This window comes from Elephas maximus, chromosome 21 (genome assembly GCF_024166365.1).
Source record: "Elephas maximus indicus isolate mEleMax1 chromosome 21, mEleMax1 primary haplotype, whole genome shotgun sequence".
Taxonomy (NCBI): Eukaryota; Metazoa; Chordata; class Mammalia; order Proboscidea; family Elephantidae; genus Elephas; species Elephas maximus.
Window position 1 is genome coordinate 47883235 of NC_064839.1, and position 144179 is coordinate 48027413.

General features: G+C 41.5%; 2 protein-coding genes across 4 annotated transcripts; one reads left to right on the forward strand and one right to left on the reverse strand.

Moving 5' to 3' along the window:
* Nucleotides 1-1221: 1221 nt before the first annotated feature.
* On the reverse strand, nt 1222-15791 carry SDR42E1 (short chain dehydrogenase/reductase family 42E, member 1). 3 transcript variants are annotated; one of them, XM_049864259.1, is made up of 3 exons: nt 15685-15791; nt 4521-4616; nt 1222-3935 (listed from the first exon to the last, which is right to left on the reverse strand). In XM_049864259.1, exons 2-3 carry the CDS (start codon nt 4586-4588, stop codon nt 2822-2824), a joined length of 1182 nt encoding a protein of 393 aa, XP_049720216.1. In that variant the 5' UTR covers nt 4589-4616; nt 15685-15791; the 3' UTR covers nt 1222-2821. The 3 variants fall into 3 exon arrangements, with proteins under 3 accessions (XP_049720216.1, XP_049720217.1, XP_049720218.1); XM_049864260.1 differs by lacking the exon at nt 15685-15791 and adding an exon at nt 5691-5742; XM_049864261.1 differs by lacking the exon at nt 15685-15791 and adding an exon at nt 4770-4814.
* A 19572-nt stretch (nt 15792-35363) lies between these two features.
* On the forward strand, nt 35364-113273 carry HSD17B2 (hydroxysteroid 17-beta dehydrogenase 2). The gene is made up of 5 exons (XM_049864262.1): nt 35364-35743; nt 93887-94099; nt 99742-99927; nt 107726-107863; nt 112831-113273. Exons 1-5 carry the CDS (start codon nt 35473-35475, stop codon nt 113157-113159), a joined length of 1137 nt encoding a protein of 378 aa, XP_049720219.1. The 5' UTR covers nt 35364-35472; the 3' UTR covers nt 113160-113273.
* Nucleotides 113274-144179: the final 30906 nt, after the last annotated feature.

Sequence of the window (144179 nt, forward strand, 5' to 3'; positions counted from 1 at the left end):
GTATTCCATGCTTTTCTATGCTCTGAAATACCTTTAGTAGTAATTAACTCCTCTCTGAAAGTTTGGTAGAATTCTCCAGCAAAGCTGTCAAGGACCGGGCTTTTTTGTGTTGGGAGTTTTTAAATCACCTTTTCACGCTTTTCTTTTGTTATAGGTTTATTTAGTTGTTCTACCTCTGCGTTATTGTAGGTAGGGCTACTTTTGCTGCTCTCTATTTGTTCCAGTTGTAGGGTTAATGTTTCGATTTTGGCCCTTTCTTCTTTTTGGATGTGTGCATTTATTGCTCGATGTGTGCATTTATTGCTCTAAATTGACCTCTGAGCACTGCTTTTGCTGTGTCCCAACGGTTCTGGTAGGATGTGTTTTCATTCTTATTTGATTCTGTGAATGTCTTTATTCCATCCTTAATTTCTCCTATAATCCAGTAGTTTTTGAGATAGGTGCTGGTTAGTTTCCATGTTTTTTTTTCCCCTTGCTTTTTCTGTTATTGATTTCTACTTTTATGGCTTTATGGTCAGAAGAGATATTTTGTAATATTGTGATGTTTTGGATTCTGTTCAGGCTTGCTTTGTGGCCTAATCTGTGGTCTATTCAGAAGAACATTCCATGTGTACTGAAAAGAAAGTATACTTGGCTGCTCTTGGGTGGAGTGTCCTGTATATGTCTATGAGATCAAGTTGGTTGATTGTGGCACCTAGATTTTCCATGTCTTTATTGAGCTTCTTTGTGGATGTTCTGTTCTTCACTGAAAATGGTGTGTTGAAGTCTCCTACTATTATCGTGGAGCTATTTCTTTTCAATGCTGTTAAAGTTTATATATTTTGAAGCCCTGTTGTTGGGTGCATAAATATTATGGGTATGTCCTCCTGGTGCATTGACCCTTTAATCATTATAGTGTCCTTCCTTATCCTTTGTGGTGGATAAACTAATGTTCTGAGGTAATTTGGTACATACCAACAGATAACCAATACAAAGACCAGAAGAGTGTGAGTTCATGTAAAGGGAATGAACAACTCTGTCAGATATTGTGGAATGGTAAAATATGTCTGATGCCAAGGTGAAGAAAATGTGTACATGCTGATTCTGAGTCTCATTTTTACACCTTCACCTTGGGGAAAAAATTATGCTCAGTATACTTGGTTTTAAAGAAAACTAAGATGTATATATCATTCTTTTGCAGGGCTTTCGTTAAAAAATATTTTTTAAAAGTCTGTGATCTCTCTCAATGAGAACGGATACATGTTGTACTGCACTTATCTGGTTTATCAGCGACACACTACGGATATGCTGTGTCATTATTAGCCCGGAAGTCTGCAGTCACCTGCCCTATAGCCAGCCCCCTGAGTGCTGGAGATCCTGTAAGTGCTCACACAAATTAAGCCCAGTACAAAGTTTATTTATGACACAAAAGACTCCAAAAATATTTCACTAAAAACAATCATTGCCACCACCTCACATTTATATTGTAATTTATATATTAAAAGCACTTTCATCACATTATATTATATGCTCACAACAAACCCTGTGGGGTGAATAGGTTGATAAAAGGGCAAATATGGTCATTCCCATTTCCCAAATGAGGAAACTGAGGTCTAGAGAGGCTTCCATTATTTGTTAAGGCCACAAAAAGTATTTGTGATTAAGGCAGGTCTTCTAACATCGTGTTCAGTGCTCTTTCCAAAACATCCAGGCAGTATTCAACTACTCACGGAATAATTCTAATGTGACTTTCTACAACAATCTATCCTCCTCATCATGTTCTAATGCTATCCTCTCCGTGGCTGGAATCATGCAATGCGTAGATTCGGTCTCCTCCCACCTTGGTTCCTATGCAATGGTGTGACTTGCACATCGTCCACAGCCATCTCCACGGGTGGGTAGACAATGCCACCATTGTTCACAACATTCCTCTTCGTAAGTTGCCTTCAGAGAGCCAAATTCTTCCCAGTGAGAACACCAGTCAATTAGAGTTATGCTTCACTTTTTTGATGAAAAATGGCATCATCCAGCCTGACCACATCCCTTAATCATCAAATTTTTCCTCAACTTCAATCTATCCTTAGAGGCCAAAACTTTGCTGCCACAGAGTATGTTCAAGCACATTTATTGCAGGCTCTGATGAGAATACTTTGGATGTGTAATAACAGTATTAATAAAAACGATTTATTTGAGTGGCACTTTGCATGCTTTATCTAATTTAATCCTCACAAGAATCCAGTGAGGTAGGGTCCAGATCTAATTTGTTTAAACATCAAACAGCACCATTTGGTCACAGACATGATGGTCCTTAAATCACAAAGTGCAAAAGTGATACCTAAAACTTAGGCTTTGAGCAACTAATGCTTCTGTAAAAACCACCACCTCCTCAGAGGGTGGGTCAGTTAGGCTTCTAGTCCAATCTGGTGTATTCCACACATTTCCAAGCCTATTACTGTTAAGCCATACAATCCTATATCAATCAGATTTTAGTGCATTTTAAGTATGTGCGTAGTGTCTGGAACGGAAATAAGAGCATTTTTGGCCTCTGAGAAATTCAAGTAAGACATTTCCACCCGAAGCCTAGCTCTATGACTTCTACTGTACTCTTTAAAGTAGAAGGACATAAGAAACTACATTCTAACGTGCCTTTGCTTTGTTTTTCTCCCATCAGAGATTAGTGTAAGGAGGTTAGAAGTGGAGATCTAATCCAAGAATCCATTCTTAAGCAGTAATTTGAAGAGTCAAAATGTGGCACCAGATGTCACTATATATACTTAAAACCCTGTGTTTCTTGAAAACCATCTCTGCAAGTGTGATCAGCTCCTTGTTTCAAGCTCCTCCTTCACACTGACAGAATCAGAGATGAAGGCAGCCACATGAGAGCTGCTATGACCAGGAGGAAGACCACCAGCCAGTTCCAAACAAGACACCCTGAGTCATGACTCTCATGATTTTGGCCATGACCCTGGGCTTTAAACCATTCTACTACTTCCTGGAGGCCAAATGGCTGAGCCTCATAACCCAGCTCTCTCTTGGCCTTCTCTAGGCTAAAGTAATGTGTGACACCAGTTTTATAAACTTCAGCGCGGGTGAGGAAAGGCTGGAAGTTGTACAGCCAACCCAAAATGAAGTGCACCATCTCTGTTAGGAAAGCCAGGCCATAGATGAGGGTCAACGGCAGTCGGATGGATGGCAACGTGTAGCCCAGGCCCTCAACCAAGGGCCGGAAGAACTCAAAGTTGTTCACGGGTCTACCATCTGAGATGAAGTAGGGCTGCCCTGAGGCGATGTGGCCCCTGTCAGCTTTCAGGGCCTCTGAGGCCAGAATGTGAGCCTGTACCAAGTTATCCACATGGACAAATTCAACCAGGCTCCCAGGATCCCCATACACAAACTTGAACAGCCCTCTCTCGATGTAGCTCACAATCCTGGGAAGATGCCTTTGTTCTCCAGGCCCATAGATGCCGGCTGATCTCAGGGCACAGGTTCTCAGGACGTCATCACTCCCTTCGAGGGCTGTGCCATTTGCCTCCAGCACCTTCTTCTCTGCGATTGACTTGGTCCGGGAGTAGTGATCAGGATGGAGGTGAAGAGGTAGGTAAGGCAGAGATTCGTCTCCATTTCTGATAGCTTGCCCTCCAAACACGACATTGAAAGTGCTAGTGTAAACTAACCTCGGTACCCCTCTCCTTCTGCAGGCCTGCAGCATGTTGTCTGTGCCCCTGACGTTGACTTCTTCTATCAGGTTTCGGTTCAACTGCTCCCGCCCCGACATGCCGTAAGAGGCAATGTGAAACACACAGGTGATATTCACATCCTGGAAGGCTTTCTCGATGTCAGAGAGGTGGCGAATGTCTCCACGTACAAATTTGATTCCTTTTGGAATGGCGTGAAGGGGGCTGTTGATGTCAAACAGAATCACATTGGCTCCCTTCTGGTTCAGAGCACAGCCTAGGCTGAAATGAGACAAAGTGAAAGCTAGATCAAGTCTATGCCTAGGAAAAGTGTGTAATTTACCAAGCGAGGGGCAGTGGGCACTGATCCAAGTCTTCTTGGCTTATCCTGAGTCCTTCCCTTTACATGCTCATTTTGTAAGTCTTATGTAATTTGTAATTCAAATATTTAATAATAAGACTGCTCACATCTACTTGAATTATAATTAGAGAGGCTTTATCTTCAAAGACAGTGGGGTCTATGTGTTACTTTTTTTTCTCTGTTCCAGGATCTACCACCCATTCTCTGAAATATTTAAGAATAATAACATAACTGTGAAAGAATGTCTATTATTTCAAATTGGTTTTGGTGATGTGACTAATCACTCCCCGCCCCAGCGTAATGGCTTTAGAAGGAATTGTTCTCAAAGTGGAATACAGCTGTAGTTCTCCATTTCAAGGCCCAAGTAAACATAGTTTGCTTCTGGTTTATCACTACATAGACAAATGAAAGTTTGGGTTGCATTAATCTCTGAGTTGAATGCTATACTTTTCCCAGCAACTATCAGTAAGAAAAACTCCATGGGCATATTTTTTAGACGTACTGACCGGAAACCAACATAGCCACCTCCTCCTGTAATGAGGACAGTTTCCTTTGCAGATTTCTGGGAAGCCATTTGTGAAAGTCAAAAGATATAACTGGACCTGTAAGAAGGAAATATGCAACACTATTACTGATGCAAATGCAAACATGACTCTCCCTAATTTAAAACAAGAAGGCAATGCATGCTAGTAAAAAGAAAAGCTAAGACCAACTTCTAGCTTCCGCTGTGTGACCTTAAGCGCCTGCCCCCTTACCTTTTTAGGTTTCATATTTCTTCTTATGCAGTATGGGGACAGTGATATCTGCCCTGCCTACCTCACAAGGTCACTGTGGAGGCTCAACAAGATAATATACCTGGGAGTGCTTTGAAATCCATGAAGCACTTTTCAAAGGTCAGGCATTATTGCTAATTTTTGAAAAAAACATCTTTTAGAAAATAATTCAAATTTGGTAGGGAGAGGCATTTCCTCCCATATACCAGAAAATCAATGACAGAACACCAAAGCAAATTCCCAACATTTTATGTTTAAAACAGGGCTTCGAACCGGTTCGTCTACCCCAGATACACTGAATCAGAACATACATTTTAACAAGATCCCCAGGGTGATTCTTACATATAATACACTTTGAGAACCACTGCTCTACTAGTGGTTGTCAGAAAAGGCCCCTACCCAGCAGCATTAGCACCGTCTGGCAACTTGTTAGAAAGGCAAATTCTCAGCAGGAGTTCAAACCAGAATGAACCAGTTTGAAGCCTTGGTTTAAAACCGCACACTGCAGCATGGCTTAATATTAGCCCTGTTGTTGTTGTTGTTAGGTGCCGCCTAGTCAGTTCCGACTCATAGCGGCCCTATGCACAACAGAATGAAACACTGCCCAGTCCTGAGCCATCCTTACAATGATTGTTTTGCTTGAGCTCATTGTTGTAGCAACTGTGTCAATCCACCTCATTGAGGGTCTTCCTTTTTTCTGCTGACCCTGCACTCTGCCAAGCATGATGTCCTTCTCCAGGGACAGAGCCCTCCTGACAACATGTCCAAAGTATGTAAGATGCAGTCTCACCAGCCTTGCTTCTAAGGAGCATATTAACGCTACACTTAAAAAAAATGTGGGATGGGGTGGAGACTCCTTTATATAGCAAATCACATTTCCCTCCTAGGAAATCTCGCAAGTACCTTCAAGTGCTCCGTGCCTAGGGGCCTGTTTCTTCTCCCTCTCTACGTGTATATGCCAAAAAAACAAAGAAAGAAAAAAAAACCCTCTCAAGGATCCAAGACCTCCTTCTTTCAAAAATAAAAAACAAAACAAAAAGTCGGTCACTCGTTCCTTCCAGTTAAGAAATGGGACAGAAGGCACACATGGGTCGCCAAATGCTTTGGGATTTATACACACACACACACACACACACACACACTCACTCGCAAGTCAACAGTGAAGCTCAGAAGTGTGATACCAGAGACAACCCAGACAACCCAGAGCCCTACCACTGGCTCCCACTTCCTAGACGCCAGCTCTGGCCCCAGTACAACCACCGTTCCCCCAGGTGGACGTGAACAAGGAAGAGGGTAGAGCCAGGTGGGGAATGGGAGCAGCACAGGCTGGGGCTCTGAGGATCATGCAGGATGAACAGCCCACGTGGGAGAGAGGCTGTAAGTATGAAGTTAGTGTATGTGCGCAAGGAAGAATAAAATACGTGCAACAGGAACACAAAGTTATTATCTTGCCTCTGCTCATGAATGACTATGATTTTGGTCATGACGCTTCACTTCTCTAGACTTCAGTTTTCTTTTCTGCAAGGTTGCAACAAACCTGTGCTGTGTTATATGAACTCTAAGGTTCCTAAAACAGCAGTGTGGTACAGTGAAAATAAAAGACACTTACTGTTTATTGCTAGGAACCACATAACAAGCTAAGCACTTTATGTATTCTTATTGTGTGCTATCAAGTTGATTCTGACTCATAGTGACCCCACATGACAGAGAAGAACTGCCCCATAGGGTTTCCGAGGCTATAATCTTTATGGGAGCAGATTGCCAGGTCTTTTCTTAAGAGTGGCTGGTAGGTTCAAGTTGCTGACCTTTTGGTTAGCAGCCGAGCGCTTAACCACGGAGCCACCAGGCTTCTACTTTACATATATTAACTACTTAATCCTCATAATAACTCTATCAGTAAAGTACTATTATTATCATTCTCGTTTTTTTACTTGAGGAAAATAAAACAGAGAGAGAGTAAATAACTTCCCCGCTTATCTGGATTCATATCCAATGGTGGCCTGGCCTAAGAAGTCCACACTTCTTGGGTAAACAGTCTGCCTCCACGCCTCCCACGCCTAGACCCTGGGCCCAGAACATCTCTGATAAGGAGGCTGGGAATTGGGTCACTCTGTCTCTTCCAGTTCCTTCTTGTCAGAGAAGCCTTCCCCCTGTTCTGGGCACACGGTAACTTTCACTGTCTCTTGCATGTGCATGGGCACCATATGGCATCTGGCCAACCCCACTTCTCTGTTCCTGGTAGGGAGGGAACAGGGTCTCTCTAGTCTATGGCACAAGAGGGGTGAGAGCAAAACATCTGTCCTGCACCGGCCATATGGGGGCATCCACTGGTCATGGGAGACCAGCGCCCACAGTGAAGTTGATCTTACTCTCTCTTATGTAATGTGTTAGTCCATGCACAAGTAGTGTGAGTGTGTCTTTTGTTGGCATCTTTGAAACCTGGTATGACAAGGCTCTTAACCACTAAGTGGTACAGTCTTCACTGGAAAGAGAGTGGGCTTTGGAACGTTGATCTTAAGGTAACCACCCCGAGCCTGTGACCTCATCTAAGTGGCTCTGATAAGCTCACAGGCTTATGAAGCCCAAATGGGATAATATATGGAAACATCCAGTAAAATGCCTGACATAGTGTAGGCCATCCACACATAATTTCCCTTTCAACTTTAAAGTTTGGGGATTTCATTATTCTATTACATTCCTGCATACCAGGATTAGATTTCTCAAATGACAGAGTTAAAAAAAGTTTGACAAGCTCTTTGGGTAATTGTACTCAGTGTATCAGATTGCCAGTAAAGCCATTCAAGTCATTCTGACAGCTGAAGACAAGATTCAACAAGCTCCTATCTCAGTGGCTTGAGTGGACATGCAAGAGAAGAGGGAGAAATATTAGGAAAACTGAGCAAGGTGCTGTGAAGGGTAGTAGACGGTTCCAAAGGTATGACTAAGCAATTGCCACACTATGGTTACAAGGAAGTTCATGAAGAATGAACACATCAATACGCCTAGAATATACCTAACCAGTGACATTTATGATTCTGCTGTTTTCTGAACACCCTCATTTGGAATATGGAGTAGCCATAAAACCAGCAGTTTTATTACTTCAGATAATCATATTTGGCTCTCTATGTCCAAACACGGAAGGACTCGTTACTGATTTTTCAACCCACGCTTCTTATCTTCACCTCCCTGGTCTGGTTGTAGTCTCCCTCTCTGGCTTCATCTCACACCCTTTGACCATTGCTACACTATGCTCCACCCACACTGACTTTGGTTTCCTTTTCTTAAAGATGCCAAGCTTATTCATGCCTTGTGGTCCATGTGTATCTGTTTCACTTCTGTGTGAAACACCATTTTACCAGATCTTTGTCTGGCTGCATCCTTCTCCATATTTACATCTCCTCCAGTGTTACTGTTATGGAATGAATTGTGTCCCCTCAAAATGTTATAAATCCTATCCTCTATACCTGTGGTTGTAATTCCATTTGGGAATGGCTTTTCTTTGTTATGTTAATTAGGCAGTATTAGTGCAAGGTGTTCTTAAGTCAATCTCTTTTGAGACATAAAAAAGCACAGATGTGAGAAGATAGCTGCCACATCACATGAGATCTCCAGGGAACCAAGAAACAGGCTCTGAAAAGAGACATGGACTGTCCCCAGAGCCAAGAGAAAAAGAAAGGCTCCTAAACTGTGGGAAAATAAATTTCTGTTTGTTAAAGCCACCCACTTGTGGTATTTCTGTTATAGCAGCACTAGATAACTAAGACACTTACCGAGAGAGGCTTCTGCAATCATTCCATCTAAAATAGCTCCCCCTTACCTTACTTTGCTTTGTTTTCTTCACAGCATATCTCACTGTAACTGTTTTTTACTTCTTTACTATTGATCCCCAAGAGAACTGCGACGTTCTGCTTTTTTCACTGGGGCATCCCTACCAGAACCTAGAACACAGCAGATGTTCAATAAGCATTTGTTGGATGTATGATGACTTTGAACACTGCACATTTACTTGTAGTAAAATGACGATGGGTACAAATTATGTGGAGGCCCTTTAGTGTTTAAGAGCCATCGCTAAGTATGTCAATTAACACTGCCATTTGAGTTCAACTTACCTCCTACGAAGTAGGGGCTAGGGAATGTAAAAGATATAAAGCAGAATGAGACAGAGTACCTGTACTCTGAAGCTTACTATGGAGGACAGAGGCTTTTACAAACATCTAAAGTGCAAGGTGAAAAGAGGATTATAGTTAAATGCTGGGATAAACAAAGTGGTATGGGAACACAGACGTGGAGGTGGGGAGAACATGATTCTGACAGGCAGATTAAGGAAGGCTTCATGGAAGAACGAGGGCTAGAGCTGAACTGGGACAATAAGCGGGATTTAGGCACTCTGAGACAGGCTGAGGGAGCACTGCAAACGAATGTGCGTAGTACATGGTAAGATGGGTTGTACAACCAGTATGTTGAGTCTGCTGTGGTTGGTGTGCAAATTGAAGCCAAAGCATGCAGCAGGTGGCTTAGGGCAGAAAGGTAGCCTGGAGTCGGTTTATAGACAACCTTGAGTCCCCTGTTGGGGGGTTTCAACTCTATCCTGTAAATAATAGGAAGCCTTTGAGAGCTTACAATAGGGCAGCTACAAGATCACACCTTTGCCCTTTTGAAAGATCAAAGGTGGGAATGGGTTGGAGGAGGGAGAGCCATGAGTCTAGGTGAGGGGTGATGAGACTTTGGGTGAAAGGGTCATCAGTGGGGACTAAAATCCCAGCATGCTCAGCCAAAATCAGGACAGGAGTTGGCGGCAACAGGCGGCTTCAGGCTGAAGGTTTGAAGAAGGTAATGTCATTGACTGAAACGGCAAAAACAGAAGTGTTTTGATTGACAGAATGCCAGATAATACAGTTTAAGATACTTTTAATATTTCCACGAGAATTCCACTGTAATGGGTTCAGAAAATGCACATGGACTCAAAGAGTCTAAAGAATTCCAAGAGAAATACTTCCTAACTTCTAATTATTCTTTGTAATATTACACCTTCCAGCCCATTCACAAGACCACAGGTACACACTGTTGTGCCAGGAACATACAATTTCAAATTAGTAATGCTTCAGAGTACCTGATGGGCCTATTTATACTCCTCCTCATTACCTTCCAACTATTTCCAGAATGCTCTGAGGCAAGCAGGTCAGATGGGAAAAGTGGCAGTGAATAAGGGAAAACTAATAATTTAGCAAGGCAAACAGTAATGAAAAGAAACCTATCCAACAGGTTGGTACACCTTCACAGATTACTTGTCATTAGCAGCATCCCCTTCCCAGCCACTTCCTCCCTTCCCAGCTCCACGCAGCTCATATTCTCAACCACAGGCACAGGACCCGAAGCACTGGGTACTGAGTCCATGCGGACCTGAGTCCTGTGGGGGTTTCACAGCTAAACACAATCTGGAGTCTTAAGAGGTGCCCTCCAATTTCTGCAGCCACATCTCCCGAGGCATGGGGAGCAATGATACAGGTAAAGATCCCTAGGTTGGAAATCAGAAAATCTAGGTCCTAGACTTGGCCCTTCCACCAATTCCCAGTGTGACCCTGGGCAAGTCACTGAACCTCTCCGATACTGTTTCCTCCTCTCTAAAACAGAAATAATAACCACAGCTACATTTAGTATTTATTTTTTTTTTATGGGCTAGGTGCTTCAAAGCCCTGGCAGCACAGTAGTCAAGCACTTGTCTTAGGATGGGTTTTCTAGAGAAGCAAAACCAGTAAAGCGTATAAATATGTTTAGAGAGATTTACATCCAGGAAACAGCTCACGAGATTGTAGGGGTTGGAATATCCCAAGTCCTTGAATCAGGATAGAGGCCTTTCCCAATTTATGGAGCTGCAGAAGCCGGTGAACCCAAGATGAACAAGTCAATGAGCAGGGCTCCCACTCACAGGCTGTGATTGTTAAGGAATCCCCAAGGTCGGCAGGCAAGACCACAAGGTTTCTCATAAGTCACGTAGCTGCAGGGGCTGGCAAACCCAAGATAGGCAGGTTGGGGAGCAGGTCAGAGAGCACGTCAGGGAGCAGGCCGTGAAGATCGGTGAATCCCAAGATGGACAGGTAAGCTGCTACCTGAAGTCCCAAGAACCAGAGGTCAGATAAGAGACAGCTGCTGGATCCAGAATAAGCCAACAACCTTTGCAAAGGTGAGCAGAAAGGAAGTAGATGGTGGAAGATGAAGGCTGAGGGGGCAGTGAGCTGCCACAGGCCCCACCCCCACCAGTACCACTGAGCAGATTTCATCATTGGGGTGATCACAAATCAGATTTCGACAGGGAAGTGATCACAGCATTACACAACTGCCAAAACACTGAGAATCATGGCCCAGCCAAGTTGACACACAATCTCAATCATCACTGCACTCGACTGCTGAGAGGCTGGCAGTTTGAACCTGCCCAGCAGCTCTGCAGGAGAAAGACCTGGCCATCTGCTTCTGTAAAGATTATAGCCTAGGAAACCCTATAGGGCAGTTCTACTCTGTCATAGAGGGTCGTTATGAGTCAGAATCCACTCAACAGCATACAACAACACAGGTGCTTTAATGGCCTATCACTGAAGCCTCAGGACAATCTTCTGCGATAGTTAGTATTATTATTATCACTAACTCTTTAGAGGTGGGGAAAAAGGCTCAGAGGTTAAGAGACTTGCTGCCAAATGAGGCAGGCTGTAAGTGGCTGAGTTGGAGCCAGGGCTTGAACCCTATTCTTTATGACTGCCAGCCTGTGATCTTAAACACTATGTATGATGCCTCACACTATACTTGGGATAATGGAGTGTTTACTTCAGCCATTACCTTACCATTTTCATAATTTATGCCACACAGTACCTCCGGTACTATTATTTACCTATTATGTTTTATTTAATTCTACATACCTTTTTACAATACACACATTCCTTAAAATGGGGACCCTCCCTTTAAATAGAAAACTTTAACCCACAGCCACCAGAAGAAAAGAAATAATAAAGATCAGAGCAGAGATAAATGATATAGAAAATAGAAAAACAATAGAAAAAAATCAACAAAAACAGAAGCTGGTTCTCTGAAACAATCAACAAAATTGACAAATCATTGGCCAAACTGACAAAAGAAAAATGGGAGAGGAAGCAAATAACCCAAATAAGAAATGAAATGAGGCCATTACAACAGACCCAACTGAAATAAAAAGGATCATAACAAGAGTATTATGAAAAACTCTGCTCCAAAAATTTTGAAAAGCTAGAGGAAATGAGCAAATTTCTAGAAACATACTACCTACCTAAACTAACACAAACTGAGGCAGATAATCTGAACATACCCATAACAAGAGAAGAGACTGAAAAGGCAAAAAAAAAAAAAAAAACTCCCTACAAAAAAAAAGTCCTGGCCCAGATGGCTTCACTGGACAATTCTACCCAACATTCAGAGACGAGCTCAAAACAAACCAATACCTCTCAGGAATACAGATGAAAAAATTCTCAGTAAAATTCTAGCCAATAGAATTCAACATCATCTCAAAAAAATAATACATCACAACCAAGTGGGATTCATACCAGGTATACAAGGATGGTTCAACATTAGAAAATCAATCAAAGTAATCCACCACATAAATAAAACAAAAGAATTAATTGATGCAGAAAAGGTATTTGATAAAGTCCAATACCCACCCATTCCTGATAAAAACTCTCAATAAAATAGGAACAGAAGAGAAATTCCTCAACATAATAAAGGGAATCTATACAAAACCAGGAAACCCTGGTGGCGTAGTGGTTAAGTGCTACAGCTGCTAAGGGTCGGCAGTTCGAATCTGCCAGGCACTCCTCAGAAACCCTATGGGGCAGTTCTACTCTGTGTTATAGCGTTGCTATGAGTTGGAATTGACTCGATGGCACTGGGTTTGGTTTTTTGGTTTATACAAAACCAACAGCCAACATCATTCTCCACTGAGAGAGGCTGAAAACATTCCCCTGGAGAATGGGAACAAGACAAGGATGCCCTTTAACACTACTCCTATTTAACATAGCACTGGTAGTCCTAGCTAGAGCAATAAGGCAAGAAAAAGAAGTAAAGAGCATCCAAATTGGTAAAGAAGAAGTAAAACTATCCCTATTTGTGACACTATACATAGAAAACCTTAGAGACTCCACAAGAAAACTACTGGAACTACTAGAAAGATTCAGCAGAGAAGCAGGATATAAGATCAACAAACAAAAATCAGTTGGATTCCTGTACATCAAAAATGAGAACTTCAAAAAGGAAATCAGGAAAGCAATATCATTTGTAACAGCCCCTAAAAAAATAAAATACTTAGGAGTAAATCTAACCAGGGACATAAAAGACCTATACAAGGAAAACTACAAAACACTACTGCAAGTAACCAAAAGAGACCTACATAAATGGAAAAACATACCATGCCTATGGGACAGGTAGACCCAACATTGTGAAAACATCAATTCTACTCAAAGCAATCTACAAACACAACGCAATCCCAACCCAAACACCAAGAGCATTCTTTAAAGAGATGGAAAAACTAATCATTAACTTTGTATGGTAAGTAAAGCATTACTGAAGAAGAACAAAGTAGGAGGCCTCACACTACCTGATCTTAGAACCTACTACACAGCTATGGTAGTCAAAACAGCTTGGTACTGGTACAATGACAGACACATTGACCAGTGGAACAGAATTGAGAACCCAAATGTAAATCCATCCACCTACAGTCACCTGATCTTTGACAAAGGCCTGAAGTCCATTAAACGGGGAAAAGACAGTCTTTTTAACAAATAGTGCTTGAAAATCTGCATGTACCTCTGTAAAAAAATGAATCAAGACCCATACCTCACACCATATACAAAATCCAATTTAAAATGGATCAAAGACCTAAGTATAAAACCAAAAACTATAAAGATCATGGAAGAAAAAACAGGGTCAACGCTAGAGGCCCTAATACATGGCATAAATAGGATACAAACCATAACTAACAATACACAAACACCAGAAGATAAACTAGGTAACTGGGATCGTCTAACAATTAAACACTAATGCTCATCAAAATATTTCATCAAAAGAGTAAAAAAGAACCTACAGGATGGGAAAAAATTTTTGGCTATGACATATCCAACAAAGGTCTAATCTCTAAAATCTATAGGAAAATCCAACACCTCTACAACAAAAAGGCAAATAATCCAACTTAAAAATGGGCAAAGGGTATGAATAGATGCTTCACAAAAGACATTGAGGCAGCTAAAAGACATGTAAGAAAATGCTTGAGATCATTAGCCATTAGAGAAATGCAAATCAAAACTACAATGGGACATCATGTCACCCCAACATTACCGGCACGAATCAAAAAAAACAACATAAAATAACAAATTTTGGGGAGGCTGTGGAGAGACTGGAACTCTTGTACACTACTGGTGGGAATGCAAAATGGTACAACCATTTGAGAAAATGTTACAGTGCCTCCTTACAAAGCTAGAAATAGGAATATCATATGATCCAGCAATCCCACTCCTAGGAATATATCTTAGAGAAATAGGAGTCGGCACACAAATAGACACATGCACACCCATGTTCACTGCGGCATTATTCACAATAGCAAAAAGATGAAAACAACCTAAGTGCCCATCAACAGATGAACGGAGAAACAAACTATGATACATACATACAATGGAACACTATGCAAGGATAACGAGCAATGATGAATATGCAAAACGTTTCACCTGAGTGAATCTGGAGGGCATTATGCTGAGTGAAATAAGTCAATCACAAGAGGACAAATAATGCATGAGACCACTATTATAAATACTCATGAAAAGGTTTACATGAAGAAACAGTTTTTAATGGTTATGAGGGAGTGGAGGGGTGGGGAGAGAAAAAACTAAACAGACAATAGATAAGTGGCAACTTTGTTGGAGGGGAAGACAGTACACAATACTGGGGAAGCCACCACAAACTTGATCAAAGCAAAGTCACAGAAGCTTCATAGCCACATCCAAACTCTGTGTGGGATCACGTACTGGGCTGAGGGCTGGGAACTACGGTCTTGGGGAACATCTAGCTCAACTGGCATAACATAGTTAATAAAGAAAATGTTCTACATTCTACTTTGGTGAGTAGCGTCTGGGGTCTTAAATGCTTCCAGCCCAATCAGAAAGACAAGAAGGCGGGAGGGGACAGGAAAGGGGACGAATAGAAATGAGGAACCCAAGGTTGAGAAGCAGAGAGTGTAGACTCTATGAAAGATTGGCAACCAATGTCACAAAACAATACGTGTATTGTTCAATGAGAAACTAATTTGCTCTATATATCTTCACCTAAAGCACAATTTAAGAAAAAAAAAAAAAAAGGTAACCTTAAAAAAGAATCCCTGGGTGGCACAAAGGGTTAAGCCATGAAATACTACTAAAAAGGCTGGCAGTTTGAACCCACACAGAGGTGCCTCGGAAGAAAGGCCTGGGATCTGTTTCCCAAAGGTCACAGCCTTAAAACCCTATGGAGAAGTTCTACTCTGCACACATAGGTTTGCAATGAGTCGGAATCAACTCTACAGCAATTAACAACAAATCTTTTAAAAAACGATGAAAACAAAAAAATGTTTACACACACACACACACACACACACACACACACACACACACACACACACACACACACACACACACACACACACACACACACACACACACACACACACACACACACACACACACACACACACACACACACACACACACACACACACACACACACACACACACACACACACACACACACACACACACACACACACACACGGAGAGAAAAAGTTTGAGGTCTCAGAGACTTTCCAGAAAGCCAAACTGCCACCTGCGTTAATGTTACTCATTACCGCGCCCTGTACCACCTGCTACTAAGCCTCGTTACGGGGCGGTCGTCCACCGCAGCCGGCGACGAAACCCAGATCCCCTCAGTGACCGGCCAGGATTCCCCCACGTCGGGCCCAGACGCAAAGGCCCTTAGAGCAGACCCGCCCAATCCCCACGCCTCCACCGCCCCTGCTCAGGCCGTCCGAGCGGTCGGACCGGCCTCCGGGAGCTACTTCCGTGTCCCTCTAGGAAGCGCGGAGGTCTCTGCATCTCTATGATGTGTAGGTTTCTCCTCCACCGTCGCGGGCCACCACCTGGGCTAGGAGCAGCAGGCTCATTCCATGAATCTCCACCATACACCCAACTCGTGTGTCCCAACTTTCAGGAAGCCCCTCTGTTCTTACCTTCGATTTCTGCTTTTAGACTTCCACCTCTGTCTTAGTGCACTCCCAACACTGAGTACACTGTGGAGGCGGTCAGCTTACTCAAAATTGGACCGGTGGATGGATGGGTAGATGGGTGGATGGAAGGAAGAAGGATGGATGACGCTCCATGAGACTTTTGAATACTGTCGAATAATAATAATAATAATCCAGACTTTGATAGGAGGGAAAACATGCAGAAAGAAAAAGGGGGAAGGGAAAGGGACTACTGACTAGCCAGGAGGGGACTACTACATTAGGGAGAACACTCTGACCATAAGATCTCCACATAAGATCTGCAAGCATCTCAAAGAGTTAGGAAGATGAGTTTTCTTTCAAAGAGACTGAGAGTAAACAAGCAAAGAAAAAGTCCAGGTGTGGGGAAGTGGGATGAGGGGATGACATCATCGGATAGTAAATCAGAGAATATCTTAGCTGAGGCCAGCCTACTCTCTGTGAGGGGCCCTTAAAGAGGAGTAGTATGTTGGCTCAGAGGAGTCCCTGGGTGGTGCAAATGGTTAACATGCGGAAAGACTGGAGGTTGGAGTCCACCCAAGGTGCCTGGCAATCTACTTCCAAAAAATCAGCGGTCAAAAGCCCCATGGAGCACAGTTCTACTCTGACACACATGGGGCTGCCAGGCGTCAGAATCGACTTCTCAGAAATTGATTTTATTTGTTGGCTCAGGCTGTGGGTGGGCCAAAGTTCAGGAACGTGGGGAAAGGAGAAAAAATTAAAGTTTGGTTAACAAGCACTTTGTTTCTGATTGATGAGTGGGAACATGATTCAGTTACCCATTTATGAGGTATGGAATGGCAATTTGGAGCGTGTGTCTGAACTTGTCATACATAAACAAGGGGGCCTCTATGAATCTTAGCTATATGGGAAGGGTGATTATCTGCAGTAAGCTGTTTTCCTGAACACAAAGCATTGGTGGGGGGGAGTTCTTAATTGATCTTTTCCAGGATCATGGGTTTCAGGTAAAATTCAACATTAACAATATTCAGTTTCCATGTATCTTTCTCAGTCTCTATAAAAAAAAAAATTTTTTTTTCTTCTTTTATCTATCTCTGAGTTTCCACTTATTTTTGTGTGTTCATATGTTTTCCTTTGTCCTGATTTTCTGTATTTTTTTTATCTCCACTTTCTCTGGCCACTGAGTGGGCAGTGATGCCAAGCCCAACCGGTGTAGCTGAAGGAATCGGGAATTAAAAAGCCACATAAAAAGGAAGGTTGGGTATCCTCATTCAAAGTTCTCTCTGAGAGACCCATCTTTTGACTCCTCATGATGAGTATGGTTCTCGGGGTACACACACACCAGAATGGGCCCCTCGCTGGGGAGGAGTTCATTTTGCTAGCTTCAAAGATGGAGCTTTTGACCTCATGTGCTGCTGTTGCCGACAGAACTGGTACTACATTCAGACTCAAAGAGGCTTATATAAAATACATTATTTACTGCACTAAGAATACAAAGTCACAAGGACAAACACAAGCCCTGGGATATAAAAATTAATGAAGGCCAGGTAAGGAAGGCTAAGTCCCCTTCATCAGCCCCTTTTCATGGGCTCTCTGACTTGTCCACCTGGCTTGTCCTCAGCTGTGATCCAGCCACAAGTCTGCGGAAACTGAGATGTGGTTGTACCAAGGGGTCTTAGGCAGAGCTTTGTTCTGGCTGCTCATGCTACATGAAGATCAGACAAAGGGAAGAGGAAGGGTACTAAAGTGGCTGGGAGATCACCTATATGCTCTTGAGAGCAGAAGCCAAGGAAGGAAAGCCCTCTCTAAGGACGCAGTACAGAAGACAGATTTCCTTCTGGGGCTTCAGAGTTCTCCAAGGCATGCTCAGATTTACTGCATGTGAATAGCACGTGAGAAGAAATGTGGTAGATTTAACTGTTAATATTCTTGTGCCACCACCGACTCTTTTCTAATGTAAGCACTGATGTTTTAAAGGAAAATTACAAAGTTTGTAATTACTTCGTTTGCTCCTCACTGCATTTTAGTAAGTTGATTTTATAAAGACGTGACAAAGCAATCTAAGAAAGAAAGAACCAGAGAAAGTGACCTCAATATGAGTTTACTGTCAATGCCTGTCTTCTTCTCCACCCCCTCCCTCAATAATATAGGCAGACTGTGGATGCATTTCAGAAAAATCGATTTGCTGTCACAATATTTCCTCACAGGTGTACAACACTATACAAAACATTTTCACACCCATTAGCTCATCAGGTTCTCAGAGAAATGACACCTGTTAAGGTTCTTTGGGTTTCAAGTAATTGAGAGCAGCTCTAGCTAGCTTAAGTGGGAAAAGTGCAAATTTTAGAATCTCAGAAAGAATTGAACAATTGTACAAGGATTGACACATTTGAATTACGGTATTGATGAAGAATATTGGAAATACCATGGACTGCCAGAAGAAGGAACAAATCATCTTGGAAGAAGTACAGCCAGAATACTCCTTAGAAGTGAAGATGGTGAGACTTGGTCTCACTTTACTTTTGACATGTTAACAGGAAGGATCAATCCCTGGAGAAGGACATCATGCTTCATAAAGTAGCTGGCTAGTGAAAGTGAGGAAAACCCTTAACGAGATGGATTGACAAGTGGCTTCAACAGTGGGCTCAAACATACCTACCATTGTGAGGCTGGCACAGGACTGAGCGACGTTTCTTTCTGTTGTACATAGGGTTGCTGTTAGTCAGATTGTAGGTAAGACCTTCTGTTGTTCCAGCTCTACAGTAGTTAGCTGCGGCAAGGTGAAATGGTTGGTAACGGGTTACAAGCCCAATTGTTAGTGGCTCACTGCTGTAGTCAGGAGCAAGGAACCCTGGTGGTACAATGGTTAAGCACTTGGCTGCTAAAAGTTTGGCAATTTGAACCCATCATCTGCTCTGCGGGAGAAAAGACCTGGTGATCTGCTCCTGTAAAGATTAGGAAGCCCTATAAGGCAGTTCTACTCTGTCATACAGGGTTGCTATGAGTTGGAACCGACTTGATGGTACACAACAACAACATAGTCAGGAGAAGTTCCTAGAGAGTGAAAGTCATTGTGGGCTTGGGTTGTTGTTAGCTGCCATCAGGTTGGCTCCGACCCATAACGACCCCATGTGTAACAGAATGAAACATTGCTCTGTCCTGTGCCATTTTCATGATCTTTGGTATGTTTGAGTCAATTGTTGGGACTATTGTGTCAATCCACCTTATTGAGGGTTCCCTTCATTTTCACTGATCCTCTACCAGACGGGGATGTTCTTTGCTAGTGATTGGTCTTTCCTGATGACATGAGTTTGGGAGACACCCTAAAACATTGCTACCCAAAAACATGAACCATCACCATCACCTAGAAGCTTATTAGAAATGCCAGGTTTCAGGTCCTGCTCCTGACCTCATAAGTCAGAACCTGTATTTTAGCAAGCTCCTCTAATGATTCATATGCACAGTAAAGGTTGAGACCAAACCAAAAACCCACCGCCGTTGAGTCGATTCTGACTCATAGCGACCCTATAGGACAGAGTAGAACTGCCTCATAGAGTTTCCAAGGAGTGCCTGGCAGATTTGAACTGCCAACCTCTTGGTTAGCAGCCGTAGCACTTAACCACTACGCCACCAGGGTTTCCAAAGGTTGAGAAGCACTGCCCTAAAAGGTGTTTACCACTACAACTATTTGAGGTAGATAAGAAATTCCTTGTAATAGTCCCATGCTACACACTAGGAGACCAAGTGAGGTTAAGTGACTTGCCCAAGATCACAGAACTACTAAATGACAGAGCGGGGATTCAAAGCCAAGACCTCTGCCTCCAAATTCCTCCACATTCCTTGCTGTCTCCGCTCTCATCCTCTATCTCTTGGATAAACCTATTTTCTCCCACTAATGAAAAAAATTTAAAAAGAAAATAAATAGAAAAAATAGAGCTACATTTAAATCGTGGTTAATGGTCACAAGAATTGATTTACTTTAGAAAAGGAAATAAGCATTTATTACTTACAGTGCATTTGATAAAATGTTTTTCCCATTACATATTAAAGAACCCTCCAAGTAACATAATGGCTATTTATATTTCATTTATTCAGCAATTACACATCTTAACATTCTTTTATAAGCATTTATAGCACTAGAACTTATTCAGAATTATTAAGCATCCTATTTGGGTCAATAGCTTTTCTTTTTCCTTTTTAAAACTTTCAAAATAGCTCATTATTATTACACGTCTCTCTCAGTGCTGATTAAACTAAGTGTTTAGATAATGCCAATTAAAACTATATGTTATTTTGAGTGTCCTGGCCCAGGGCTCAAGCATTTGGAACTCTACTAGAAGGACATGAAGGACCCCTTGAGATTGTCAAGCTGATGCCTCCCACTTTTATCTTTCAGTGTCTTCAGGGATTGTCAAGTACGGATACCACCTCTGTTAGTCTAGACTTTTTGGGTTGCAAAGCCATTCATTCATTCCGAATTAGCCAAAGCAAAGGTTGAAATGATTGGCTTTTATAACTGGAATTTCGAAAGGTGGATCTAGCTTCAGAGCCTCAAACATCATCAGAGCTCTGTCTCCCCATGTCTCAGTTCTCTTGCCTTTGTTTGGCTGGCTCTTTCCCTGTGGAAACAAGGGAGTAGTTTTTGAAAGCTCCTTATAGCTTGGATCCCTAAGATTGTTTTACCTATTAGTTCTAGCAAAATTCTCAGGGAAGACTCTGATTGGACATTCATGGGTCATGTGATGATAACTTAACCAATCACTGTAGCTGGGAGATGATATATTTTGATTGATCCAGGCTGGCTTATTATCTACCCTGGTATGGTTTATATTAGGAGTCGTTGGGTGGTGCAAATGGTTAAGTGCTTGTCTGCTAACTGATGGGTTGGTGGTTCAAATCCACCTGCAGGTGCTTCGGAAGAAAGCTGCGGTGATCTACTTCTGAAAAAACCACAGCCATAGAAAACCCTACAAAGCACAGTTCTGCTCTGACACACATGGGGTCGCCATGAGTTGGAATCAACTTGATGGCAACTGGTCTTTATAGAACATTAGTTTCCTTTTGCTACTTTAATAGATTAATAGATTAAGACTGGCTTATTACCCACCCTAGTACGGTGTAGCAAGGAACCCTGATGGTGCAGTGGTTAAAGCACTCGGCTGCTAATCAAAAGTTTGGCAGTTTGAACCCACCAGCCACTCCATAAGAGAAAGACGTGGCATTCTGTTTCCATAAAGATGTACAGCCTTGGAAACCCTATGAGGCAATTCTACTCTATCTTATAGGGTTACTATGAGTTGGGATCAGCTTGGTGGCAGTGCTTTTTTGGTGGTGCAGTTGTTAAATGCTTGACTGCTAACTGAAAGGTGGGTGGTTTGAACCCACCAATCACTCTCTGGTAGAAAGATGTGGCAGTCTGCTCCTGCAAAGATTTACAGCCTTGGAAACCATATAGGTCAGTTCTGCTCTGTCCTGTAGGTTCACTATGAGTTGGAATGGACTCGACAGCAGCGGATTGTAGCGTATTAGTTACCTATTGCTGCTGTAACAAATTACTACAAACTTGATGCCTTAAAACAACACACATTTATTCTCTTACAGTTCTGGAGGTCAGAGACCCCATCGGATCTCACTGGGCTAAAGTTAAAGTGTTGGCAGGTCTGATTCCTTATGGAGGCTCCAGGGGAGAATCCATTTTGTTGCTTTTTTTCTAGATTCTAGAGCTGTATTCTTTGCATTTTTCCTCAGGCCCTTTCCTCCATCTTCAAAACCAGCAGCATAACATATTCAAATCCCTCTCTCCTTTATTGTCATCGTATGGCTTTCTCTCTTTCCTATAGTTGAACCTTCTTCTGCCTTCCTTCTGTAAGGATACTTAGGATACTTATGATTGGGGTCCATCTGGATAATCCAGGAAAATCTCCCCATCTCAGGATCCTTAATTTAATCACATTTACAAAGCCCCACTTTGCCATACAAGGTAACATTCACAGGTTTGGAGGACTAATCCACAAATATCTTTGGGGGTCATTATTCAGTCTGTTCATAGGAGAAAAATGTGACAGCCTGCTTCCATAAAGATTTACAGCCTTGGAAATCCTATGCGGGTAGTTCTACTCTGTCCTGTGCAATTCGCTATTAATCAGAATCGACTCGATGGCAGTGGGTTTAGTTTTGATTTTTTTTATTCAGCCTGTTACAGATGGGATTCAGTCTCAGGCAACCATTGGACAGAGGATTACCATAGAACATGTCAGATGAGGTTTCCCATAAAAAGGGATTCTTGGCACAGACCAAAGAACATATTCACTGCACCAATCAACAAAACCAGTTTGTGCTTTGTGGCAGTCTGCTGGTTGTTACCCAAAATGTGTCTTTCCCTTCTTCAATAATAATAGAGTTTAATTAGCATGTAATTGCGCAGAATAAAACAACATTTACTTGCCTTTCCTGAAGCGAGATGTGCCTATGTGGCTAAATTTTTGCAATACAATTTGAGTGGAAGTAGTGTATGCTACTCCTGCATTGCATGCTTGAAAGGAAATTGCTTACCTTCTTGTCCCCCTCCCCACGGTCTGGAAATCACCTTGGTCAGTGACTCAGCTTCAACCATGTAGATGAGGACAGGAAATGTTGGAGCAACAAGATAGAAGGAACCTGGGTCTCTGGATGACCTTGTGGAGTAGAGTTGTCTCACTAGTCTCACAATCTAGACTCCTTGTACTTCTATTTATTTAAGGCAATATATGTCACAGTGGTTAAGAGCTACAGGCTGCTAACCAAAAAGATCAGCAGTTTGAATCTACCAGTCACTCTTTGGAAACCCTATGGGGCATCCCTACTCCATCCTATAGGGTTGCTATGAGTTGGAACAGACTTGATGGTACCTAACAACACAACCACAAATATATATACATACATATATACGTGTGTGTTTTTATATATATACGTGTTTGTGTGTGTGTGTGTATATATATATATATATATATAAATAAATAATACCTATGGAGCCCTGGTGGCACAGTGGTTAAGCACTTGTCTGCTAACCAAAAGTTCAGCAGTTCAAACCCACCAGCCACTCTGTATGAGAAAGATGTGGTATTCTGCTTCCATAAAGATTTATAGCTTTGGAAACCCTATGGCACAGTTCTACTCTGTCCTACAGAGTTACTATGAGTCTGATTCAACTCAACGGCAATGGGCTTGGAGATATATATACATATATATAGCTGCAATTTCTACTGTTGTAAAAATATAGATAGCATCACATTTGCCAATTCAACATTTTTTCACATATGCACTTCAGTGAGATCAATTACACCAATCATGTTGTGCAACCATTACCAATATCCATTGCCAAATTTTCCATCATCATAAACAGAAATTCAGTGCTTCCTAAACCATGCAGTCCAGAAAGGAAAGTTTTGGTGGAAGAAATAGCAGGGGAAAGGATATAGAATCAGAACTGGGTGCCACATGTTTGAGGAATGAAGAGGTGGTGGCTATGTCTTGATTGGGAGGAAAAAGGAGCTTAACCTGAAGGAAGGCCTTGTCCAAGTACTGGGACTGTCCAACAGGCTGAGCAAGATGGAAGAAGTCCATAGTACGTAGGAGGCATAATCCAGATCCCCATAACCCACAGAATAAAGACTCTCAATTGCTTTTGGAGCTCCTTTAGAACTCTGGAACTCCCAGCATCTGAGGACACTGTCTTGTAAACTTTGAATAGCCTCTTTCTACTTCTAGAAAAAAGCTGTCCGGGGAGCCGCCCCTTTTCAAATAGAATGTGTGTGAACAGCTAAGAGGTGTCATAACTAATGTCTTACTTAGGGTATAGTAGTTAACTTGAAGGTAATGGATAGCTTCCCTTTTCTAATCTTTAGACTTAGATGGAAGTATAGCAAGGAGATTAGAAAGCATGGACTTTGGAGTCAGACCAACGGAGGTCTGAATACTGAATCTGCACATAGGAGTTCTGAATGAAGGGAATGAGATGATACCTGCATCCCCACAGACACCTCCTCAGTTATGTTAGCTGCTCTTGCCATAGATAAGATTCAAGATTACACAGGCAAAACTTGTACACAAATATTAATAGTAACATTAGTCATAATAACCAAAAAGTTGAAGAAACCTTAAAGTCCGTCAACTGATGAATGGAAGCGAGGAGGGTGAGACTTCGACTTGCTTGCTTTGGACATGTCATCAGGAAAGACCAGTCACTAGAAATGGATATCACGTTTGGTGAAGCAGAAGGTCAGCAAAAAGGAGGGAAACTCTCAATGAGGTGGAATAACACAATAGCCACAACAATGGACTCAAACATACTGACAATCATGAAAATGGCGCAGAACCAGGCAACAATTCATTCTGTTATACATAAGGTTACCATGAGTCGGAGCCAACTCAACAGCAACTAACAATGATATATCCATACAATGGGATATTATTCAGCCATGAAAAGGGATGAAGTTCTGATATGTGGTACGACATGGGTGAATCTTGAAAATATCATGCCGAGTGAAAGAATTGAGTCACATATTGTATGATTTCATGTACATGAAATGTCCAGAATAGTCAAATCCACAGAGATACATATGGACTCTGACCAATAAGAAAGAAGCTGAGAAACTCCCTACATGGATTTAGATCACCTTCAAACCAAGGTGCCTGATGTCTTAATTGACGAGCCTCAAAAAGCCCCGGTGGCACAGTGGTTAAGCGCTTGGAGGCTAAATGAAAGGTCCAAAGTTTGAAACCACCAGTAGTGCCATGGGAGAAAGATGTGGCAGTCTGCTTGCATAAAGATTACAGCCTTGGAAACACGGTGCGGTGGTTCTACTCTGCCCTACAGGGTCACTATGAGTTGGAATCAACTCAACTGCAATGGGAATGTAGGACTCAGTATAACAGATAGTTCAAATGGGAGAATGAATGAATCTACTCATTGATGCATTCAACACTTTATTGAGTGACTGCCACATGCCAGGCAGTGTTCTAGGCATTCTAGAAAGAGACAATGACAAAGGAGACATGATCCCTGTCATTAAAGAGTTCAGAGGCTAGCGTGGGCTCAGATAAGGAAATAAATGAGTAATTGCATGGCAGCAGCGTTTCCCAGTGTGTGTTCATTGTACCACCTGGAACAGTATCACCTGTAGTGCTTCTTAAACGTGCAGCTTCCTGGTCCCCACCCCCAAAACATTGAATTAGACTCACCTGCAGTGATCCCAGGAATTGGCATTTCTAGCAAGCTCTCAGGCGACTCATCTTCCCATTCCATTTTTGGAACTACAATACCCTAAGTTTAGTGTGTTATGGGTAGAGGGGAGGGAGCCAAAGGAACACAAAAGAGGGTCCCTAAGCCATTCCAGCGATTATAGGGTCATCAAAGACTTCTTTTTGGAGGTAGTGCCTGAGTTGAGTCTGGGAGGACAAGAAGAGGTGGCAGAAGAAAGGAAAGATGGAGGTGTTGGGAGCCCACAAGTACTTCCAGGTATTAGGGTACGGAGATGCACAAGCTTGAGTGCAAGATGGGGTACTTCTACTAGTACCAGCTGCTGTGGAGTCCATTCAGACTCATGGAGACCCCATGTAGGATTTTACTCCATAAGATTTTCAATGGCTGATTTCTCCGAAGTAGATCACCAGGTCCTTCCTCTGAGGTGCCTCTGGATGGACTGGAACTTCCAACCTTTCAGTTAGCAGCTGAGTGCATTAACTGTTTGTGCCATCCAGGGACTCCATGAGAGGGGCAGGGCAAGTAAATAGGAACCTAATCAAGCAGAGTCATCAATCTCACGCACTGAAGGGATTGGGAGCCCCCAACTGACATGACTATCTGCCCTACATGAGCTGGGCCATATTTAATCGGTGCATTGGGCAAGTCTGATGAACACCTCCATGCCGTCTCCTTGTAGAGACCTTGATCGCTGAGCCAGGCACTGTTGGCTAGGATAGCTCTATCTACTTACTTCAAAAAATACATCGTGTTGAACTTTTCTCTGTAAGGCACAGATTTTGTCTTTCAATGTTTTAAATCAAGAGTTCTCAAACATTATTTGCTCATTACTCCTAAAAGATTTTTTTAAATTATGTTTTCACTGTGCATTTTAAAACTGACTTCTAAACTCTTTATCTTATGTTTAAGTAGTTGTAAAGAGTTGAATATCTAGCATATTATAAATATCGATATTTTAAAACAACTATTATATCACTCTTTTAAGTGTATCCAGAGAAATCTAAATACTTTGGCAATTCAATACCTTCAACATCCATTTTAAAAATACATGACTATGCTCTTTTTTTGACAGCTGGAAATTTTACATATTTTTTTTCTTCTTGCTTTGCACTCACTATTCCATGTCACTTCTTTCACAGAATTTTACTTTTTTTTTTTTTTTTAATATATTGTAGGAAACTCTGGTGGCGTAGTGGTTAACTGCTAGGGCTGCTAACCAAAGTGTTGGCAGTTCGAATCCACCAGGCGCTCTTTGGAAACTGTATGGGGCAGTTCTACTCTCTCCTATAGGGTCGCTGTGAGTCGGAATCGACTCGACGGCACTGGGTTTTTTTTTTTTTTAAATATATTGTATGCTTGAAAGTTCTCATCATACTTCTCTGGAATGAAAGTGTGTGTATACACATACATATTGAAAATTAGTTTTTATCCCTTGTGACCATCAAGATTTCAGTGTCAAATTTCTCTTGAGTTAACATTATAATTTTTCACCCATTGCTTTCGAGTCAATTCTGATTCATAGAGATACTATAGGACAGGATGGAACTGCCTCATTGTATTCTCAAGGCTGTAATCTTTATGGGAGCAGATCTTCTGTGGAGCTGCTGATGGGCTCACATGCCAACTTTTTGATTAGCAGTTGAGTACTTAACCCCTGTGCCAAAAAATTATCATAATTTTTTATAATTATTAAACAAAAAATAAAACTGAATTAATGCGATGGGTTGGGTTTTCCCTCCAATTTGTTCATGTATCCATGGATGAACATCACTTGTAATTAAAGACAGGGCTCAGCTTCAATTCTGTTACTATTTATTTTTATAGATATATCACTGAGATTCTCATTCACAAAAGTCAGTAGATGGGAATGGAACCATTCTGAATAGCAACGTTACTTGCATTTTAAAATTCCTTTTGAGTTATAGGCCCATTATATTTAATGATCAGCTGACAACCTGATTAGGTCCTTCTTCAATTTTCCTGAAAGCTGAGAATTGGCAATGTTATTACTTGGACCTTCTCAGTTTCTGGAAAGTATACCAAAAAGGGATTTAAAATCTTATCAAATGACTATTAATTATACTTGCTATTCGGAAGGCATCTAGTTGATTAGGTGTACTTGGAGTTGGGAAAAGCAAAATATTGTTAATTTCAGTATACCTTTGGAATACAATATTTTTGATAAAATGCTCTTATCATGTATCAGATAAATATATACATGTTTTAAAAACTTTATACTGCAGATTTAGTTCACTCAGCTTAAGAAAATGTTCATCATATAATGTAATAGGCAAAGCCAGTTCTCAATGTCAAATCAATCAGGCAAATCAAATTATTTGAATTCTCTTTCTGTTATATGCTCCAAATTATATTTAACAACCAGGTGTTAGAAAAAAATGACTTCATATTTCAATTCAAATAAACATATTAACAACAACCTCATGACAACTATTTCATTTTTTAATAGATAGCTAAACAGATAGAGTGTGGAGTTTGTTGTTGCCATAAATTTGTTACTTAGATAACATAAAGTGTCTCTACCACAAAAGCTTCTCACCAACACTCTCTTTTCTTTGCATCCATGGGTGCCTTCCTCGGGACTTCCTCCATGACTATTGTAAAAACCAGCAGCTGTTGAGTTGATTATGACTCATGGCAACCCCACGCGTTTCAGAGTAGAACTGTGTTCCACAGGGTTTTCAATGGCTTATTTTTTGGAAGTAGATCATCAGGACTTTTTTTCCTAGGTGTCTTTTTGGGTGAGTTCAAACCACTAACTTTTTGGTTGGCAGCTGAGTATGTTAACCATTGCACCACCCAAGGGCCCCAGGAATGGAGATCTGAAGGATGAATTGGAGTTCCTCAGGTGAAGGGGCAGCATTTCAGGCAGAAGGGAAGAGTGCTTGTGAAGGACATATTCTGAAGGTAGAGCCAGAAATATTTCTTGATAGATTGGATTTGGGTATGAGTCAAAGAGCAAAGCCAAGAGGAATCTAAAGCTTTTATGCTGTGCTAGATGGATGAAGTTGCTGAAATGCTGAAGGCTGTGGATAGACTAAGTTTGCAAAATGTAAGTTGGGGAACAGGAGGAAGGGTCAGTTGTGAGCTGATGACTCTGCTGAATAGAGGGAGGAGAAGTTAAGGCTGGGACAACATGGGAGGGAATGAAGAGGTTAAAAAGACAGTGAGAGAACTGAGAAAAGCTCAAGGAAGCACCTAATAGCTCAGGGAAACTTTGTGGTGTTGGTGGTAGAAGAAGGCAAAGAACTTTTTAGTAATGATAGTACAGCTTTCAGTATGGATTATACCTCAACATAATGAAAATCTTCATAACTGAACCAATAACCCAAGCTGGAGAAGGGGAGAGTGTTCACATGTGGAGTTGGCAACCAATGTCACAAAACAATTTGTGTATTAATTGTTTGATGAGAAACTAATGTGCTCTGTAAATTTTCACCTAAAGCACAACAAGAAAAAGAAAGAAAGAAATCAAGCAATGTATTGCATTGGGCAAATCTGTTGCAAAAGATCTCTTTAGAGTGTTAAAAACCAAAGATGTCACTTTGAGGACTAAGGTGTGCCTGACCCAAGCCATGATATTTTCAATCGCCTCATATGCATGTAAAGCTAAACAGTGAATAAGGAAGGCGGAAGAAGAATTGATGCCTTTCAATTTTGGGGTTGGCGAAAAATATTGAATGAACATGGACTGCCAGAAGAATGAACAAATCTGTCTTGGAAGAAGTACAGCCAGAATGCTCCTTAGAAGCAAGGCAGTGAGACTTTGTTATTAGGAGAGCCCAATCCCTAGAGAAGGACATCATGCTTGGTAAAGTGGGGGAAGGTCAGCGAAAAAGAGAAAGACCCTCAATGACATGGAATGACAAAGTGGCTGCAACAATGGGCTCAAACATAGCAATGATAGTGAGGATGGTGCAGGACTGGGCAACATTTAGTTCCATTACTTGTTGTTGTTTGTGTTAGAACATATATTTTGGGGGGACACAATTCAATCCATAATAGGCCCCAACCAATCACCTGCAGTGTAATCCTTTCAGTGTCTGTCCGTTCTTTGGGTCTTACAAACTGGGAAGGAGAAGCTGAAGGCAACTAGTGCACAATTTTGGCGTTGCTTTTCTCCTGTAGTCATGGCTCCCAGGCCAAAGCCTCATAGAAGGAAACACACTTGCATCTGTATGCAACTCAGGGTTGCTATGAGTCGGAACCCATATGACAGCATCTAACGACAACAAAAACAGTCCCCTTGACTGTTATACCCACTTTGGTAATGTAAGTGTCTCCTTAATCCTTTCCTTCTCTCCCACCCCAACTCCCAGCCACTAAAGGTAAGAGGAACTTTAAGAGTTCACTTTACTGGTATTAATTTTGTTTTGTAAACAGGGAGAAAGATAGAGTTTCATATTGAAGTGAGAATGGTAGACGGAAGTCACAGTTGATAAGAAGCTGAAAGAAACTTGAGAAGAAAGGCAGGTTTCTCAGCACTTTGAAGAAATCTTGGCAAGTCTTCAATTTTCTCAAACCATGGGATTAGGAACTAGAATCAATATTATCTGGGTCCTAAAACTCAGGCAGGTCCCAGCTGGCCCCTGGATTATAATGACATAAAATATGATCATACCATGTATCCTACTTTGTAACCTGCTCTCCTTGCTTAAAAAATATTGCAGACATTTTCTCAAGTCATTAAATATTCTTCACAGCATGATTTTTAATGGCCTCATAGCAGTCCATCAAATGAAAGTACCGTAATTTATATAACAAATCCTTTATGGCTGGCCATTTGGGATTTTTCTACGTTTTACATATGATAAATAACACTGAAATGAACAACTCTCTCTATAAATCATTGTGCACATCTTTGATTATTTTCAAATGGGCTCATTTTAAATAATCATCAACAATTTTGTGATGGCAATTTCTGCTCATTGTTTTCTTTATGGACTAAAACTTTTCCTTCAGGCGAAAAAAAAAAAAAAAAAGGAGAAGTTGTTCCTGGAACATCTGGCTTATAGTGTAATTTACTTTTGGTATTCAATTTTGAAATATCTTCTTTCTAATAGACTCATCCTAGGCTAATCTCCCTTCTGGAGATACAGATGCAAGTGTGTTTCCTTCTATGAGTCTTTGGCCTGGGAGCCATGACTACAGGAGAAAAGCAACGCCAAAATTGTGCACTAGTTGCCTTCAGCTTCTCCTTCCCAGTTTGTAAGACCCAAAGAATGGACAGACACTGAAAGGATTACACTGCAGGTGATTGGTTGGGGCCTGTTATGGATTGAATTGTGTCCCCGCAAAATATATGTTGTAACACAAACAACAACAAACATAACCTGTGGTTGTAATTCCTTTAGGTAATAGGGTTTCTTTGTTGTGTTAATGAGGCCAAAATCAGTGGGAGGTATGTCTTAAACCAATCACTTTTGAGATATAAAGTGAGCAGAATAGTCACAGGAACCAGGAAGCACAAAGCGGAAAGACTGATGCCAAGTGGAGATCACTAAGAAACCCAGGAAGAAGCTGAAAGAGGCAAGGAGTTTCTCCCAGAGTGGACAGAGAGAGCTTTCCTCTAGAGCCCGGTACGCTGAATTCAGACTTTTAGCCTCCAGAACTGTGCGAAAATAAATTTCTGTTCATTAAAGCCACCTACTTGTGGTGTTTCTATTATAGCAGCACTAAGAAACTAAACCAACCAAACCCACTGCCGTTGAGTCGAGTCGGTTTCAACTCGTAACGACCCAATAGAACAGGGTAGAATTGCCCTGTAGGGTTTCCAAGGAGCGCCTGGGGGATTTGAACTGCCGACCTTTTGGTTAGTAGCCGTAGGTCTTAACCACTATGCCACCAGGGTTTCTAAGACAGGGCCAAAAAATTCTGGGGATAATGGCTGCCACTGAGAACTAGGATATGCCTGGCCATTTACATAGACTATCCCTGTAATCACTGAGGTGTAGTATTATCACCTTCACTCTCAGTGAGCAGGCCGTGGCTCAGAGAGGCCAGGTCACACAGTCAGTTATGTAACAGAGTTAGAATCCTAATCCAGGTTGGTGGGACTCAAACTCACCATGTTGTGTGTTAGTGGGGCTCCCATATTTTTTGAAATTTGAGTTTTTGAAATTTTGAATTTTGAAATTTGAATGCTGATAAGATTTCAAACAAAATTTGGGAGATGTGTAGGCTTGCCAACTTTTTATTTTTCCATTAAAGGGCATTCAACAACAACAACAACAAAACTGATTTCCTCTCACCAACATTCCATAAACAAAATGATACTTTAATGCCAAAAAGAGGAGGAAGGCTATTGTTGCCAAAGGCAAACCTTTAAATTAAATGAACTTCATTTCATTAAAATTCAGTACATATTGAATATACTATGGACTTCCAGAAGAACAAACAAATCTCTCTTGAAAGAAGTAGAGCTGGAACGCTCCCTAGAAGCAAGGATGGCAAGACTTAGTCTCACTTACTTTAGACTTGTTTTCAGGAGGGACCAGTCCCTGGAGAAGGACATCATACTTGGTAGAGTAGAGGGTCAGCAAAAAAGATGAAGACCCACGAGGAGGTGTACTGACACAGTGGTTGCAACAATGAGCTCAAACATAGCAATGATTGTGAGGATGGCGCAGGAGGGGGCAGTGTTTCATTCTGTTGTGCATAAGGTTGCTATGAGCCGAAACCGACTAGGCGACACCTAACAACAACAAGTTCTTTACTTAAGGGTGTGGAAAAAAAATTAGGAATGTATAGTGGTGATAGTTGTACAACTTGGTGAACTTAATTAATGTCACTGAATTGTATGGGTAAAAGTGGTTGAAATGGCAACTGTTTTGTTATGTATATATTACCACAAAGGAAGAAAGAAAAAAAAAAAAGAAAACAAACCACCTCAGTACATTGCTTGGCTTCCAGTAAAAGCCTGTCAAACACACTAGCCTTGTCTCAGTAGTGCTGTGGGAGACGGTGGGACAGGGCAGCCTGGGGAAGTGCAGCCTCTCCAAATTCACCTAGGTGCTGGGGTCAATGTGGTGGCAGCTCCGTTGTGTGAAGAAAAGACTCTGAGCTGAGTCCTAGACAGCTGCTGAAGTGAATCTCTGATATCCAAGAAAGCCTGTGAGTTGCTGGTTAGAGCCAGACCTCAGTAGACCCACAGGCAGCAGCAGGAAACGCTTCCTGAGAAGCAAATTCCCCAGGCCCTCAGAAATCATTGTAGAGAGTTCTGCGTGGGGCATTAGGACGCCAGTCTTATGACAGGAAAGGAGGATCGCAGAAAGCAAAAGCCTTGGGAATATTCATGTTGTATGTTGTTAGGTGCTGTTGAGTCGATTGTGACTTACAGTGAATTTATGGGTAACAGAATGAAATATTGCCCAGTCCTGCACCATCTTCACGATTGCTGCTAGGTTTGAGTCCATTCCTTCGGCTATTGTGTCAATCCATCTCATTGAGGATTTCCCTTGTTTTCACTGATCCTCCGCTTTACCAACCATGGTTATATATCTACATGCATATGAAGACAAACTTACCTTCAGGGTTGTAAAGGAATACTTAAATCTCTTTTACTGAGATTATAAACCACTTTGGCAGGAACAGAACCACCTCTGTAATCTGTGCTTGAACATGCTTAGTGAACTTAAAAGAAAGTACGGTGTGTGTGTGCGATTGTGTGTGTGTTTTTGACTTTTCCATTCCTAGGCTATAAGATTTCTGATGCTGTAACTGCCCTCTGCTGGCATCAGTAACAAAAAGGGGAGGGGATGTGCTCAGGAACAAGGGCAGAGGTAAAAATATCTGGATTTACCAGGTGGCTTCTGGTCCACAGAATTCATAAACTTGCACCCTAAATTTCATGAATGTGAAATTCTATGAGTTGTCTTAAGAGCAGGGATATTCACATTTTCATACTTTATACCTTGGCTCCCAAGTAGCAGCGGTGTAACCTAAATTCCCAATCTGCAAAATCTGAAAGGGGTCCCTGGGTGTGCAAATCATTAACACGCACTCAGCTGCTAACCAAAAGGTTGGAGGTTCGAGTCCACCCAAAGGTGCTGCAGAAGAAAGGTCTGGAAATCTAATTCTGAGAAATCAGGCATAGAAAACCCTGCGAAGCACAGTTCTGCTCTGACACACATGGGATTGCCGTCAGCTGGAACCGAATTGATGGCAACTAGAAAAAAAAAAAATGAGGACAGCCTAGAAAATGTCTCATTAAGTTAAATTTGTTCAGTGCAAGGGACTACATTTTATTCTAAGGTTATGTCCATTTTTTTTAGCATTAAAATTTCTTCTTGTTGGTAGTTGATTTTTTTTACACGTTCTCACTTGGCAAAATAAAAATTTGGAGACTCAAAGTGTACCTCTTTCATTTTTAATTTTACTGGCCTCTGAAATGCACAAGTTAGGGGACTACTGATTTAGACAATTTCATTATTTAGTTACAGTCCAATTATTTAGTTGTAGTCCCAGGAAGCTATCAGCCAGAATCACACCAAATATTTCCAACAAGAATACAAAGGAGGAGTTTTGCAGCCTAGAAATTAAAAATACAAAATGGCTCTAAACTTTAAGATAAGATCCCTTCCTCTATGACACTTTCCTCTATGATGGATTTTATCTACAAACACTCTTGCTGTCATGGCCACGTTCACGGAAGAATTACTCTGTGAGAAACACTTCTGAGTTCTCAAAGCCCTACACCCCCAGTTTTTGCTTTTTACAATAGATTGCTGGTAAACTTGACTCCTGTTACGGGTCTTAAAAAAAAGATGGTTTGGATCATCTTAGACAAGGAAATGATAATCACTAGGAATTACTTTGTTGTTGTTAGCTGCCAGCCCCTGACTCATGGAGACCCCATGCACAATGGAACGGAACGCTGCCTCTTTCCGTGATTGGTTGAGGATTGAACTGTTGTGATCCATAGGGTTTTCATTGGCTGATTTTCAGAAGTAGAGGCCTTTCTTCCTAGTTCATCCTAGGCTGGAAGCTCCAACAAAACCCGTTCAGCATCATAGCAACATGCAAGCCTCCACTGAGAAATGGCTGGTGGCTGTGCTGAGGTGCATTGGCCGGAAATCGAACCCAGCTCTCCTGCATGGAAGGCGAGAATCCTACCACTGAACCACCCACCAATGCCTCTCAGAATTTCTATACGGAGTGTGTAAATACACTGAATTTGGGTTTCAGCAATGAACTTTTGCTCCACTGCCCTGCTCTGTGCCTCAGTTTCCTCATCTGTAAAACTGCTACAATGATAGAACCTACTTCATAAAGATACTGTATCCAAAGGGACTGTCCATGTTCACTGCTGAGTTCCAGAGCCCAGAACAGAGTCTGGCACAGAATAGCATCTCAAAAAAGAGAATGGATGAATGAGGAGCTGAACACAGCCCTTGTCACACAATAAATACCGATAGAATTGGCCATTATTAGATATGTTATCATTTTTCTCTCTCCCTGGGGTACCTTCCCTCTGGCAAGACCAAAGCACTTTCTACCTGGAATCTCTCCCTCTAGTTGCACACTTCCTCTCTATCCAACCCTTCAGGCTGGCTCAGATGGAGAGATATAGGAGACCATGGACGTGGACATAATCAGTGATGCCTCTCCCTTCCATCTTCCAAGCCCCATAGGTCACCTAGCCACCTGGCTTTACACATGCACACACACACACACACACACACACACACACACACACACACACACACACACTCCTGAGTCATAAAGCTGACTCAACAGACACTTCTAAAGAAGAAAAGTGCTTCCTGCGAGCTAGGGGTTTTGCTATTTACTGTTTGAAATCTGTCAATTATTATCCAATTGGTGTCGTCTCTCCAGAGGTGGAGCTGTCATTTCATGAACAGAACGTGTGTGTTTGTGTTTGCATATGTGTATGTGTTATCCATGTATATACATGTGGGAGGTGGAGGGAAGAGTCGAAGAGGAAGTGCCCTGGTATTTATAACAGATTGGACACCAGTTTAAACCACCCACTGGGAACATGTGCCTATAGGAGTATGCTTAGTTCCTGCCCATTCAAAGAGTGCCGGGGCTGTTCTCTGCCCCTCCCTTCTAGCCTTTCTCTGCATATAACTCAGGGCTCCTTCTGTCAGCCTTGCCCACTGGACTCGCTGGTCCTGAGCACGCAGAGGTGAAGTCAGTCGCTGAGAATGAGCACTTTCTTCTCCGAGCTGGCAGAGTGGTTCTGCCTGGCTGTCACTGCAGGGCTTGGGGGAATGCTTCTTTACAAACTCAAGAATAGCCCGGGGCAGGTGAGAAGGAGGGCCATCTGCCTAATGGGCCTCTGGGGAGGCTTTTGCCTGCTCAGCTTGTCCCTTTACTGGGGATTGGCTGTCTTATCCCTGTCCTGCTTTCTTACTTCTGTGTACTTATCTGGCCAAGAGATGTTACCCGTGGATCAGAAGGCAGTCCTGATCACAGGTAAGCGGAGGCACTGACCGTGTTAACAGGCACAGAATCTGGCACTTGGGTTTGCCTTAGTGGGATTTTGTCAGATGAGACTTAAAAATCAAATGCTGGGTATGGCATATATGGAAGCATGCACCCAAATGCTTTCCCTGACGCTTGAGTTCCTTTTCCCCAGGAAGTCCACATGAAGGGGTTGGTGGTGAGAGGGGAGGGTGTGATGAAATTTCCCTAAGCAATGATGTTGCCCATTTGTCAGGCGTAAATATGAATAAGTAAAACCGATGTGTTGCATATGTTTCATTGTACTCAGGAAAGCCCTGTAGGTTTCTTTATGCCTAGACATAATTTTGTTCTGAAATAAATTCTGGGCCGGGTTCTAGACCTGGGCTTTTATTCCCTAGGTGTGCAAGGAAGTTGCACAAAGCCAGGCTCTCCTTTTCCCTTGCTGTGGTTTTTATACATCCCAGGCACTCACTTGGGCTGGAAACTTTGCAGTTTGCTTGGCGGCTGGGGAGAGACTGGCATCCCCTCTGAGCCCTTCTTATTCGAGCCTATCATTGGGCTTCTCTCGATTCCGACTCATAGCGACCTATAGGACTTCTAGCATTTGTTAATTGGATTAAGCTGGCAGTGCTTCTGGATTCCAGTTGCTTGTTCCGCTGGGCTGCCCGAGGTTTTCCCTTCTTTTCTGTTTTTTAGCTGCAAGTGTGAGGCCAGGTTAAATTTCTTTGAGTTGTAAAACTGGTTTGCTTGGTCGAGAGGAGTCTGAGCTTGGATAGACTTTAATTAGGGTTACCCCACATTATCCTAACCTAGAAAACTCTGCCAAGGTATGGTCACTGGCTGTGCACTGCTGGGGTGAAGGCAGACATGGGATGTGGATGCGGGGAAAACAGGGTGTTTCAATACTACACGGAGAAATAGACTCTGAAGTGGCTTCTTCTATTTTGCCATTTACTTTAACCCATTTACAAAATTCTTTCTTGCAATGAAATGGAAGTTGATGCTTGTTGGAGTGTTTTAAAAACTTAGGAAAACAAGCTTCCTTAATTACTAAAAAAAAAAAGAAAGAAAGAAAACAAACAGCTCAAAGGTAGAAGATTCAGTCAATCATGGGATGTTTATCTCCATGAACACCTGGCATCACCCAAATCTGGAAGACTGGCTGGGTTTTCTACTTTTTCACTAGAATTCATGGCTGTCCCATGGGCTGGGTGCAAAGCTATAGATAGCAGTCTCAGTCGGGTGAATTGGCCACTAAGCAAGGTAAGCACAGGCTTACTTGTGCTTACTTAGTAATCTGTAGCGAACAATTTCACATGGGTTTCACGTGTTCTGAAACTATTCGCTACAGATTAGTAAGTAAGCACAAGTAAGCTTGTGCTTACCTTACTTACTGGGTCATCTGCCCCTGTCAGGGGCTGTAAATTTGAAAAGAGGCTTTGATTCTGTAGGAAGGTGCTGTGGGGTTGAGAGAGAGACAGATACCAGCCATACCTAGGAGCAGAATCTTTGACGTGGTGGAAAAATGTGAAGTTGTTCACTACAGATGATGTGGTAAACAAGGTAAGTACCATGCTTACCTGGCTTATTGGATAATCTGCCTCTGGTCTCAATTGTTCTGTTAGCTATACAGTAGCAAGCACTCATGACTTCAGGATAATTCCAGGCCAAATTTGCTTTTTTAATGCTTTTTCCATTTGCGTAAGAGAAGACAGAACAGTTAAGCATGTTAAAAAAATAATAGCAATGCTGTGGTTGACACTACAGGGACATTGACATCCAAATATTTCTGGAAAATCAATTTCAGAGGGCAGCACTTCTCAGGTTAGTAAATGGGAATGCCAAAGCTTAGGATAAGCCCACGCAGAAAACAAGGAATCTTCTCATGCTTGTTGCCTCATCAGCATTCTTTATCCTTTGCTTTTAAAGATGAAGGCATGCGTAAATGTTCACAAAATACACACCCAAGTCAGAGTGAGCCCACAGCAGCCATTGGAATGTACTGACATATTTAGTGTCATGTAAAATGACTGGTTGATTAGGCAATTCAAGCCTAATGACTAATCCCTAAATGAAGTACTTCACAACTAGAAAGCTTAGATAACTATTCGTACTTAAGGGTGGCTGAAATGTCATTTTCAGGTTCTTTGTTGTTGTCACAAGGAATGCCATCGGTTCAGTGTACCTCTCTGAAGGTTTCAAGACCTTGGTACTAATGGAAAATTTTTTAATGAACTTGTTTAGTTAGATCAGAACTCATTAAACAAGAAGCAACACTGACTTAGAGTAACCTTTGTTTTAAGTTGGCTTATGTTTATAAATTGGTGCACATTTTTGGGGGGATAGGGATGGGGAAATAATTTGGTGGTATACATCAAAATCCATAAATATATCTTTACCCAATAATTTTAGTTCTGGAAATAGCTCTTAAAGATAAAATCTAAAATATGGAAAAAGCATAGATGTAAAATAAAATGGCATGTTTTCAAGGTTGTTCAGGATAATCTTATTAAAACTAATGAAAGAGCAAGAGAAACCAAAATGGTTATAAATTACAGTATATCCTCTGGGTTCACCAATGTGCAGCTATTAAAAATGCCAACCACAGGGCTTCGTTACAACATGGAAAACTGCTTGGGCTAAGTGTTTCAATAATAGTGCAACCATGTCAGTCGCATAGGAAAAACACTGAAAGGAAATAGTTTTGAAATATTTGGATGCTTTTTCTCTCTCGTTTTTCAAATTTCTCTAGTGTGATTTTTTAAATTATAATGAAATACTTATAAGAGAGATAACATTAAAAGAATGAAGTCCATTTTAGTTTATATTTAATTATGGACCAAGTGTAGGCCAATTCCCAGAAAAAGTCCAAAAAATTAAAAAAAAAATTTTCTTTGAGTTCTTGTTTTGCTAAGATGCAAAGGGAGAAGAAAATGAAAAAGACCACGCAATTGTTAGGTCTTCAAATGTGGGGAGATCAAAAGAGCTCATTTTCACTGACCTTTGACCCACAGTCTCTGGAGTTCCTTTCTCCTCTGACCTCATTTGGAGATGCAAGGTTACTTTGAATTTCTATACCCAGGCCTTTCCTCCTGGCCTTACCAGTCTTTTTGACCCATCTCTAGAGATAACTACTGATTCAGATCTACTGTGTACAGGGCCCACATCTAGGGGTTTAACAGTCAAGTGGGGAGACACAGCCACCACCTAACTACAACTGCACAATGGGGCACAGGAGGGGACTCCCAGGAAGATTTCACAAAGTGCCAAGGGTGGATGTCCCCCCTATGTGAGGGACTGGGAAGGCTTGACAAAGAGGGGTCTTGTTAAGAATCAAAAAGTAGCCTTCAAGAAGGAAAAAAACCCAAAACCAAACCTGTTGCCTTTGAGGGAATTCCAACTCATAGTGACCCTATGAGTTGGATTAGACTGCCTATGGGTTTCCAAGGCTGTAATCTTCATGGAAGCAGATTGTCACGTCTTTCTTTCACTGAGTGACTGGAGAGTTTGAACCGCTGTCATTTTGGTTAGCAGCCAAGCCCTTAACCACTGTGCCACCATGGGAAGATATTCCAGGCTTATTGATCAAGTAGCTACTATGCATACAGCTCATTGTGTTGTTGTTAGTTGTCAGCTCCGATTCATGGTGACCCTTATGTATAACTGAATGAAGCTTTGCCTGGTCCTATACCATTTCATGATCATTGGTATGTTTGAGTCCATGGTTTCATCTTTTGTGTCAACTTATGTCATTGAGAGCTTCCCTTGTTTTCACTGGTCCTCTACTTTACCAAACATGATGTCCTTTTCCAGTCATTGATCTTTCCTGATGCATACAGCTGGCACTCAATAAACCTTGTTAAGTTGGATAATCTTTGTTGCAATTTTCAAAACTGGGTACAAGAGAGGATGGATCAGGGAAGGTAAGTGGGGGTCTCTTTTAGGTTGAGGTCTTTATTTTATGCTCCCAAATAAGGGTCCTAGATGGATAATGATGCCTTTTGGGAGTTACTAAATGGTCCAGTTAGGGTTCTAAAGTTGAATACCGTTGGTACCATCCTGGCATTTGGGCTCCTTTGGTTTTAACATTAAATTATTGAAATGGATAAATACTGAGAGTGGAATAGAAACTAAGAGAAAGAACCTCTCAGTTCAGAGCTTTACATATAATTTTTATATAATCCTCACAGTTCCAATAACTTATGTTTTGTGAATGAGTTAATAAGTAGCAGAGAGGTGTGGGACTAAATCTAGATCAGATCCATCTGCCACCAAAAGTCTGCTCCTAACCACTATCATTAGCAATGTTAGAGCCATAGCTACTATTAGCCCAGGAATATGAGTGGACAGGGATAGGAATGTTTGAAGAGATTAATGATTTGAGAGATGTGATATGGTGAGTTTGACTTCAGGTTTGAGTTTGAAGGAAGTGAAGGGCGGTTAAGGTGGAAGTCATTGGCAGTTGGAAATTCAGAACTAGAACTTGTTTAAGTTTGAAGGTCAAGACTGGAGAATCATGACAATGAAATGATGATTGAGACTACATAAAAAAAAAAAATAGGAAGAGGTAAATGAGGCTTATAATAAAGGGTCAATACAACCCTCAACGACCATAACGAAACTAGTTGCCATGGAGTTGATTCCTACTCATGGCAACCCATGTGTGTCACAGTAGAACTGTGCTCCACAGGGTTTCAGTAGCTGATTTTTCAAAACTAGATCCCTAGGCATTTCTTCTGAGGTGCCCCTGGGTGGATTTGAACCTCCAGCCTTTTAGGTGTTCAGCGTGTTAACCATTTGCAGTACCCAGGACTCCTCAGTGAGCCTACAATCTAGTAAATCTATCAGATCTTTTTTTACACTAGCAGATATCATCTTCTATCATCCAGCTGAAGCTTGCTTTAGGCTGAGATCTCTAGAGAAGCAAAACCAGAAAGGGTATATATATATATGGATGTATATACAGAGAGAGATTTATATCAAGGAAATGGCTCACATGGTTTTTAGAGGCTGGGTAACATCCGAAGTCCGTGGGGCAGGAAAGAGTATTCTCCTGATTCATGTAGCTGCAGGGGCTGGTGAACCCAAGATCATCAGGCCAGAAAGTAGGGCTGCAGCAGGCTGTGATGACTGATGAATTTCAAGATCAGCAGCCAAGTCCTATGAACCGGAGGTCAGATGAGCAGGAGCCAGCTGCAGGACCTAGAACAAGCCAAAACCCCCAGCAGGGCCAGCAGGAAGGAAGTAGGCTATGGAGGGCAGAGAGATGAAGTCTGAGGGGGTGGTGAGCCACCACAGGTGTGCCGCCTCCATAGATATCACTCATCACATTCCATCATAGGGGTGATCATGTATCAAACTTCGACAGGGAAGGGATCACAACATTATACAACTGCCAAAACACTGAAAATCATGGCCCAGCCAAGCTGACACAATATTAACGATCACAAAGCTTTGTTCAGGGACGCATGAAAAGATATTTTTAACCCAGGTAAAGTCTTAAAGTTTAAGTGGTGATTTTATTAGGCATGCTAGATGGGGTGTTATGATTGCGGGATGTTCTCTTGGAAGGAAAAGTCCTCCAATTACAGTGCAAGCTGCTTGAAGGCAGGGACCGGGTCTTTTATCACCATGGTCCCTTCTGGGTCTCTGAGCATGTTAGACCCAACGCAATGTTAAAGAGTAAAATGAGCCTTGAGTGAACAAACCAAGCTGGTGAAAAGTCCTCCTGTTTTGTGGTCATGGGTTGAACACAATGCGATTATCCCAAACTGCTCGCTTGCTTAGGTACTTATCTCTGATGATTCTTTTTGCTGAGGTCACTTGCAAAGAAAGAGCAGAGTGACAGGGAGGCCCCATTGTTCTGCAGGGACTTAATTGTTGACTTGCTCTGGACAGGTCTTTATGCTGATTTGGTTTACATGACTTGGCACAAATTCAACATCCTCCAGCCCCCACCAGGCTACTGAGACCGGTCTCTCAAGGGTCACTGGTGATGTCCCCTTTACTAGTTCTTGACTTCTGCTCCAGCACTGCTGACCATTTTGCTTTTCAGAATTCTGCATTTCCATGGTTCTCCCCACTTCTCTGTTCCTTCTTTGACTCCTTCCAGATTCTTCTTCTTACGCCTCCCCCAAGGCAGAGCATGATTCTGTTCTTAGCCCTCTTATCTTGTTATGTTCCCTACCATGTAAGACTCACCTGGCCATGTGGTATCTCCTCCATGTGAGGGCTGGAAAATCTGCATGTTTTTTTATCTGACCTTCCATCATTGATTGAATTGTGATGGAATTGTGTCTCCCCCCCACCCCCCCCCCAAATACGTGTCAACTTGGCTATGCCATGATTTCCAGCATTGTGTGATTATCCTCTATTTTGTGATGTGTTGTAAATCCTAATCTCTGCCTGTGGTTGAGGAGAGAGGACTAGGTTATGTTAAAGAGGATTAAGTTATGTTTGCTACTTTAACGAGGCAGGATTAGGGTAGGATGCAACACCCTTGCTCAGATCACAGCCTGATCTTGATATAAGGGGAATTTTCCTAGGGTATGGCCTGCATCAATTTTTATCTTTTTTTTTTTTTTAATGGTACTTTAGATCAAGGTTTACAGGTCAAATTAGTTTCTCGTTAAACAGTTAATACACATATTGTTTCGTGACATTGGTTGCCCACTCCACGACCTGTCGACACTCTCCACTTCTTGACCTTGAGTTCCCGGTTACCAGCTTTCCTGTCCCCTCCTGCCTTCTTGTCCTTGCCCCTGGGCTGGTGTGACCCTTTAGTCTTGTTTTGTTTTATGAGCCTGTCTAATCTTTGGCTGAAGGGTGAACATCAGGAGTGACTTTAGTACTGAGTTAAAAGGGTGTCCGGGTGCTATACTCTCAGGGTTTCTCCATTCTCTGTTGGACCAATAAGTCTGATCTTTTTTTGTGAGTTAGAATTTTGTTCTACATTTTTCTCCAGCTGTGTCCAGGACCTTCTATTGTGATCCTTGTTAGAGCAGTCAGAGGTGGTAGCCGAGCACTGTGTAGTTGTGCTGGACTTAGTCTGGTGGAGGCTGTGGTAGTCGTGGTCCATTAGTCCTTTGGATTAATCTTTCTCTCATGTCTTTGATTTTCTTCATTCTCTCTTGCTCCAGCAGGAGTGGGACCAGTAGAATATCTTAGATGATTTTGTTCACAAGCTTTTAAGACCCCAGACTCTACTCACCAAAGTAGGATGTAGAACATTTTCTTTATAAACTATGTTTCATCAACTTTTATCTTACAAGAGATAAAAGGAGAGAGAAGTGAGCAGAGAGGGAAGGACCTACTACCACCAAGAAAGTAGTGCCAGGAGCAGAGTACATCCCTTGGATCTGGGGTCCCTGCACTGAGAGCCTCCTCGACCCAGGGGAAGATTGATGCCAAGACACATTAAGATTTCCCAGGGATGCCAGGCCCACAGATACTGAAAGGAGACAAAGGCCTTCCACCAGAGCCAACAGAGAGAGAAAGGCTTCCTCTAGAGCTGGTGCCCAGAAATCAGACTTCTAGCCTCCTAAACTGTGAGAGAACAAATTTCGGTTTGTTAAAGCCATCCACTTGTGATATTTCTGCTATCATAGAGCTGGATAACTAAGATACATTCTTAAAACCACCTGACTCATATTTTCAGAATTTTAGGCTGAAACTTTACTCAGCATGTTCTAAAACAAACATACCAACTTATATCTTAACCTTTTTCCTCTTTTTAACTTCTCAGTTTCCCACCTTTCTTCCAATTCTATCTGTTCCACCTCTTTCCTTTCCCTAAAGCTAATTCTTTTTTACTTCAGCTACTTTGTTCAAGTTCTTTTCTTTCCTTTTGATGATTTTTCCATGGGTTCATCTGCCTGTGTCCACTCCCTTTAATATTAGCATTTCCTGTTGTTGTTGTTGGATGCAGTCTTAGTTATTTAGTAGGTCCTTGTCATCAATCTTCCCCTGGTCTAGGAGCTTCTCAGCACAGGGGCCCTGGGTCCAAAGACAACCCCCACTCCTGGCACTACTTTTTGGTGGTATGAGGGCCCCCTGTCTCTCTGCTGCTTCTCTCTTTTGTATCTTAAAAGACATTGACTCATTAAAACCTAACCTTGTAGATTGAGTCCTACCTCATTAATATAACTGCCTCTAATCCTGCCTTATTAACATCATAGAGGTAGGATTTACAACAGATAGGAAAATCCCATAAGATGATCAAATGGTAGACAATCACACAATACTGGGAATCATTGCCTAGCCAAATTGACACATACTTTTGGGGGACACAATTCAATCCATAACAGGTGCCATCAAGTCAATTTCGACTCATAGTGACCCCATGTGACAGAGTAGAACTTTCCCATACGGTCCCCTAGGTTGTAATCTTTATGGAAGTGGATCACCAGGTCTTTTCTCCCCTGGAGCTGCTGGGTGGGTTTGAACCACCAACCTTTAAATTAGCAGCCAAGTACCTAATCATTGTGCAACCAGGGCTCTTTCTGGTATTTCCTACTGCCCACAAATCCCCTGTGTTCTCCTTTAGGTTCTATTTAAGCTTCTTGCACACTCCTGGGGTGATCTCACCTGCATTTGTGGTTTCTTTGCCATTTGCATTCCGAGGATGCTCAAATCTCAAGGTTTTGCCCAGACTTCTCTCTTGCACTCCGGATCACATACCCAACTGCTTACTGAATATCTCCACCTGAATGCTGCAGGGTCAGCAGTCACTGATTTTCCAGCATTCTCTACTCAGTTGATGGTATTATTGCCACCCCCCCCAAACACACCAGTCAGAAGGTTTGTAGTCATCTCTCCCTCCTGTTATTAATCTTCCCAAATCAGAAACTTGAGCATCATCTTAACTCTCATTCCCTTGTCCAAACAGTCTTTCATTTATAACTCAGATTCCTCTAAAAGTCTCTTCTCCTTTTCATTCCTACTGTCATGCCCTATGTTCAAGACATCATTGTTTCTCACCTGCACTATTGTAAAAGTGTCTCAGTTATTCTTCTTGCTTCTCATTTCCCCATCCTCACCCTGTAGCCAGAATCATCCTTCTAAAATACAAAACTGACCGATCCACAAACCTTATGAACCACAACATTCTGATGCCATTGTGTTTGGGGTTGCCATGAGTTGGGGGCTGACTCAACTCAACTAACAACAACAAATAGTTTTCCATCACCTATAAAGTCCAAACTCCCTGTGTGCAAAGGCCCTTGACAATACAGTCCACACTTCCGCTATACCTCCCACATTCCCAGTATTCAAAAGGTATTCAAAAAGGTGTATGGTATGCAGGCACTCTACTAAAACGATTACTACCTCCAAGACAGGTCAAGGGTTGCCAGGGAAGTAAAGCTTAGAGTCTCCAGAAGAGACAAATTCTTATCTCAAAAAACTATCAGAAATTATTCCTGTCTCTGTCCATATACCACAGCTGTCTTATCCATTTGGTCATATCAGTATCTGGGCCTAGGTGGCCTCACAGATTTTGGAATCCCCTGTGTATGCTCCTAAGAATAAGCCATTCCCAGGTGCTGCTTCTTCAAACCACTCCAACCTCCCAATTTTGGTTTTCAAAGCTTGGCCCCTAAATCAGAGAGCAGACTAAGTACTAAGGTGTCAATATATATTTGCTTGGATATGAAATGAGTGGAGATTCTGAGGCAAGGCTAGACAGAGCAGGTTGATAGATACACGGTTCGCGCAATTCCCTTGTGCTGATCCAGAAGGAGATAAACTGAGGATGAGAGATAAATCAGTAAATTCCAGTGCCAAAGAACAAGAAGAGACCAAACTGAGCAGGGAGCACAAGAAGTCAAGGGTGGAGAGAGAGCAAAGTAGAACTTGCCAGGATGATGGGGTAGGTGGGGGGACCCACAGGGCTTCTGTCCCAGCCACTATCATCAAAGTGACAATACCTCGTAACATAAGACTCACTATGTGCCTTGTGGTGGTGCTCCTTGAGTCCTCCTTATCCACTGATTTAGGTCATGAGATTTTGATTTTTCCCTTGCGTTCAGGATTGCCAAACCCATGGACTTCATGACATAAACAGGACACAGACAAAACATGTGTCAATCGGAAAAAAATCTAGAACAGAAGCCTCCAGGAAGCTCTAGTTGAGTACTCTTTGTGTGCAGGAGAGTCAAGGTCCAGGGACTGGACTGGATGCATTTTAATTTGAGTCAGTGCCCAACATAGCCTTAGAGGGCATAGCGCCCACATTCTTTTTTTATGGGTATATTAGTGTCATGGATTGAATTATGTTCCCCCAAGAATGTGTTGTATCAACTTGGTTGGGCCATGATTCCCATTATTGTGTGGTTGTCCTCCATTCTGTGATTGTAATTTTATGTTAAAGAGGATTAGGGTGGGATTGTAACACCCTTACCAGGTCACATCCCTGATCCAATGTAAAGGGCGTTTCCCTGGGATGTGGCCTGCACCATCTTTTATCTCTTAAGAGATGAAAAGGAAGCAAGCAGAGAGTTGGGGGCCTCACCACGAAGAAAGCAGTGCCGGGAGCAGAGTGTTTCCTTTGGACCCGAGGTTCCTGCACAGAAAAGCTCCTAGTTCGGGAGATTGATGAGAAGGCCAACAGAGAGAGAAAGCCTTCCCCTGAAGCTGATGCCCTGAATTAGGACTTTTAGCCTACTTTAACTGTGAAGAAATAAATTTCTCTTTGTTAAAGCCATCCACTTGTGGTATTTCCGTTATAGCAGCATTAGATGACCAAGGCAATTAGTTTCCTTGGAGATCCTGTGTGGTGCAAATGGTTAACATGTTTGGCTGCTGACTGAAAAGTTGGAGGTTTGAAAGGTTGGGGGTTATAAAAGTCATGGGTGAACTTCAGTTCAGATCAACCATCTCCCAGTGCCTGAATGCCCTTTTCAGGATCATCCCATTTCATCCAGTGGGATGGGAATAACCCCAGTGACAGGGAGCTCACTACCTTTTGAGGGAAATCATTCTGTTTTTACATACTGCTTAGAGTTTTCTTTTAGAGTTATAAGGAAACCCTAGTGGCATAGTGATTAAGAGCTACAGCTGCTAACCAAAAGGTCGGGCGTTCGAATCCACCAGGTGCTCCTAGGAAAACCTATGGGGCAGTTCTACTCTGTCCTATAGGGTTGCTATGAGTTGGAATCGACTCGACGGCAACGGGTTTTGGTATCGTTATAAATATCTTCCTTAGAATACATCAAGCTATTCCTTCTTAGAACATCCATTATTGCACTTACATCTGCCCTTAGAATTTACATAATCTAAAGCACTAACAGCCCTCGAAAAATATGAAAATTGCGTCATGTCATAGCCAAGTCTCCTTTGAACTAAATCTTCTTTTTACCATCCCTCCCATGGCCTGGTTTCCAGACTTTCACCACTCTACTCAGCCACCCATGGAACATTTCCAGTTTCTTGACATTTCTTTGAGATGTTGACTCAGACTTAGCATTATGTGCCATCTTGGTATGAGCAATACCAACAAGACTGGAACGAATAAGATGAAATTAAATCAGAATAAATGCAAGGTTCTTCACTGGATGCTGTTGGTTTGCTTGGTGGAGTCAATACATAAATCAATCTTTTCCCTAAAAGTTCTAAACCAATTGAGACATGTGGAATGTGTGGTGCCAGGGCTGCATACAGGTGGAGTTGTCCGGGTGATAACTGGAGAAGTGGGGATGAAATCCACAGAAGAGCTTTTCAACACTTTAAAGGGATCTTTTGCAGCAGATTTGCCCAATGCAATATGTCGTCTGAATTTTTTTTTATAGTTTTTATTGTGCTTTAAGTGAGTTTGCAAATCAAGTCAGTCTCTCACACAAAAACCCATATACACCTTGTTACACACTCCCAGTTACTCTCCACCTAATGAGACAGCCCGCTCTCTCTCTCCACTCTCTCTTTTCCTGTCCATTTCGCCAGCTTCTAACCCCCTCCACCCTCTCATCTCCCCTCCAGGCAGAAGATGCCAACATAGTCTCAAGTGTCCACCTGATCCAAGAAGCTCACTCCTCACCAGCATCCCTCTCCAACCCATTGTCCAGTCCAATCCATGTCTGAAGAGTTGTTTCAGGAATGGTTCTTGTCCTGGGCCAACGAAGGTCTGGGGGCCATGACCACGGGGGTCCTTCCAGTCTCAGTCAGACCATTAAGTCTGGTCTTTTTATGAGAACTTGGGGTCTGCATCCCACTGCTCTCCTGCTCCCTCAGGGGTTCTCTGTTGTGTTCCCTGTCAGGGCAGTCATCGGTTGTAGCCAGGCACCATCTGGTTCTTCTGGTCTCAGGATGATATAGTCTCTGGTTCATGTGGCCCTTTTTGTCTCTTGGGCTTGTAATTGCCTTGTGTCCTTGGTGTTCTTCATTCTCCTTTGCTCCAGGTGGGTTGAGACCAATTGATGCATCTTAGATGGCTGCTTTCTAGCTTTTAAGACCCCAGACGCCACTCTTCAAAGTGGGATGCAGAATGTTTTCTTAATAGATTTTATTATGCCAATTGACTTAGATGTCCCCTGAAACAAATGGTCCCCAGTCCCCTGCCCCTGCTACACTGGCCTTCGAAGCATTCAGTTTATTCAGGAAACTTCTTTGCTTTTGGTTGAGTCCAATTGTGCTGACCTCCCCTGTATTGTGTGCTGTCTTTCCCTTCACCTAAAGTAGTTCTTATCTACTATCTAATTAGTGAATGCCCCTCTCCCACCCTCCCTCCCTCCCACTTCTTGTAACCACGAAAGAATGTTTCCTTCTCAGTTTAAACTATTTCTCAAGTTCTTTTACTAGTAGTCTCATATAATATTTGTCCTTTTGCAACTGACTAATTTCACTCAGTCTAACGCCTTCCAGGTTCCTCCATGTTATGAAATGTTTCAAAGATTCCTCACTGTTCTTTATCGATGCGTAGTGTTCTGTTGTGTGGATATACCATAATTTATTTATCCATTCATTCTTTGATGGGCACCTTAGTTGCTTCTATCTTTTTGGTATTGTAAACAGTGCTGCAATAAACATGGGTGTGCATATATCTGTTCTTGTAAAGGCTCTTATTTTTCTAGGATATATTCCAAGGAGTGGGGTTGCTGGATAGTATGGTAGCTCTATTTCTAGCTTTTTAAGGACTTGCCAGGTCGATTTCCAAAGTGGTTGTACCATTTGTCATTCCCACCAGCAGTGTAGAAGTGTTCCAATCTCTCCATAGCCTCTCCAACATTTATTATTTTGCGTTTTTTGGATTAATGCCAGCCTTGTTTGAATGAGATGAAATCTCATTGTAGTTTTGATCTGCATTTCTTTAATGGCTAATGATCGTGAACATTTCCTCATATATCTGTTAGCTACCTGAATGTCTTCTTTAGTGATGTGTCTGTTCATACCTTTTGCCCATTTTTTAACTGGGTTATTTGTCTTTTTGCAGTTGTGTTTTTGCAGTATCATGTAGATTTTAGAGATCAGGTGCTAATCAGAAATGTCATAGCTAAAAACTTTTTCCCAGTCTGTAGGTGGTCTTTTTACTCTTTTGGTGAAGTCTTTGGATGAGCATAGGTGTTTGATTTTTAGGAGCTCCCAGTTATCTAGTTTTTCTTCTACATTCTTTATAATGTTTTGTATACTGTTTATGCCGTGTATGAGGACTCCTAACATTGTCCCTATTTTTTCTTCCATGATCTTTATCATTTTAGATTTTATATTTAGGTCTTTGATCCATTTTGAGTTAGTTTTTGTGCATGGAGTGAGGTATGGGTCTTGTTTCATTTTTTTGCAGATGGATATCCAGTTATGCCAGCACAATTTGTTAAAAAGACTGTCTTTTCCCCACTTAACTGTTTTGGGGCCTTTGTCAAATATCAACTGCTCATATGTGGATGGATTTATGTCTGGATTCTCAATTCCATTCCACTGGTCCATGTATATGTTGTTGTACCAGTACTAGGCTGTTTTGACTACTGTGTCGGTATAGTAGGTTCTAAAGTCAGGTAAAGTAAGGCCTCCCACTTTGTTCTTCTTTTTCAGTAATGCCTTATTTATCTGGGGCCTCTTTCCCTTCCATGTGAAGTTGGTGATTTGTTTCTCCATCTCATTCAAGAATGTCCTTGGGATTTGGATCACAATTGCATTAAATGTATAGATCGCTTTTGGTAGAATAGACATTTTTATAATATTAAGTCTTCCTATCCATGAGCAAGGTATGTTCTTCCACTTATGTAAGTCTCTTTTGGCTTCTTGCAGAAGCGTACTGTAGTTTTCTTTGTATAAGTCTTTTACATCTCTGGTAAGATTTATTCCTAAGTATTTTATCTTCTTGGGGGCTACTGTAAATGGCATTGATTTGGTGATTTCCTCTTCAATGTTCTTTTTGTTGGTGTAGAGGAATCCAACTGATTTTTTATGTTTATCTTGTATCCCAATACTCTGCTGAACTCTTCTATTAGTTTAGTTTTCTGGAGGATTCCTTAGGGTTTTCTGTGTATAAGATCATGTCATCTGCAAATAGAGATAATTTTACTTCCTCCTTGCCAATCTGGATGCCCTTTATTTCTTTGTCTAGCCTAATTGCTCTGGCTAGGACTTCCAGCACAATGTTGCGTAAGAGCAGGGATAAAGGGCATCCTTGTCTGGTTCCCGATCTCAAGGGGAGTGTTTTCAGGCTCTCTCCCTTTAGGGTGATGTTGGCTTTGTATAAATGCCCTTTATTATGTTGAGGAATTTTCCTTCTATTCCTATTTTGCGGAGAGCTTTTATCATGAATGGGTGTTGAACTTTGTCAAATGCCTTTTCTGCATCAATTGATAAAATCATTTGATTCTTGTCTTTTGTTTCATTTATGTGGTGGATTACATTAATTGTTTTTCTAATGTTGAACCATCCCTGCATACCTGGTATGAATCCCACTTGGTCATGGAGAATTATTTTTTTGATATGTTGTTGAATTCTATTGGCTAGAATTTTGTTGAGGATTTTTGCATCTACATTCATGAGGGATATAGGTCTATAATTTTCTTTTCTTGTGGTGTCTTTACCTGGTTTTGGTGTCAGGGATATGGTGGCTTCATAGAATAAGTTTGGTAGTATTCCATCCTTCTCTATGCTCTGAAATACCTTTAGTAGTAGTGGTGTTAAGACTTCTCTGAAAGTTCGGTAGAACTCTGCAGTGAAGCTGTCGGGACCAGGGCTTTTTGTATTGGGAGTTTTTTGATTACCTTTTCAGTCTCTTCTTTTGTTATGGGTCTATTTAGTTGTTCTATTTGTACCTCTGTTGGTGTTAGGTAGGTAGGTAGTGTGTTTCATCCATTTCTCCTAGGTTTTCAAATTTGTTAGAGTATAATTTTTCATAGTAATCTGATATGGTTCTTTTAATTTCAGTTAGGTCTGTTGTAATATTGCCCCTCTTATTTTATTTATTTTTTTATTTCTTATTCAGGTTATTTGCTTCCTCCCCTGTTTTTCTTTTGCCAGTTTGGCCAGTGGTTTATCAATTTTATTGATTTTTTTCAAAAAAAAACAACTTTTGGTCTTGTTAATTCTTTCAATTGTTTTTCTGTTTTCTATTTCATTTAGTTCAGCTCTAATTTTTATTATTTGTTTTCTTCTGGTGCCTGTGGGTTTCTTTTGTTGCTCTCTTTCTATTTGTTCAAGTTGTAGGGATAATTCTTTGATTTTGGCCCATTCTTCTTTTTGGATGTGTGCATTTATTGATATAAATTGGCCTCTGAGCACCGCTTTTGCTGTGTCCCAAAGGTTCTGATAGAAAGTGTTTTCATTCTCATTAAATTCTCTGAATTTCTTTATTTCATCCTTAATGTCTTCTATAATCCAGTCTTTTTTGAGCAGGGTATTGTTCAGTTTCCAAGTGTTTAATTTCTTTTCCCTGCTTTTTCTGTTACTGATTTCCACTTTTATGTCCTTATGGTTAGAGAAGATGCTCTGTAATAAATCAAAGTTTTGGATTCTGCTAAGGCTTGCTTTATGACCTAATATGTGGTCTATTCTAGAGAATGTTCCATGTGCACTAGAAAAGAAAGTATACTTGGTTGCTGTTGGGCGGAGTGTTCTGTGTATGTCTACGAGGTCAGATTGGTTGACTGTGGCATTTAGATCTTCCGTGTCTTTATTGAGCTTCTTTCTGGATGTCCTGTGGTTCATCGAAAGTCAGGTGTTGAAGTCTCCTATTATTATTCTGGAGCTGTCTATCTCACTTTTCGATGCTGATAGAGTTTGTTTTATGTATCTTGCCACCCTGTCATTGGGTGCATAAATATTTGATATGGTTATATCTTCTTCGTGTATTGTCCCTTTAATCATTATATAATGTCCTTCCTTATCCTTTCTGATGGATTTAACTTTAAAGTCTATTTTGTCAGAAATTAATAATGCCACTCCTGCTCTTTTTTGATTGTTGTTTGCTTGATATATTCTTTTCCACCCTTTAAGTTTTAGTTTGTTGGTGTCTCTAAGTCTAAGGTGTGTGTCTTGTAGGCAGCATATAGACGGATCTTGTTTTTTAATCTATTCTGCCACTCTCTGTCTCTTTATTGGTGGATTTAGTCCATTTACATTGAGGGTAATTACGGATAGGTATGAATTTAGTGCTATCAAATGTTGTCTTTTTGTGTGTGTTGACAGTTTCTTTTTCCCACTTTATTTTATGTGCTGAGTAAATTTTCTTTATATATTGTCCTTTCCTCATATTTGTTGTTGCTGATTTTGTTTCTGCTGAGTCTGTATTTTTCCCTTGTATTTTATTTTGATGAGTAGGATAGTTTGTCTCCTTTGTGCTTACCTTAGTATTTACCCCTATTTTTCTAAATTTAAAACTAACTTATTTCTTTGTATTGCCGTATCTTTGTCTCGATACTGAAGGTGTATGATTACATTTCTTAGTCCCTCTATTATTTTAATGTTGTCTTCTTTTATATAATAACTTTGCTGTTACCCTGTTTTGGGCTTTTTTTTTTTTTTTTAATAACCTTGCTTTGTCCTTTTGGATTTCCCTGTCTGGGCTGACTTCTGGTTGCTCTGCCCAGTGTTCTAGTGTTGAGTTGATACCTGATATTATTGATTTTGTAACCGAAGAACTCCCTTTAGTATTTCTTGTAGTTTTGGTTTGGTTTTTATGAATTCCCTAAACTTGTGTTTATCTAGAAATGTCTTAATTTCACCTTCATATTTAAGAGACAGTTTTGCTGGGTATATGACTCCTGGCAGGCAATTTTTTTCCTTCAATTTTTTAAATATGCCATCCCATTGCCTTCTTGCCTGCATGGTTTCTGCCAAGTAGTCTGAGCTTATTCTTATTGCTCTCCTTTGTAGGTGACTTTTCATTTATCCCTTGCTGCTCTTATAATCCTCTCTTTATCTTTGGTTTTGACAAGTTTGATTATAATATGTCTTGGTGACTTTCTTTTAACATCTACCTTATGTGGAGTTCAATGAGCATCTTGGATAGATATCTTCTCATCTTTCACAATATCAGGGAAGTTTTCTGCCAATAAATCTTCAACAATTTTCTCTGTATTTTCTGTTATCCCTCCCTGTTCAGGTACTCCAATCACTCGTAGGTTATTTCTCTTGATAGAGTCCTACATGATTCTTAAGCTTTCTTGATTTTTTAAATTCTTTTATCTGATTTTTCTTCAAATATATTAGTGCCAAGTGATTTATCTTCGAGTTCAGAAATTCTAGCGTCTACTTGCTCAATTCTGCTCCTCTGACTTTCTATTGAGTTGTCTAATTCTGTAATTTTATTGTTAATCTTCTGAATTTCTGCTTGCTGTCTGTCTATGGATTTTTCCAGCTTATTAAACTTTTCATTATGTTCCTGAATAATCTTTCTAATTTCTTTAGTTGCTTTATCTGTGTGTTCCTTGGCTTGTTCTGCGTATTGCCTCATTTCCTTCCTGATGTCTTGAAGGGTTCTGTATATTAAACTTTTGTATTCTGCATCTGGTAATTCCCGGAATGCACTTTCATCTAGAAGATCCCTGGATTCTTTGTTTTGAGAGCCTGTTGAGGTGATCATGGTCTGTTTCTTTATGTGACTTGATATTGACTGTTGTCTCTGAGTCATCTATAAGTTATTGTATTTGTTTATGCTTACTTACTGTGTTATAGCTTCTTGCTTTGTTTTGTTTTGATGTAACCCTATGGGTTGCTTGAGAGAGCTAGCTTGATTATTTTCACCTTTGGAGCTCTGACATCCTGTCCCCAGCGGGCTAGAGCTGTTATCAGGTATATCAGTCTAGGAGACCATTTAGTTTTCTTGTATGAATTCAGCTCAGGTTTCCAGGTAGGTGATCATCAAGTGTTTGGTACAGGCTCTGTCCTATAGTCTTAGAGGGGCAGGTGTGATTGGCGTATATACCGGTATCTGATTGCAGCAGGGGGTCACGCTCTGAATAAGGCAGGGGACTGAGAACTGACCCCCAAGTGTCTCTGAGGAAAACATGTCTCTGTTCCCTAGAGCGTACTGGTGAGTGGGTTCTGCAGAGAGACCATGGGCACCCAAAGTTTTTTGTTGTAAGGACTGGGAGGTACCAGTTATCTTTGGACCCCTGTTGTAGGTGGCTGGGTAACCTGAGTGGAGCTACCAGTCCTTAGATCCCTGATGTGGGTAGGTGAGGACCTTGTTTAACAGGCCAAGCAATGTCAAACATCAAACACCCACCTCTCCTCTGCACAGCTGAAATGGTTGGAGTTTGCCAGCAAGGGCCTATTCTCCTGAAATAGGCCCACACAGGTCCATGCAGAAGGGAAAGGTACTCAAGGTCCACGGATGGTTTATGCCTGGACAGGAGCTGCTTCTGTCCTGAGCTCTCCTGGTTAATGGAGTTAGCAAATTATCTTTTCCCCCCAGTTGCAAATTTTTTCCTTTCCCAAGGCTGGGAGGATGGCTCTAGGTGCTCACCAGGGTCTATCTCAGGTCCAGGGATTCAGGCGCTGAAGCTGGCTTGGGGGTTGGGGGGACGCAGTAAAATATATGCAAATACATAGCTTTTGCGGAGAGTGCTGTTCTCCTCAGGTTCCAGAGGTGTGAGTAGGCTGTGTGTCTGGCTGCTTCTCCCTGAGGGAACTGCGGCTGATCATTAGTATCAGCCCGCTGCCACTGCCGCCACCACCACCACCACCACCACTACCACTCCGGGAATGGTGCCTGAGGGCTCCCCACAATTCAGGTCCAGTAACTCCTCTCCGCTTCTAAACGGTCTCTTCCCCCCCACCCCCTGCCCCTCAGTTCGTTGTCTAAGCTTGCCTTTGATGCTCAGGGCTCCCAGCTTGTCACAAATATACTCGTTTCACTTGTTTTTCTGGGTCTTTGTTGTAAAGAGGGCTTGCCGGAAGTGTCTGTCTATTCTGCCATCTTGGCTCCGCCTCTGTCATCTGATTTCTTGACTGCTGCTTCCATGGGCATTGATTGTGGATTCAGGTAAAATGAAAGCCTCGACAACTTCAGTCTTTCCTCTGTTTATCATGATGTTGCTTATTGGCCCAGGTGTGAGGATTTTTGTTTCCTTTAACTTAAGGTAAAATCCATACTAAAGGCTGTAGTCTTTGATCTTCATCAGTAAGTGCTTTAAGTACTCTTTACTTTCAGCAAGTAAGGTTGTGTCATTTGCATATTGCAGGTTGTTAGTGAGTCCAAGTCCTTTTCACTTTCAGCAAGCAAGGTTGTGTCATCTGCGTATCACAGGTTGTTAATGAGTCTTCCTCCAATCCTGATGACCTGTTCTTCTTCATATAGTCCAGCTTCTTGGATTATTTGCTCACATACAGATTGAATAAGTATGATGAAAGGATACAACCAAGGCACATGTCTTTCCTGATTTTAAATCATGCAGTACTCCCTTGTTCTGTTCGAATGACTGCCTCTTGGCGTAAGTATTGGTTCCTCATGAGCACAATGAAGTGTTCAGGAATTTCCATTCTTCCAAATGTTACCTGTAATTTGTTTTGATCCACACAGTTGAATGTCTTTGCATATTCAATAAAACACACATAAATGTACCCAGTTTCTGGTATTCTCTGCTTTCAGCTGAGACACGTTTGACATCAGAAATGATATCAATCATTCCAAGTCTTCTCCTGAATTCAGCTTGAATTTCTGGGAGTTCCTTGTCAATGTACTACTGCAACCATTTTTGAGTGATTTTTCAGCATAATTTTATTTGAGTGTGATATTAATGATATTGTTCGATAATTTTTGCATTTGGTTGGATCACCTTTCTTTGAAAAGGGCACAGATGTGGATCTCTTCCAGTCAGTTGGCCAGGCAGCTGTCCTCCAAGTTTCTTGACATAGAGGATTGAGCACCTCTAGTGCTGCATCTGTTTGTTGAAACACCTCATGTGGTGTTATGTCAGTTCCTGGAGCCTTGTTGTTTGCCAATGCCTTAAGCGAAGCTTGGACTTTTTCCTTCGGTACTGTTGGTTCTTGATCATATGCTACCTCCTGAAATGGTTGAATGTCAACCAATTCGTTTTGGTACACTGACCGTGTATTTCTTCCATCTTCTTTTGATGCTCCCTGTTTCATTCAACATTTTCCTCATCCCGTTAACCCGTTGCTGTTGCATAGAATTCTTCAATATTACAATTCGAGGCTTGAGTTTTTTCTTCAGTTCTTTCACCTTGAGAAATGCTGAGTGTGTTCTCCACTTTTGGTTCTCTAACTCCAGGTCTTTGCACATTTTATTGTAATACTTTACTTTGTCTTCTCATGCTGCCCTTTGAAATCTTTTGTTTAGCTCTTTTACTTCATCGTTTCTTCCTTTCACTTTAGCTACTCTGTATTCAAGAGCAAGTTTCAGAGTCTCTTCTGACATCCATTCTGGTCTTTTCTTTCTTTCCTGTCTTTTTAATGACCTCTTGGTTCCTTCATGTATGATGTCCTTGATGTCATTCCACAACTCATCTAGTCTTCTGTCATTAATGTTCAATGCATAAAATCTATCCTTGAGATGGTCTCTAAATTCAGGTTGGACATACCCAAGGTCTTACTTTAGCTCTCGTGGACTTGTTCTAATTTTCTTCAGCTTCAGCGTGAACTTGCATATGAGCAATTGATGCTCTGTTCTGCAGTTGGCCCAGGCCTGGTTCTGACTGATGATGTTGAACTTTTCCATTGTCTCTTTCCACAGATGTAGCCCATTTGTCTATCTGGCAAGGTCCACGTGTACAGTCACCGTTCGTGTTGTTGAAAAAAGGTATTTGCAATGAAGAAGTCATTAGTCTTGAAAAATTCTATCACGAGATCTCCAGTGTCTTTTTTTTTTTTTTTTATCACCGAGGCCATATTTCCTAACTACTGATCCTTCATCTTTGTTTCCACCTTCTGCATTTCAATCACCAGTAATTATCCATGCATTTTGATTGCATGTTTGATCAATTTCAGATTGCAGAAGCTGGTAAAAATCTTCAATTTCTTCATCTTTTGGCCTTAGTGGTTGGTGTGGAAATTTGAATATCAAACCTTATGGACCCCTTGGGTGGTGCCGTGGTGGCTAACCAGAAGTTTGGAAGTTTGAGTCTACTCAGAGACACCTTGGAAGAAAACCTGGCATTTACTTCCAAAAAAAGCAGCCATTTGAAACGTTATGGAGCACAGTTCTACTCTGACATGCATGGGCCAGTATGGGCCAAGTTGACTGTATGGCAACTGAAAAAAGAATCAGCCTTTTAAAGATTGTTTAATGTCTTCCCCCTAGATCAGTGGTTCTCAACTGGGGCAATTTTGTCACCTAGGGGGCATTTGACAGTATCCGGAGATATTTTTGGTTGTCACAAATCGGAAGGAGTAGAGTCAGGAAGGTACTACTAGCATTTAGTGGGTAGAGGTCAGAGATGCTGCTAAACATCCTACGATGCACAGGACAGCCTCCACCAAAAAGAATTATCTGACCCCAATGTCAATAGTGAGGTTGAGAAACTCTGCAATAGAGTGTCATAGACTGCCTATGTCAGTCTCATTGATCATGGTATCTCCATGTCACAGGTACAAAGCAAGTCAAATGGTAAGCATCAATAATAATGAGAGGACATGGGGATTTAACTGGGCCTGAAGAATAGGCCAGTTCTGAATGTATCTCCCTCTGCCTGAGTACACAGTGGCAGAGGGTGCTGGGAGATATCTGGAAAGAAAGTTCACAAAGGATGTTGCATATATTCTGCCCCTAAAAGGCTGGACGAGATGAAGAAACCCTAGGGCTCCCTTAGGAGTCTGACGTTGCTATAAACAAGAGAAATATGGAATAAAATGTATAGAACCACGGGTAACATAAGAATACCCAAGACTATGAACAGTTTGTTGTTCAATAGAGAGAATTCAGTCAGCCACTGAAGCAGTCTATTTAAAGAATTTTAAATAGACACAGTTCCTTTGATAGTGCACAACTAGCAACAGAGAGGAGCCTTCTTAGCCCACTGTGGGGCTGCTACACACACAGAAATTGTTGCCACCTAGGGATGATTCCTCAGCTGCAGGGATATCACTCATCATCACCAACCATTGTGCATTAGAATCACCTGTTGGCTTTTAAAAAATACTAGTGCTTGGGCACCCACTCCTGAGTTCAGGTTCATTTGCTGGGCATTGGTGGTTTTACACCCCAGGTAGTCCTTTGGACAAGTCATCAGGAAAGACCAATGGCTAGAAAAGGACATCATGTTTTGTAGAAGGCCAGTGAAAATGAGGACAACCCTCAATGAAGTGGATTGACACAGTAGTCTCAATAATGGGTTCAAACATATCAATAATCATAGAGATGGTGCAGAACTGGGCAGTGTTTCATTCTGTTACACATAAGGTTGCCATTAGTCGAAACTGACTCCACAACAACTAACAACAGCATTGAGAAGCACTGTTCAAAGCCCTGTATAAGCCATTCCTTTCTCCAGCACTCTAGGTACCCAAATCCATTGGGTATCTCAAACTTTATATGTCTACCACTGAGCTCTTGATTTGGGAGTCCCTCCCACCTGCCCCCCAGCCTTGGTCAGTGGCACTACCAGACACCCTATAGGAGCCAGAGTCCCTAGAGGCTCCCCTAATCCATGTGTCTCTCTCTCCCTCCATATCCAGTTTATTCCTAGGGCTGTAACGTTTACTTTCCAAATGCATCTTAATGCTGCCCTGCTCTGTCTCCACTACCTTTGCTCTAGCAAGGTGACCAGCATTTCTTCCCAGTCTGCTCCCTGGGCTCCCTGATTCTACTCTTGTCCCTCTAAACCCTTCTCAGCAGAGTAGCCAGAATGCCCTATGTGTCTTAAGACCTTTCAAAGACTTTCCATTGTTCCAAGAATAAAAACCCAAACTCTCGCCCAAGACTCAAAGGCCCTGCCTGGTTTGGCCTCTCTCATCACACATCCCTCAAGACACCAAGGTTTCTTGGCATAATAGCATTTGCACACACTGTTCCTTCCACCCGAATGCTTTTCTCCCCACCCTTACAGGGTAGACTACTTACTCACCTTCATGTCTTAATCCATATCAGGGGTTTTTCAATCCGGCCACTGTTGATATTTTGGGCTGGACATTTCTTTCTTGTTGGGTGGTCCTGTGCATTGGAGGATGTTTAGCAGCATCCCTGGTCTCCATCCATTAGACACTAGTAGGAGCCCCCTCCCAGTTGTGACAGCCAGAAATGTTTCTAGACAGTGCCAAGTATCCCTTGGGGGACACAATCACCGCCAGTTGAGTACCACTTCCCAAAAGACCCCACATGACCTGGCTCTGAACTACTGCTCTGACTAACCTCCTATGATTCTCTTCCTCACTTACTCTGCTCTCGCCAAAATGGCCTCCTCACTCTTCTTCCAGTTATGTTCCTGTCTAAGAGTCTTTGCACCTGTTCTTCCATCTGCCTGGTTCACCCTGCACTGGGGTATTTGTTCAGCCCCTCAGAGCTGCCTTCCCCAGCCTTCATACAGAATATGGCATCCTCTTCCCCAGTCTCTCTCAATTCTTCTTCATAGCATGCAGCACTGATTGTCACCATATGCATTTAGTTGTTTATTAGATGTTTCCCATCTCCCTCTACAGTGTAAGTCCTCTATGGGACAGGGACTGGGATGGTTTTATGCTCTATCCTCATGAGCTAGAATAATTGATGGCACATAGTAGGTTCTTAATCAATAGTTGTTGAAAGAATGAGTGAATGAATAATGATTTTAGCAGAATATGCAGTAACACACAGGATGGAAAATGCAGGGACATATGTGAGACAATTAAGAAACCAGCCCAACCTGAATGGAAGGCAGGTCCTGAGGTTGGGAAATACATAAAGCTTGATTGGATGTAGGCAAGTTATAAAAAGTGTTGAAATCCAGGCAGGGCACTATACCCATTACCAATAAGGAAGGTGGGAGCCAGTGTAGGCTTATGAGTGGGCAAGAGAAGTGGGCAGGATGAAGCAGAAATTAGAAGCCTGACTCCCACTAGAAATCAATTCAATGAAAGCCTGAATCCAACTAGAAAATACACCACATTCTAGTTATGAACAGGGATAGCAAATAAGTTTCCTCTCTTGTGCCATTTCTGATCAGTTAGGAGTGTTGGGGGGAGGCGGTTATAAGGAAAAGAATGCTTTGCTTGACCCAGCATCCACAATGACATCAGAAGACAGGTGGGGGGCATGGACACCAAGGACTTGCCCTCCTGTTATAAGGAGCTAGGTTGTCTTAGTTATCTAGGGCTGCTATAACAGAAATATCACAAGTGGATGGCTTTAACAAAGAGAAATTTATTCTCTTACAGCCTAGTAGGTTAGAAGTCCAAATTCAGGGTGTCACCTCCAGGGAAAGGCTTTCTCTCTCTGCTGACTCTGGAGGAATGTCCTTGTCTTCAATCTTTCCTAGGCCGAGGAGCTTCTTAGTGCAGGGACCCTGTGCCCAAAGGACATGCTATTCTCCTGGGACTTGTTTCTTTGTGGTACGAGGTCCCCATGTCTCTGTGCTCACTTCTCTCTTTTATATCTCAAAAGAGATTGGCTCAAAGATCAATCCGATCTTGTAGATTGAGTCCTGCCTCATTAACATAGGTCAATGTCACTGATTGATTATGAAACAGAAAATAGAGAACTTCTGTAAGTCAGAGGCCTCTTGGATTCCTGAGCAGTATGTTAGCCAAATTTCGCAGGTAGCATCTTGCTCTATTTAATGTTCGAAGCAGCTGAGTGAGTTTTTGGCCATGTGTTGGCAAGAAGGACATCCTGTCAGTCAGGAAACACCTTTCTGGTGGAAAAGATCCACAGGAGTGTTAATAAGTCAGCCCTTGGCAGATGAAGCCATAGATAAGGCTAAGGAGGAGGAACTAAGCCACCTTAGGATTATAGGGCAATTTGGCTTTATTTCCAGGAAGTTTTCCATTATGTTAATATTAAATAAATTTACTTTTTATGAAGTAGTGTGCTTTTTTTGTTTTTTTTAAAGGTAGTTGCTTAACAGGTTTTTACAAGTGCTACTTTGCTGGTAAACTTTCTTGTAAAATATATGGTTGGAACCTTTAAAAATAAAGTTCCACTTAACAAACCTCTTGTAAACATAGGAGAATGTGCAAAAGAATCCAGCCCCGAAGAGATTAGCCCACTCATTTACAGTAAAATCAGACAAAAAAAGCTGATCTATGCTGTTAGAAGTCAGGGTAGCTGTAGCCTGTGGGCGGTGGGGATTATTGGAAGGGGGCTTACGGGGCATTTCTGGTAAGCTGGTCATGTTCTGTGTGTTGATCTGGGTGCTGGTTGCATGAGTGAATTCACTCTGAAAATTCTTCAAGCTGTACACTTATGCTCTGGGCACTTAAAAAATGTACATTTATTTAACGACGGTTGAAAAATAAATAGAAAATTTCTCTATACTGCACATATTGTTGTTGGGTGCCATCAGGCCGATTCAGACTCCAAGCGACCCCATGTAACAGAGTAGAACTGCCTCCTGTGGTTTTTTCAGGCTGTAATCTTTACAGGAGCAGATTGCCTCATCTTCTCTTGCAGAGCCACTGAGTGGGTTCGAACTGCCAACCTTTCAGTCAGCAGGCAAGCACTTAACTGTTACACCACCAGGGCAGAGTGGTATCTCCAATCTATTATTGCCTTAAATAACTCCACCGGGTGAAATATACTCTAGTCTTTGATTTACAGAGATTGACTACATTCAGGTGGAACGTGGTGGGTTAAAAAAAAAAATGTGTGCCTTATTATTTTATGGATGTAGTTTCAAATCTCACCTCTTTTTCTTAGTCGGGTAATGGAAAAATTTTATACTCTTTCTGACGCTTGGTTTACTCATCTGTAAAATGGAAGTAAAAGGACATAATTTCACAGGGGCCAACAGGAAGAACTCCAAATGGCCAAAACTGGAACAAGGTGAGCAACAAAATAAAGTAGTACTAGATTATAACCCAAAGTGTAAAGCAAATATCCGTGAATTGATAGCAATATAAATAAATGATTGAATAAATTCATAAATGGAGGAGAAGCAAATCTCCCAGGCAGAGGAGTTCCAAATAAATTATGTAGATACTTTTCCCTCAAGGAGGTGGAGCCTAAATCCCCACTTCTTCTGTGTGTGCTGTACATAGTAACTTCCCTCCAAAGAGTGCCCTATTACAGAGGGAATAAAGGAGTAACTTTACAGGGGAGAAACTTGATAAACACTACCTCAGCCAGGTGGTCAAGGTCAACATCCACAATCATAAATCACATTGATAAGAGCACTGGTGGTGCAGTGGTTAAACGCTTGGCTGCTAACCACAAACACAGCGGTTCGAACTCACCAGCTGCTCCATGGAGGAAAGGTATGCCAATCTGTTTCTGTAAATATTACAGCCTAGGAAACACCATGGGGCAGTTCTACTCTATCCTATAGGGTCACTATCAATTGGAATCGATGTGACGGCAACGGGTTTTAATCCTTATGGGAGCAGATCGCCAGGTCTTTTCTCCCTTGAAGGGGCTGGTAGGTTTGAACCACCAACCTTTGAATTAGCAGCTGAGCACTCAACTATTGTGCCACCAGGGCTCCTTCTAGTCCCTTAAACAAACAAACAAAAAACCCAAACGCATTGCTGTCAGTCTAGTCCCCTAGATGGGGCAAAACTTATTAGTGCCCACTTACCCCATTCTGACTCATAGCAACCCTATAGGACCAAGTAGAACCGCCCCGTAGGGTTTCAAGGAGCACCTGGTGGATTTGAACCACTGACCTTTTGGTTAGCAGTCGTAGCTCTTAACCCCTATGTTACCAGGGTTTCCATTCCCACGTCAGCTGTGCCAATTTAACTACACCCCCCTTCCTCCCCAGTTTGCACACAATATTTATTCTGCCTGGAATATACTGCTGCTTTTTCCTGGGCAGATTGCTGTCCATCCTTTCAGACCCATCTTCAATTTCATCTCCCCCCGAAGCCTCCCCTGGTTCAAGCAGGCAGGATCAGGCGCTTCCCCAGCACCTGGAGAATACCTTATACAAGTGGGTGTGCACCTGTCTGCGAATGTGTTTGCATGTCTGTGCCCCCGTTGCTCTGTGAGCTTTTCAGTGGATGTGGCTGGTTTTTGGTCCGCTTTGTAACCCCTTCTCCATCTAGCCTCATACAGGCAAAAAGCTGGACAGACAGAAGAAAGGAAAGAAAGAAGTCTCCTTTCTTGCCTTGGTTTGCCCCCATAAAATCTAACATACTACATAGTTTACTTGCTTCTTTTCATATTGTTTCTCTGCTCCATGAAGACATGAATTTTTGCCTTTTTGGTCACTGGTTCATTTTCAGCTTTTAGAACTCAGTATTTGTTGAATGAATGAATTATAGAAGAAGAGAAGGGAGGGAAGAAGGAAGGGAGAAGAGAAGGTAGCTAAAAAAGGCCTATGAAAGAAGTGGGGCTTGAAGGGAAAATATGATTGCAATTAGAAAAGGAGAAATATTCCTTATCAACCACATGGTTGTCCTAAGACAAGGTGCACACAGAAAAAGAATTCTAGGTGCTTGGTTCTTTTCCTTTATTTATCAATTTTCAGAGAAATATGTTGATGCCATAGCAACCTCCAAAGGTAACATATATATCATTAGGAACTGATAGACTTTTATATTTGATGTGTTTCAGTGACAGTAATTATTTTTTAAATGTTTTAATTTTGAAATGATTATAGATTCAAAGAAAGTTGCAAAAATGTACAGAAAGGTCCCTTGTACCCTTCACCGAGTTTCCCACAATGGTTACATCTTATGTGACTATAGCATAATAACAAAACCGGGAAGTTGGCATTGCTGCGATGTGTGTGTCCAATTCTATGTTATTTTATCACAAGTGTAGATTACTGCAACCACCACTGCTAATGAGACATAGAACAGCCACATCACCACACAGATCTCCCTGTACTTCCCCTTTACAGTCACACCCATGCTCCACCACCCACCATCCCTAACCCATAAAAAAAAAAAAACAAACAAAACTTGTTGCCATCGAGTTGATCTGACTCATAAAGGTCCGACAGAACAGAGTAGAATCGCTGCATAGGGTTTCTAAGGCTGTAGCCTTTTTTTTTAAATGATTTGTGAATTCTTTTTTTCTTTCTTTTTTATTGTACTTTAGATGAAAATTTATAGAGCAAATTAGTTTCTCATTAAACAATTAATGCACATATTGTTTTGTGACATTAGTTGACAACCTCACAACATGTCAACGCTCTCCCTGTCGACTTTGGCTTCCCTGTTACCAGCTTTCCTGTCCTCTCCTGCCTTCTTGTCCCCGCCCCTGAGCAGGTGTGCCCATTTAGTCTTGTTTTGTTTGTTTTATGGGCCTGTCTAATCTTTGGCTGAAGGGTGAACCTCAGAAGTGACTTCACTACTGAGTTAAAAGGTTGTATGGGGGCCATACTCTTGGGGTTTCTCCAGTCTCTGCCAGATGAGTAAGTCTAGTCTTTTTTTTTTTTGTGAATGAGAATTTTGTTTTACATTTTTCTCCAGCTCAGACCAGGACCATCTATTGTGATCCACGTCAGAGCAGTCAGTGGTGGTAGCCGGGCATCATCCAGTTGTGCTGGACTCAGCTTGGTAGACGCTGTGGTAGTTGTCCATTAGTCCTTTGGACTAATCCTTCCCTTGTGTCTTTGGTTTTCTTCACTCTCCCTTTTTCCAGACAGGATAGGACCAGTGGAGTATCCTAGACAGCTTCACACAAGCTTTTAAGACCCCACACACTCCTCACCAAAGTAGGATGTAGAAAATTTTCTTCATAGACTATGTTATACCAATTGAGCAAGATGTCCTCTGAGGCCATGGTTTCCAGCCCGCAGCCCAGTAATTTGGTACCTAAAGGAGTTTGGAGGCGTCTATGAAGCTTCCCTGACCTTGCCTTGGTCAAGTTGTGCTGACTTCCCCAGAATTATGTGCTCTCTTACCCTTCACCAAAGTTACCACTTATCTTTTGTCTAGTTAGTGTTTTTCCCTCCCCACCCTAGTAACCATCAAAGATTGTTTCTTTCTGTGTGTAAATCTTTCTATGACTTTTTATAATAGTGGTCTCATACAGTCTCCGTACTTTTGTCATTGATTTATTACACTCTGTATAATGCCCTCCAGATTCATCCATGTTGTGAGATGTTTCGCAAATTCATCATTGTTCTTTATTGTTGCATATTATTCCATTGTGTATATGTACCATAGTTTATCCATTCATCTGTTGATGGGCATTTAGGTTGTTTCGGTATTTTTGCTATTGTAAATAATGCTGCAACGAACATGGGTGTGCATATGTCTATTTGTGTGATGGCTCTTATTTCTCAAGATATATTCCTAGAAGTGGGATTGCTGGATTGTATGGTATTTCTATTTCTAGCTTTTTAAGGAAGCACCATTTCGTTTTCCAGAAACAGTCATACCATTTTGCATTCCCACCAGCAGTGCATAAGAGTTCCAAGATCCCCGAAGCCTCTCCAACATTTGTTGTTTTCTATATTTTTTATCCATGCCAGTAATGTTGCGGTGAGATGTTATCTCATTGTAGTTTTGATTTGCGTTTCTGTAACGGTTTTTTAACGGTTAGTGATCATATGTCTGTTAGCTGCCTGAATGTCTTCTTTGGTGAAGGGTCTGTTCATATCCTTTGCCCATTTTTTTAAAAAATAATTTTTATTATGCTTTAAGTGAATGTTTACAAATCAAGTCAGTCTGTCACATATAATCTTATATACACCTTACTCCATACTCCCACTTACTCTCCCCCTAATGAGTCAGCCCTCTCCCTCCATCCAGTCTCTCCTTTCGTGACCATTTTGCTAGTTTCTAACCCTCTCTACCCTCCTATCTCCCCTCCAGACAGGAGATGCCAACACAGTCTCAAGTGTCCACCTGATACAAGCAGCTCACTCTTCATCAGCATCTCTCTCCAACCCATTGTCCAGTCCCTTCCATGTCTGTTGAGTTGTCTTCGGGAATGGTTTCTGTCCTGAGCCAACAGAAGGTTTGGGGACCATGACCGCCGGGATTCCTCTAGTCTCAGTTAGACCATTAAGTCTGGTCTTTTTATGAGAATTTGGGTTCTGCATCCCGCTTCTCTCCTGCTCCCTCAGGGGTTCTCTGTTGTGCTCCCTGTCAGGGCAGTCATCAGTTGTGGCCAGGCACCATCTAGTTCTTCTGGTCTCAGGATGATGTAAGTCTCTGGTTCATGTGGCCCTTTCTGTGTCTTGGGCTCATAGTTATCGTGTGACCTTGGTGCTCTTCATTCTCCTTTGCTCCAGGTGGGTTAAGACCAATTGATGCATCTTAGATGGCCACCTGTTAGCTTTTAAGACCCCAGATGCCACATTTCAAAGTGGGATGCAGAATGTTTTCATAATAGAATTATTTTGCCAATTGACTTGGAAGTCTCCTTAAGCCATAATCCCCAAACCCTCACCCTTTCTCCACTGACCTTTGAAGCATTCAATTTATCCCGGAAACTTCTTTGCTTTTGGTCCAGTCCAGTTGAGATGACCTTCCGTGTATTGAGTATTGTCCTTCCCTTCACCTAAAGTAGTTCTTATCTACTAACTAATCAGTAAATAACCCTCTCCCGCCCTCCCTCCCCGCCCCCCCGTAAGCACAAGAGTATGTGTTCTTCTCAGTTTATACTATTTCTCAAGATCTTATAATAGTGGTCTTATACAATATTTGTCTTTTTGCCTCTGACTAATTTCACTCAGCATAATGCCTTCCAGGTTCCTCCATGTTATGAAATGTTCCACAGATTCGTCACTGTTCTTTATCAATGCGTAGTATTCCATTGTGTGAATGTATCATAATTTATTTAACCATTCATTCGTTGATGGACACCTTGGTTGCTTCCAGCTTTTTGCTATTGTAAACTGAGCTGCAATAAACATGGGTGTGCATATATCTGTTCGTGTAAAGGCTCTTATTTCTCTAGGGTATATTCTGAGGAGTGGGATTTCTGGGTTGTATGGTAGTTCTATTTCTAACTTTTTAAGAAAATGCCAGATAGATTTCCAAAGTGGTTGTACCATTTTACTTTTCCACCAGCAGTGTATAAGAGTTCCAATCTCTCTGCAGCCTCTCCAACATTTACTATTTTGTGTTTTTTGGATTAATGCCAGCCTTGTTGGAGTGAGATGGAATCTTATGGTAGTTTTAATTTGCATTTCTCTAATGGCTAATGATCGAGAGCATTTTCTCATGTATCTGTTAGCTGCTTGAATATCTTCTTTAGTGAAGTGCGTGTTCATATCCTTCGTCCACTTTTTGATTGAGTTGTTTGTCTTTTTGTGGTTGAGTTTTAATAGAGTCATATAGATTTTAGAGATCAGGCACTGGTCAGAGATGTCATAGCTGAAAATTCTTTCCCAATCTGTAGGTGGTCTTTTTACTCTTTTGGTGAAGCCTTTAGATGAGGATAGGTGTTTGATTTTTAGGAGCTCCCAGTTATCTGGTTTCTCTTCGTCATTTTTGGTAATGTTTTGTATTCTGTTTATGCCTTGTATTAGGGCTCCTAATGTTGTCCCTATTTTTTCTTCCATGATCTTTATCGTTTTAGTCTTTATGTGTAGGTCTTTGATCCACTTGGAGTTAGTTTTTGTGCATAGTGTGAGGTATGGGTCCTGTTTCATTTTTTTGCAAATGGATATCCAGTTATGCCAGCACTATTTGTTAAAAAGACTATCTTTTCCCCAATTAACTGACACCGGGCCTTTGTCAAATATCAGCTGCTCATATGTGGATGGATTTATATCTGGGTTCTCAATTCTGTCCCATTGGTCTATGTGCCTGTTGTTGTACCAGTACCAGGCTGTTTTCACTACTGTGGTTGTATAATACGTTCTAAAATCAGGTAGAGTGAGGCTTCCCACTTTCTTCTTCTTTTTCAGTAATGTTTTACTTATCCGAGGCTTCTTTCCCTTCCATATGAAGTTGGTGATTTGTTTCTCCATCACCTTAAAAAATGTCGTTGGAATTTGGATCGGAAGTGCATTGTATGTATAGATGGCTTTTGGTAGAATAGACATTTTTACTATGTTAAGTCTTCCTACCCATGAGCGAGGTATGTTTTTCCACTTATGTAGGTCCTTTCTAGTTTCTTGCACTAGTACTTTGTAGTTTTCTTTGTATAGGTCTTTTACATCTTTGGTAAGATTTATTCCTAAGTATTTTATCTTCTTGGGGGCTACTGTGAATGGTATTGATTTGGTTATTTCCTCTTCAATGTTCTTTTTGTTGATGTAGAGGAATCCAAGTGATTTTTGTATGTTTATCTTATAAACTGAGACTCTGCCAAACTCTTCTATTAGTTTCAGTAGTTTTCTGGAAGATTCCTTAGGGTTTTTTGTGTATAAGATCATGTCATCTGCAAATAGAGATAATTTTACTTCCTCCTTGCCAATCTGGATGCCCTTTATTTCTTTGTCTAGCCTAATTGCTCTGGCTAGGACCTCTAGCACAATGTTGAATAAGAGCGGTGATAGAGGGCATCCTTGTCTGGTTCCCATTCTCAGGGGAAATGCTTTCGGGCTCTCTCCCTTTAGAGTGATGTTGGCTGTTGGCTGTTGGCTTTGTATAGATGCCCTTTATTATGTTGAGGAATTTTCCTTCAATTCCTATTTTGGTGAGAGTTTTTATCATAAATGGGTGTTGGACTTTGTCAAATGCCTTTTCTGCATCAATTGATAAGATCATGTGGTTTTTGTCTTTTGTTTCATTTATATGGTGGATTATATTAATTGTTTTTTTTAATATTGAACCAGCCTTGCATACCTGGTATAAATCCCACTTGGTTGTGGTGGATTATTTTTTTGATATGTTGTTGAATTCTATTGGCTAGAATTTTGTTGAGGATTTTTGCATCTATGTTCATGAAGGATATAGGTCTATAATTTTCTTTTTTTGTGGTGTCTTTACCTTGTTTTGGTATCAAGGATATGGTGGCTTCATAGAATGAGTTAGGTAGTATTCCGTCATTTTCTATGCTTTGAAATACCTTTAGTAGTAGTGGTGTTAACTCTTCTCTGAAAGTTTGGTAGAACTCTGCAGTGAAGCCGTCCGGGCCAGGGCTTTTTGTATTGGGAGTTTTTTGATTACCTTTTCAATCTCTTTTTTTGTTATGGGTCTATTTAGTTGTTCTACTTCGGATTATGTTAGTTTAGGTAGGTAGTGTTTTTCTAGGAATTCATCCATTTCTTCTAGGTTTGCAAATTTGTTGGAGTACAATTTTTCGTAATAATCTGATATGATTCTTTTAATTTCAGTTGGGTCTGTTGTGATGTGGCCCATCTCGTTTCCTATTCAGGTTATTTGTTTCCTTTCCTGTATTTCTTTAGTGAGTCTGGCCAATGGTTTATCAATTTTGTTAATTTTTTCAAAGAACCAGCTTTTGGCTTTGTTAATGCTTTCAATTGTTTTTCTGTTCTCTAATTCATTTAGTTCAGCTCTAATTTTTATTATTTGTTTTCTTCTGGTGCCTGATGGATTCTTTTGTTGCTCGCTTTCTATTTGTTCAAGTTGTAGGGACAGTTCTCTGATTTTGGCTCTTTCTTGTTTTTGTATGTGTGCATTTATCGATATAAACTGACCTCTGAGCACTGCTTTTGCTGTGTCCCAGAGGTTTTGATAGGAAGTATTTTCATTCTCGTTGCATTCTATGAGTTTCTTTATTCCCTCCTTAATGTCTTCTATAACCCAGTCTTTTTTCAGCAGGGTATTGTTCAGTTTCCAAGTATTTGATTTCTTTTCCCTAATTTTTCTGTTATTGATTTCCACTTTTATGGCCTTGTGGTCTGAGAAGATGCTTTGTAATATTTCAATGTTTTGGATTCTGCAAAGGTTTGTTTTATGACCTAATATGTGATCTATTCTAGAGAATGTTCCATGTGCGCTAGAAAAAAAAGTATACTTTGCAGCTGTTAGGTGGAGTGTTCTGTGTAAGTCTATGAGGTCGAGTTGGTAGATTGCAGCAATTAGGTCTTCCGTGTCTCTATTGAGCTTCTTACTGGAAGTCCTGTCCTGCGAAAGTGGTGTGTTGAAGTCTCCTACTATAATTGTGGAGGTGTCTATCTCACTTTCCAGTTCTGTTAAAGTTTGTTTTATGTATCTTGCAGCCCTGTCATTGGGTGCATAAATATTTAATATGGTTATATCTTCCTGGTCTATTGTCCCTTTGATCATTATGTAGTGCCCTTCTTTATCTTTTGTGGTGGATTTAACTTTAAAGTCTATTTTGTCAGAAATTAATATTGCTACTCCTGCTCTTTTTTGATTGTTGTTTTCTTGATATATTTTTTCCATCCTTTGAGTTTTAGTTTGTTTGTGTCTCTAGGTCTAAGGTGTGTCTCTTGTAGGCAGCATATAGACAGATTGTGTTTCTTTATCCAGTCTGAGACTCTCTGTCTCTTTATTAGTGCACTTAGTCCATTTATATTCAGTGTAATTATAGATAAGTATGTGTTTAGTGCTGTCATTTTGATGCCTTTTTATCTGTGTTGTTGACAATTTCATTTTTCCACTTACTTTTTTGTGCTGAGACATTTTTCTTTGTAAATTGTGCGTTCCTCATTTTCATAGTAGTTGAATTTGTGTTTGCTGAGTCGTTATGTTTTTCTTGGTTTTTATTTTGAGTTATGGAGTTGTTATACCTCTTTGTGGTTACCTTAATGTTTACCCCTATTTTTCTAAGTAAAAACCTAACTTGTATTGTCCTATATCACCTTGTTTCCCTCTCCATATGGCAGTTCTATGCCTCCTGTATTTAGCTCCTCTTTTTGATTATTGTGATCTTTTACATATTGACTTCAGTGATTCCCTGTTTTGAGCATTTTTTTCTTTTTTGAAATTAATCTTAATTTGTTTTTGTGATTTCCCTATTTGAGTTGATATCAGGATGTTCTGTTCTGTGACCTTGTATTGTGTTGGTATCTGATATTATTGATTTTCTGACCAAACAATTTCCTTTAGTATTTCTTGTAGCTTTGGTTTGGTTTTTGCAAATTCTCTAAGCTTGTGTTTATCTGTAAATGTTTTAATTTCGCCTTCATATTTTAGAGAGAGTTTTGCTGGATATATGATCCTTGGCTAGCATTTTTTCTCCTTCAGTGCTCTATATATGTCATCCCAGTGCCATCTTGACTACATGGTTTCTGCTGAGTAGTTTGAACTTATTCTTATTGGTTCTCCTTTGTAGGAGACCTTTCTTTTATCCCTGGCTGCTTTTAAAATTTTCTCTTTATTTTTGGTTTTGGCAAGTTTGATGATAATATGTCTTGGTGATTTTCTTTTTGGATCAGTCTTAAATGGGGTTCGATGAGCATCTTGGATAGATATCCTTTCGTCTTTCATGATGTCAGGGAAGTTTTCTGCCAACAGATCTTCAACTATTCTCTCTGTATTTTCTGTTATCCCTCCCTGTTCTGGGACTCCAATCACACGCCAGTTATTCTTCTCGATAGAGTCCCACGTAATTCTCAGGGTTTCTTCATTTTTTAAAATTCTTTTATCTGATTTTTTTTTTCCAGCTATATTGGTGTCAATTCCCTTGTCCTCCAGATCCCCCACTCTGCATTCCAATTGCTCGATTTTGCTTCTCTGACTTCCTATTGAGTTGTCTAATTCTGTAATTTTACTGTTAATCTTTTGGATTTCTGAATGCTATCTCTCTATGGATTCTTGCAGCTTATTAATTTTTCCACTATGTTTTTGAATTATCTTTTTTATTTCTTCAACTGCTTTATCAGTGTGTTCCTTGGCTTTTTCTGTAGATTGCCTTATTTCATTTCTGAGGTCATCCCTGATGTCTTGAAGCATTCTGTAAATTAGTTTTTTGTATTCTGCATCTGGCAATTCCAGGATTGTATCTTCATTTGGGAAAGATTTTGATTTTTTAGTTTAGGGAGATGTAGAAGCAATCATGATCTGCTTCTTTATGTGGTTTGATATCGACTGCTGTCTCCGAGCCATCTCTAAGATATTGTAGTGGTTTATTCTGTATTTGCTCACTGAGTCTTATCTTGTTTCGTTTTCTTTCAATATACGTAGATGGGCTACTAGATTGTGCTGTCTTGATTTTTGTAGCCCTTGAATCACTTATGTCCTATTACCAGCTGGTTTGGGCTGTTACCAGATATATAAGCCTAAGAGTCCATTCACTATTCTTGAGTAGAATCTGATTTTGGGTCATGAAGTGTGTGGTGCAGACTGTCACCTCTCCACCTAGAGGAGTAGTGGTGATAGTTGTGTGCACCAGATTCTATTAGCAGCAGAGGTTCACACTCCAGGGGGCAGGATGCTGGCAGGCTTCCCCCAAGTGCCAGTGAGGTAGGTGTGTCTCTATTCCTAAAGCACCTTGGTGGGTGGGCTCTGCAACTGTACCTTAGGCCCCCAATGCAAGTACCTCTACAGATTGCTAGGTGTCACCATCCTCAGACCCCTATGGCAGGAGGCTAGGTGGTCTGGGGAGAGCTTCAGCCGTCTGTTCCCCATCGTGGATCAGTTAGGGCTCTGTTTAATAAGCAGAGATATCAGACCTGGGAAACTTGTCGTTCCAGTAATCTGCTAAAACAATTACAGTCAGATCCCTATCAGAATTGCCTTTGCATTATAATAGCCCCCTTGTTCCCTGTAGGGATGAAAGCCCAAGACTGTGGATCACTTATGCTTGGCTGGATCTGGTTCTGTATTTTTAGTCCAATTAGGGAAGGGTTTTTGGTCCTGGTTTTTTTTGTAGCTGCTCCTCTCAAGGACTTTGCCTATTTTTAAATTGGTTTATTTGCCTTTTTGTTGTAGAGGTATTGGATTTTCCTATAGATTTTAGAGATTAGACTTTTGTCAGGTTTGTCATAGCCATTTTTTTTTTTTTTACTCCTTCTGTAGGTTCTCTTTTTACTCTTTTGATGGGCATAAATGCTTAATTTTTAGAAGATCCCAGTTATCTAGCTTATCTTTTGGTGTTTGTGTATTGTTATTTATGGTTTGTATACTATTTTTGTAGGCTGTAATCTTTATGAAAGCAGACTGTCATGTCTTTCTCCTGCAGAACACCTGGTGGGTTCAAACCATTGACCTTTCAGTTAGCAGCTGAGTACTTAACCACTGTGCCACCAGGACTCCTTCCTTAACCCATAAAATAGGAGCCATTAATTTGTTCTCCATCTCTATAATTTTGTCATTCCTAGAATGTGATGTAAATGGAATCATACAGTATGTGACCTTTTGTGACTGGCTTTTCCACTTGGCATAATGTCCTTGAGATCCACCCAAGCTGTTGCATGTACCCACAGTTCATCCCTTTTTAATTGCTGAGTAGTATTTCAAGCTGTAAGATTTTGCAGCAGAACATCAACAGAGAACTGCCAGAAATTCAAGCTGGATTTAGAAGACGACTTGGAATGAGGGATATCATTGATCATGCCAGCTATATCTTGGCTGAAAGAAGAAAATGCCAGAAAGATGTTTACTTGTGTTTTATTGACTACAAAAAGGCATTCAACTATGTGTATCATAACAAATTATGGATAACATTGCAAAGAATGGGAATTCCAGAACACTTAATTGTGCTCTTGAGAAACCTGTACATAGAGCAAGAGGCAGTCTTTTGAACAGGACAAGGAGGCTGCACAGTTTACAATGCATGGTTTGCATCAAGGCTGTATCCTTTTACCATATTAATACAATCTGTATTATGGGCAAATAATCCAAGAAGCTGGACTATATATGAAGAAGAACTGGTATCAGGATTGGAACAAGACGCCAGTGACCTTCAATATGCATATGACACAACCTTGCTTGTTGAAAGTGAAGAGGACTTGAAGCACTAACTGATGAAGATCAATGCCTACAGCCTTCAGTGTGAATTGAACCTTAACTTAAAGAAAACAAAAATCCTCACAACAGGACCAATAGGCAATATCATGATAAATGAAGAAAAGATTGAAGTTGTCAAGAATTTCATTTTACTTGGATCCACAGTCAATGCCCATGAATGTATCAGTCAAGAAATCAGATGATGTATTGCATCGGGCAAATCTCTTTACAGTGTTCAAAAGCAAAGATGTTACATTGAGTATTAAGGAGTCCCTGACCCAAGCCATGGTATTTTCAACTGCCTCATATGCATGTGAAAGCTGGACAACGAATAAGGAAGACCAAAGAATAATTGATGCCTTTTTATTATGGTTTTGGTAAGAATATTGAATATACCATGGAATTCCAGAAGAATGAACAAATCTGTCACGGAAGAAGTGTAGCCAGAATGCTCCTTAGAGGCGAGGATGACGAGGCTTTGTCTCATGTACTTTGGAAATGTTATCAAAAGGGACCAGTACCTGGAGAAGGACATCATGCTTGGTAAAGTAGAGGGTCAGTGAAAAAGAGTAAGACCCTCAATGAGGTTGATTGACACAGTGGCTGCAACAATGAGTTGAAGCGTAGCGAACGTCCTGAATATCCTCAAAATCATTGCTATGGGTGTGAAGTGATATCTCATTGTCATCTTATTTGCAGTTCCCTAATGGCTAGTGGACCTGGCAGTGTTCCTTCCTGTGGTACATAGGGTCACTATGAGTTGGAACTGACTCGACGGCACCTAAAACAACGATGATTAGTGGGAGCTCTGGTGGCACTAAGTTCTCACCTGCTTACCAAAAGTTCAGTTGTTCCCAGCTGCTCCACGGAAGAAAGATGTAGCAGTCTGCTTCTGTAAAGATTACTGCCTTGGCAACCCTCTGTGGGCAGTTCTACACTGTCCTTTAGGGTCGCTATGAGTTGGAATTGACACAATTGCAATGGGTTTGGTTTTTTGGTTAACAGTTGGTGATGTTGAACATGTTTTCTTATGTTTATTTGACATCCATTCAAACAATCCAATTAGAAAATGGGCAAAAAAACATGAGTCATCTCATCACATTTTTATTATTTTTGATGCTGTGGCCAATGGTATTCTCTTCAAGTAGGTTCCTATAGCCTTTAGATTTGCCCACAGTAGTCTTTATAGCGTCCCAGGACTGCTGTAGCAATTTATCATAAATGCTTAAAACAAATTTATTTTCTCACAGTTCTGGAAGTCAGAAGTTTGAAATCAATGTGTCAGCAGGGCTTCATTCCCTCCGAAGGCTCTGAGGGAAGGATCTCTCCTTGCCTTTTTCAGCTTCTGGTGGCCCCAGGCATCCCTTGTCTTTTGGCAACATCACTCCAATCTCTGCCTCCCCTTTCACACAGCTGTTTTCTCCTTGTCTCTGAATCTTCCTTTCCTTACGAGGACACCAATCTTTGGAGTTTGGGCCCTAAATAAACATTGCCCCACCTTAATTTGATTACAACTGCAAAGACTCTATTTCCAAATAATGTCACATTTATAGGAACCCGGGTTTAGGACTTCAACATATGATTTTGGAGGACACAATTCAGCCCATAACACTTGCCTTCTGGAACAAGATGCCTCAGGGTCATCTTAACCTGAATTTTAAGTTAGCCATTTCCTGAAGGAGCCCTGGCTTCTTTTTTGAGGAAAAAGTATTAGGATCACAAACTGGGCGCTTAGACTGCTCATTACTACTGGATCATCATTGCTTCTACACCTTTTCAGGGAACCAACCTGTACCATCGAGTCAATTCTGACTCATAGTGACCCTATAGGACAGAGTAGAACAGCCCCATAGGGTTTCCAAGGAGTGGCTGGTAGATTCGAACTGCCAAAATTTTGGTTAACAGCTGAGCTCTTAATCACTGTGCCACGAACTCTCCTTCCAGGGGACAGAGTTAGGGAATATATAATGTTCAGAAACAGTGAACTAAAGTATGAAATCACATTGATATTTCAATTCAAATTTAAACATTGTTAGCTGCTGTGGGATTGGTTCCAACTCATGGCAACCCCATGTATAACAGAACAAAATCTTGCTCTGTCCTGCATCGTCTTCACGATTGTTGGTATGCTCGAGTCTATTGTTGTGGTCACTATATTTTGAGTGTCTTCCAACCTATGGGGCTCATCTTCCAGGATTATACTGGACAATATTCTGTTTTAATCCATAAGGTTTTCATTGGTTAATTTTTGGAAGTGGATCACCAGGCCTTTCTTCCTAGTGTGTCTTAGTTCGGAAGTTCTGATGAAAACTGTCTACCACAGGTGGCCCTGCTGGTATTTGAAATACTCGTGGCATAGCTTCCAGCCTCATAGCAAGCCACCACAGCCTGACAAATAGACAGCTGGTGGAAATTTAAATTGCAGGATTTTAATTTTTTGATTTTAGACTTGTGCCTCTTTTCCCTTATGCTGAAAATTTTGGTTTCTAATGTCATTATAATAACATATTTGCTTTGTTCTCAACATACATATGATAGTTCAAAATTATAATAAATATTGCTATCATTATATATAACATATAATAATAAGGCTAATGGATTCAGTTTTAAATTCTCAGCCTTAATTCTACCTAATGAATGCAAAAGAAATAATGTAATTGGATAATCATAATTTTTTAATCCCTAATAAAATAATGGATAGAGACAACAATCATTAATGTAGGCTAAACTCCCCGGGTAGAAAACTGACAGGGAATTTTATAGTTGATGATTTAGGCTGGTGGCACCTGAACTCGCTGCTAATGCCTTTTCCTCCATACTTGTTGTGAAGGACCATCAGAAGCAGTTTGCCTTCAGCTTGCAAGGCCAACGATATGCCTTCACTTGCCTACCTCAGAGCTACACCAACTCTTAAGCCCTATGTCATAATTTAGTCCGAAGGGAGCTTGATTACCTTTCCCTTCCACAAGACATCACGCTGGTCCATTACATTGATGACATTATGCTGACTGGACCTAGTAAGGAAGAAGTGTCAATGACTCTGGGCTTATTGGTAAAAAGTTTGTGTGCTAGGCATCTTCTACCTCAGTGAAACTTCTATGCGTCCAGTGGTGTGGAGCATGTCGAGATATTCCTTCAAAAGTGAAGGATAAGTTATTGCATCTGGCTGCTCTCACAACTAAAAAGGAGGCATAATGCCTAGTGGGCCTCTTTGGATTTTGGAGGCAACATATTCCTCATTTGGGTGAGCTACTTTGGCCTATTTATCAAGTGACTCAAAAAGCTGCTAGTTTTCAGTGGGGCCCAGAACAAGAAAAGGCTCAGCAACAAGAAAAGGCTGCTGTGCAAGGTGCTCTTCCACTTGGGCCATATGGTCCAGCTGATCCAACGGTGCCTGAAGTGTTCGTGACAGATAGAGATGCTGTTTGGAGTCTTTTGCAGGCCCCTTTTGGTGAGAAATGAAGAAAGACAAAACGGTAAAAGAAAAAGAGAGTGAGAGAGAGAGAAAAAGAAAAATTAAAAAAAGAAATGCCCCCAGGGATCCCACTGGTGACTGGGGAAGTGGCTCCCAGGCCTCGGGGCACAGCATGTCTAGAAGGGGCAGAGATGGCACACAGCACCAGGTATTCAGGAGACAGGAATAGAAGGAAAGTAGAGAGAGACCAGAAACTGAGAAACGAAGAAAAACAAAACAGAAAAAAAAAAAGAGAGAGACATGCCCGCCCCCCCCCCCCAGCCGGGATCCCACTGGCCTGATTGTGCAGACTGGGGAAGTGGTTTCCAGGTCATGCAGTACAGCCCAAGTAGAAGGGGTGGAGATGGTACACAGCACTAGGTATTCAGGAGACAGGAAAAGAAGGTAATTAGGGAGAGACCAGAAACCAAGATATGAAGAAAAACAACGGAAAAAAGAAAAAGAAAACAAACAAACAAAGGCTCCAGAATCTGGTGTGGCGGTGTGGAGCAGGGAAGCAGTTCCTGAGCCAAGTGGTGCTTCACAGCCTGTCAAGAAGAAGCAAAGATGGCATAGAGAGCCAAGTGTTTGAGAGAAAGGAGGGGGAGGAGGTAAGAGACAGGGAAGAAACAAAAAGAAGCTGAAAAAAGCAACACCAGCAACAACCAAATGGCACTGAAGGTGCTGGCTGGTGTGGGCAGGGCAAATCCAAACAGCATGAGCTGGTGCCTCCTGGGAAGCAGCAGAGGCCAAGCAGAGGAAAGCAGGGTGGGGGATGGGGAAGTGTGTATCGCTGGGTACCAGGTGCTCTGTCTCCTGCTGGGAGCTCTGTGAAGCTGCTTTCCCATATTCCCTGTCCGCTGATCTCTGATTGGAGTCCAAGATGGTGAATCCATGCTGAGTTAGATGATAAGGGGTCTCCGCTCCTATATCTCCTCACTGTCTCTTCTCTGTCAGTTTCTTACTCCGTTCTGTGGTTGGTTGAGTTCTTTATCTCTTCATTTGACACTTGGGGTTCCAGGGTTGACTTTTGTCTCTGTGTTACTTAATTTTTCAGGTCTGTACTGTGGAGGGAGGGCATGGTGCTTCCATCTACGCTGCAATGTTGGCTCTGACTCGGGTTTCCCTTATTTTTGCTGATCCTCCACTTAACTAATTTTCTTATGTCCTTTTCTAGCAATGGATCTTGTCTGATGACATGTCTAAATGGCAGTGTAGTTATATTTAGAGTGTCTTTTTTTTTTTTTATCTGTTAGTGGTTGTTGTTGTTGTTAGGTGCTGTTGAATCGGTTCCGACTCATAGTGACCCTATGCACAACAGAACAGAACACTGTCCGTTCCTGAGCCGTCCTTACAATCATTGTTATGCTTGAGCTCATTGTTGCAGCCACTGGGTCAACCCTCCTTGTTGAGGGTCTTCCTCTTTTCCGCTGACCCTGTACTTTGCCAAGCGTGATGTTCTTCTCCAGGGACTGATCCTTCCTGACAACATGTCCAAAGTCTGTAAGATGCAGTCTCGCCATCCTTGCTTCTAAGAAGCATTCTGGCTGTACTTCTAAGAGAGATTTGTTTGTTCTTTTGGCAGTCCATGGTATATTTAACATTCTTTGACAATACCACAATTCAAAGACATCAATTCTTCTTCTGTCTTCCTTATTCATTGTCTAGCTTTCACATGCATATGATACAAAAAAAAAAAACCAAACTCACTGCCGTCGAGTCGATTCCGACTCATAGCGACCCTATAGGACAGAGTAGAACTGCCCCACAGAGTTTCCAAGGAGCCCCTGGTGGATTCGAACTGCCGACCCTTTGGTTAGCAGCCGTAGCACTTAACCACTACGCCACCAGGGTTTCCAAGCATATGATGCGATTGAAAATACCATGGCTTTGGTCAGGTGCACCTTAGTCTTCAAGGTGACATCTTTGCTCTTCAACACTTTGAAGAGGTCCTTTGCAGCAGATTTACCCAATGCGATGTGTCTTTTGACTTCTTGACTGCTGCTTCCATGGCTGTTGATAGTGAATCCAACTAAAATGAAATCCTTGACAACTTCAATCTTTTCTCCCTTTATCATGATGTTGCTCATTGGCCCAGTTGTGAGGATTTTTGTTTTCTTTATGTTGAGGCACAATCCATACTGAAGGCTGTGGTCTTTGATCTTCATTAGTGAGTGCTTCAAGTCCTCTTCACTTTCACCAAGCAAGGTTGTATCATCTGCATCACACAGGTTCTTAATGAGTCTTCCTCCAATCCTGATGCCTCATTCTTCTTCATATAGCCCAGCTTCTCATATTATTTGCTCAGCATAGAGATTGAATAGGTATGGTGAAAGAACACAACCCTGACGCACACCTTTCCTGCCTCTAAACCACTCAGTACCCCCATGTTCTGTCCCAACAACTGCCTCTTGATCTAAAGGTTCTTCATGAGCACAATTAAGTGCTCTGGAATTCCCATTCTTTGCAACGTTATCCATAATTTGTTATGACCCACACAGTTGAATGCCTTTGCATAGTCAATAAAACACAGGTAAACATCCTTCTGGTATTCTCTGCTTTCAGCCAGTATCCATCCGACATTAGCAATGATATCCCTGGTTCCACGTCCACTTCTGAAACCAGCCTGAATTTCTGGCAGTTCACTGTCGATATACTGCTGCAGCCGTTTTTGAATGATCTTCAGCAAAATTTTGCTTGCATGTGATATTAATGATATTGTTCTATAATTGCTACACTTGGTTGGATCACCTTTCTTGGGAATAGGCATAAATATGGGTCTCTTCCAGTCAGTTGGACAGGAAGTCGTCTTCCATATTTCTTGGCATAGACGAGTGAGCACCTCCAGTGCTGCATCTGTCTGTTGAAACATCTCAATTGATATTCCATCAATTCCTGGAGCCTTGTTTTTCACCAGTGCCTTCAGAGCAGCTTGGACTTCTTCCTTCAGTACCATCAGTTCCTGATCATATGCTACCTCTTGAAATGGTTTAACATTAACTTATTCTTTTTGGTATAATGATTCTGTGTATTCCTTCCGTCTTCTTTTGATGCTTCCTTCGTCGTTTAATATTTTCCCCATAGAATACTTCGTCATTGCAACTCAAGGCTTGAATTTTTTCTTCAATTCTTTCAGCTTGAGAAACACTGAACGTGATTCTTCCGTTTTGGTTTTCCATCTCCAGCTCTTTGCATGTGTCATAATAATACTTTACTTTGTCTTTGTGAGCCACCCTTTGAAATCTTCTGTTCAGTTCTTTTACTTCATCCATTCTTCCTTTTGCTTTAGCTGCTCGACATTCGAGAGCAAGTTTCAGAGTCTCCTCTGACATCCATCTTGGTCTTTTCTTTCTTTCCTGTCTTTTCAATGACCTCTTGCTTTCTTCATGGATGTCCTTGATGTCATTCCACAACTCCTCTGGTCTTCGGTCACTAGTGTTCAATGTGTCAAATCTATTCTTCGGATGGTCTCTAAATTCAGGTGGGATTACTCAAGGTCATATTTTGGCTATTGTGGCCTTGCTCTAATTTTCTTCAGTTTCAGCTTGAACTTGCATATGAGCAATTGATGGTCTGTTCCACAGTCGGCCCCTGGCCTTGTTCTGACTGATGATATTGAGCTTTTCCATCGTCTTTTTTCACAAATGTAGTCAATTTGATTTCTGTGTGTTCCATCTGGTGAGGTCCATGTGTATAGTCACTGTTTATGTTGGTGAAGGAAGGAGGTATTTGCAGTAAAGAAGTCGTTGGTCTTGCAAAATTGTATCATTCGATCTCTGGCATTGTTTCTATCACCTAGGCCATATTTTCTAGCTACTGATCCTTATTCTTTGTTTCTAACTTTCACATGCCAATTGCCAGTAATTATCAATGCATCTTGATTGCATGTTTGATCAATTTCAGACTGCAGCAGCTGATAAAAATCTTCTATTTCTTCATCTTTGGCCCTAGTGTTTGGTGTGTAAATTTGAATAACAGTAGTATTAACTGGTCTTCCTTGTAGACATATGGATATTACCCTATCACTGACAGCTTTGTACTTCAGCATAGATCTTGAAATGTTCTTTTTGATGATAAACGCAACACCATTCCTCTTTAGGTTGTCATTCCCAGTGTAGTAGACTATATGATTGTCCGATTCAAAATGGCCAATACCAGTCTATTTCAGCTCACTAATGCCTAGGATATTGATGTTTATGCTTTCCATTTCACTTCTGACTATTTCCAATTTTCCTAGGCTCATACTTCGTACATTCCAGGTAGTGGTGGGGGAGACGTACTAAGCAACTATGATGTGGCAAGTGCTGTGCTAGGCATGAGGGTTAGAATAGTGAACCAGATAGCCCCAAAGAGTGCTTCATGGTGGTGAGTCAGTTCTTCCTCTTCCTGTCCTTATCCTTCTCAGGTGACTATTCCCTAAAGGAGGAACCTTGAGTTCTCCATAAATACAGACTATGGCCCATAGTCCCTAGAACTTTTCTGTTTTTAGCATTCATCACTCTCTGTTGTAATCATTTATTTAATGTGTATTTTCCCCTAGACCAGGGTTTGTCAATCTCAAAACCAAACCCATTGCCATTGAGTAGATACCGACTCATAGCAACCCTATAAGACAGAGTAGAACCGCCCCATATGGTTTCCAAGGAGCGGCTGGTGAATTCAAACTGTTGACCTTTTGGTTAGCAGCTGAGTGATTACCCACTGGTCCACCAGGGCTCCTTGTCAACCTCGGCACTATTGATATTTGGGGCAAATAAGTCTTTGTATGGGGACCGTCCTGTGTATTGTAGGATGTTTAGCAGCATCCCTGGCTTCTGCCCATAAGATGCCAGTAGGCCCTCCAGGTGTAACAACCAAAAATATCTCCAGACATTGCCAAATGTCCCCTGGGGGGAATCTCACCCCTCAGTTGAGAACTCCTGCCTTAAAAAAAAAAAAAAAGATTAGTGGTTTTTAACCCTGGCTGCACAGTGGAACCACTTGGAGAATAATTAAAAGAGACCCTCTAGGGGTGGGGACTAGGCACTGACATTTTTCAGAGTTCCCCAGGGATTCTGGCGTGACTTAGGACTGGAAATTTTTGTCCTAAGTAGTAAACTCCATAAAGGCATGGATGATGGCTGTGTTTTACAGGCAGTATTGCTAGGGCCTAACACAGGCATCTCCAAATGAATGAATGAATGCATGAAGGTGGAGAGAGGCAAGGAGAAGTGTCAGGAGTTAAAAGCAGCCCTTAGGGCAAGCTGAGGAGTGAGTACTTTGGTTTATGGGCCTTTGGCTAGGCTCTTTCTGTTTTCTTTCCTTTTTGAGGGGAAGCTGGTTGGTGCCAACAGTTAAGCCAACTAGACTACTAATGGCGGTTTGAACCCACCCAGAGGCACCTGGGAAGAAAGGCCTGATGCCCTGATTCCAAAAGCTCACAGCCTTGAAAACCCAATGGAGCACAGTTCTACTGTGACACACATGGAGGTCACCATGAGTCAGAATCAACTCAACAGTAATTTTTTTTTAATAGGTTAAAAATGGTGTTCCCTGGGTCCCTGCAAAGATATCCTGAGAGGAAATGAGGCTGAAAAGTCTTGACTGAGCTCCCTAAGTACTGCCAACAGGGAGTACAAGACCAGAACCCTCCACATTGTCTGTATGCTTCCTTTGCCTCCTTCAAACAGCCTTTGGCCTTGGCTGAGAATCTTCAAAATTCTGGCCACCTCACTCAGCTGACTGCAAATTCCCCCACTGTCATCATCAATTTTAGGGATATGAGCAGTGAGAGTCGTGTCCAGTGGTCCTTAGCTGGTGTGCGATGTGGCTCTCTGTTCTGCTGTGGCGCCTTGACAGATACAGTATGAAACGTTGAACAATGATGATGTCAATTTCTGCTACGTCTTCGAATACATGTCCCTAGGTGGGTGACAACATGAGCTGAGTTGGCTTTTTTGCTGTGAGGTGCAGAAAAGGAAATATGGAGACCTGTGTCAGATTCTCACGAAGGAAGGCGTGGGAACTAGCCGAACACGGGGCCTGGGGGGAGAAGGCATTGGCCCTGAGTAGCTGGAAGACTGGTGATGCTGTTTAGAAAAAGTGAAGCAATTGGGGTAACCAGTGATAAGCTCTATTTGAGTCCAGGCACAGCAGGCAGAATTCAGGAGAGGTGCCGGACTGGAGTGCGGAGCAGGAACCCTGCCATGTGCTCCTATGAAGCAAGGCTACTTGGAAGGGTTGCCTGTTCTGCAGCAGGGCTTGAAGTTGTTTCCTCAGATGCCACTGAGAATTAACCCACTGCACATTCACTTGTGGAATAGTAGATATAAGCAGTTTGTGCTGTTTCATAAACGATGGAAGTCCATTCTCACTGAAGGGATCTGATGTCAGAGATGGGAATCCTGTTCAGCTGAGAGCTCCTGTCACTGGCCCCTACTTTGTGCATGACCCCTTGCCCAGGTGCTTCAGGAGTCAAAGAAGCACAGTAGTACAAGAACATGCTTTCCAAAAACCCACCTTTAGAAAGAGCAAATCTAGGTTTGAGGGTCCATTCCAGCATATCCCAGCTGAGTAGCCTTGAATAAGTATTCAAGCTCTCAGTCTCTGAGCTGCCCCATTTAACACAGGGATAGCAATAGTAAGGACGATGTATTCGTAAAGGTTATGTTTCAGGAAAGGAGCCCTGGTGGTGCGATGGTTAAGCACTTGGTGGCTAACCAAAAGGTCATCAGATGGAACCCACCCAGTGCCTCCTCAGGAGGAAAGACCTGGTGATCTGCTCCCGTAAATATTATAGCCTAGGAAACCCTACGGGGCAGTTCTACTCTGTTAATTTGTGTCCGCTGTAAGTCGGAATCGGCTTGAAGGCACACGTTCCAGAAAAATTACAATTATTTCTATTAAAAACAGACATGAAAGATCTAGCTATTTCTCAGGGCCTATGAGTTGGAATCAACTTGATGGCAATGGGTTTGGGTTTTGCCACTTGATAGTTACTGTCCTTAAAGAGTACTACGGGCAAGGAGGTGTGGGGTGTTGTTAGTACAGTTGCTAGGTATTTGCTCTCCCTGGATTAGAAGCTGTCTTGTTTGGCCCTCATGGAAGTCTTAAGTGCACCAGAGTTTTATTTTACTTACCTAGCACTTTATTATACCTTAATATTTTATGGAAAGCAGAAAGTGTCAGCATGAGGGTGGTGACCTGATGGACTGCTTAAGTATTCAAGGAGGGAGGGTATTATGAATTGAATTGCGTTCCCCCAAAATATGTCGTAAATCCTAACCTCTATGCCTTTGGTTATAATCCCATTTGGGAATGGGTGGTCTTTGTTATATTAATGTGGCAGGATTAGAGTAGGATACATCTTGAGTCAATCTATTTTTATTGTGCAGTAGGTGAAAGTTTACAGAGCACATTAGATCTCCTTTTGATAGTTTGTACATTAAGTGTTTCAGGGCCTTGGTTTTATTCCCCACAATGTGTTAGCACTCTCCCCACTCCTGCCCTGGGTTCCCCATTTCCTTTCATTCTGATTTTCTATCACTTCCTGCCTTATCTTTCCTTTTGGGCAATATTGCCCTTTTTGATCTCATATAATTGATTGTTCTAAGATGCACATGCCTCTCTGGTGCTATTGTTTATTATATGGGCTTGTCTGTTTGGCTGGAAGGTGGTTTCTGGGAATACCTTCAGTTCCAGGTCCAAAAGATGTCTTAGGTTCATAGTCTTAGGGGGTCCTCAAGTCTCTGTCAAACCAGCAAGCCTCATCTTTTTTGTGAATTTGATTTTTTGCTCCTCATTTTTCCTCCCACTCTGTCTGGAACCCTCTGTTGTGATCGTAGTGGTAGCCAGGCACTAGCTAATACCTTTGGTCTTGGGGTTGTATAGGCTGTGTTTCAATGTGGTCTGTTAGTCCTTTGGACTAATTGTTCCTTTGAGTCTTTGGTTTTCTGCACTTTCCTTAGTTCCAGATGGCAAGAGATCGATAGCTATATCTTAGACAGCCGCTTATAAGCTTTTAAGACCCCAGAGGCTAGTCACCAAAGTAGGATGCAGAACATTGTCTTTATGAACTGTGTTGTGCCAATTGATGTAGATGTCCCCTGGGTCTAGGAACTTTGCCTTTAAGCCTAGGAACTGCATCCCATGAGGTGTTTGGTTATGTCTAACAGGATTCCCTGACTGAGCCCCTTATGGGCTCTACTGTCTATATTAATGTATGAGGAGTACCTATAGTCGTGTATGTAGAAATGTCCACCACTAAACCTGTATCTGCTGGCGGATGTGCTCACTTACACCCTCCCTCACCTCTTGGCCTATCTACCTTCCTATATATTCATTAATAAATTATTGTTTTTGAATACTAATTGCTGCAGGATTATCTATGCTATCTATACTAGCTACTGTAGTTGCCCTTCATTCCTGTGTTCCTTCCAGTGTCCTTCCTCTCTTGCTTTGGTCATGTTGTACTGACTTCTTCCATATTGTGTATTGCCTTTCCTTTCACCAATATTAACATGTATCTTCTATCTATATGGTAATTTTCCCTCCTAACCTTGGTATCTTTCTAAGAATTTTTTTTTCTTTCTTTTTTTTTTTTCTGTATGTAAACCTCTGATGTTACTTTATAATAGTGGTCTCATACAATATTTGCCCTTTTATGATTGACTTGTTTCACTCAGGATAATGTCCTCCAAATTCATCCATGTTGTGAGATGTTTTGCAGATTTGTCATTATTCTTTATCATTGGGTAGTATTCCATTGTATGTATGTGCCACAGTTTGTTAATCCATTCATCTGTTGATGGGCACTTAAACTGTTTCCATCTTTTTGCTATCGTGCGAGTTAATCTCTTTTGAGAGATAAAAGAGATTAAATGGAAGCTAACAAGCAGAAATGGGGGAAGAGAGATACCAAGCCATGAGAAGATTGCCCGGGAGCAGAAACTCAGAAGAGACAAGGAAATTACTCCAGTACCAACAGGAAGAGAAAGCCTTCTTCTAGAGCTGACACCCTGAATTTGGATTTCTAGCCCTTTTTTTTTTTAAAACTGTAAGAAAATAAATTTCTGCTTGTTAAAGCCATCCACTTGTGGTATTTGCATTATAGGAGCACTAGGTAACCAAAACAGAGGGTAAGGTCCTTTCCAGTAGCTACCCACAGAGTTCTAAATAAACAACTCTTGATTTAGATGACCTTTGTAAATTTGACAATGTTATCAGAAGTCTAGGGAGGCAGGTCGCATAAGTGAGGAATGCTGAAGGTAGAAATGAACATACCCAAGCCTCATTCCTAAGGGAGAACGTGTACCACATATAAGGGGCAACCCGTGGGGTCCTTGGCTTCAGCTGAGGGCCCTGGTGGGAGTGCAAGTCCAGGGTTCTTAGATGAAACCTCCCATTTCTAAGAGCTAGTTGAAAGTTTTACAAAATAGACTGCGTAGGTTAAATGAAACACATAAAGACTGTGTTCTCTTAGTGATACACAGTAGGTCTTCAGTATGTGTTTCTTCCATTCAGCTATTAGAAGCGGAATTAATTCCTCTACTAGAAAGGTCTTGGTGCCTCTGAAGATGGTGACCCTGTGAGTATCTCTGCTTTAAGCTGCTGCTGGTTGAAGATTTCACTGGTGAAGGGGAGCTCAGAGGTGCTTTTGGTACAGAGTGGGGGAGAGAAGGGATCGCTGTCAGAAAGCAGAATCGAGGTCTTTGGGTGATTGATTCATCACTGTGGTTAGAATCGCTGTGATGACCTTCTGAGAACGGAACTGACAATTCCTTTTGGTTCCAAGAACGAGGAACAGCCGATGAAAGGAGTAACATGGATAGAAAATCACCCCATTTACTTAACAAACAGTTACATAAGAACTGTGTGTGCCAGGCCTTGTTCCAAGTACTTTAATATATCAAATCAGTTAATCCTTCCATTTACATACCAAAAGAAACAATCTTCAAAGGTTACGAAGGAGGGAGGAGTGGGGATGGAAAAACATTAAATACACAATAGGTAAGTGGTAACTTTGGTGAAGGGTAAGACAGTACACGATACTGAGGAAGCCAGCACAACTTGTCCAAGGCAAGATCATGGAAGCTCCACAGATACATCCAAACTCCCTGAGGGACCAAATTACTGGGCTGAGTGCTGTGGGGACCATGGTCTCTGGGAACATCTAGCTCAACTGGCATGACATAGTTTATAAGGAAAATGTTCTACATTCTGCTTTGGTGAGTAGCATCTTGGGTTTTGAAAGACTGTCAGTGGCCATCTAAGATATTCCACTGGTCTCACCCCTTTTGGTAGCAAGGGAGAAAGAAGAAAACTAAAGACACAAGGGAAAGATTAGTCCAAAGAATTGATGGACCACATTTACCATGGCCTCTACCAGACCAAGTCCAGCATAACTAGATGGTGCCCAGCTACAACCACTGACAGCTCTAACGGGGATCACAATAGAAGGTTCCAGATAGAGCTGGAGAAAAATGTAGAACAAAATTCTAAATCACAGAAAAAACACCAGACTTACTGGCCTGACAAAGATTGTAAAAACCCCAAGAGTATGGCCCCCAGATACTCTTTTAGTTCAAGGAAGTCACTCCTGAGATTCACCCTTCAGCCAAAGATTAGACATGGCCATAAAACAAAACAAGATTAAAGGGGCGGACCAGCCCAAGGGAAAGCACTAGAAGGTAGGAAGGGACAGGAAAGCTGGTAATAGGGAACCCAAGGTCAAGAAGGGAGAATGCTGACATGTTGTGGGATTGTTAATGTCATAAAACAATATGTGTACTAACTGCTTAATGAGAAGCTAGTTTGTTCTGTAAACCTTCATCTAAAGAACAATTAAAAAAAATCACTTAATCCTTCTAACAAGTAATGAGGCAGGCCCTGGTATCATTCCCACTTTTTAGATGGGGAAACTGAGGCACAGATAAGTTAAGCAACATGCCAAAAGTCACACAGCTGGTAAATGGCAGAGCTGGGATATGAACCCAGGAGGCTCCAGAAAGCAGGCTGTATCTGTTTATCTCTGCAGCATTTTTAATAGTGAGAATTTCATCCGGTAATGAAAAGTCATGGTTTTGAAGACTACGTAGCAACATATAAAAATGTTTTATTTAATATTAATTTTAAAAATTGGTTGCCAAATTATGTGTGTTATATTACTGTAATCACTAAAGAACAATGTGTAGAGAGAGAGAAGGCTAGGAGAAAAAAAAAACAACAAAATTATAAAAGTTATGTTTGATTGGTGAGACTGTGATAATTTCTTCTTTTATCTACCTATCTCATTGATGATCATGAGGTTTTATTACTTATATTATCTTTTAATTATGGCAAGAAGCCATTTACAAGTTTGCAAATTCTTCACCCTTCTTCTTTGTCTATGAATGTTGCTTCCAAGGGACCCAGCTGGATTCCAAAGTCCATGAGCACTGCAGTCTCTTGTCTTATCTTTACAGAGTGGATGCATTTTATTTAAGAGACCTGACTTCCATAATCTCCTGAACTCACAGTATTCATAACTTGCCTAATTGAAGACTTAACCCAACAAACGATGGGGCACATCTCTGGTCACCAGCTAAGATGGCACTTCCATGTGACAATAGCATAAATACATTTACAATTGGCCCACCAGTTTTGAAATGATACTACTCTTAATTTTTTTTAATTCAATTTGATTCACATCATTTCCATGTCACACATAAAATGAGACTTTATTACAAATGTTATGATGAAGAACTATTTCAAATTCACTCTATTCAATCTTGAATAAATGGGACTCTGGTATTCATCACGTGCTCCCAGGTGAGGGGTTTTTAGGCCACTAGAGATAGATAGAGCACTTAATTATGCTCATGAGGAACATGTACATAGATCAAGAAGCAGTCATTCTAATAGAACACGGGGATACTGCATGATTTAAAGCCAGGAAAGGTGTGCATCAGGGTTGTATCCTATCACCATACCTATTCAATCTGTATGCTAAGCAAATAATCCGAGAAGCTGGACTACACGAAGAACAGGGCATCAGGATTAGAGGAAGACTCATTAACGACCTGTGTTATGCAGATGACACAACCTTACTTGCTGAAAGTGAAGAGGACTTGAAGCACTTACTGATGAAGATCAAAGAACACAACCTTCAGTATGGATTACACCTCAACATAAAACAAAAATCCTCACAGCTGGACCAATAAGCAACATTACGATAGATGGGGAAAAGATTGAAGTTGTCAAGGATTTTATTTTACTTGGATCCTCAATCAACACTCATGGAAGCAGCAGTCAAGAAATCAAAAGATGCATTTCATTGGGCAAATCTACTGCAAAAGACCTCTTTAAAGGGCTGAAAAGCAAAGATGTTACCTTCAAGACTAAGGTGCACCTGACCCAAGCCATGGTGTTTTCAATCGCCTCATATGCATGTGAAAGCTGGATGATGTATAAGGAAGACTGAAAAAGAATTGGTGCATTTTATGAAGAGTGTTGAATATGCCATGGGCTGCCAGAAGAATGAACAAATCTGTCCTGGAAGAAGTACAACCATAATGCTCCGTAGACACAAGGATGGTGAGGCTACATCTCACATACTTTGGACATGTTATCAGGAGGGTCCAGTCCCTGGAGAAGGACATCATGGTTGGGAAAGTAGAGGGTCAGCAAAAAAGAGGAAGACCCTCAATTAGATGGATTGACACAATGGCTGCAACAATGGGCTCAAGCATAACAATGATTGTGAGGACGGTGCAGGACTGGACGGGGTTTCATTCTCTATGAGTCGGAACCAACTCAATGGCACCTAACAACAACAAGAAGAGATAGAATGGAGTCCCTGGGTGGTGCAAATGGTTAACGCACTTGACTGCTAACAGAAAGGTTGGAGGTTGGAGTTCACCCAGAGGTGCCTCGGAAGAAAGACCTGGCAATTTACCTCTGAAAAATATGTTATTGAAAACCCTATGGAGCACAGTTCTATTCTGACACAATATAAGTTGACGGCAACTGGTTACAGACAGAGCGATCTCAAAGGGCACAGCTTAAAATCAACCCCAGCACTTCCCCCACCCTCTATTGGGATAGGCAGCCAACTCAACAAACATTTGCTGAGCACTTATTATGAGTCAGGCCACCTTGACACTGGAGACAGACGGCTCTCCCTTTTCTTAAGGTATTCACATTTTAGCACTCTCTTATGCAGAAATGTCCATTCATTTAACAGATGCTTTTCTTTGACAATCTACTCTGCCCAAGCCCTGTGTTCTGAGGGTTTGAATATTTCATTTCCTAGATGTCAACACAGAAACCCTGGTGGCGTAGTGGTTAAGTGCTACGGCTGCTAACCAAGGGGTCAACAGTTGGAATCCACCAGATTACCAGGCTCTCTTTGGAAACTCTGTGGGGCAGTTCTACTCTGTCCTATAGGGTCACTATGAGTTGGAATCGACTCGACGGCACTGGATTTGTTGTTTTTTGGGTTTGGATGTCAACACCAAGGGCAGTTTGGGTTGCAACCCCAGCTCTGCCGCATCTTAGCTGTACAATCTAACCTTTCTGTGTCTCAGTTTCCTCCTGTCAACTGGTGCCAATAAAATGATTTACCTACCCAGGTGGTTGGGAGGATTCAGTGAGTTAATACATGTGAGGCTGGCTCAGACTTGGTAAGCATACAATATACTAAACCCATTGCCATTGAGTCAATTCTGACTCATAGCGACCCTATGGGGCTAAGCAGAACTGTCCCAGTGGGTTTCCAAGGCTGTAATCTTTATGGAGGCAGACCGCTACATCTTTCTCCCACAGAGTGGCTGAAGGGTTTGAACCGCCGACCTTTTGGTCGGCACCCCAGTGCTTAACCACTGAGTCACCAGGGCTCCTTTTCTCACACTTACAGGGCTGGCCAATCCCCATTCTACTTGCATGGCCTTTAAAAAGAGAAACTGCATGAGGAAAAAAAAACTTTCTTGCAGCAAAAGTGAAAACATTACAAGACAAAGCCTCCCTCTGCTCTGTTTCTCCACCTAGAAGTAACTACTGTTATCATTTTGTTGCCTCTTCTTCCAAATCCTTTCTTTTATATTTCTATTCATAGGGAGGTATAAAATTAACTCCCCCTTTTTTGCATAAATTATGTTAATATGTATATTTTATATTACAAATGTATAAAATATAAAGTCTGTAAATATAGTGTAAATGTATAATTTATATTATAAGTAATACATTTTATATACTTATATTTGAATATATGAAAATTTATACCATTTATATATAATATAAATATTTAAATAATTATAAACATTTATATTTTTTGAGTAATTAAACCACAACTTATTTTATTTCACTTAATAAAGTATCTTGGAGCAATATCCATGTCAGTATACATAGCTCAACCTCATCTTTTTAAATTGTTGGGACATAGTCCATTGATGTACCATAAATATATGTAACGATTCTTCTGTTCATGGACATTTAGGTTATTTTCTGTCTTTGTTATGTAAAGAATGCTGTAAAGAGCATCACTTATATCTCTGAATATTTCTCTAGGGTAGGTAATGAGACTTTGGGGGTCAAGGGACATGCACATTTAAAATGGTAGCAAATGTTCATCTTCCCAAGTGTTTAAATTGACACCTTCATCAACAGTGGATGTTAGTGTCATTTCTCCCAAACTCTGCTGATACTGGAGAGTCCATCTCTGTCATTTTGCCTCCTGACGGTGATCGTCCTCTGTTGGTATACAGTAGTACATCCGATCAGATGCCAGGCATGCCTCATTAGCTTGGAAGTCATAGCTCTTTACTGATCCCATCTACACTAATCTTTGAATTAATTTTCAGCATGCCCTCCGATTTCCCTTATTTCCTCATTCTTGAGGGGGGTGCCTGACTGTAGTCTTCAACTGCTAAAGAGAGATGTCTTGAGGCTGACAGGGAAGATAACATGAGTCAATATGAAATGACTCTGATCTTTAAAATTATGGTGACACGTTGTTACAAGTTTATCGTGGCATGGCTCAAAGGGTGATGGCAGGTTCTTGTCCATGTTGTCTTCATCTTCAGTACCAGAACTTCAGTTATTTAAGTGTTGCCCTTGTGGGTGTAAGGCATTTCTATAAAAAAAAAAGGCATTTCTATACGCTCCATAATATCCTCCGGACTGGGTCAGGCAAACTCCCATTTCAAATTCTGAGACGTCTGATGCATATTTTACATATTACATTTTCTTTTCATTCACAAAGCAGTGGGCTTAAGGGTTTGTATATGGTTCCTGTTGCAAGTTTCTTTCTAGCACTTATGTCTATTCAAAGACTTGGGGAAGGCCTCAGGTGGAGAAAGGCCTGTGACATGAGAAGCATAGATGGCCATGAGCCTTCGTCTTCTATAACCCAGATGGAATTCACCCCTATGGGCAGCCTCTGCTATTGCCTTGTATCTACTTTGAAGCAGTATTTTTTTATGTCTCCAAAAAGCAAAATCAACTCTTAAGTATTAGGTTGTAACAGATGCTTTACTGATGATTTTATGGAGTGATGGAGGTTACATGGAAACCCTGGCGGTGTAGTGGTTAAGAGTTTGGCTGCTAACCAAAAGGTTGGCAGTTCGAATCCACCAGGCACTCCTTGGAAACCCTATGAGACAGTTTAACTCTGCCCTATAGGCTCACTATAAGTTGGAATTGACTTGAGGGCATCAGGTTTGGTTTTTTTTTTTGGTTTGGAGGCTACATGAAACACTACACAGCAAAGATTAGTTTAAAAAACTCTGTTGGACGTCTCAATTTTCCCTCCAAGGTTCCTCTTTGGCCACCAGTCTCTCCTAGACCATTCACCCACCCCCCCCCACCACATTGACCTTTCTCCTTCCACCTATTCCCCCCAAAATAAAAAACCAAACCTGTTGCCACCGAGTCAATTCCAACTCATTGTTGTTGTGTGCTGTCGAGTCAATTCCAACTCACAGCAACCCTATAGGACAGAGTAGAGCTGCCTCATAGGGTTTCCAAGGCTGTAATCTTTATGGGAGCAGATTGTCAGGTCTTTTCCTCAAGGAGTGGCTCTTGGGTTCAAACCGCCAACCTTTCAGTTAGCAGCTGAGCCCTTAACCACTGCACCACCAGGGCTCCTGTCCGACTCATGGCGACCCCATGTATTAGAGAGTAGAACTGCTCCATAGGGTTTTCTTGGCTGTGATCTTAATGGAAGCAGGTCTCCAGGCTCTCCATGGTACCATTGGTTGGGTTTGAACGGCCCACCTTTAGGTTAGTAGTTATAAAGAGAAATTTATCTGTCTTGCTTTCTTCACCCATTACCCCATTAGGAAATAGAGACTTCCTTAAGACTCACTCTCTTCAGAGAACATGGAAAATCACTATTAACAAATGATGTCCTCCTTGTTAAACAAATCTTCCTGTCACTTTGGTTTTAGCCCACCTTGTATTTCTTTGACCCTTTGCAGGTTGTGATTCCGGGATTGGCCATGCTTTGTCCAAGTATATGGACAAGCTGGGTTTCACGGTATTGGCTGGAGTGTTGAATGAAAAAGGAGCAGGAGCAGAGGAACTACAAAGAACCTGCTCCTCGCGGCTCTCCGTGATCCAGCTGGATGTTACCAACCCAGCCCAGATAAGAGAGGCATACCGCAAGGTGGTGGAGAAGGTACAGGACAGAGGTACTACTTTCAACTATGTCTCCCCCATGCCCTCTACTGCCCTTCACCCTCCAGAAACCCCTCCGTACAGACACCCACCTCTGATTCCGTCCTCTCATTACCATCACCCTCTGCTCACTCTGGCTGCTGACTGAGCCTGAGGCTATCTCCACTGAGCACCTACTGTATGCCAGAGACTCCCACAGACTTGAAGTCCTGAGGAATGAATCAGATATGGTCCTATCCTTTCAGAGCTTACAGAATTCTTTGTATCCCATTCCCTCCAACTTCCACTGAGTCATCCTCTCATTAATGGCCTCCACCCCTTCCCCATTTCTCTCCTCCCAAAAATGCTGACATCCATTAGATTTCTCCAGATTAAAAAAATAGCTGCACAGTCACTGTCCTTTAACTACTGTCCTTTCTCTTCCTCTTCCTTCAGGGCCAAGCTCGTTGAAACTGTCATTGACCTTGGTTTTTACTTCTTCACCTCCAGTCTGACTTTGGCCCTCACCCTGCCTCCCTAACTGATCTGGCAAAATTAATCAGTATTGGCCTGAACACCAAGTTCTTAACTTCTTTGCACTGTTTAAGTGGGTTAATCATCTCTCTCTGCTGTGACTTTGGGGTTCCCAGCCCCCATTGTCCTCCTAGCTCTCAGATCAGTCTTTCTGCTTTTTCTTTATGGACCTCTGCTTCTGTCTCCCCCATAAGTGTGATGTTTCCCAGAGCTCCATTCTCAAACTTCCCATTCCACATTTCCTGGGCTATACTCTTCAGTCCCTGGGGCAGGACTTCTCAACCTGCTACTCATTAGAATCACTTGGGAAATGTTTACAAATATCCATGCTCACACCCAGGACTGGCTTCACAATTTGGGGGGGTGCAATGCCAAATGAAAATGGGGGGCTTGTTAAGAAAATGATTAAGAATTTAGACAGTGATAGCAGAGCGTTAAACCAAGCATGAGACCCTTCTGAGCTCCTGCCCGATGTGACTGTACAGGTCCAACCCCCATGAAGCTGCCTGCCCCCCAGTACCTCTAGTAGGGAGTCTCAGGCATCGGTATATTTTGAAGCTCCCCAGGTGATGTAATGTTTGGTCAGGTTTGAGACATACTTCAATTTAAGCCAATAACTTCCAGATTTACATTACCAATCTAGCCTACCCTCCTGATGTCTAGCCCTGCATGTGTGTAAAATTGTCTACCAGAATCTCCACTTAACATCCCAGAGGTTTCAGCCTCAACTTTTCAAAAACAGCCCCCGTTATCTTTTCCCCTTGCTGCCAGTCTGCAAATCAGTTTATGCTCTTGCATTCCATGGCTTAGATAGTGGCACTGCCACCTAATTGGTCATGCAAGCCAGCAACCTGGAGGCCACTCAGACCTCCAGTTTACACTTAATCCCTGCATCTTATTGGTCCTGAGTCTTGTCAGTTTTACATCCTAGATATTTACTGTTCCACAGGGCAAGCTTCATCAGCCATTGTCTGTGCTACCACAAGGACCCCTGTGTAACCCATCCTTCCTTGTCCATTGCTTTCCAAATGGAGAGTAATCTTCCCAACCTGCACATCTTATAATGCCATCCGTCTTCTAAAGTCCCATTGATATACAGAGCCTGGGCTCCTCCCACCAGCCAGGTGTGTGGTAGGTGTTTTGCTTTGTCATTTAATGGTTCAATGGGTCCCTATCAGAAAAAAACTCCTTAGCAAGGATTAAAATGCCTCTCGGGACAATAGCCCTTGCCAAATCCTTAATTTGCAATACATGCTGGTTCACTCAGTAAATTCTGAATGGTTTCAAGAACACAATGTGCTAATTTCACACCTTTACACATACAGCTTCTTCTTACTGAAATGTCCCTCTCACCTCCACTTCCTCTTGTTAAGACACTTGCCCTTATCCAATTGCAGACTGTATCCCCACAGGAGACTCAGCTCCAGCATATCATCCTTTACATGACCGTCTTCGTAACTCATTATTATTCACTCCCTCTTCTGGGCACTGAATCCTTATGCCTCGCACATACCTGTGCACTATGGTAACTATTTGTCTATCTCCCACTCTTCACCACTAGGCTCCTTGAGAGCAAGGTCCATCAGAATTCTTTCAGATGCAAGTGACACAACCCAATTCAAAAGTGCTAAGGCAAGAGAGAGAATGTATTTGTTTATATAATTGGAAAGTTCAGTTGGCTTCAGGCATGGTTGGATTCAGGCACTCAAGCAATGTCATTAGCCCCCAGTCTCTCTATTTCTTAGCTCTGCTTTTTCCTGTGCTGGCTTCATTTTGGGGCTTCCCATGAGGCCCCAGCACTTCCAGCATACATCTTCTTTACAGCAGACATTCCCAGCAAAAGGAGGGTAATGGTACCTGCCTCACTGGGTAGTTGAAGGATTAGCCAAGTCAATATATCTAGATCATTTAGAAGAGTATCTAGCGCTAAGGCGAGCACTAGTGTTGGCTCCTGTTTTCCTTTCACTAACATTAAGCACAGCCTCTGGCACATAATGCTCAGGAAACGTCTGAAAAATGTGGAGGTGAAATTCGGATTTCACCAGTTATACAAGCACGTGTGTGTGTGTGTGTGTGTGTGTGTGTAGTTCTATTCAATTTTGTCACAATTTTATCACAATCAAGATACAGAATGGCTCTGTCATCACTGGGCTCTCTTATGTGCCTACCCCTTCCCTTCCTAATTCCTAGCAACTACTAATCTGTGTTCTCCATGTCCATAATTTAGTTTTTTTAAAAAAATTCTATAAATCTGTTGCTTGTTTTCACATGGGCTGCAAGCTGAGGATGGGCTTTACATTTTTTAATGTTGGCAGAAAAAATCAGAAGAACGAAAATTATATGGAATTCAAATTTCAGTGTCCATAAATAAAGTTTTATTGGCACACAGCTATGCCTATATATTTACTGTGGTTGCTCTTGCACTTCAGTGGTGGAGTTAGAGTAATTTCAAGAGGGACAGTACAGCCTGCAAAGCCTAAAATATTTACTCTTGGGCCCTTTATAGAAAAGGTTTGCTGACCTCTATTCTGGAGCATTCTCAAGCTGTCTCCAGTGCATTGACTTGTCAAAGCTGTGCAACAGGCTGAGAATTAAAACCATTATTTGCTGTGAAAGAGACATCGGTTCTACCCAACACCATCCTTGTAATAACTGCTGATCTCTTTCTACTTGCCAGGCACCATCTCACTTAACGGTCACAACCATAAATGTCAGTCCACAAACTCAAGAAATGTTAACCTTATTTCCTGTAACTTGATTCAATTTCTCTTTCAAGCCATTATTCAGCCAGCTGGCAAAAACCATTTCAATCATTTTGAGCTTCTCCTCACTTCCCTGAGGTAGCACACAAATTCCTGGGGATGGGATATTTGGTCTTTGATTGTCAATGCCTCATTCTGCCTCCTGCTGAGATGTCAAGTGCTCTGTCCCCTTGCCATGCAAGTTGGCTGCTACTCCATCCTTGTTGCCATTGGAGAGTCAGTGGTAGGTCTGGTGCCTTCCTTCTAGCACTGAGGCACATTCCACTGGAACAGGATTCCAGTGGTTCTTACCCTTGAGTGTGCATCAAAATCACCTGGAAATCCACTGCCGTCAAGTTGATTCTGACTCACAGCGACCCTATAGGGCTTGTTAAATCACAGGTGGCTGGGCCCCAATGACAGTGTCTGATCAAGAGGGAGACTGATGCTGCTTGTCTGGGGAACACATTCTGAGAAACTTTCTGGGAACAAGGAGAATCTGTTTCAAGTCTGCCTACCTAAACATACCTGGATCCTGTTAACCCTGCTTCTCCCAGGTAAAGAGGATCTAGATTATTCACCTCTGCTCCAGATCCCCCCAAAACATCTGGAGTTTTTGTGTTACATCTTTCCTAGCATTTAGGACAATGGTTCCCAAGCTTGGCTATACATTGGAACCAACTGGGGAATTTTAAAAAGTAGTAATGCCTAGGTCCCCCACTCCACCCCAGAGTTTATGACCCCATAGGTCTGGGATGCGGCTTGGGCATTGGGTTTTTTTGAAGCTTCTCAGTGATCCTAATGTGTGGTCAGGGTTGAAAACCACTGCTCTTGAGCAGTGGTTATTCAACTGTGGTGGAATCTGCAGCATCAGCGTCACCTGGGAACTTGTTGGAAATGCAGATTCTCAGGCCCCACACCAGACCTGCTGTGGCAGATTCTCTGGGCTTTAACAAGCTCTCTACCTGATTCTGATACACACTTAGGGGAGTTGGGCTGGCTGGGAAAGGGAATAGGGATCAGAGACACTTTATCAGGGACCCTGCAATGACCCAAGCTCTTGGTACTTTCCCTGTAGTTTTCCTGGTTCCCTGAACTTGCTGCTGAGTTGATTCTGACTCATGGCAACCCCATGTGTGCAGAGTAGACCTGCTTCATAAGGTGTCAAGGCAGTGATCTTTAGGAAGCAGATCTCCAGACCTTTCTTCTGAAGCACTTCTCGGTGTGTTCAAACCTTCAACCTTTTAGCTAGTAATCAAGTACTTAACCATCTGCGCCACCCAGGGACTCCTTCCTGGACTAGGGTATCTTTTCTAGTCTAAGGGAGGAGGGAAGGCAGGCTTTTATATCACCATGCATTCTCCTCAAGATATTATACTGTCTTTAAACTCTCCTTTGAGGGGGAAATGGAAGGTAGGCTTTGGAGGCTTCAAAGCCGGACAGGGACCCTTATTACCCTCTTCCTGCTGCGTCAGCCGCTCTTCCCACACAGAGTGAAGATCTAGCTGCCTGGGTGTAGGAAAGGGCTGTGAGGCAAAAGAAAATAGGTCAGAAAAGAAATTGCTTAATATTTCAAAGCTTTACTTTCCACGCACCCCCAAGGTAGGTTATTGTTCATTGCTGTCGAGTTGGCTCTGATTTGTGGCAACCCCATCTACAACGGAGCAAAAAGTGGCCCAGTCCTGTACCATCTTCTTGATGGTTATTGGTATGTTCAACTCCACCAAGATAGGTTGTCTTAGATATTCAAGGAGCTAAGGTTGGAGAGTTTCAGTGATCTGGCTTCTATCCTAAACTGCAAGAGGCTGTTGTGACTCCCGAACCTGAGTGTCAAAAATTCTTGTGCTCTCGTCCTGACCAGGGACACAATAGATGGTTCAGGATACAATGGAAGGAAAATGTAGGACAAAACTCAAATTCTTAAGAAAAAAGTTCAGACTTACTGGATTAGTAGAGACTAGAGGAACCCCTGATGCTATCACCCTGAGATACCCTTTAAATTTGGAAATGAAACCACTCCCAGAGGTTACCTTTCAGCTAAATAACAGATTGGCTCGTAAAATAAAAAAATTATCACCCGTGAGTACTGTGCTGCTTTAAAAAGCAGTCCATATGAGACCAAATGGTCAACATTTACCCTAATGCAAAGATGAAAAGATCAGGAGGAGGGACAGGGAAGCTAGATTAATGGCAATGGAACAACAAGAACAGAAATAATGAGAACGTTGACACCATGTTGAAAATGTAACCAATGTCACTTAACAATATGTATAAAAATTGTTAAATAGGAACCTAATTTGCTATGTAAACTTTCACCAAAAACACAGTCAAATATTAAAAAAAAAAAAACCCTTATGCCCTCCAGTCTTGCCCATTGTAAAGCCATTCCTTTGTGTCCTTAGGACTGTGGGCCGTGATCAACAACGCTGGGATCTTTGGCTTCCCAGCAGATGGGGAGCTCCTTCCCATGGCTGACTACAGACAATGCATGGCAGTGAACTTCTTTGGAGTTGTGGAAGTCACAAAGACATTTTTGCCTCTTCTTCGGAAATCCAAGGGGAGGTTGGTGAACATTAGCAGCATGGCCGGTAAGTTGATCTTTCTCCACAAGGTTGTGGGACAGCTCACTCATTCTCTGTCCCCAGCACAAGAAAGCAGCATAGGGTCATGCAGGGCTGGGCTAGGATTGGTCAAATTATATAAACGCTGCTGACCTCAACACAATACAGCCTTTCTCTCCTTTCAAATCTTTTCACGTAAAAGCTAACTGCCTTCTAACTCATCTATTCCTTACTGGGGAGCTAAGCTTCTTATATCTCAATGGAACTGCCAACACAAGCTTCCTAGATTTGAACAGAAAACCCTACCTGTCATCATTATGGTAACCTATTTTCAGCCCTCCCTGAACACAGCATTCTTTGTCGTTTCTTGTAAGATGAGTAGACAAATACCTCCTCTTTTAATTTTCACTGTTAGGGCCCCGTGTCTCGGTCTACTGTCTACTAGTGTGTTTCCATAAGACTGTCCCCAGAGCTCTGCAGTCTTGATGCAGTTCAGTCATGATACAACTTGTCTCTCTCTGTTTGAGTCAACAACTTGAGTCAAGGGCTTAGCCATCTCTTTCCATAAATATTGATTATGTATGTGTTTCATGCTCTTTCTTCTAGGACAGACATTTTCAAACTGGGGTCCTCAGAGTCATACTCAGCTTTGAGTAACACTCATGGGCTTGTCTTTTGCGCCACTGCATGGGTGAGAGGGAAGACAAAGTGGTGGGCTCTGGACCCAGGAACCTCCTTCAACCCAAGGGGTGCTGCTTTGCACTGTTTTATTGATTGACTCTGAGTAAGACATTTTTTTTTTCAAAGTAAAGAGTCCAATTAGTTGGATTTTTTTGTTTTGTTTTTAATGTGAACAACAGTTCTGTAATAATTTCTATTAGGGGTTCTTTGTATTTCCTGGGCTATTATTGTTGTCCAACATGCTTGTTTTCCTGGCCTTAACTAAGCAACTTTCTTGGAGATGACTGTTATGTGTGTGTATCTTAGGCTGTGTTCTCTAGAAAGCAAAACTAGTGGAGTATATACATATATATAGAGAGAGATTTATACCAAGGAAATAGCTCATGTGGTTGTAGGGACTGGCAAGTCCCAAGTCCGTGGGTCAGTCGTCAGGCTTCAGGCTGGAGGCTTCTCCTGATTCACATAGCTGCAGGGGCTGATGAATCCAAGATCTACAGAGCAGATGGCAGCTGCTGGCTCAAGTCCCAAGAACTGGAGGTCAGATGCTGATGAGCCAAGTGCAGGATCCAGAGCACAGCAAAAGCCAGTGAGTTTTGCCAGAAATTCAAAATATATTGGGTGCCAGCCATACCACCAAGGAAACTCCCTTTCAACTGGTTGGCTACTCATAGCAGCTTCCATCATGGAGGTGATCACATTATAACAGATCTCATCATGGAGGTGATTACATCGTTATACAGGCGCCAAACTTACATCATAACTGCTAAACCACTGAGAATCATGGCCCAGCCAAGTTGATACACAGCCTTAGTGATCACATGTGTGTCACTAGGGTACTTGGTTGGCTTGAGGCATAAGCAAAAGGGGAAGGAAGAGAGAGAGAGAAGAAGGGGAGAAGAAAGGAAAGAAAGAAGAAAAGAAAAAAGGAGAGAAAGAAAGAAGGAAGGAAGAAAGAAGGGAGGGAGGAAGAATAAGTAGATGGATGGATGGGAAGAAGAAAGAATAGATGGAAGGAAGAAGGAGAAAGGAGGGAAAAGAGGGAGGAGAGAGATGGAGCGGGGAGAGAGAGGTGTCTAGGATGGTAAGGAGCAACGAGCATTATATTTTAACTTGTATGAGAACCCAACCGTATTTTCCAATTTTTTTCTACCTTGCTGAAGAAAATTAATCCTGAACAAATACATTTGCAATATTTGCACCTCACCTTTGTTTTGAACTTAGCCTTCAAATATTTTTTATTTTTTTTCAAGTATGTGACCTGTGTGGAAACCTCACCATTCTCAGTTCCTTGATACAGTCTGATACTTCTGGAAAAGTCTCATGCATCCCTTGCCTTGATTCATTCAACAAATATTTACTGAAACAACTGATTGTTTTCTTCTCCTTGACATATTGATCAGGAAGTTTTTCTCTTTTCTCTCCTTGTTCTTGATTTTGAACATCTCGTTTATTCATAAGATTTTTACTTTAGTTATCACTTTCTTGCACAATATGTGCTATATGCCCAACATCTGGCAGGTAGTGGAAGCTCAAATAATAAATGAAGAAATGCAAGCATGTGAATGAATAAAAAATGCGTGAATTAGCTGGTGAGCAAAAAACTCACAATGCAGAGGCTGCCCATTCATACATCTACTTGGCTTCTGAAGCTCTTTCTAAACCTAGATTTCTTACTCTCTTGTTAAATATTTCCACTTGGAGAGACCTCTGAGTGGTAAAATAAGTTACACACCTCACTTCTATTCAAGCTTGGACATTCCCTGCTTGTGCAAGTTCCTGAACCCAGGCTTACCACTTCCATCCCATTTTCTTACCACGATCACTAAGTCACTATATCTGAAACCATACTCACCATCAGTGCTCAAAGCTTGCTTTCCTGACTTCTTTCTGTCCTTCTCCCAGTCTTTCTGGCTTTGGACCTTTGAGCCTCCTGGGTCTGTCCCTCCCTATGCCTCTCTCTCCTTTCTCCCACCCAGCCAGTCACCAAGATGTAGGGATTCTCCCTTCATCACATTCAACTTTGAATCACGATGTCCCAAAGAAACTCTAGAAATAAGCTCATTTGTAGTACTCCAGAACCACCCTAGGTATTCTATAAACAGCAGCAAGAATTCAGAAGAGGTAGGAAGTGTACATACTGGTCAGAGTGGAGGGTTTGTAAGAAGATGAGGAGTTTGCAAAGCTCTTAAATGGTGAGTACAGTTTCCCTTAACGACGAAGAGCAAAGGACTTCAGGAGACAATAAGATGATGGATTTCCCAGAACTTGCTGATGAATTTTATGAAATGATGGAAAAGATTTTAAACAGGAGGAACAAAAAGCTAGACTGCAACACAAGATTGGAAAAGTCAAGTGGTTTTCAGCATATTCAGTGGCTTTTAGTATATTCACAAGGTTGCGCAACCATCAACACTAATTCCAGAACATTTTCATCACCTCTAATAGAAACTCTGTACCCATTAGCAATCATGCCTCATTTCCTTCTGCCCTCAGCCCTTGGCAACCACTAATCTACTTTCTGTCTCTATGTATTTGCCTATCCTGGATGTTTCCTATAAATGGAATCATACAATATGTGGCCCTTTCTGACTGGCTTCTTTTAATCAGCATGATGTTTTCAAGGTTCATACATGTAGCATTTATCAGTAGTACTTTATTCTGTTTATGGCCAAATAATATTCCATTGTATGGATATGCCACACTTGATTTATCCATTTATCAGTTTGTAGACATTTCCCCCCATTTTTTGGCCATTATGAGTAATGCTACTGTAAAATTCCTGTATAAGTTTTAGTGTGTGTGCTGTAAATTCCATGTGAGAGTTAGCTGTTATTACTGTCATTTTCTGGGTCATTAGTTAAGCCACTTAAGCTCTCTGTGATTAGTTTTTTCATCTTCTAAAGTGGAATTGATGAGGATAATAATAGAACCTGCCTCCCAAGACAGTGTGACCATTAAATACATTTGGAGCTGATGCAGCTAAAACATTCAGAATAGGGCCTGGCACATAGTAGACATCCAGTGAGTATTAATAATTATCAAGAAACATCCATTATGTTTCAGGCATTTTTTGGATGCTTGGATGCTTTTAGATATATGGAATCCCTAGTGGCACGAACAGTTAATGCCCTCCTCTAATCAAAAGGTTGGTGGTTTGAGTCTACCCAGAGGCACGTCAGAAGAAAGATCTAGTGAGTTGCTTCTGAAAAATCAGCCACTGAAAACCCTATGGAGCATAATAATACTCTAACACATGTGGGGTTGCCCTGAGTTAGAATCAACTCAACAGCAACTGGTTTGTCAGACATGTAATCCCAATAACCCTGTGTAGTAAGTATTAGTATCTTCATTTAGGAGTTGTGCAAACCAAGGTTCATAAGAGTTAAGTTGCTGGCTCTCAAGCTAGAACTAGAATTTGAACTATGGACCCATGTTTTTATCTGACTCACCAAGTTGCCTCCTCCCCTGATGACTTAACTGTACCACTTGGGGCCACCATATCCACCAGTAGGCCAAAGAGCCTCAGGTGTCCTTGCCACAGGAGTCTTCTCCACCATCTTCCTCTTTCTACCAGCCACACTATGAGATGCTTGCTCCAGCCTCACTCCCATGCCCAGGCAGGAATAGGGTCAATATAACCCACATCTAAATCCATTCCTATGGGAAGTTCCAGGATTGGTGGCATCAATCACATTAGGAATGCACCCTTCCCTCCTACATCTCACATCCCTAAAAAAAGAAAAAGGAAGCAAGAGGGAGAGGAAGACATCACGTGTGTATGCTGTAAAGCAAAGAGGGAGTCGGATTTAAACAAGAGAGGAAACCAGCCAAACAGAGCAAAGACAGACTGTCCAGGTTGTAATCCTGTCCCTACTACTGACAATTACATGTGTGACGTCGGTCAAATTCCTGAATGTCTGATTTGCAGTTTCCTCATTTTAACATGGGGATAATAATAATTGCTTCTTCTTAGGGCTGTGGGGAGGATGAGATGAAATGACACGTGTTGAAGTGCCAGCACTGGTCTTGACATGTAGTGACTGGTGAAGGTTAGTGACCCAAAAGCCATGCCACCATTGAGACTGGGGAGAGGCTCATGGTACATGCACTGGTGCCTTTTGTCCTGCCAGCTGCTGCCATCACTGCCCTTGCCTGTGACACTGAGTTACCTTCAATCCTTCTGTTCCCTGTCACATATTAACTCCTGGGCAGATAACCCCATCAAGTCACTACTTCCAGACTGGACCACTCCTAGCCCTCTCCAATGGCATGTTCATCACCCATCCCACACAAATAGTACAGTTGGTTAACTCAAACCCCAGCAAGGCAGCAAGATAAATATTTAACCAGGATCTCAGGAAATCGGAGGTGACTCTGATTGATTGCACAAAGTGCAGTTGAAAAAATCTATATGTTTGACAGGGCTAAAATTTTTTTCTGACTGGTTTTCTTCTTAGGAAATTACAAAGTAATGTGTACTTTGTGTACAGGTATATACCGTGCTTGGACAAGAACAGTTGAAAACCAACACTCATGAAACAACTCAGGTCTCAGGAATATTGAGTCGGAGTCATGGTTTGAATCCTACTCTGCTCTTTGCTAATTTCATTGGCTGATTTTTTGAAGTAAATCACCAGGGCTTTCTTCCTAGTCTGTCTTAGTCTGGAAGCTCTGCTGAAACCTGTCACCATGGGCGATCTTGCTGGTGTTTGAAATACCAGTGGCATAACTTCCAGCTTCATAGCAACATAAGCCACCACAGTAGGACAAACTGACAGACAGCCAATGAAAATGAAGGAAATCTTCCATGAGATGGTTTGGCACAATGGTCACAACAATGGACTCAAACATACCAATGATCATGAAGATGGCACAGGACCAGGCAACATTTTGTTCTGTTGTACATAAGGTTGCCATGAATCGGAGTCAACTAGATGGCAACTAACAACTGTTCTTTGGTAGCTGGATGACCTGGGGCAGGTCACCTCATTGGTCTATCCCTCCATTTTATCATCTGTCAAGTGGGGGCGATGTAGTGGCTGGTCTAGGGTGGTGTTTCTCAACCTCAGCACTATAGATTAGGGGGAGAATAGTTCTCTGTTGTGGGGAGTTGTCCAATGCATTGTTAGATGTATAGCAGCATCTGTGGCCTCTGCCCACTAGATGTCTGCAGTACTAGCTCCCTCCCCCTGACTTAGTTACCTAGTGCTGCCATAACAGAAATACCTGAAGCTGATGGCTTAAAAGCACAGAAATTAACTTTTTTAGAGTTCTGGAGGATAAAAATCCAAACCAGGATCTTGGCAGTATCAATTCTGTCGTGGACTGAATTGTGTCCCCCAAAAGTATCTGTCAACTTAGCTGAGCCATGATTCTCAGCATTGTGTGATTGTCCACCATTTTATGTGATTGTCCGCCATTTTATGTGATTTCCCTATGTGCTGTAAATCCCATCACTAAAAGAAAAAAAAAATGAAATAAAATGGATTAGCGGCAATTATACTGATGAGGCCTACAAGAGTAGGTAGTGTCTTAAGCCAATCTCTTCTGAGATATAAAAGAAGCAGGCAGAGAGATGTGGGGACCTCATACCACCAATAAAGCAGTGCCAGGAGCCCAGCGTGTCCCTTGGACCTGAGGCGCCTGTGCTCAGATGCTCCCAGACCAAGGAAAAACTGTTGACAAGGAAATTCCTCAAGAGCAGACAGAGAGAGAAAGCCTTTCCCTGGAGCCGGCACCTTGAATTCAGACTTCTAACCTACTGAACTGTGAGAGAATAAACTTCTCTTTATTAAAGCCATCCATTCGTGGTATTTCTGTTATAGCAGCACTAGGTGATTAAGATGGATTCTTTCTGTGGGCCTCTCTCCTGGTTTCTGGTGTCTCTGGCAATCCTTGGCATTCCTTTGCTTGTTGAAAGTCCTCAAGCGGTGTCTGTCTTCCCCTTGTGTCTCTGTCTATTCTGCTCTTCTTATAACTCAGAAGTGATTCAGTTTAGGATACACCCTACTCTGGTATGGCCTTATTAACATAAAAGAAAATCCCTATTTCCAAACAGGGTCATATCTTACCGACACAGGGATTACACATATGGGGGGACACAATTCAATCCACAACATGCCTTAAGTGTTAAGATGTTGCCAAATCCACTGGGAGGCAAAATCATCCCCGGTTGAGAACCACTGGTCTGGGATGTTGCTTGTAAATGCTTTGCAGGTCCTGAATGCTTAGCCCTGTACGGGCACGAAGAAAGTAGCCTAGGAAAAGAGGTCTCTACTACTATATCTAAGAGATAGTCATAGTTGCCTACCACATCGAGCTGCTTAAAATACATTACAAATACTTTAAACCAAAGTAAGTGGCCTTAGAGATCTTACATGTCTATAAATTTTAGGTGTCTAGCGTACTTCACAAGGGCAGGGGTAATTCAGTGATAAAATTCTCACCTCCCATTTGGGAGACCCAGGTTTAATTCCTGGACAATGCACCTCAAGCGCAGCTACTACTCATCTGTCATTTGAGGCTTGTGTGTTGCCATGATTCTGAACAGGTTTCAGTGCAGCTTCTAGAATGACAGACTAGGGAGAAAGGCTTGGCAATCTACTTCTGAAAATCAGCCAGTGCAAACCCTATGGGTCACAATGGTCTGAAGTGCAACCAATTGTGGGGATGGTGCAGGACTGGGCAGAGTTTTGTTACGTTTTGCACAGGGTCACCACGGGTTGGAGGCTGGGAATCAAGCCTAGGTGTCCTGCATGAAAGGTGAGAATTCTACCACTGAACCACCAATGCCCCCACAAACCATGTAAATATCTGTACTATATTTAGAGTCAAGCCAGTCTTTCTCGTTGGCTAGGCTAGAAGGTCAGGGGCTGGGGTAAAGGCTCTTTATCTCACCTAAGTCACATTTAGCATAGAAGCTGGGTGAGTTGGAGCCTAAATTGGGCTCATCATTGGAATAGCTGAGAGGGAGGCCCTATAGAAACCAGACAATGGGGGTGACTGAGAACATGGGCAGAGAGAACCCTTTTTTGCTTTTGTCTGAGTCAACACTGCTACTGGTCCCTGGCATGTGTTGATGCTGTTTAAACATTGCAGGAACAAATGAATCAACCTTGGTATTTTTTTCCCTTTATTTCTACAGCAGGGGTCCCGATGGGAAAACTGGCGGCCTATGGCTCATCGAAGGCAGCTCTGACCATGTTTTCAGCAGTTTTGAGACTGGAGCTTTCCAGATGGGGCGTTAAAGTTGCTGTTATTCAACCTGGAGGCTTCAAAACAAGTAGGTGTCGGAAGTCATGGAGTCTCACAATGTTTATCTTGAAAGGAATCCTGAAGACCCTCTTTTCCTGGTAGAGCTCAAATTCAATCCTCAGTGGTCAGCCAAAGAAGATTGGGATGGGTGGGCCTCTTCTTGAAATAAATAGGCAAGTACCAGGCTCTTCAATGCATAGCTCATTCTTTGCTTCCTTCTGGAGTCCCTGGGTGCTGCAAACGGCTACGACACTTGGCTGCTCCTAAAAGGTTGAAGGATGAGTCCACCCGAGGCTCCTTGGAAGAAAGGCCTGAAGACCTACTTCTGAAAACTCAGACACTGAAAACCTTATGTAGCACAGTTCTACTCTGACCACATGGGGTCACCATTAGTTGGAGTCGACTCAACAGCTCCCAGGGATTCTGCCCATACATACATACGTGTATGTATATATGTATGTGTATGTATATGTGTGTATGCACATAAAACATTTATTTCAAGGAATTGGCTCATGTGATTAGGGGCACTGGCAAGTCTGAAATCTGTATGGTAGGCCAGCAGGCTGGAAACTCAGACAGGAGTTGACACTGCAGCCTTGAGGCAGGATCTTCTTCATGAAACCTCAGTTTTGCTCTTAAGGCCTTTAACTGATTGTATGGAGCCCACCCAGGTTATTGATGATAACTGCCTTCACTTAAAGTTAACTGACCATAGATGCCAACCATATTTACAAAACACCTTCACAGCAACACCCAGATTCATGTTTGATTAAATCACTGGGTACTTTAGCTGAGCCACGCTGACATATCAAACTAAGTGTCACAGGGTGATACGGAGAGAGGAAAGCTGTCTGAGAGCTAGAGTAAGGAAGAGGTGGTGAATTTGATTTTGAACCTGGCAGCAGGTTGAGGGGTTTGGTGACACAGCCAAAGAAAACTTCAAACACAGAGATATATGACTCCATTCAGACAGGAGAGTGAGCCTGCGCTTCTAGATTTGAGGATTCACTATAACAGTTATAGCTAAAATTTTGGGGAGCGGCTCTTGCTAGGCACTGTGCTAGCCACTTAGCATACAATCTTTCTGATGCTATTGATCTTTCTTTTTAATACTTATTTTACTCTTTGTGAAAACATACACAGCAAATCATATACTTGTTTAATGATTTCTACCTGCACAGATCAGTGACATTGGTTGCATTCTTCATGTCGCTTCACCATTCTTGCTATCTCTCCCCATATTGTTTCATGCTATTGACTTAGACTCACTGCCCCATAAAGTACTCATGTATGCTTTAGAGTTACTGTTGTCAAGGTCTTATTTTTCTAAATTGCAAAATGTATCATGTACACAGAAGGAGCTTTACACATGCTCACTTTAACAAATTAAGCACCCATGTACCTAACACCCAGATCAAGACTGAGGGAAAATTAGCTGGAAGAACGGTAGTCATACAAATATGTTTTTCAAGACTTGGGCGCCTCCAGAATAATTGTCAGGGTAATCAGTTCTCCAAGCACAGTGCTGTGCCTTCGGGAAAAGAAATGAGCAACTGAAACCCTGTTTGCATCTCCATGAGGATAATTGGATTTCACTGGCGAGGCTCCCCTGCAGTCCTGACGTCAAGGAGTCTACTGAGCTAACAAATAAAGTCTCGTCCTGCAGTAATCCCTGGGCAATTCCAGGCTTTGTGGGAGAAAGTGTGCGTGGCTGCAACCTTTTAGGAGAGTAGTCTGGCAATAGCTATTAAAATCCACAATGCATGTGCCTTCTGACCAGGTGGGCACACTTGGGCGACTCTTGTCTATAGAAGTAAAAGCCGAAGGACAGGAAGATATGACTGTGGGAGGCTGTTTACAGCAGCATTGTTTGTAATGGAGAAAGCTGGGATGACTGGTGAGGCATCTGTACATTTCTCTGAATGTTTATTTCAAGAAAAAGTTAGTTGTTGGGTGCCGTTGAGTCATTTCCAACTCATAGTGATCCTATGTACTGCAGAACAAGACACTGCCCGGTCCTGCGCCAACCACATTGAGCTTGGGCTCATTGTTGCAGCCACTGTGTCAATCCATCTCCTTGAGGGTCTTCCCTTTTTCACTGACCCTCTCCTGAGGAAAAAATTCAAGCCTCGAGTTGCAGTAGTGAAGGATTCTATGGGGAAAATATTAAACGACACAGGAAGCATCAAAAGAAGATGGAAGGAATACACAGAGTCATTATACCAAAAAGAATTAGTCAACATTCAACTATTTCAAGAGGTAGCATATGACCAGGAACCGATGGTACTGAAGGAAGAAGTCCAAGCTGCATTGAAGGCATTGGTAAAAAAACAAGGCTTCAGGAATTGACAGGATATCAAATGAGATGTTTCAACAAATAGACGCAGTGCTGGAAGTGCTCACTGGTCTATGCCAAGAAATACTCGACAGCTTCCTGGCCAACTGACTGGAAAAGATCCATATTTATGCCTATTCCCAAGAACGGTGATCCAACCAAATGTGGAAATTATAGAATAATATCATTAATATCACACACAAGCAAAATTTTGCTGAAGATCATTCAAAAGCAGCTTCAGCAGTTTATCAACAGGGAACTGTCAGAAATTCAGGCTGGTTTCAGAAGAAGATATGGAACCAGGAATATCATTGCTGTTGTCAGATGGATCCTGGCTGAAAGCAGAGAATACCAGAAGGATGTTTACCCGTGTTTTATTGACTACACACAGGCATTCGACTGTGTGGATCATAACAAATTATGGGTAACATTGTGAAGAATGGGAATTCCAGAACATTTAATTGTGCTCATGAGGAACCTGTTCATAGATCAAGAGGCAGTTGTTCGGACAGAACAAGGGGATACTGAGTGGTTTAAAGTCAGGAAAGGTGTGCATCAGGGTTGTATTCTCTTATCATACCTATTCAACCTGTATGCTGAGCAAATAATCTCAGAAGCTGGACTATATGAAGAAGAACGGGGCATCAGGATTGGAGGAAAACTCATTAACAGCCTGTGTTATGCAGATGACACAACCTTACTTGCTGAAAGTGAAGAGGACTTGAAGCACTTACTGATGAAGATCGAAGACCACAGCCTTCAGAATGGATTGCACCTCAACATAAAGAAAACAAAAATCCTCACAACTGGACCAACATGCAACATCACGATAAATGGGGGAAAGATTGAAGTTGTCAAGGATATCATTTTACTTGGATCCACAATCAACACCTGTGGAAGCAGCAGTGAGGAAATTAAAAGACACATTGCATTGGGCAAATCTGCTGCAAAACACTTCTTTAAAGTGTTGAAAAGCAAAGATGTTACCTTGAATACTAAGGTGCGCCTGACCCAAGCCATGGTATTTTCAATCACATCCTATGCATGTGAAAGCTGGACAATGAATAAGGAAGACTGAAGAAGAATTGAGGCCTTTGAATCGTGGTGTTGGCGAAGAATATTCAATATAGCATGGACTACCAAAAGAATGAACGTATCTGTCTTGGAAGAAGTACAGCCAGAATGCCCCTTAGAAGCAAGGATGGTGAGGCTGTGTCTTATGTACTTTGGAATCAGTCTCTGGAGAAGGACATCATGCTTGGCAAAGTACAGGGTAACCAGAAAAGAGGAAGACCCTCAACAAGATGGATTGGCACAGTGACTGCAACGATTGGCTCAAGCATAACAACGATTGTAAGGATGGCACAGGACTGGGCAATATTCTTTCTGCATAGGGTCGCTATGAGTCGGAACTGACTCGAGGGCGCTTAACAACAACAACAACTACTTTGCCAAGCGTGACATCTTTGCTTTTCAACACTTTAAAGAGGTCTTTTGCAGCAGATTTGCCCAATGCAATGCGTTGTTTGATTTCTTGACTGCTGCTTCCATGGGTGTTGATTATGGATTCAAGTAAAATGAAATCATTGACAAATTCAATCTTTTCTCTGTTCATCATGATGTTGTTTATGGGTCCAGTCGTGAGGATTTTTGTTTTCTTTATGTTGAGGTGTAATCCATACCGAAGGCTGTGGTTTTTGATCTTCATTAGCAAGTGCTTCATGTTCCCTTCTTCAGCAAGCAAGGTTGTGCCATCTGCATAACTCAGGTTGTTAATGAGTCTTCCTCCAATCCTGATCTGCTGTTCTTCCAAACAGTCCAGCTTCTTGGATTATTGCTCAGTGTACATATTGAAGAAATATGGTGAAAGGATACAACCCTGACGCACACTTTTCCTGACTTTAAACCACTCAGTATCCTCTTGTTCTGTTTGAACGACTGCTTCTTGATCTATGTACAGGTTCTTCACGAGCACAATTAAGCGTTCTGGAATTTCCATTCTTTGCAATGTTATTCATAGTTTTTTATGATCCACACAGTCGAATGCCTTTGCATAGCCCATAAAACACAGGTAAACATCCTTCTGGTATTCTCTGCTTTCAGCCAGAATCCATCTGACACCAGTAATCCATCTGATACTCCTGGTTCCACATCCTATTCTCAATCTCGCTTGAATTCCTGACAGTTCCTTGTCGATGTACTGCTGAAGCTGCTTTTGAATGATCTTCAGCAAAATTTTGCTTGCGTGTGATATTAATGATACTGTTGTGTAATTTCCGCATTTGTTTGGATCACCTTTCTTTGGAATAGGCATAAATATGATCTCTTCCAGTTGGTTGGTCAGATAGCTATCCTCCAAATTTCTTGGCATAGATGATTGCGCATTTCCAGTGCTGCATTCATTTGTTGTAACATCTCAACTGATATTCTGTCAGTTCCTGGAATCTTGTTTTTTGCCAGTGCCTTCAGCGCAACTTGGAAAAATTTTAAAAAGTAAGAAATTCCATTATGAAGCACACATTTAAAAGGGGGTTGTGGGACGCCCACCCTTCCCAACAGAAGAAGCCCATTTAGAGCAGCGGGCTTTCCTGCTAAGGGTGGGACACTGCTCTGCCTGGCCTTGGACCCTGTGCTCATCCTTCTCTCCTATTCTGTCTTAGATCTCATGGGCACTAAGGAGATATGGGACAAGAAGCAGAAGAACATTCTGGACAACCTAACTCCTGATGTGAAGGAGGACTACGGTCAGGACTATATTCTTTCCCTATGGAATTATTTTGGCCCCATGGATGTGTATTGCAGCAGTGACTACTCCCCTGTGCTCCTGGATGTCCAGCATGCAGTCTCCGTGAAGAGCCCCTGTGCTCTATACACACCCGGAAAAGGGTCTTACGTGTGGCTCTGCATTGCCTCCTTCTTGCCTGCTGGGATGTTTGATTACCTTGCAAAAGGGATGTATAGCCCTGGAAAAAAACGCACAGAGCCATAAGCACTCCTGCCTGGGAGAACAAGGCCATGCAGGCAGCAATGGGCTTTAGAAGAGTGGGAAATGGTTCAGTTTTAGAATCAAAGTGAGACTCTGAGCTTCTGATTAAATTTGTTTTTCTCCTACTGTGCATTCCCAGTGAACTTTGTTGGTTGGATAGTACTTAGTGGTGAGAAGGGTGGAGAGTAGTAATGACCACTGTCGAGAGCATTATTTGAGTACATACTATGCAAGAGATACATATCAAATATCTTGTCGTCTAATTCTCCTCAAAGACTTGAGAGAGGTACCTTTACCCTTATTTAATAAAAAAAAAAATAGGTAAGAAAATTAAAGATCAGAGAGGTTAAATTTCCAGTTCATTGTCACAGCAAGTCTTAGGCTGGGTTCTCTAGAGAAGCAAAACCAGTAAAGCATGTAAATATATACATAGAAAGAAATTTATACCAAGGAAATGGGTCACGCAGTTGTAGAGGCTGGGAGATCCCAAGTCTGTGGGTCAGGATAGAGGCTTCTCCTGATGCATGAAGCCATGGAGGCTGATGAACCCAAGACTGGTAGGTCAGAGAGCAGGGCTCTTGCTCACAGGCTGTGAAGATCAATGAATCCCAAAGATTGGCAGGCTAGACCACAGGTAAGCTGCCAGCTCAAGTCCCAAGAACCGGAAGTCAGATGAACAGGAGCCAGCTGCAGGGTCCAGAATGAGCAAAAGCCCACACACCTTCCCAGAATGTCCACTTATATTCAATGCAGGCCACATGCCCAAGGAAACTCCCTTTCAACTGATTGGCCACTCACAGAGGATCCCATCATGGAGGTGATCACATAATATCAAATCTCATCATGGAAGTGATCACACCATCACACGACTATCAAACGACTGAGAATAATTGGCCAGCCATGCTGACACACAACTCTAACCATCACATGCAGCTAGCAATAGGCAGAGCTAGAATTCAAATACAGGTTGGTCTCCACTGCCTTCTAGGAAAGGAGAGGAAAAGGAGAGCAGAAAGGGAGAAAAAGAGGAAGAAAGGCAAAGACAATAGTCAAATTGATCCTCAATGTCCTTTTCACTTTGCATTGATAGTAACTAGAGCAGTAGATTCTCACTAATCGCAGTAGTTATGGCCTATAAAGTCCCTGCAAACACTAAATTAGTGAACATTGAACCATTGCTCCTAGGGGAAATATAGAGTTAGGTTCCTGTGAGCCTCTGGCCACAACATTTTCATCAACCACTCAATGCATAACCTTATTTTCTGTGTGTTTCTGTTTAAAGATACCTTACTGAATATACATAGTTCATCCATTAACATTGAACTCAGGGACAACAACACTACAACTCATGTCTGAATGAAGCTTATCTAACACATGCATTTTCTCTGTAAGGTACATCACTGCCTTCTTGTGCTTAGAAACACTAGACAGAACTTCAGCACAATGCGTGGGAGCCATTTTAGACAGCAAAAAGCACAAAAATGTAAAAAATGTGACCTTAAATAGACCATGAAAGGGATGCTTGTTTGCAGTATGAGAGCTGAAATAATTATGCCTGTTCCACCTCATCTGGGAACTTGCATGTCGGGCACCCAAAATTTTCACCACCCTACACACATCCGTGAATGACCACAAAAGTGCTGCAAGTATTGATTTTTGGGGGGGGGGGGTGGTTACAAATACATTTTAGGAAGTAGGTGCATTATTGCAGAGTTGCAAATAATGGAGCTTGACTACACATTCAAGGCATCTGATTCAATATAAGTGATCAGAGCTCTTTGTGCTTACTCCATCTCCACCCTCTATCTGCCTAGAGATGACAGAATGAGGTGGCCCATCTCAAGCACTGCCCCAGAGGGCAGTTGGAAAACTCAAGGAATCCAGCTGGGTAGTTTGGTATCTATAGCAACCATCACTGCAGCCTCCATCTGATCATCCCAGGATGACAAACCTGGCGTTATTACCTAGAGGAGCCTGACTGAAAGGAACAATGTCAGACGCTAATAGATATCTGGCCTAGTTAAGCTGGGGAAGGTAAAAGGAGAAGAACTAGAGAACAGAAAGGGCATAACGGAACCAGAAAAAATATCCACTTCGGCCCGAGTGAAGTCGGTCTAGAGGCCATGCTACTTGAAAACCTCCCCTTGTTCTGTTTTCTTTCTAGAAGATGGAGGCCTTTTTTTTCTATTTTTCTACCTCATTGAGGTTTTGTGAAAGTAGATAAAATAACAATGCTCTGTGATTTTACTCCAAAGAAAACATCAAATAACAACAGAGTGGGACAAAAACTTATGAAATATTAACATGATACATTTTTAATGGCTAGCCACGCTGATTGCCCAGTGCTTCTCCACCATTGCTTCAGGGGAGAATAGAGAGGGGGGAAAAAAAAGAAGTGTAAGTGTTGATTTCCAAAATGGGCACTTTTCAGAGATAAGAGCTGTCAAAGCCAAAACTGTCATTTGCATGGTTCAGGTGTTGTTGAGAGAGCAAAGGATGTGAGCAACCTACAATAAAGGCCACAGGCTGACAGTGGAAAAGACCATCAATTACTCAAGTGCAAGTTCAAGTTGAAGCTGAAGAAAATTAGAATATGTCCATGAGAGCCATAGTTTGTCCTTTAGTATATTTCACCTGAATTTAGAGACCATCTCAAGAATAGATTTGATGCATTGAACACTAATGACCAAAGAGACAAGTTGTAGGATGACACCAAGGTCATCATACATGAAGAAAGCAGAAGATCATTTATAAGACAGGAAAGAAAGGGCCAAAATGGTTGTCGAAAGAGACTCTGAAACTTGTTTTTCAATGTAGAGTAGCTAAAGTGAATGGAAGAAATGATCATGTAAAAGAGCTGAACAGAAGAATTCAAACGGAGGCTCAGGAAGACAAAGTAAAGAATTACAACGACATGTGCAGAGACCTGGAGTTAGAAAACCAAAAGAGAAGAACACTGTCTGCATTTCTCAAGCTGAAAGAACTGAAGAAAAAATTCAAGCCTTGAGTTGCAATTTTGAAGGATTTTATGGGCAAAATATTGAATGACGCGGGAAGTATCAAAAGAACATGGAAGGAATACACAGAGTCACTGAATCAAAAAGATTTGGTCAACATTCAACCATTTCAGGAGGTAGCATGTGATCAAGAACTGATGGTTTTGAAGGAAGAAGTTCAAGCTGCACTGAGGGCATTGGCGAAAAAGAAGGCTCCAGGAACTGATAGAATACCAGCTGAGATGTTTTGACCGATAGATACAGCTCTGGAAGCACTCATTCACCTATGCCAAGAAATTTGGAAGATAGTTACCTGGCTAACTGACTGGAACTGATCCATATTTGTGCCCATTCCAAAGAAAGATGATCCAACAGACTGTGGAGATTATCCAACAATATCATTAATATCAGATGCAAGTAAAATTTTGCTGAAGATAATTAAAAAACAGTTGCAGCAGTACATTGACAGGGAACAGCCAGAAGTTCAAGCCAGATTCAGAAGAGGACATGGACTGAGGGATATTATTGTTGATGTCAGATGGATCTCGGTTGAAAGTGGAGAGTACCAGAAAGATGTTTACCAGTGTTTTATTGACTACAAAGGCATTGGAATGTGTGGATCATAACAAATTATGGATAACATTGTGAAGAGTGGGAATTCCAGAACATTTAATTGTATTCATGAGGAACCTGGACATAGACCAAGAAGCAGTTGTTTGAACAGAACAAATAATCTGAGAAGCTGGACTATAGGAAGAAGAATGGGGCATCAGGATTGGAGGAAGACTCATCAACAGCCTTCAATGTGCAGCTGACACAACGTTGCTCACTGAAAGCGAAGAGGACTTGAAGCACTTACTGATGAAGATGAATTACACCTCAACATAAAGAAAACAAAAATCCTCACAAATGGACCAATAAGCAACATCATGATGAATGGATAAAATATTAAAGTTGTCAAGGTTTTCATTTTACTTGGATCCACAATCAATGCCCATGGAAGCAGCAGTCAATAAATCAAATAATATATTGCATTGGACAAATCTGCTGCAAAAGACCTCTTTAAAGTGTTCAAAAGCAAAGATGTTACTTTGAGGACTAAGGTGTGCCTGACCCCCCCCAAAAAAAAAAACAAAACCAAGCCATGGTATTTTCAATCACTTCATATCCATATGAAAGCTGGGCAATGAATAAGGAAGACCAAAGAAGAATTGATACCTTTGAATTATGGTGTTGGCGAGGAATATTGAATATACCATGGACTGCCGAAAGAACTAATAAGTCTGTCTTGAAAGAAGAACAGCCAGAATGCTCCTTAGAACCAAAGATGGCAAGACTTCGTCTTACATACTTTGGACATGTTATCAGGAGGGACCAGTCCCTGGAGAAGGACATCATGCTTGGTAAAATAGAGGGTCAGTGAAAAAGAGGAAGACCCTCAACAAAATGGATTGACATAGTGGCTGCAACAATGGGCTCAAACATAGCAATGATTATGAGGATGGTGCAGAACTACAGTGTTTTGTTCTGTTGTACGTAGGGTCACTATGAGTTGGAACTGACTCAACGGCACCTAACAACACAATAACAACAATTCAAAGTCTGGAGGAGGACTGAAGATTATGTGCATCACTAATAAGTCAGTGGTTCTCAAAGTGGGGTCCCTGGATTTTCAGCATCAGCATCACCTGGGAACTTGTTAGATATGCACATTCTCAGGCCCCACCCCAAACCTACTGTTTACTCTTGGTGCTGTAACAAATTACCATGAACTTAGTGATTTATACAACACAAATTTATTATCTTATTTTTCTGGAGGTCAGGAGTCCAAATGACTCTTACAGAGCTAAAATCGAGGTGTTAACAGGGCTACATTCCTTCTGGAGGCTGTAGGGGAGGACCTGATCCCTTGCCTGTTCTAGCTTCTAGAAGCTACCCTCATTCCTTGGGTCATAGTCACATCACTCTGATCTCTGCTTCCATGTCTCATCTCTTTCTCTGACTCTGATGCTCCTGCTTCCCTCTTATAAGAACCTTTGTTTTACATTCGGCCCACCCAGATAATTTAGCATAATCTCCCCATGCCAAAATCCTTAACTTAATCACACCTGAAAGAAACTTTTGTCAGGCTAGGTAACATATTCACAGGTTTTGGGGATTAGAGCATGGATATCTTTGGGGGCTATTATTCTGTCGACCACAGCTACTGAATCAGAAATTCTGAAGATGGGGCCCAGCTGTGTTGTAACGAGCCTCCCAGGTGATTTTGATGCACACCAGGTTTGAGAAGAGCTGCTATACGCCACAGAGTAAGCAGGGTGCTGGATTCGAGGTAAGGCCACAGAAGAAGGAGGAAAGCTTTTGCTGGACCGTGGGAGAAAGAAGGAGAGATCCAGAGATTTCAAGACATGAGGGCAGGGCCTACTTTCTGTCCTGCTGCCTTCTAGGGGTTGAAAACTCTGTGAGCAGTGGGGAGAAGATGCTAAATAAAGACACCAGATAGATCTGAGAATTTCAGAGCAGAGAAGCTCATGTCTGGTTTCCCTCGGAAATGCCTCCAAAGAAAACACAGGGTGGCTTACTTATCCAGAGAAAGACTGCCCCATTGGGACTACCTTGGATTTGTGGAGATGTGGGGAGGTCTGGACAAGTCCCTGACTGCATCAGTTTCTCAGGGCTGCCATAACAAAGCACCACAAACTGAGGCTTAAAACAACAGAAATTTATTCTTGCACAGTTCTGGAGGCTAGAAGTCCAAAATTAACGTGTCAGGAGGGCCATGCTTCCTCTGAAAGTTGTAGGGAAAGATCCTCCCTTGCTTCTTCCAGCTTCTGGTGGTTTGTGGGAATCCTTGGCATTCCTTCGCTTGTGGCAGCATCACTCTAATCTGTCTCTGTCTGCACATGGCCATCTTCCTTCTGTGTGTCTGTGTCTCTGTGTCTCTTCTTCTGGTCTTATAAGGACACCAGTCATGCAGGATTAGGACCCAGCCTACCCCAGTATGACCTCATGTTAACCGATAACGTCTGTAAAGACCCTATTTCCAAATAAGGTCATGTTCATGGGTAACAGGGTTTATGACTTCAACGTATCTTTTCTTCGGGGACACAAAAAGCATAACACTGAGACTCCTCAAGAAAGAAGGGAAAAAGCTTAGAACTAAGAATCAGGGTACTTGTAGACACTGTGGTTAGAACTAAGGGATCCTGTAGGAGGGGCCAGTGGGTGGGCAGCCTTGAGCTGGGGGCTGAAGAAAGGATGAGAAACCCGAACAGGAAGCCAGTGCAGATGAGATAAATGTTTCTTCTTGTGGTGACCACTAGGAACCTAGATCTACCTGAGGAAAAGGACAGGGAGAAGAGAAGGTGAAGGGGGGAAAACCTTGAATTCAACTGCACATTTGACTGCCAGACCCCGCTTTAAACCAGAAAAGACTAAGTTAACTGAAAGAATTAATAAGTGTTCAAATATATAAATATTTTATTTTTAGCACAATACCCACAGTTTTTCAGAAAACAAAACAGACAAATATTACATACAAAAACACGTCATGCCTTGGCTACCTCTGAATAGGAATTGACGTCCCTGGTGACTCAGTGGTTAAAGAACTTGGCTGCTAACCAAAAGGTTAGCAGTTCAAATCCACCATCTGCTCCTTGGAAACAGTATAGGGCAGCTCTACTCTGTCCTGTAGGGTTGCTATGAGTCGGAATGGACTTGGCAATTTTTTTTTTTTTTGGTTTCTCTATAAGAGCTAATGGTGGAGAGGAGCCCCCCATATATCCGTATTTAATTGTGTATTCTAGGGGGAAACATGAAGTAAAGATGACTCAACAAGAGGACTCTGACAACAGCATGTCCCCTCCTCAGCCCTGTTCTGCCTGGGGGCAGGACTCAAATTATATTGACTATTTGGCTATAACACACATCACATGCAAATGAATCCTAACCCTACTCCCTCCCCTTTCTCTGTTCCTGTCGGTATTTTCCCAGTGCTGTCAGCAGTGTGGAGTCCTTGGGTGGTGGAAATTATTAACGTGCTCCATTACTAACCAAAAAGGTTGGAGGTTCGAGTTTCCCCAGTGGACACTTGGAAGAAGGGCCACTGAAAACCCTGTGGAGAGCAGTTTTCTTCTGACACACAGGGGGTCACCATAAGTTGGAATCAACTCCACAGCAACTGGTTTGGTCATCAGTGAAATGTGCCATCCTCACAACTATCCCAAGATAAGAGGGAGGAATTAGGAAAGCATCCAGTGGAGATATGATTTTTTTTATTACATAGGGAGCTGATAAAAGGCCTGCAATTTATTATATTATTTAAATGGGACATTAAATTTCATCAGTTTCATTACATTGGTGATAAAGACCATTCTGAATGGTGTAATTCCAAGAAAGAATAATCCCATGCAAACAGCACTTGGGACTGTGCTCCTCCTGCCAGGCACAAGCCCTGGTCCTACACACAAACAGCTCTCCACCCAGGGGTTTTAGGCCCCTGGACACCTGTGCTGGAAAGGCTCAAAATAAATGGTTTCTTTACTGACTTGTCTTATAGGCCAGTATTCCCCTCCAGGACCTGGGGTGTAGGGGTGCCCGTGGCAGAACTGGATGAGTGTTACTGAGTCCCAGCTCAACATCCAGCCTTTAATTCTACATCAAGCAATAAGAAGCAGGAGGGAGGAAGAGAGATTGGGCACAAATTTGAGGGTCGAAGACAGGGAAGCCTCAATATATTTGTCATCTGAAGTCACTTACTCTTTTGATTGCCCTACATTCCTTCCTTTGTGATTCTGATGGGGCTGTCATTCAAGAGATAACACCTTCCCACCATAAGGGTGGGCAAGTGACACTGGCCATCAACTTAACCTAGAAACCCTTGGATGCAGTGATTGATTGGCGGGTTGGCACACGACCCAGGAAGAAAGGCCTTCGATGGGAGGATTGCTAATGGGCATTGCGTGGAAGAGGTAGCTTTTTCATCTGTTGGGCTGTAACATCCAAGTTAAAAGGAAGCTTCTAGAGCCCACCAATTGGAGAGTCTCGTGGAGAATGAAGCCAGAACAGAGGGAAACATAGCAGAATGATTAAGCAAATGCAAGGTCTGAGGACATGGCTTGAGCCCCTGGATCTAGGTATACCTGCTAATCTACTTGGATAGCTTTCCGTTGTGTGAGCCAATAAATTCCCTTTAAACTAGGATAAACCCTCATCTCTTACCCCCTTATCCCATTAAAACCTTGTTGATTTGGGTTTCTATCTTTTGCAACAGAATGAATCCCTGACAAATACATACTCTGGGAAAGGATTCAGTGAAGAACAGGGAATAAAACAACACCTGACAGAGGAATAGGCAATGTCCCAGTGTCCCAAGGGAGAAAGAAAGAGATTAAAGACAAAAAGAGAGATGGAGGTTAGGGTGGGTGATATTACCATTCAGTGTCCCTCCCTCATGGAAAAGCTTTTTTTTTTCTATTAAAATTTCTTTTGGGGCCTTATCGCCAAAGTCTGTGCATACAGTCCATCTGGAATAAGTAATGAAATCTTCACCAAGCCCCATGGTAGAAACTGAGAATTTCAGCTGGTCATGGGCTATTCTAGATTATTGGAATGGCATCTTGGCTGACACAACACCATCAGGTACATTGTGTCTAGTGTTATAAGATATCCTGTCCTGGATCATCACAAAATTTATTTACCCAAATTGCAGAATACAGACATGACAAAAGTGGGAATCCCAGCCTACTGTAGGAAACAGGAAAATCAGCATGCTAACTCAAGGCTTTTCTCCTAAATTATTTGTCTCCCCTCTATTATTCCACTTGTGTTAGGTTGTTCCAGCTACGAGGTAATGGCCCTGGGAATTTTACCACCGAGTTATTCTTGTTCACCTCCACCTTTCTCCTGGAAGAAAACTAGAACGTAAAAAAAAAAAAAAAAAAGCGGCTGCTGTTCTTCCTCCTATTTCTGATAATAGGTAATGATTCGCTGCTGACATAAAGTGATCTCTCGTTTCCACCTTATATAAGATCCATTGGCTCTTGCTTATTTGGCGTTGCCCTGTGCTCTCCTGGATCTCCGAGATGAACTATTTCCATACAGAGAAGGACCTAAGTTGAAACAAGCTATGTTTTTGCCTGGGTATGGTTTTTAGGTAAGACTTAGATATTTGTGCAAGAAATTTTAATTGACACAAAACTCATACTCTCACTTAGGATACCCATCTCGAGTAGCAAAACAGGTCTTTGAAAAATCATGAGAGGGCTGGTCAACGCATGTTATTGGGATTCAGCTATTGTGTGTGTGTGTGTGTGTGTGTGTGTGTGTAGCTATCTCACATCCACTTGTCGTTCTATTTGGGGATTATTCCTCAGGCGTGAGATCTTCGTGGAAAGCGATGTTTTCTCTCCAACTACAGAAACCACAAGGTCTAAATCCTGCCTTGCCCAGCATCCTGGTCTTGAGGATTTGGGTGTATGAACAAAATGTATGACTCTGCCAGGACTCAGAATATTGATTGAGTGATATGAAGAGTGATGGTGGCAGTCTCCCACAAATGATAGTTGTTGTGTTTCTTGTTTCTAGGTCTTTCAGAGACACTCGCCTTAAACCCATTGCCTTCGAGTCAATTTTGACTCATAGGGACTCTATAAGACAGAATAGAACTGCCCAATAGGGTTTCCAAGAAGCAGCTGTTGGATTTGAACTGCTGACCTTTTGGTTAATAGCCAAGCTCTTAACCACTATGCCACACTGGTTCCTGGTAATTCAATTTTTCAGTCCTTTAGCCTTGTCTCAATTTTGTGCATACAGACAGATATAGATAAACAGATAGACAGATAGATAGGAAACAGATGGGTGGCTGGGTAGATGGATGATAGATATTTCAACAAACTCCCATTTTGTCAAAGACAGAACTCAGTTTCTGTTACTTAGAATCATAACTATTCTAATTTATATCACCATCATCGTCATCATCATAGGGTTTCCAAAGGCCCAAAGTCCCTCCCAACACATAGCACCATATCTTCATCTGTCTTCAAGGTGAATGGCTCAAAGAAGGAGACCTAAAGAGCCCTGCATTGGGATTGCTGGCGTGTACGTATCCCCCTGGGCACTGTCGCAGTAGCTCTCTTCTCCTTTCTCTCTGGCTGCAGCTCCATCCTGCCTGAGGGACACAGTGGTATGGAGCTGCAGCCAGGCCCTAGAGTCCCATCTCTTCTCTTTGGTTCCTACTGAAAATCATCTTCACAACCCCAAGTTCTGCAGTAGCCTCCCCTAGAGAGAATGTTGAGGGCTGAAATGTAAGGGGTGAAACAAAGGTGTGACTTAAGCAGGTTGGGAGAAGGGTGTTTGCAGGCACACTTTTTCAGAGAGTCTTAAATAGTAGGTGTGCAAACAGGACTAAAGGGGACTCTAGGCTTTCCAGCTTGAAGGCCAAAGAACTGCTCTCCCTTGTCTCCCAGTGTTGTGGGGGAAAAGCAAAACATCACAAAGTTTAGTAAAGCAAAAAGAAAGTTTTATTTGGCATATATTCAAAAAGGCAAAAGTGGGAAATGGACAACCATACTGCCACAGCCACATCTGCCCGAGTCCAAAGAATATTACAGAGTCATCAGTATATATTAACATTACAAATGGGCAAAACCATTGAAAGCTTCACCTTTTCATAGATTGGCTAGAAAATGTGATCCTACATTTTGATTGCCTGTCTTAACAATCATTGGTACAAGTTTGAGTAACAACAGTCAGGAGGGTCTTCACTGGTCCAACAAATTTTCCGTTCACTATATGCTAATAGAAAAGATGGGAATAAAAATTCTTTTGTGTTCTGTTTGATTGGCTTTATGTGAAAAGTTCCCTAAAAGATATTTTTCTTCCATTAAAGATAATTTCCAAGATTGTCCCATCTATTGTATTTATCTCAGGGCCCAGTTGATGTGTCCTTTTGGGCCCAGCCCCAGCTGGGTCACATTTTCTATGCTCAGGCACAGGGATTAATTAATCCAATATTAATTCCTAAATCATCCCCTCCTTTTGATCAGAGATTGGAGATAACACATCAATGATTAATACCTGGACTTAATTGAGCTCCTTGCTACCATTGCTAACCAAAGGGTCAGCAGTTCGAATCCGCCAGGTGCTCCTTGGAAACTCTATGGGGCAGTTCTACTCTGTCCTATAGGGTCGCTATGAGTCGGAATCAACTCGATGTCACTGGGTTTGGTTTTTTTGGTTTGGTTGAGCTCCTAGATGGTGGCCATTGCAGGATCTTTAAACTCACAGTGCTGGTTTTCCACTGGATACCATCTGGTTCTTCACCAGGTTATTAAGTAAGAGAGATGTTCTCATCAATTGCATTGCCGGAAGTGAGCAGACTTAATGTACATCAACATTTTAGCCCGAGGCCTTTTTGCCTTTTAAGTGTGCAAGATAATAGAAGATAAATTTTATTATGCCTAATATTATTAGGATGTAGACTATCCTTTGCAATAGTGATCTAGCCCATGTACTTATTCCTGATGGTAACCAACCAAATAAACCTGGTGTTTGTAAGGGTGTTACAGTGTGTAACCAAGTAGCTTGCTGCCTAATTCTATGTATATCTTGTCCTATTTCTCCTGTGTTATTTATCCAAATGCAACAACAGGTATTTACTACAGCACAGACTCCACTTTCTTGGGCTAATAAAATAAATCTAAGGCTATTCTACTATTTATGTCAGCTTGGTTTATGAAATCGGAGATTGATGTTGCCTTTCTGTCTCGTTAGCAACTTTGTCTATTATTTGTCCCATAATGATTGATAAATTTCTTAAAGATTTTTCCAATTCAAATATACCATAAGTAGGAATTAAAGCTACCAACCATAACCAGAGTATTGGACCAATCGGCTTTCTTCTGACTCTCGTTTTACAATGGGTAACAATTTAACATTACCTTTCTGATATTTACTAACATTATTACTATGAATAGCTAAAGGTAATCCTAAAGTTCCCAAAGTGCATTGCCCACACATTTGCCAAGAATCTAAACAAGAGATTGCTCACATAAATTCACTATCAGTTGGAAATAAGTTTAGTTGAATCTACCACCCAAAACGTATACCTCTAAGGAGCACACAAACCTTGTCTAGAGGAAACAGAAAATACAGAAAAATTTACATGTAACAAACAAGTTTCCATTAGAGAATTCATGATAGGCAAGATAATACAGGATGGACTTCTCCTGCTGGAGGTCTTCAATTACTCTCTTTAAAACATACTAAGTGTTCTTCCTGAGGGCAAGCTGCTCCTCTCTAGTTTACCTATTAACAGTCATGCGTTACCTTCTCAGAAGCAGAAGTGGAACCTAAAACAAAATGGAGTCTGAGAACCTGGTTTATTTAAGATACATAATTTTCTGTATAGTAAGAGGGTGAGAGTTTAATTACAAACATTAGACAGGTATTTCATACAACATTGTCTTGAAGACAGATTAAACTATTTACTGATTTACCTTAAACAGAAATCTCAGTCTGATCTTTGGAGTCAGTTTCACAAAACAGACTCAATTCTTTTAAAAAAAGCACAATGCCCAGAGCAAAAGGGTCTTGCTAGTTTATCTGGACTACCGTTTGGCTCAATGTGGCTTCAGGAAACAATTTTTTTCTCAAAGTGTGAGGTTCAAAAGGACACCCAGAGCAATGGCCTTTGTAGGTTACCCTATCCTCCAAGAAAGCCAAAAATTTGGAATTGAGGAGAATTACATGCAACTCTTTCCTGGTTCCCTCCTTTGGATCATGATCTTGCTATAGAATCTTTGGCCAAAAATGTTCAATAATGGTAGTTGGGCACCATCTGGTTTTTCTGATCCCAGGCATCATATCTCAAACTAGGAGGTAGAATAGAAACTCTAACAATAATATTAAGCCAATTGTCTGAAATACCCAATGAAACCATGGCCTCTAAGGTCTTTGAACCAAGGAAACAAATATCACGAGGTGTTTGTTTATGCATAAGCGTCATCAGTAACGGCTCTTCATGTGCCCCAGCAGCAATTACATTCTGCGGAACCTAAGACTGCATATTAATAAAAACACAGCAACACTTATCTATTAAGACACAAACTATTCCTTGAGAGAACTAATAGGAAATCTAATCCTCTTCTAATTTGTAAAATCATAGCTCAAATTTCAGACACTGCTCTGGTTATGATATTTACAACTTTGCTAAGTTTACCAACAGGAATTTCTAATTCGAGAGTTAAAATATCTAAACCCATTAGTTAGATAACTTAGTAGAAAAAAGGAAAATGGTTCTTCATATCCAGAAAGTAGGACCTTAAAACATCTTTTATTTCCAGAAAGAAAGACCTAAAAACAACAGCAATATCCCCACATAAAAATCCATAGTTTTCTTTAGTTTATTCAGTCTTAGGTAGTTAATTTCTGTTCCACGTGATTCTGCGAACCTATCAGCTTCAGCATAGGAGTTCTGGAAATCTTGATTGAGTCTAGTCACAGTCCTTTTCATAAGTTCAGTACGGTCCATCTTTTTTTCGTTGAGGTATTCTGGTCACACATTTTCAGAAAATTGGCAAAGTAAAAATTTATCTGCAGATCATAAAACTTAATATGGGCATGATTAATTTATAAAAATGATACTCTTAATAGTAAAAGACCTGATAGAAATTAATTACAAGAATAACATAAGGGCCAAATAAAATCAGTTAAAAAACTTTAGACAAAAATATTTCTAAATATACCCATTAACCATATTTTTAAAGGTCTTCACATATATAATAATCTTGAGACAAAATATCATACGAGGCTATACCAAGAATATATATATCAAGATTATCAAGTCCCTAAATACCTGAATAGTAATAAAAAAAACTTCATAGGTAAATGATGTGAATTCTCCAATCAAACTGAGACAGATAGGGTTAACTGTGCTGGCAGAACAAAAAATCTGTTAAAAGATTACCATCTAGAAGATGGGTAAACAGGAACCACACTCTGTCAAAATGAGATAAGGTTGATACAGCGGTGAATTTTTTTTTTTTCTTAGTGTTTTTCTAGTCCCTTCCTCCTTTACAGACTTTGGATGCACAGAAAAACAAAGTGTGACCACTGTTTAGCCTTCTTTAGCCCTCTGAAGATGGGCGATGTAGTGCCGAAGATTGGTGAGCTTGCGCTATATCCTATAAGTGATGCCAAGGGCTGCTGAGAGGACTCCATCTTGAATATCAGTGGGTTCCATCTTGGATTCCAGATGCACATGCAACCTAATTAGCATGCACCACCATTCTGAGAAGTCTCCGCCCCTTAAAAGAAGCCCACTAAATATTCATCACTCTATTGTCTCCACCAAACCCGTATAAGCCCTAGCCTTGCTTCCCTTTTCGAGTCAGTCTTTTGGAGAGGCTTAGTCTCCTGCTGACTCCTTTTGCTTGGCTCAAGCAAATAAAGCTTGCTGAAGACAAAGTTTGTCTTTCATGTGTATTTTTACTTGGGAAAAGACAAGGACCCTTTGTGTCAGATTGGCAATTGGTAACAAAAAAAACATTGGCTTTGATGATGCCAGATGCAAAAAAATCAAGTTGTGACCAAGTTAGCAATTAGGAAATAATAATAAAATTATGACATAGTGTTATGCATTTCCTGTATAATATTATGCAAAAAACGTAAGAGGAAATACTAACATATAAATTTTAACCCAACAAGAATCAGGTACTTTTCTCAATTTTGACAACACCTTTCAAGTAATTCATTAAATAAAACTTTTTAGCACTTCTCCTTTATTAAAAAAAAAAGTGTGGCTTTCCATAAAGTTTCAAACTTGTCAGAAGTTTACCATTAAGTCACTGCAAAACAATACTTAAGTTATTTAACCAAAGATCTTAAAGTAAAAATCTTAGCTTTTTTTTTTTAAGAAAGCCATGTGGCTTGGTTTTCAACTCAGGAATCTTATTCTAATGACAGACAGAACCTTTATCTTCAAGGCAGATTATACAAAGAATGGATAAAATCTTCAACTCAGTAATCAAAGAAAATTTTGTTATTTTAACAGTGAGAAACCCAATTCTTTATTTTATATGCTATTTAACATTAAAGCTCCTAAAAATCTCATAAATTAAACCATTAAAGTTCAGTCAGACATAAAACTTGACCATAATCCAATAAATTTCTTTTTAATAAACCTCTTGAATGTTGTCTTTGTTGCATATCTCTTATAGCACATCCCTTTAAAATGGCAAAAATGAACACACTAATTAGCAGATTTAAATATATATACAAACATATATATATATGTCCTTTCTCTTGTGGCATAAAAAGCAAAAGTGTATAAGCTTAAATTATGACAAATACCTTTTAAATCAATTTAACATGAATAAGTTACCTAAAAGATCTTGGAAATTATTTTAAGCCTGATACCATAAAACATAACTAATTGAAATAAAGTTTCTTTAAATATTCCAGGTTTTCATTTGACTTTTACTATTTCTCATATTTTTCCCAATCTGATTTTAGCCCTTAAAGAGTTTATCGACTGGCTCTGGAAACCGCGAAGTCTCTGCTCAACCAACTAATTCATTGATATGGATATAACCTTAAGTCCCTGGCTAGGGTTGGTAACATTTTTCCAGGCCATTTTAGGTGTGTCTCATTGTGATTTCTACTTTTTGACTTCTTAAAGTTCCCCTACATTAGAGAGAACCTGTTTATACTTCTTTTATGATTGGGATCTGCCCAATTTCTGATAACTACAGCAAAGCAGCAATTTCTCTTATCTTTTGTATTAAAAGGATCTCTACAAATATTCTGCATCCCACTTTGAAGTGTGGTGTTCGGGGTCTTAAATGCTAACAAGTGGCCATCTAAGATGCATCAACTGGTCTCAACCCACCTAGCTCAAAGGAGAATGAAGAACACCAAGGTCACAAGATAATTATGAGCCCAAGAGACAGAAACGGCCACACGAACTAGAGACTTACATCATCCTGAGACCAGAAGAACTAGATGGTGCCTGGCCACAACCAGTGACTGCCCTGACAGGGAGCACAACAGAGAACCCCTGAGGGAGCAAGAGAACAGTGGGATGCAGACCCCAAATTCTCATAAAAAGACCAGACTTAATGAGACTAGAAGAATCCCGGTGGTCATAGTCCCCAAACCTTCTGTTGGCCCAGGATAGGAACCATTCCCGAAGACAACTCATCAGACATGGAAGGGACTGGACAATGGGTTGGAGAGAGATGCTGATGAAGAGTGAGCTACTTGTATCAGGTGGACACTTGAGACTGTGTCTGTCTGGACGGGAGAAAGGAGGGTAGAGAGGGTTAGAAACTGGCAAAAGGGTCACGAAAGGAGAGACTGGAAGGAGGGAGTGGGCTGACTCATTAGGGGGAGAGTAAATGGGAGTATGTAGTAAGGTGTATATAAGCTTACATGTGACAGTCTGACTTGATTTGTAAACTTTCACTTAAAGCACAATAAAAATTATTAAAAAAAAAAAAAAAAAGGGTCTCCACCTAGTTGGAAAGGGTCTTTCAAAAGCTACCCTGGAGCTATACAACCTTGGAGACTAGGGACTTGGGGCTGAGGAGGCCTGATCTTGCCTCACCCTACCTATCTTTTAACTCATGGTAGAAGACAAGGTTAAGTCACACCAATTCACTTACATATGTTTAAATTGACCTAGACATTTTGAGGGACAAAAGATAACTAATTTCTTTCTCTTTTACTGTTCTGAAACTGTTACTTTTACTTTAAGACAAAACTATTCTTTTTCTTTAAATAAAACACATTTCATATAATATCTAGCTTAAGTTACTTAGGTTGCACTAAGATTGACATACAGAACAAAAAGATCTTGGCATACTTTTCAAACAGACCAATTTATATAAAAGTTCCTCCAAGTAGCCATTAAAAGTCTAAATCATAAGACACAAGACGCAGTTTTTCTGGACAAGGAAAGAATTGAGGTTCTAAGACAGTCTTAGAAAACCAACAATTGTCAGCAGTAGCCTCTAACCTAATACAAGACAGAAACTTAGACACAACACTGTAGACTGAAAGCTCTTAGAACAAAAGGAGACAGAAAGATCAAATAAACTTAGCAAAAATACCACACTAAACCGGGATATAGGCATCCTAGTTTCTTAAAGTGTATGTAGCAATTTTTGGTAAGATCAACTCAATTCAATGTGAAAAAAAAAAAAAGTTCTAGATAAGACTTATTAACTTGTCAAAGCCTTGGATGGAAGAATATTAGACCTTTTGGCAAAAACCTGAGCATCAAGCATAAGTTTCCTGAAGAGGAAAAAGACAACGTAAATCAAAACTCATATTCCCAAGATGGTCACTGAAATTCCAAATTACTTCAAATGTATTTATAGCATTTTAAAATATGAACTGCAAACCAGTGTCTCAGGAGCAGGGGGGGAAATCTAGGTTCATTTATCAAAGATGTTAAGTTCTAAGGTATAAGTTTTTGGTTTCCTTTATTTGAACTTAATTCTCTCTGCTGGCTAGAGACCTAGTCTCTCATTTTAGGCCTTAAATATACTAGTTCCTCCAATTGGAAAGTAAAGTAGCTATTGACGATTTTAACATTGCGATTCTTTATTGAGAAATTATAAAAAAAGGTTCTAAACTACCACTTCTCCTTTAAACTTCGTAACACAGGTCAGGACCTGCCACCTCCCCCTGAGAATTTGGCAAAACAGAGCACTATTTTCCAGGTTTTCTCTGTGCCACAAAAAGGAATGCCATGGGGTGTGGACAGTGTTTCTCTTAGACCACTGTGTACCTTCATTGCGCAAGTGTTATCTTGTGGGTGGCAGGGGGCCTAGTGCTCTGGCCTGTCTCTCGACCACCTTATCCTGTCACAGGAGTCTTTAACACGTGATGAGCGCTGGCGACCCCCCTAATGGCTTTTACTGGTCGACCTGTGCCTGAATTTTTTCGGCTTATAGTGACTCAAAGCCTTTTGAAAATAGGATTACCTCTTTAATGTTTCAAACGCCTGAATCCGGACCTTAACATCACAGATTCTAGCCAGTCCATGAAAAGGTGACGCTTTCAATGGTTTTGCCATTTGTAATGTTAATATATACTGATGACTCTGTAATATTCTTTGGACTCGGGCAGACATGGCTGTGGCGGCATGCCTGTCCGTTTTCCCGTTCTTGCTTATTCTGCAGTTTCCTTGGACTCGGACAGACATGGCTAAGGGAACATGGTTGCCCATTTCTCACTTTTGCATTTTTGAATACATGCTGAATAAAACTTTCTTTTTGCTTTACTAAACTTTGTGATGTTTTGTTTTTCCCCTACAACAGCATTTTGCTTTTGATTTGTGTTTTGAATCTTGGCTAATATTGCTCCAAACATGTCACATTCTCAATGGCAGAAAAGCAAGGTTACCATCTTGCTAGTATGTTTGTTTTGGAGTCACGCAGACTTGAGTTCAAATCTTGGGTCTGCCATTTAACAACAAGATGATCTTAAGCAAGCTGTTTAATTTCTCTGCATCGCAGTTAGTCTGTTTATGTCTTAAAACAGAGCAGTGCTAATGCCAATCTCAAAAAGCTGTTGTGAGGATTAACTGCGATCCAAACGTGAAGGGCTTAGCCAGTGCCTGGTGGTTATGTTGTTGCTGCTGTCATTTTTAGCTGCCATCCGGTCAGCTCCCAGCTCATGGCGACTCCGTGCATAAGGGAAGGGAATGTTGCCTGATCCTGTGCCATCCCCATGAGAAACTGTGGTTGAGACCACTGTGATCCGTAGGGTTTTCATTGGCTGATTTTTGGGAAGTCAGTCACCAGGCCTTTCTTCCTAGTCTGTCTGAAGCACCACTGAAACCTGTTCAGTATCATAACAAAACGGAAGAGCCTGACAAATGCAGTGGTAATAGTAGTTATTTTCTTTTCCTTCTTCTCTTGGATCTGAGCACGTTTGCTATGAGGACAAGGTCACCTTGGTGTGTCCTTTCTAAGGTCAGATTGGATGGTGGCTCGGAGCTCAATCTCTGCAGCCAGGACATCAGGAACACTGATTCAAACAGGCTGTCACTGCTGATTGTCTAATTTCCTCCTTCCCACAAGAGCACAAGGGAGCCTTTCATGGACAATGAGGCACACTTCTTCTACCTTCCTCATAAGGGGCTCTATTGCGTTTTTTTTTTTTTTTTCCCCTAAAGCAATGACTAATTTATGGCTTCCTGTGTTCCAGAAACTCAGCTAAGTACTTCACTTGGATTAAGAAATGCAATCCTCTCAGCAACGTCATGAATTGGGTACGGTGATCATCTCCACTTTCAGACAAAGAAACAGGCTTAGAAAATTAACTTGTTCAAGGTGGAGTCGAGCTTTTTAAGCTGAGTTTGTTCAACTTCAAAATTTGTGAAAGAGGTGAAGTATAAATTCCTTTTGGAGTCCGTTTCCTGGTTGAAATCCCAGTTCTGTCATCAAAGAGCTTGTGTATCTTGGGAACGTTACTTGATTTTTCTTGTGTCTCAATACCTTCATCTGTAGACTGGAGAACATAATAATTAATGGCAGTTCATTATGATAAAATTATTATGTAACTTGTTGTAATATTAAATAAGTTAATATATATTAAGTGCTTAGAACTTACTTGGTAAATAGTAGGTACTCAATATGAATTAGCTGTTAGCAGCCAGCACTGCTAATTGTAGGATGCTGGGAGAAGGATGTGGCAGTCTGCTTCTGTAAAGATCACAGCCTTGGAAACACTGTAGGGCAGTTCTACTCTGTTCTATAGTGTTGCTATGAGTCTAAATCAACTTGATGGCAACAGGTTTGGTTTTTGTTTATGTAATGATGCAGGGAAGTTGAAACTTCAGTCCCTCAGAAAAGATGTTACTATGTGGAGAAGGGTTTAGGCTATGTAAAATCTCATTCAAGCTCCCTCCTTTGAGCTGGGCTTGAGGTGATATACCCTTCCTTACATAATGATGGTGGGTTTCATCGGGTCTTTAAAGTGTCCTCTGATTTCAAATGCAACGTGATCTCTCCCATCACTAGGTTACCAGGGGCGACCCAAGCAGACCACTGTTAGGGCATGCTATGGATCTTCATCATTACTGGATTCGGTGGTTTCAAACTTGACTATTCGCTAAAAACAATGACAAGATAAAAGAACACGGTTATTTTGGGGGCATTGGTATATACGTGCACGTACAGGATGAAGTTGCCGGGGGCAGGGGGGAAGGCGGGCAGAGGTAGTACCAGTTGGAGCAAGGTGGGTTTCGGTATTCGCTAATTCAGTATTTGTGGGGACTTCACCAGCCCGTGACTACCACGAATAATGAAAATCGAAGGTAGGTGCGTCTTTGCACACAGACCGAGGCCCCTGCAGGCATCCTCCTCAGACCCCTCCCCTCCTCTGCCCTCCCGCCAGCAATGGAAAACTCACTAAGCACATCTGCCTTCTTCTCCCTCCACAGGGTGGAGGAATAATTTTCAGAAAATGTTAAAATCTCATACAAATACACAATGAGCATGCATCAAAGCTTTATTTAACTCATTAATTAACCGACAGGATGACAATATGGAAAGTATGAAAAAACTGATATATATAGTGTTCAGTTAAATAAAATGCTAGAATTAGATTGTTAATTTTGATACAAAGCTATGAAACAGGTTATGGCTCTACAGGACAATACACTCATAGATTCTAGGACTATATTCTTTTTTTTTTAGGTTTATTTATTTTTAAAAAACTTTTTATTGTGCCTTAAGTGAAAGTTTACAAATCAAGTCAGTCTCTCATACAAAAATTGATATACACTTTGCTATATACTCCTAGTTGCTCTCCCCCTAATGAGACAGCACACTCCTCTCCACCCTCTCTTTTTGTGTCCATTCAGCCAGCTCTGTCCCCCTCTGCCTTCTCATCTCACCTCCAGACAGGAGCTGCCCACATAGTCTCATGTGTCTACCTGATCCAAGAAGCTCACTCCTCACCCGTATCATTTTCTATTCTATAGTCAGTCCAATGCCTGTCTGAAGAGTTCACTTTGGGAATGGTTCCTGTTTTGGGTCCCCAGAAGGTCTGGGGACCATGACCTCTGCGATCCTAGTCTCAGTCAGACCATTAAGTCTGGTCTTTTTATGAGAATTTGAGGTCTGCATCTCACTGCTCTCCTGCTCCCTCACGGATTCTCTGTTGTGTTCCCAATCAGGGCAGTCATCAGTTGTAGCTGGGTACCATCTAGTTCTTCTGGTCTCAGGCTGTTGTAGTCTCTGGTTTATGTGGACGCTTCTGTCTCTTGGGCTCATAATTACCTTGTGTCTCTGGCTTTCTTCATTCGCCTTTGCTCCAGGTGGGTTGAGACCAATTGATGCACCTTAGGTGACCACTTGCTAGCGTTTCAGACCCCAGACACCACTCTCCAAAGTGGAACGCAAAATATTTTCTTAATATATTTTATTATGCCAATTTGCTTAGATGTCCCCTGAAACCATGGTCCCCAAACCCCGCCCCTGCTATGCTGGCCTTTGAAATGTTCGGTTTATTCAGGAAACATCTTTGCTTTTTGTTTAGTGCAATTGTGCTGACCTCTCCGGTATTGTATGTTGTCTTTCCCTTCACCTAAAATAGTTCTTGTCTACTATCTAATTCGTGAATACCCATCTCCCTCCCTCCATCTCCACTCTCGTAACCATCAAAGAATATTTTCTTCTCTGTTTAAACTATTTCTCAAGTTCTTATAATAGTGGTCTCATACAATATTTGTCCTTTTGCAACTGACTAATTTCTCTCAGCATAATGCCTTCCAGATTCCTCCATGTTATGAAATGTTTCACAGATTCATCATTGTTCTTTATTGATAAGTGGTATTCCATTGTGCGAATATACCACAATTTATCCATTCATCCACTGATGGGCACCTTGGTTGCTTCCATCTTTTTGCTATTGTAAACAGTGCTGCAGTGAACATGGGTGTGCATATATCTATTCATGTAAAGGTTCTTATTTCCCTAGGATATATTCCAAGGAGTAGGATTGCTGGATCATATGGTAGATCTCTTTCTGGCTTTTTAAGAAAGTGCCACATTGATATCCAAGGTGGTTGTACCATTTTACATTCCCACCAGCAGCGTATAAGTGTTCCAGTCTCTGCCCAATCTCTCCAACATTTATTATTTTGTGTTTTTTGGATTAATGCCAACCTTGTTGGAGTGAGATGGAATCTCATGGTAGTTTTGATTTGCATTTCTCTAATGGGTAATGATCGTGAGCATTTCCTCATATATCTATTAGCTACCTGAATGCCATCTTTAGTGAAGTGCCTGTTCATATCCTTTGCCCATTTTTTAATTGGGTTATTTGTCTTTTTGTTGCTGCGTTTTTGCTGTATCTTGTAGATTTTATAGATCAGACTATAATCGGAAATGTCATAGCTAAAAACGTTTTCCCAGTCTGTAGGTAATGTTTGTAATCTTTTGGTGAAGTTTTTGGACGAGCATAGGTGTTTGATTTCAGGAGCTTGCAGTTATCTAGTTTTTCTTCTGATGTTTGTGTATTGTTAGTAATGCTTTGTATACTGTTTATGCCATGCACTAGGCTCCTAGGGCTGCCCCTATTTTTTTCTTTCATGATGTTATGTTTAGGTCTTTGATTCAGTTTGATTTAGTTTTTGTGCATGGTGTTGAGACAGATAGGGTCAACTGTGCCAGTAGCTGAACAAAAGAGGTGTTAAAAGATCACCACCTAGAAGTTGGGTAAACAAGAACCCACTCTGTCAACATGAGATAACCCTTAAATTACTATTTACTTCTTAGTGTTTTTCTAGTCCCTTCCTCCTTTACAGGCTCCACATGCACAGAAAAACACAGTGTGACCGCTGTTTAACCTTCCTTAGCCCTCCAAAGATGGCGACATACTGCCGAAGATCAAGAGCATTTGTGCTGTATCCCATAATAAGTGATGCCAAGGGCTGGCGAGAGGACTCCATCTTGAATATCAGTGGGTTCCGTCTTAGATTCCAGACGTGTGCCCAACCTAATTAGCATACATCACCATTCTGAGAAGTGCCTGACCCTTGAAAGAAGCCCACTAAATATTCATTACTCTATTGTCTCCACCGAACCCATATAAGCCCTAGCCTTGCTTCCCTTTTTGAGTCAGTCTTTTAGAAAGGCTTAGATCCCTGGTGTCTCCTTTTGCTTGACTCAAGCAAAATAAAGCTTGCTGAAAATGAAGTTTGTCTTTCACGTGTATTCCTACTCAGGAAAAGACAACGACCATTTGTGTCAGATTGGCAACTGGTAACAGTGTGAGGTATGGTTCTTGTTTCATTTTTTTGCAGATGGATATTCAGTTATTCCAGCACCATTTGTTAAGGAGACTGTCTTTTCCCCATTTAACTGACTTTGGGTCTTTGTCAAATATCAGCTGCTCGTATGTGGATGGATTTATGTCTGGATTCTCAATTCTGTTCCACTGGTCTATGTATTTGTTGTTGTACCAGTACTAGACTGTTTTGACTACTGAGGTGGTATAATAGGTTCTAAAATCAGGTAGTGTGAGGCCTCCCACTTTGTTCTTCTTTTTCAGTAATGCTTTTTTTTTTTTTTTTACTTCTCAGGGGCCTTTTTCCCTTCCATATGAAGTTGGTGATTTTTTCTCCATCTCAGTAAAAAATGCCATTGGAATTTGGATCGGAATTGCATTGTCTATAGATCACTTTTGGTAGAATAGACACTTTTACAATGTTAAGTCTTCCTGTCTATGAGCAAAGTATGCTTTTCCACTTATGTAGGTCTCTTTTGGTTTCTTGCAGTAGTGTCTTGTAGCTTTCTTTTTATAAGTCTTTTACGTCTCTGGTAAGATTTATTCCTAAGTATTTTATGTTCTTGGGGGCTACTGTAAATGGTATTGATTTGGTGATTCCCTCGTTGATGCTCTTTTTGTTGGTGTAGAGGAATCCAACTGATTTTTGTACGTTTATCTTGTATCCTGATACTCTGCTGAACTCTTCCATTAGTTTCAGGAGTTTTCTTGAGGATTCTTTAGGGTCTTCTGTGTATAAGATCATGTCATGTGCAACTGGAGATACTTTTACTTCTTCCTTACCAGTCTGGATGCCCTTTATTTCTTTATCTAGCCTAATTTCTCTGGCTAGGACCTCCAGCACAATGTTGAATAAGAGTGGTGATAAAGGGCATCCTTGTCTAGGTTCCAGATCTCAAGGGGAATGCTTTGAGACACTCTGCCTTTAGGATGATGTGGGCTGTTGGCTTGGTATAAATGCCCTTTATTATGTTGAGGAATTTTCCCTTCTATTCCTATCTTGCTGAGAGTTTTTATCATGAATGGGTGTTGAGCTTTGTCAAATGCCTTTTCTGCATCAATTGATAAGATTATGCAGTTCTTGTCTTTGGTTTTATTTGTATGATGGCTTACATGAATTGTTTTTCTAATGTTGAACCATCCCTGCATACCTGGTATGAACCCCACTTGCTCATGGTGAATTTTTTTTTGATATGTTGTTAAATTCTACTGGCTAGAATTTAGTTGAGGATTTTTGCATATAAGTTCATGAGGGATATAGGCTTGTAATTTTCTTTTTTGTGTGGTGTCTTTAGCTGGTTTTGATATCAGGGATATGCTGGCTTCATAGAATGAGTTTGGGAGTATTCTATTCTTTTCTATGCTCTGAAATATCTTTGGTAGTAGTGGTGTTAACTCTTCTCTGAAAGTTTGGTAGAACTGTCCAGCGTAGCTGTCTGAGCCAGGTTTTTTTTTTTTTGGTGGTGGGGTGGAGAGTTTTTTAATAACCTTTTCATCTCCTCTGTTGTAATGGGTTTGTTTAGTTGCTCTACCTCTGTTTGTGTTAGTTTAGGTAGGTAGTGTGTTTCTAGAAATTCACCCATTTCTTCTAGGTTTTCAAATTTGTTAGAGTACAGTTTTTCATAGTAATCCAATATGATTCTTTTAATTTCAGTTGGATCTGTTGTGATATCGCCCATCTCATTTCTTATTCGGGTTATTTGCTTCCTCTCCTGTTTTTCTTTTGTCAGTTTGGCCAATGGTTTATCAATTTTGTTGATTTTTTCAAAGAACCAGCTTTTGGTCTTGTTAACTCTTTCAATTGTTTTTCTGTTTTCTATTTCACTTAATTCTGTTCTAATTTTTATTATTTGTTTATTGAAGTGATCGTGGTCTGTTTCTTTATGTGATTTGGTATTGACCGTTGTCTCAGACCCATCTATAAGTTATGGTAGTAGTTTCTTTTATGTTTGGTTGCTATCCTAGCTTCTTGCTTTGTTTTGTTTTGATATGCCCAAATGGGTTGCTTGAGTGAGCTAGCTTGATTATTTTCACCTTTGAAGCTCTGATGTCCTGTCACCAAATGGCTAGAGCTGTTATCAGGTGTATCAGTCTAGGAGCCCATTCACTTTTTTTGTATGGCTTCAGCTCAGATGTCCAGGTAGCTGCTCATCAAGTGCGTGGTACAGGCTCTGTCCTATAGTCTTAGAGGGGCAGGGGTGATTGGTGTAGGTATAGGTATCTGCTTGCAGCAGGGGGTCATGCTCTGAACAAGGCAGGGGGCTGACAGCCATCCCCTGAGTGTCTGTGAGGAAAGTATGTCCCTGTTCCCTAGGGTATACAGGTGGGTGGGTTCTGCAGACAGGCCATGGGCACCCAAAGCTTTTGGTTGTAAGGCCTGGGAGGTACCACTGATCCTTGGTCCCCTTTCATGGGTGGCTAGGTGATGTGGGTGGAGCCACCAGTTCCTCAGCCCCTGATGTGGGTAGACAAGGACCCTGTTTAACAGGCAAAGTTGTGTCAAACATCAAACACCCACTTCTCCACCACACAGCTGAAACAGTAGGAGTCTGCCAACAAGGGCCTATTCTCTTGAAATAGGCTCACACAGCTCCATGCAGGGGGGAAAGGTATTCAAAGTCCACAGATTGTTCAGCTTCCCAGCTTAGTAGAGGTAGGAGATTATCCTTTCCCCCAGTTATGAATCTATTCCTTCCCCAAGGCCAGGGGAATGGCTCAGAGGACACAGAAGGACCTATCTCAAGTGCAGGGAAATCAACAGTCACTGAAGCTGGCTTGGGGGCTGTGGATGTGTTACAATGTGTTACTTAGCTTTTGCTGAGAGTGCCATTCTTCTCTGGTTCTGGAGGTGTGAATAGGCCATGCAGTTCACTGTCTCTCCCTGAGGAAACCGTGTCTGGAATGCTACCACCAGCCCTGCCACGGTAGCTCCAGGGAACGGTGCCTGAGGGTTCCTGGTGATTCAGGTTCTGGAATTCCTATCTGGTTCTGAATTGTCGCTCCCTCCCCCTGCTACTCAGTCTGTTTTCTAACTTTGCCTTTGATGTTCAGGGCTCCTAGGCGGTCATATATATAATCGTTTCACTTGTTTTTTTGGGTCTTTGTTGTAATAGGGATCACCAGAAATGTCTGACTACTCCACCATCTTGGCCTGGCCTGGGACTATATTCTTTACTGATGCAAACTCTGTCTCTCTACTGGGTAAACCCCTACACCTCTGTCAACTTGTCATACTGTGGGGCCTTGCTCGTTGCTGTGATGCTGGAAGCTATGCCACCAGTATTCAAATACCAGCAGGGTCACCCATGGAGGATAGGTTTCAGCTGAGCTTCCAGACTAAGAGACTAGGAAGAAGGACACAGCAGTTGACTTCTTAAAAGATTTATCCAGTGAAAATCTTATGAATAGCAGTGGAACATTGATATAGTGCTGGAAGATGAGCCCCTCAGGTTGGAAGGCACTCAAAAGATGACTGGGGAAAAGCTGCCTCCTCAAAGTAGAGTTGAGCTTAATGACGTGGATGGAGTCAAGCTTTTGGGACCTTCATTTGCTGATTTGGCATGACTCAAAATGAGAAGAAACAGCTATGAACATCCATTAACAATCAGAACATGGAGTGTATGAACGTGGAAGTTATCAAAAATGAAATGGAATGCATAAATATTGGTATCCTAAGCATTAGTGATCTGAAATGGATTGGTATTTGCCATTATGAATTGGACCATACTATGCAGGGAACAACAACTTGAAGAGGAATGACATTGCATTCATCATGAAAAAGAACATTCCAAAATCTATCCCAAAATACAACGCTGTTAGTGATAGGATAATATCCATAAGCCTACAAAGAACACCAGTTAATATGACTATCATTCAAATTTATGCACGAAACACAAAGGCCAGAGATGAAGAAATTGAAGATTTTACCAACTTCTGCAGTCTGAAATTGATCAAACATGCCATCAGGATGCATTTATAATTACTGGAGGTTGGAATGCAAAAGTTGGAAACAAAGAAGAAGGATCTGTAGTTGGAAAACATAGCTCTGGTGATAGAAATGATGCTGGAGATCCATGATAGAATTTTGCAAGACCAATGACTTCTTCATTGTAAATACCTTTTTTCATCAACATAAATGGCAACTATCCACGTGGACCTCGCCAGATGGAATACAAAGGAATTAAATCGACTACGTCTGTGGGAAGAGACGATGGAAAAGCTCCATATCATCAATCAGGACAAGGCCAGGGGCTGACTGTGGAATAGATCATCTATTGCTCATATGCAAGTTCAAGTTGAAACTGAAGAAAATTAGAACAAGTCCATGAGAGCCAAAGTACGACCTTGAGTATATCCCACCTGAATTTAGAGACCATCTCAAGAATAAATTTGACACATTGAACACTAATGACCAAAGACCAGATGAGTTGTGGAAGGACATCATCCATAAAGAAAGCAAGAGGTCATTAATAAGACAGTAAAGAAAGAAAAGACAAAAGTGGATGTCAGAAGAGACTCTGAAGCTAACTCTTGAATGTTGAGTAGCTAAAGCTAAAGGAAGAAATGATGAAATAAAAGAATTGAACAGAAGATTTCAAAGGGTGGTCCAAGAAGACAAAGTAAAGTATTATAGTGACATGTGCAAAGACCTGGAGATGGGAAACCAAAATGGAAGAACACGCTCTACATTTCTCAAGCTAAAAGAACTGAAGAAAAAATTCAAGCTTTGAATTGCAATTTTGAAGGATTCTATGGGGGAAATATTAAACAACTCAGGAAACATCAAAAGAAGATAGAAGGAATACACAAAGTCATTATACCAAAAAGAATTGGTTGACGTTCAACCATTTCAGGAGGTACCATATAAGCAGGAACCAGTGGTACTGAAGGAAGAGGTCCAAGCTGCACTGAAGGCTTTGGCAAAAAACAAAGGTCCAGGAATTGACAGAATACCAAGTGAGATGTTTCAACAAATGGATGCAGCTCTGGAAGTACTCACTCGTCTATGGCAAGAAATTTGGAAGACAGCTACCTGGCCAACTGACTGGAACAGATCCATATTTATGCCTATTCCCAAGAAAGGTGATCCAACCGAATTTGGAAATTCTGAAAGAAGACCAGAAAGATGTTTACCTGTGTTTTATTGACTGTGCAAAGGAATTTGACTGTTTGGATCAAAACAAATTATGGATAACATTTCAAAGAATGGAAATTCCAGAATACTTAATTGAGCTCATGAGGAATCTGTATATAGATCGAGAGGTAGTTGTTCAAACAGAATAAGGGGCTACTGTGTGGTTTAAAGTCAGGAAAGGTGTGTGTCAGGGTTGTATCCTTTTACTATACCTATTCAATATGTATGCTGAGGAAATAATCTGAGAAGCTGGAGTGTATGAAGAATGGGGCATCAGGATTGGAGGAAGACTCATTAACAACATATGTTATGCAGATGACACAACCTTGCTTGCTGAAAGTGAGCAGGACTTGAAGCACTTTCTGATGAAGACCAAAGACCACAGCCATCAGTATGGATTACACCTCAACATAAAGAAAACAAAAATCCTTAAACTGTTCCAATGAGCAACATCATGATAAACGGAGACAAGATTGAAGTTGTCAAGGATTTCATTTTACTTGAATCCACAATCAACACCCATGGAAGGAGCAGTCAAGAAAGCAAAAGATGCATCACGTTGGCAAATCTGCGGCAAAAGACTTCTTTAAAGTGTTGAAGAGCAAAGGCGTCACCTTGAAGACTCAGGTGCGCCTGACCCAAGCCATGGTGTTATCAATGGCCTCCTAAGCATGTGAAAGCTGGATGATGAATAAGGAAGACAGAAGAAGAATCGACACCTTTCAATTGTGGTGTTGGAAAAGAATATTGAATACACCATGGACTGCCAAAAGAATGAACGAATCTGTCTTTGAAGAAGTACAACCACAACGCTCCTTAGAAGCAAGGATGGTGAGACTATATCTCACATACTTTGGTCATGTGGTCAGGAGGGATCGGTCCCTTAAGATAGACATCATGCTTGGTAAAGTAGAGGGTCAGCGAAAGAGAAAGATCCTCAATGAGATGGATTGACACAGTGGGTTCAACAATGGGCTTAAGCATAACAATGTTTGTGAGGATGGTGCAGGACCAGGCAGTGTTTTGTTCTGTTGGGCATAGGGTTACTATGAGTTGGGACCAACTCAATGGCATCTAACAACAACAGAAACAACTGGATAAAAATAATGTCATGAATTGAATAATGTCTCCCCTTTCCCCACCAAAATATGTGTATCCATTGGCTGGGCCATGATTCCCCGGTATTGTGCGATTTCCCTACATGTTGTAAATCCTGCCTCTATCATGTTAATGAAGGAGGATGAGTGGCAGTTGTGTTAGTGAGGCAAGACTCAATCTATAAGATTGGATTTTGTCTTGAGGTATCTCTTGAGATATAAAAGAAAGAAACGAGCAGAGAGACTGGGGAACCTAATACCACCGAGAAAGCAGTGCTGGGACGAAAGTGTGTCCTTTGGATCTGGTTTTCCTGTGCAGAGAAGCTCCTAGTCTGGGGGGAAGATTGATGAGAAGACTGACAGAGAAAGAAAGCCTTCGCCTGGAGCTGATGCCCTGAATTTGGACTTTGAGTCTACTTTACTGTGAGGAAATAAACTTCTCTTTGTTATAGCCATCCACTTGTGGTATTTCTGTTATAGCAGCACTAGATAACTAGGTCAAATAATTTGCACCCTATCAGTTTTCTCCAAATCAATATTTAACTTTGCAGAGTTGGGTCCGTAATCAAGCCATAAGCTGTATGTCAAGCAGAGTCACATTTTATGAGAGATGATTTAGGTGGGCTGTTAAACAATGTTCTGGTATGATACTGAAAAGACCACAGACTTCTTTTTGCCTTATTTCCAAGTTTTGCGTGGTTTTTTCATAACAATAGCTGAGGCTGATATCACTGTTCAGTCAGAAAATTTTTTTCACCAAGCCTAGATATGCCCTCAGAAATTTTAGCCCAGTGCTCCACACAGCCACTACCAGTTGATGAGAACTGCTGTAAGAGAGGGAAATGATTTGCCACACTGCCCTTAAGGATGACAGTGGCTTGGTTTAGAAGTTCCAGACGGCTTCTCATTGCTGGTGGATGCTATTCCAATGACTGAGTCAAAGCCCGGCTTAACCACAAGAAATACCTAAAGAAATATCTCTAATTGAGGGAAGATGAAAGGTCAAAGGAAGCTATTTCTTTTCCATCCAAAAGGGATGTTTCTCAGATCTTCCTTAAGTCAGGATTTCACAGATAAGCTACATGGCTTTAGAACCCATTATCTCATACCAATGGTTTGTTTTGATATTATCAGGTGTAGGGAGTTGTGAGGAGCTTGGAAAGGGGATGGAAGATTTGTTCTTGGTTATGTTGGGTGTTGCTAATAACCTTGTAGAGGTATATGGTCATCCATCCAGCAAATGGAACTGTTGTTGCTGAAATAAATGGGAATATTAAGACCCAGGAGGAGAAGCAATTATTCTCCCATTCATTCCAAGGTATCCATTGGAACCTATGATGTGCCAAGCCTTATCAAAGACTATTGGAAGCTGTTGGGGATTCTTGGTACCCAAAAAGATATGCTGAAGTCCTAATCCCTGGTACATGCAAATGTGACCTTATTCGGAAATAGGATCTTTGCAGATGTAGTCAAGTTAAGGTAAGGTTAT

Bases quoted from the DNA above. Each gene is read 5' to 3' on its own strand.
- SDR42E1 (XM_049864259.1), bottom strand. From the start codon at position 4,588: ATGGCTTCCCAGAAATCTGCAAAGGAAACTGTCCTCATTACAGGAGGA. The intron at 3,936-4,520 runs GTCAGTACGTCT...GTCTCATTTCAG, and splicing joins GGTGGCTATGTTGGTTTCCG to CCTAGGCTGTGCTCTGAACC.
- HSD17B2 (XM_049864262.1), top strand. From the start codon at position 35,473: ATGAGCACTTTCTTCTCCGAGCTGGCAGAGTGGTTCTGCCTGGCTGTC. The intron at 94,100-99,741 runs GTACTACTTTCA...TTGTGTCCTTAG, and splicing joins GGAGAAGGTACAGGACAGAG to GACTGTGGGCCGTGATCAAC. The intron at 107,864-112,830 runs GTAGGTGTCGGA...ATTCTGTCTTAG, and splicing joins ACCTGGAGGCTTCAAAACAA to ATCTCATGGGCACTAAGGAG.